This window comes from Astyanax mexicanus, unplaced genomic scaffold (genome assembly GCF_023375975.1).
Source record: "Astyanax mexicanus isolate ESR-SI-001 unplaced genomic scaffold, AstMex3_surface scaffold_38, whole genome shotgun sequence".
Taxonomy (NCBI): Eukaryota; Metazoa; Chordata; class Actinopteri; order Characiformes; family Acestrorhamphidae; genus Astyanax; species Astyanax mexicanus.
Genome location: NW_026040048.1, coordinates 1088259 through 1197978, shown reverse-complemented (window position 1 = coordinate 1197978; position 109720 = coordinate 1088259). Strand labels below are relative to the sequence as shown.

General features: G+C 36.9%; 4 protein-coding genes, 3 long non-coding RNA genes and 4 other non-coding genes across 13 annotated transcripts; 6 read left to right on the top strand and 5 right to left on the bottom strand.

Annotated features, from left to right (window-relative positions):
• The first annotated feature begins 7250 nt into the window (after positions 1-7250).
• LOC103029784 (uncharacterized) lies at positions 7251-11970 on the top strand. Its single transcript, XM_049473463.1, has 2 exons — positions 7251-7332; positions 9113-11970. The coding sequence occupies exon 2, from the start codon at positions 9120-9122 to the stop codon at positions 11190-11192; it is 2073 nt and encodes a 690-aa protein (XP_049329420.1). The 5' UTR covers positions 7251-7332; positions 9113-9119; the 3' UTR covers positions 11193-11970.
• Positions 11971-18834: 6864 nt separating this feature from the next.
• trnap-agg (transfer RNA proline (anticodon AGG)) lies at positions 18835-18906 on the bottom strand. Its single transcript has one exon. It is a non-coding gene; the product is annotated as a tRNA-Pro (tRNA).
• A 1129-nt stretch (positions 18907-20035) lies between these two features.
• Positions 20036-20107, top strand: trnap-ugg (transfer RNA proline (anticodon UGG)). The gene has a single exon. It is a non-coding gene; the product is annotated as a tRNA-Pro (tRNA).
• A 360-nt stretch (positions 20108-20467) lies between these two features.
• trnap-agg (transfer RNA proline (anticodon AGG)) lies at positions 20468-20539 on the top strand. Its single transcript has one exon. It is a non-coding gene; the product is annotated as a tRNA-Pro (tRNA).
• Positions 20540-25450: 4911 nt separating this feature from the next.
• On the bottom strand, positions 25451-25522 carry trnal-uag (transfer RNA leucine (anticodon UAG)). Its single transcript has one exon. It is a non-coding gene; the product is annotated as a tRNA-Leu (tRNA).
• A 246-nt stretch (positions 25523-25768) lies between these two features.
• On the bottom strand, positions 25769-27580 carry LOC125794044 (golgin subfamily A member 6-like protein 6). Its single transcript, XM_049473448.1, has 2 exons — positions 26359-27580; positions 25769-26270 (listed from the first exon to the last, which is right to left on the bottom strand). Exons 1-2 carry the CDS (start codon positions 27543-27545, stop codon positions 25856-25858), a joined length of 1602 nt encoding a protein of 533 aa, XP_049329405.1. The 5' UTR covers positions 27546-27580; the 3' UTR covers positions 25769-25855.
• Positions 27581-27965: 385 nt separating this feature from the next.
• On the top strand, positions 27966-53405 carry LOC125794057 (uncharacterized). 3 transcript variants are annotated; one of them, XR_007433556.1, is made up of 5 exons: positions 27966-28181; positions 48575-48634; positions 48733-48825; positions 49186-49294; positions 52380-53405. It is a non-coding gene; the product is annotated as an uncharacterized LOC125794057 (long non-coding RNA). The 3 variants fall into 3 exon arrangements; XR_007433555.1 differs by lacking the exon at positions 27966-28181 and adding an exon at positions 39215-39803; XR_007433554.1 differs by lacking the exon at positions 27966-28181 and having other exon boundaries at positions 47973-48634.
• On the top strand, positions 30036-30908 carry LOC125794058 (uncharacterized). The gene is made up of 3 exons (XR_007433557.1): positions 30036-30259; positions 30358-30450; positions 30811-30908. It is a non-coding gene; the product is annotated as an uncharacterized LOC125794058 (long non-coding RNA).
• Positions 53406-57952: 4547 nt separating the features above from the next.
• LOC125794049 (interferon-induced very large GTPase 1-like) lies at positions 57953-69058 on the bottom strand. Its single transcript, XM_049473453.1, has 5 exons — positions 68876-69058; positions 64838-64919; positions 64122-64748; positions 63522-63589; positions 57953-63328 (listed from the first exon to the last, which is right to left on the bottom strand). The coding sequence occupies exons 2-5, from the start codon at positions 64851-64853 to the stop codon at positions 58523-58525; spliced, it is 5517 nt and encodes a 1838-aa protein (XP_049329410.1). The 5' UTR covers positions 64854-64919; positions 68876-69058; the 3' UTR covers positions 57953-58522.
• Positions 69059-72111: 3053 nt separating this feature from the next.
• On the bottom strand, positions 72112-101056 carry LOC111196931 (interferon-induced very large GTPase 1-like). The gene is made up of 7 exons (XM_049473447.1): positions 100790-101056; positions 98966-99604; positions 92996-95743; positions 81168-81764; positions 79053-79099; positions 78214-78303; positions 72112-77316 (listed from the first exon to the last, which is right to left on the bottom strand). The coding sequence occupies exons 1-7, from the start codon at positions 100962-100964 to the stop codon at positions 72583-72585; spliced, it is 9030 nt and encodes a 3009-aa protein (XP_049329404.1). The 5' UTR covers positions 100965-101056; the 3' UTR covers positions 72112-72582.
• LOC111195497 (uncharacterized) lies at positions 96704-98169 on the top strand. The gene is made up of 2 exons (XR_002651666.2): positions 96704-96905; positions 97221-98169. It is a non-coding gene; the product is annotated as an uncharacterized LOC111195497 (long non-coding RNA).
• Positions 101057-109720: the final 8664 nt, after the last annotated feature.

Genomic DNA, 109720 nt, shown 5'->3' with positions numbered 1-109720 from the left:
ACTCGGGTTCAGCAGAGCAGAACTGGACAACCAGTAACTGAAGAACACACCATATATACTGTGACGAGAGTGAAGAACCATTGTCGAAAGACGGGGTGTCAGACATACAGCTCTTTATTTGGAAAAACAGAACTCTCACTTATTGCGCTTACAAGCACATGGAGGTATCTAACCCGACTGCCCACAAACATTAAACTGAGCCAGCCCTATCTACAGAATGTGGTTCACCCTAACGGTGACCATCCAACATTTCCCCAACACAATCCCCACAGTAAATACAACACATATCAACCAGCCACTTCTACTATTAATAACTACTATATTTCAGTAAATATGAGCAGAGTATAAAGGGGAGGGGGGGCATGGTGCATCGTGGGAACACACACACACAGACAAGCTGTGTGGTCGCCACAATACATTTGAAAATACCACCTTCTATCTAAGCTCCTCCTGTTAAGGATGTGGTATAATGAGTATTACTAAAAGGAGAGCAGCTGAACAACTCTACTGACTGACTGAATTCTAACAGCTTCATGTGTAGGTCAGATCTTTATACCTGTGATGGCTGTTGAATACACTACTTCACAGAGAGAGTTGTTGTAGCCTAATTTACTTATCCTGTAATTCTTACAGTCCCCCCTTTTGAAGCTTTTGTCCCTGAAGCATCACAACAAGTGCTTACACATACACTTGCCTTGAGTAGCACTCAGTGGTTGCCCCCCCATTGGTTTTCTGGAAATCTTGTTTCAAAAACCATCACATCCAATAGAACTGGCACGTGTGAGGAAGTTGAATTGCAACGTTTCAACACAGACCACATATAGGACAAAATAACACTGAAGTCTTTAGATCCTCTGATGAGGAATTAACAAGTCCAAACCATTCCATGACCACCTCTTCAGTGCAGGGAGTTCCAGAAATCTTTCCAGTCAACACATCCTTTTGAATATAGGAGATTTCTGGGTGCTGAAGTCATCTCTTCACATTCTAATTCTCAGATACTTGGTGGTGATCCAGTTAGATATTCCCAATCTGGTTCCTTTCGGTAGTTCCCATTGGTCTAAAGCTCTTTCACAGGCTGGTTTGATGGGGAACTGGTTGCTACATCACTTTGACCTCACTGAAGTGATTAGGAGAGTCCACTGCCACATCTCTGGTTTAATCTCTGTTTTTCTGCAAAATAACTAAAAAACAAAGAATTATCTCCCCCCTTCCCAATGAAAAAAAAAAAACAGTTAAACAAAGCAAATTTAGTCATCATCATGCCACTAAAAGTATAGTAAACACAATTTTGTTTGTATAAGAACTAAAGGATTCTGTTCATATAGTACAGTTCTTAAAACTTTTAGCACATAAATAATCTTAAGCAGTAAAACAAATTGTCTTAAACCAGAGCAGGATCATATCAACGACAACTGCTCTGTGAATCCCTGCAAAGTCTTAATTAAAACAGGTAACTGCTTCTTCAAAATCTGTTTGCTGCCTTTTATGGCACACTTTAGAAGGGTGACCAGTTTGATCACAGTACTGACACTGATTTATCTGACCTGAACCTGAGTTAGAACTGTTCTCTGAGAGCACATGTACTGAACTATGATCAGATTTGCAGTCAGATTGTTCTACAGTAGCCTGTAATTCACTGTTCTCTGTGCTCAATTGATGCACTGCTGGCAGGAATTCATTAAGCTTTTTATACACCTTGGAGTAAGGGATCTCTTTGAAGATACCCTTCTGTGGTAGTGTGAGTGGTGTGGTCAGGAGTATGAACAGCAGTATGGAAGAAAATACACACTTTGGAGCAGGTATAAGCTGTTCAATGGACATTTATTGAAAACAAAACAAAATACAATATATACTTTAGCTCAGAGTAGGCAGAGGCAAGTGGATTAAGCTACCACCAAGTTAGACTGTAGGGTGAATAATAATCAATGAACATGCGCAGTCTTACAAAACTCATTCAGCCTCTCGTATTTCTCCCCGCCCTCTAATGTACCCTCTATACCCCTTAAATACTCCCCAGGCTGAACCAAAAAGAGTACATGGGTAACGTGATCTATAGCAATTATATACACACAATAAATATTTACATTACCAGATATTATCTCTAAAATACAACATACTAAGACATATAGAACAGGTAAGTATAATACACAGAAAGACAAAATACACTATATTAACAACTCTTCTTTTACACAGGTCAACTGGAACCCCCCCCACCCCCTAACCCCCCCCCCCCCCCACACCCAATTAAGGATATAAAAGCTGAGTGACCCACGCAATGCCACTCCCTAAGGACACAGGTAAGTAACAGGTTGACTTGCATAAGTGTATGTTAAAAGTGTAAAGTGTCTTTGAATATCTTTTAGGAGTTTTAGGGGATTGGTAAGGGAAGCCTACCCTATCACATCATCTCAGAGCAGACTTGCATTCTCTAGCAATATGTCCTTCTTTATCACATGAGTAGCACACTGTGGTCCCATTAGGATTATAGTGGGGTGGTCTCTCTTAAACTTTTCTGTCTACTTGCCCTTTATTCTTCCAGGAAAAGTATTTTTTTTCTGGCTGTATTCTGATGGGAAGGTTTACTATTGATTGCTGCTAATGGAGTAGGCTTTCTGCCTTTATGAGCAGGTTTGCTATCGATTGCTGCTATCGGAGTAGACTTTCTGGCTCTATGGGAAGGTTTGTTATTTAATGCTGCTATTGGAGAAGACTTTCTGGCTTTATGAAAAGGTTTGCTATTCATGCTGCTATTAGAGTTGGTTCCCTTGCACTAACATTGCTATTGTAAATCTGGGTATTTTAGCAATAATCTCCACATATGTTGATGTGTGTGTCACATGTATTGCTATGGCAGCATGGCTAAAAATGTCACTTTAAACAATCAGAGCAGTTTTAAATCTACAATCCCCTGTTGTAACGTCAGCAATGCCACTATAGATTACAAAGGCATCCCTAAGTCTCTCTGAGAACACATCATGGAAATGTGTAAACTTTTCCCAGTTAACAACAGTCTTGTTGTGATGACACTGTCTTCTTTCTGACCGGGCTGAACCATTCTGGAGGTATGGAGTGGTGCTACAAGGAACCTCACAGTATGATCAGAGTATTGATTAGTATTAATAACATTTCTCCCAACTTGAGTTCTTTTCACCTCTTGAGATCGGAATTGACCTCTTGAGATCAAAGTTTATTCGCAACGAAATATTCTCAAACTCGTAGCGACCACACAATGTAAAGTTTTCACGTAAAGTTGTACGTGAATCCAAAGTTAAGGTCCTCTTCTAGATTCTGTTGTTTTTATTGGTACACTACTTTTCTTGAGTGATCGTCTTTTGAACCAATGTCAGACATCCCAAGTTGCAAAAGTTGATTTCAGGGAGGTTAACCCCCCCCCCCCCCCCCCCCCCTCGTTTTCTTTATTTGGCAGGCTACACCAAGCGATAAAACAATAAATAAACAATAAAATTACTATATTTACCATCTCTGTAAACTTATTTTTTTATATATCTTATATACATTCGACTACAACTTTAAACAAGTCCAAGGAGTTTGCTCTTTTCATGTTGGCCCTCAGCGCATACTTACCTCTCTCCAACTAATTGAGACAGCTAAGTTAATATATATTTCTCATATTAACTCACCTCAACATGCCTTCTGCAATCATTAAGTCCCCCGTGAGCAATGCTAAAATCGCTGTTACAAACTGTACAACGGGCAACACTTTCGTTGTTCTTTACTTTTATCAGACTTTTATCCCTGCCTCCGCTTTCTCTCACTCACTGAACAAATCCTGTCCGGGAGGGGGGAAAAACAATCCCTGCCCACACTAAAAACTAATTGGCTGTCTCACAGACTATTTGCAGAGAACAGGCCAATCAGAACCCTCTCTGTTTTCTCTCTCTCCTTCCCACACGCGATTAAAGAAAAAAAGTCTGTCGCCAGTGTGCACGTTTGTGGGCACTCGTTCTGAATTCCGGGAGATTATATGTGACTCGTGGGCATCAGGGAGCCACTACCGAAATGCGGGAGACTCCCGCAGCTTCAGGGAGACTTGGTTTGTCTGCAATGGCGTGATGTTCAGAGGTGTCCAATCAAATCAGGTTATAGCCTTTCTCCAGAAGGCTTCTCCTGGAGAGGTTTTAAACACTTTGGAGACGCCTGGTGGACACCTAATATAATGCAGTGTAACTTTGCTTTGTGATATAAATTACAACTACTGAATCAGGAAATGTAGAGAATGATTGACTTTTCCTCACCAACATTCATACACACATTGTAAACTCCAAATATAACATTCTTCTGTATTTGATGTTCTATTTGTCTATTTCAATTTAAGCCCTGAATGGTCATTGTGCTATATGTAAAATTAAGATATCCATTGTTATATTGTAGTATTGCAAATCGCATGAAAATGAGCATAAAATTGGATCTGCAGTAAGAGGTTTAAACATTGCATTGTTCTGCTCTGTGTTATTTTCTGCCTATTCTCCGTTACTCTCCGCTGCTGTTTGCCGAGCACATGTTTGAGATAAGAGATACACAATGCAGGAGCCCTCAGCAAGTCGAATCGTATCGTATCGTAACGTATCATATCGTATCGTGACATAATTTGAGGTATCGTACATTATCGTATTGTATCGTATCATAATGAATCTTGTGATTTACACCCCTACCCTCAACTTCCTTTAAACTTTTCCTGGTTAGTTTGTATGAGCCAAATGTAGCAATGTGAAATGCCTTAGCAGTTTCCTTCTTATTATTCTTGGGCATTTTAGTATCATTTTCAAACTTGTATGAAGCTCACTGATCGGGCTCTTCCACCGCATTCTCAAACCCATCAAATAGTTTACTTGAACCATTTCAACAATGCATCTGATGACTAGTTTCTCCAGTGCAACATGTTATTTGATGTAAGAGAAGAATAGAATAGAAAAGACCTGCTTTACTGACCTACTGCTATATAGTTCAGTTAAAACACTATGACATAACAGCCACTCTGCGTTGGGCTTAGACAACTGCATTTACCACAATGCCACAGTACTTCGGCCAGAAAGCACAATATCTGTTTTTTTTTTTATTTACTTGGCAGTTTAAATTTAGGCTAAACTGTCACACTACCTCGGACTCTCAGTAGTTAAGCATTTCACTTACTTTTTTTTTTTAACTTGCTGGGGTTTGTTTCAAAACTTAACTGAACCCCTCTAGAGTTCAACAACTCCCAAACCAAAGTTTCAGCTGTTTTAAAAACTTTTACAAAACTCTCGAAACAAAGTTTCAGCTGTTGTAGAAACTTACTACACAACACATTCAGTTACTTTAGAAACGTATAATACTTTCAGCTACTTCAGAAACATACTACACAAGTTTTTTTAACAACAGTTATTTTAAAAACGTTCAATCATTTCAGCTGTTTTATGTACACAAGTTTTAGTTACATTTTTAACAAAAAATAACATAGAAAATGAATGCCGGCCCATTTTTGACCCATGTGTGTAAATTTGATGTAGTGTATAATAAGAAGTGATAAAGTGATATTAAAGTTAAAAATAAAATAATGATCAGTGGTGGTCAAATACAAGATATTTAAAGAATAATTGAAATACTAATAAAATAAATTGATATAAAAAAAAAACTCAGCCAGCATTAAAATAACATGGGAAATAAATGTGGGTCACATTAGTGGGAATGTTAATATGTTGTGCATTAAAGGGTAAAAACTGTCTCAGCTTTCTGTAATTAGTCTGAAAGTCTGAACTCTGTTCCTTTGGTCTGGACTGTGGTTGACGCCCCCTTTCACAACTGATACTTTGGTTTCTTTGGTTTGATTTTTACTACCTATACGAAAGTATATGCCTCATCATCTCATAGTCATGATAAACAGACATGAATCATCTTTATAGTAAAGAGAACTTAAGACCATTTTCCTCCTGCTGAAATCAATGTATGTCTATGTGGAATTCTAATGATCCATTCAGGTAATGGTGAAACAACTACCGGTCGTCATTAGAAAATGTTTTAAAGCCACTCTGCTAACTAAAAGCTCTGTAATCAAAGTGAAATGGCTTATGACACTTCTAGCTTCAAGTGCACGACAGACAGCTATTTTCAGGAAATTACCTTCTAATACTCCCTGAGAAAATAATGCAATAAAACAGAGTTGTCCACTTTTCATGTCTAAAATTACTGCAGAGTATGATTCAAAAGCATCCTGCTAAGTATCAGCTTTGTAAACATTAATAGTAAATGCATCTTATGATGCAACAATGAATATGGCATACAACGGCATGATAAATTATTTGTCCATTACAGATTTATTTTGTTTTTGCATTTTTGTCATACTTACATTTTTCTGATTGATTCTACAGGTTTGGTTGTAGTTAGTAGTGAAATTGAACTCAGCTATCCAAAAAAGTGATTAATCACAGTTAATTTATGGGGGACAAAAACTTTTCACAAAAGGCTAGATTGGTTTGTATAGTTTTTTCCCCTTAATAAATGAAATAAACTTTAAACATTTAAAAGTGCTTTTTATAGTTACAATACAATATATATACAATATATAATAAAACACCTCTAACAAAAGACCTGCTCCTATTTTCACTTTATATTCACAACGCTTTTAGTTAGCAGGGTGGCTTTAAAAAGGGTTTTATTTCACATTTTCTGTGTAATTGTAAAGTGCAAAATCATTTGTTTTCTGATTATGATTGAAAAGTGTTTGCTTGTTGCACACAAAGACCACTAAACCTTCCTCTCTGGAAAGACCCCGTGTTCTCTCAGTAAAGATACAACACCACAAAACCCTTAGAGAATTTACTGTTAAAGCTGAAAACTACTGAGTTTATTTAGTTTCTTATGAAATTACTTATGTTCTCAACCCTCCAATATATTTATACTATCTGTTTTAAAGGCTGGAGAGTGGATATACTTATTCACAAACGATGTAATTATAGATAATGATTCTGTATTTTTAAATCAGCTTGAGAATAAACCATTAAGAATAGCTCTAAGAATATCTAAGAATCAGAAATAGCATAAGATATTTTGGTTGTTCTATCAAAGGGAAATATTTTTGTGAACATCTTACCTGCAGTTAGTCCCTCTTGAGCTTGATTTTTTTATTGATCTCTTAAGATGATCCGCTCTTATGAGACTGAGTGAGTTTCTTGCTTAAGTATAGCAGCACAGCTCGGCTGGGGGCTGGACCTTCTCCTCCTACAGACAATAAATATGGAGACACAGACCTTTATTCTTTCATTCTTCCACTTTCAGACCAGCAGAGCTTAGAGAACCTCTTTAACACCTTCACTGAAGACCTGAATGATCAAGGTAGGGAGGTTTATGATTTATAATTTGAATAAATGCATTTTTATTCTTTGAGCTGTGAGGTATACTCACTTGTGTTGCCGTTATTTAAACCTTAATGACTGCGTGAAAGCTGTACACTGACTATTTATATACATACAGTTATGGGGAAAATATTAGACCACTTCACAATAATCTGTTTCTCTGATTTTACTATTTATACTTTTTTTTAGTAAAATGTGGCACATTGTGGCTTTATTCTATAAACCACTGACAACATTTCTCCCAAGTTACAAATACAAATATTGTCATTTAGAACATTTATTTGTTTGCAGAAAATGAGAAATGGTAAAAATTATGAAAATGTACAGTGCTTTCAAGCCTTAAACAAGGCAAAAAAAAACTTCACATTCATTTAGAAACAACATTGCTAATGTTTTAAGAGTTCACAAATCAATATTTGGTGAAATTACCCTGATTTTTAATTACAGCTTTCATGCATCTTGGCATGCTCTCCACAAGTCTTTCACACTGCTTTTGGGTGACCTTATTTCACTCCTTCCGCAAAAATTCAAGCTGTTCAGCTTTGTTTGATGGTTGTTGACCAACTTACATCTTACATAATTATGTTCAGAGGTTTTTTAATGGGGTTCAGGTCTGGAGATTGATTGTCAAATTTTTTGATGACATCAAGAGACCTGTAAAAAGAATGGCGAATGGCAGCTGGGGTGAAGTGCATGGAAAGAACAGTTCAAAACAATCTCTTAGAGGCAGGAATCGCTAGAAAGGACATCCTTTAATGAGAAGCAAAGAAGAGTCAGGCTGAAGTTTGCAACAGATAATAAGAATTGGACTATAGAGGACTGGAGAAAGGTCATCTTCTCTGATGAGACCAGTTTTCAGCTTTGCTCAACACCTGGTCATCAAATGTTTAGATGGGGATCTGCAGAAGTGTTCTTGCACCCACTGTGAAATTTGGTTGAGGATTGGTGATGATCTGGGGATGAATCAGCAAGGCTGGAATTGGGCAGTTTGGTCTTGAATAAATACATGATACATGAATAAAGACGCATACATGGTAATCCTGGAAAAATAACTTGCTTTCTTCTGCTCTAGGAATGTTTCCCAACACTGAGGACTGTTTTTTTTTCAGCAGGACAATGCTCAATTCAACATAGCTAGATCAATTAAGGTATGGATGAAGGAACACCAGATCAAAACTGCTTGATTTTTTTGCGACAGGAGTGGCATAAGGTCACCCAAAAGTAGTGTGAAAGACTGGTGGAGCGCATAACATGACAGCTGTGATTAAAAATCTGGGTTATTCTACCAATTATAGATTCTGATCTCTTTCTTAGATAAAACTTTAGTTTTGTTGTTGTTGCTAAACAAATGTAAACTTTCCATTATTTAAGGTTTGAAAGCACTATTTTGACCATTTCGCATTTACTGCACATAAATGCTCGAAATTACAATATTTTTATTTGCAATTTGGGAGAAATGTCATCGGTAGTTTATACAATAAAACCAGAATGTTAATTTTAGTCAAACATAGTATATACCATATCCATATAAATACCATAGTATATACCACAGTTAAATCAGAGAAACTGATTATTTTGAAGTGGTCTAATAATTGTTTTCCAGGGCTGTATATAACACTGAAAAGTTTAGTTTCAAATTTTATTTGATATAAACATTTAATGTGTTGCCCCATTAAATTATGTAATCATGAATTCATTATTTTAAAGTCTTAAATAACATTTTTCTCTTTATGCATGCTCGTCTCTTCCTTACTCAACAGGAAGAAAATGGCTTTCCAAATTGTGAAGACTACTCAAAGTCTCACCACTGCTGAAGACATGAGAAACCAAACCAAGCTTGTAATGCAGCCCTACGCCAACTGGGAGGAATACCTTGCTCCTGCACCACTCTCTATAGCCATACTGGGAGAACTGGTCTTCATCTCCTCCCAAACTGATTTCTCTATAAACAAAAACCCACCCAAAAGCGGCTACAAGCACATCAGATACCCAGATTCATTTCGCGCCTGTCTCATGCAAGTGTGCAACTCTGGCTGGTGGGCTTTCAATGAAGCTCACAAGAACATGGATCAGATTCGGCTCCACACCATGACGGTCCCAGACCACATGAAGAGCGCTGTGAAGATTCTGTTCCAGGGAAATGATGAAGTTGTTCAAGCCCATCTTCCTGATCAGCTGGAGAACATTCGTGTCATTGCAGATGACTGTCTTGCTCTGGCTGGATCAACAGAGCAGCGTTTCACTGATGTCATCAATATTATCCAGGAGCTGCTGGAAGCATGTATAAATGCAGAGCACTTTTATGGAGAAGAGCTGGAAGAAATCAAGAAAAAAGTAGAGGAGAACAAAATGAGAAAACAGACATCAGACGAAGCGGTTAAACGCTCTGAGAAAGCATTAAAAGCCATGGAAAAGGCACTGGATGAAGCACAAGAAGACTACAAAGCAGCAATGGATTCCCTACCCAGTGGATGGGACATGATTGGTATGGATATTGCTGAAGCCATGACTGAAAACATCTCAAATATCGTCATAGGAATGACATCTGTAATTGCTAGTCCAGCGAACCTAATGCGAAACACTTTAAAACTTACGAATCCAGTGTCATTCATAGATGTAAACAGATGGAAAGACCCTGCAGATGGAGTTGATAAAATAAACATCTACAGCAAGTCTGCAGAAATCCTGAAATGGGCAGAGAGGATTCAGCAGTTTGTGCAGCAGAATGGCATTGACTGGAAGAGCCTGTATGATCAGAAGAAGAAAACTGCCAATACAATATTCCTGAAAAAACAGTTCATGAGAATCAACAGCAGTTTACAAAAAAACCCAACCTGCAATGCAAAGAAGCGTGCCCAAGAGATATGTAAAGAGGCCATTGCCATCTGTGATGAAATGGCAATATATGCACCAGAGGGAAAATGTGAAGAAGCTAAAACAAAGCAGCTGATCAAGAAAATCAGAAAACTGACTGAATCAGCTCGAGCTTTTGACTCCAAGAGCAAAGATGTTACAAAATCTCCTTCTCTGACTCCAAAACCACCAATGATGTTTAAAGAAGAGAGTCAATCTGAGAAGAAAAGTGCTTCACTAAGGGCAACTGAGAACACCAGGTTCCGCATAGAGCAGAGCCGAGCTCAACTCAACAACACCAGAGGATCCTATGAGAAGAGTGTGGAGAACATGGAGAAGAACCAAAAAGAACTGACTGAAATCCTGATCACCATGAGAAACTGTGAAGTCAAGGAGATAGACTTCAACACCACCATACAGATGCTGGTTAAAGGGATGGATGCGATGGGGAGGGTGAAGGAGCAGTGGGAAAAGATGGTGCGTTTCTTTCAGATGGTGTCCAACATTGTGAAAACCAGTCTGACCAGAACTCTCAAAAATTTTGTTTCCACATCTGAGAAGACTCAATCTCTCTCCTACAACTCAAAGCTCTTCTCCAAAGATCTGCTCTACAATCAAGCCTTTCAGGCCAGTAACATCGCCAGCCTCGTCCACATGATCTCAGCAACCTACACTGACGTCTCTGAGAAGTACCTGATGGATCGGGTCAGCTCACTGGGGAAACTTATGGCCATGGATAAGGAAAAGCCAGAGTTTGAACAGGAGCGTCTGCAGCTGCAGAACTCCTGTGATGAAGCTCAAAAAGGCATTTTGAGTCTCGTCCGTAAGAATAAGGATGAGTTTGAAAGGAAGACCAACGCAAGACTGGAGAAGATTGATAAAGAGCTGCTGGCTATTCTTCCCGAAGCCGATCCAGAAGTTGTGAAGAGTATTCAAGCAGCTGTTGAGAGTGGATTCACAGAGGAAGAAGAAGGAGCTTATATTTAAGTTAATCTGCAAAAGGCTTCTCCACTTAACTCCAATACCATGTTGATGCTGATAACAGTTTTTTTGCTTTGATGTTTCACACATTAATTTGTCTTAAAGGATTTCTTTGCTGATTTTTACCATCATTTTCATATCATTGTTTTTCGTTTTTCATTATTGATTGTTTGTGAGATTTCTTATTGTTAAAAATGTGTGGTGTAGGGCATGTAATCTGTAAATATATAAATCGCTTTCTACAAAAGCGTCTGCCAAATGTAATTTAATGTAATTGCATGTTTATTACTCATTTGGTCATCAATGAAAATAATTCCTGTGTAAAAAATGAATTAAAGGAAGTGATTTGGGAGGCCCCTAAACATAGCACTACTGATTAAACATTAAATCACTAAATATATACTTTTTTCCACAAAAGACGAGCAAGCACTGCGGGTGGTAAGCTAATTCTGCTGCTGCAGCTGGAGGTGATGATTCAAAACTGTACTGTGTATATACGCCGTAACTCTGCAACACCTTGGAGGAGTGATACAGGTTTAGTGTGAGAAGGCTGTGATGTTATCACAAATATCAGCACAGCTAGAATACTTCTCAACCAATCAGATTGTGAGGTCGGAACTAACTGTTGTATAATTTGATACATTTTGAATAATGAATAATCATAGGGACAGCCATGTCACTGATTTTAATGTAGCCAATTATAACTTGTGTATTCCACTGAAGTTAATTTACATGTAATGTACATTTGAGTATAATTGTTAATGCAAAAACAGTAAAGTTAGACTAGTTCTTGCAGCCTTTGAGATTAGATTACTTCACTTTCAACCATTAACAACATTTTGCCTGTAATGCTTCTCTTATTTTTCTTTCTTTTCTTTTTTTTTTATTAATTCCGTGTTTGTAAGGCTAAATGGATTTTCTTCAATAAATTTAAATTCCAAATTCGAAACTTGCCTTTGCTTATTTTTGTCTATTTGGTTCATGTACATGCATGCTGAGGTAAATTACTTTACACCATTAAGGTGTAAAAAAAAAAAAATGTCTTCATAGAGATTTTTTTTGTTGTTGCTTTTTTGTCATACTTTTTTACCAATTATCAAACAAACTTTAATATCATACAAAGATAATCTGAGCAGTATTTAAATGATGATTTAATTTGTTATGGTAAAAAAGCTATCCAAACAAACCTGGCCCTTTGTGAAAACATAATTGCCCCCATGAATTAACTGTGATTAATCACACTTTTTGGAAAGTTGACTTCAATTTCACTGCTATCCACAAACAGACCTGATTACTACCAGACCTGTAGAATGAAGAAATCACTTAAATAAAAAAAAAAAAACATGTTTTTTAATAGAAGAAATTAAAAAACACATGAGATCAGCATGATCTAATGAACTGCAGGCCACACCTACCTCAGTTAAGGTCAGTGTTAATTATTTAAAAATAAGAAAGATAGTGGTTGAAATGATCTCCATGGGAGGGTTTGAAGGTGAAAACCACATGAGACCATCTTGATGATCCACAGGACTTCAGAAAATATTCTGTGAGTAGACAAAAGTGGTTCTCTCACAATTTCAGGAAAAGAACATGGTGGTGTTAGTGTGTCTGGGGCTGCTTTGTTGCTTCAGGACCTGGACAACTTGTAATCGATGGAACCAAAAAATCTGCTCATTACCAGAAAATAAGTTTGATTTATCTTAATAAATTCATTTATTTTATTTTACTGTACTACTGAACAAATATCAAACAGTAGCCTTCGAAAGATCCACAAGATGGCAGCACATCATATCTGATTAATGACCGAAAACACAATCAACAATCCCAAAATACATTTTCCCATTATCACACAGTGCCTTTTGAACAATGACCTACTGGTTTACATATAATAGTGACAACAATAGGCCTTAAATGAAATATTTAACAGAAAATACAAATTTATTTACACTGACTTGCAAAGATAGTTATATAATCATGCTAAAATGAATCAAAGCCCACCTTTAGTGACCAAGAACAACATTTGCGGAATTACAGTTAATCACAAAAAAACAAAATAGTTTTTATAGTGTTATAATAACTATAATTATAATTATAATTTATAGTGTTATTAGTTAAATCCAACCAAACATAAACATGTTACTTCACTTTACATTAAGTGTTTTTAGATAAATGACGCATGCAATGTCTGAATTATATACATATAACAAAAACACATATGACAAAAAACTGATCAGTTATCACCTAATATTTAGAATAATATAACAACAGATTTGTCCTGTAAGAGTGGCAAGAAGAAAACCATTGTTTAAGGAAAGACATAAGAAGTACCAGTTTGTCACAAGCCATATAGGGGACACAGCAAACATGTGGAAGAAGATGCTGTGATCACATGAGACCAAAGTTCAACCTTTTGGCCTAAAAGCAAAGTGCTATGTGTGGCAATGTGTATTACAGCTCATCATCCTGAACACAGCAGGGACAGGGAAGTTGGGCAGAGTTGATGGGAAGATGGATGGCATAAATACAAGGCAATCCTGAAAGTAAACCTGTTGGAGGCAGCAAAAGACTGGGAAGGAGAATCACCTTCCAGCAGGACAATTACCCTAAATATACAGCCAGAGCTACAGTGGAATAGTTTAGATCATTCTTCTTCTCTGCCCTGTTAAGGGCGTGGGTTAATACTAGTAAAGTGGAGTTATGTATTATAACATAGTTTTGGGAGTTTGATCCACGCCCTCACTCCTCCCACTTTCTTCCCTATTTAAACCACAACTTCCTCTCTACCTGCTCGTTGAACAAACTTGCACCCACCTCCTCTCTTATCTTCCTCCTTCTTTTATTTCTCCTCATGTTTCTCTTTGCGTGGGGGGCTTCGGCTGCACTCTTTCCAGTGAAGGTGCCCGAACTCCACCCCAAATACAAGTACATCATACTGACTATTACAAATTTAATGACAGTAAGCCACAGGCCTATATAAAAGCCCAGTCATGCAAAAATATATAAATAAATAATAAAAATACTGTGATGAGCACGCATGAGCTTTAAACCTTCCAAATCCAGGTCGCTGGTTCTGAAGAAAGGGAAGGTCACAGACCGATATCGTTTCAGGCTAGGAGGAGATCTGATTCCATCTGTCACAGAACAGCCAGTAAAGAGCCTTAGAAAGGTCTTTAACATAAGACCCTCCTAAGAAGGGTGGCAAGGGGCACAGCGGGGCTTGGGAATGTGCCAGTAATGCGAATCAACAACGTTTTCAGAAAGGGGAGGCAAAGACTGATTCAGGAGGAGGTGCGGGCTGCTGTAGAGGAAGAACGGCAAACCAGTGCCGTGGCAATGCGGCAGCATGGGGCCTGGATGAAGTGGGAGCAGGCGATGGAGCGGAGTGTTACCTGGGAAGACATCTGGAAGTGGAACCCCCAGCGGATAAAGTTTCTGATCCAGTGGGTATATGATGTTCTCCCCAGTCCATCCAACCTGTTTGTTTGGGGTAAAGATTAGAAACCTGCCTGCCCCCTTTGTTCAGGGACAGGCACACTTGGGCATATCCTTATCAGCTGTCCGAAGGCACTGGCTGAAGGCCGTTATCGCTTGAGGCATGATCAGGTCCTAAAATCCATTGCTGAGGTGATCAGCAAGGGGATCAATGATAGTAGGCACACCAACAGCACAGCCAGGACAATTATGTTTATCAAGGCAGGCCAGCATCAAGGGAGGGAGCCAAGGAGCTGCCCAAGAGGTCTGCTCCCTACAGCAAGAGACTGGGTGATGTCAGTGGACCTAGAGAGGCAGCTGAAGATTCCATCTTACATTATAGAATCTTCCTTAAGGCCAGATATTATTTTCGTCTCAGAAACCACAGGACAACTGATATTTTTGGAGCTGACGGAGAGAATAGAGGAGGCGCAAGAGAGGAAGAGAGCCAAATACCAGGAGCTGGTAGAGGAGTGTTGTAGGAATGGTTGGAGGACCAAATGTTTGCCAGTGGAGGTTGGTTGTAGGGGCTTTGCAGGTTATTCTCTAAGCAAGGCCTATGGAGCCCTGGGCATCACAGGCCAAAGCAGGAGAAGAGCTATCAAGATCAACATCCAAGCAGCAGAGAAGGCATCGAGATGGCTCTGGTTAAAAAGAGGGGATAGGTGGGGGCCGCAGGGAGCCACTTGGACACAGGCCAGGGCTTGATCCACTCTGGTTGGGTCACCTGGCAGAGGGTGTCTGTTTAAAGACCTGAAACACCCGGTGAAGTCGGGATACAACACTGATGATGTGTCCAAGTTAGAAGCATCAGTCGTAGATGTATGTAGAACTGTGATATACTGTGAAAGCTTCAGAATCTTAAAAAAAGTGATATGCATTTTTGGTAATACCACCCAGCACTAGTTTAATAGTTTAACATTTTTGTGTGCTCTGTTTAGTTCAAAAGATTTTTTATCCTTTCTATTGAAATCATCTCTAATATGAATATAAATATTCATATATATATATATATATATATATATATATATATATATATATATATATATATATATATATATATATATATATTCATTCATATATATATTCATATAATATAATAACAGATTTTCTGCCATTTGATCCATAAGATTAATAATCTGTTCTTAGCTTTAGAAAATAACATTTTTATACAACTATGCTAACGATGACGTAAAAAGACAGTGACCCAAAATACCGTGCTGTAATGTTTGGAGAAGTTGCTCCTCATAATTTAAAAGTACAGAGCTGATTGAATTAGAACAGGGTCAAAGTAACCCCTTATTATGCAAATATAATACTACTACTAACAGTTATAATACATTGTAGATAGTAAGATAGTAGTAAATAGAAGTAAGAATTATAATGTATAGATATATAACTGTAATTTATATTACACATTTATTATTCTTATTACTGAGTTTTTAAATGCTTGTTATATAGACAAACTATGAATATTCTTCAGTAAATCCGTGGACTAATATTGGATATCAGTAATTCTACTTTTTATCTGCTGTTTATTCAATAAAAGCCCCATTATGGGACGGAATGGAGCTTTTCTCACTGTGGAGTGAATAGTGTGCAGCTCCTATAAACAGTACGGCTGTTTGCACGGCACGTGGAAGATTCGCGTCATGCTGGCGCCTGCGCAATCTCTCACATTCCCGGTTAACGCCCCATGAGAAGCCGATCAGGAAGTGACACGATTGGCCTCACCTGGCTCCGTTGAAATCAGCGGGATGGCTTGGTCCAGTTAATATATACTGGCTGTGTCCGAAATCGCATACTTCCATACTAAACAGTACGCAAAAGCAGTATGCGAGATGGGGTAGTGTGTCCGAATGCGCAGTATGCGAGTTTAAGTACGCGAAAAGTTCCCGGATGACGTACTGCACCGGGACAGATTTTGAAGTATGCAAGCCCTGCACACTTCACCCGCTCATATTTCCCAGAGTTCCAAGGGGGGCGGCGGAAGTGAAGCAGAGGTTGAAGATGGCGGACAGCGGCGACGCGGGTCTTTAAAGTAGAATGTAATCGGAATAATAAAAAATATCCTAAGTACCCAAAGTAACGTTATGAGTAATTTTGTGAAGAACGATACGCATATTTTATTTGATTTTTAATTTATTAACTTCGCTAATGCTAACTTGCAAGTGTTTAAGGCTAGCCGTCAGTACGAGCTAAGATAGTCATGCTAGCTAGCTCACTAACTAGTTAGCCAGCCAAGCTAACCTAGCTAGCTTAATTGTATTGTTAGTAAAGAAATGTAGCGCTATTTCAGTTACCTAGGATCACAGAGTCGAGTAAGTTGAGGGTTTGTGTGGGCTAAACGTGCGGGATTAGCTACCGCTGGTGTTAGCTAGCTAACGCTAACTAGATTTGTTTGTTCTCTTCTGAATGTAGTTTTGAATTTTGTGTTTTAGTACCTCTATTAATCTCGCTAGCACACCGTTCAACGTGGCTTAATGGCTCATTCTGAAGTATCTAGGTTAGCTAGTTTCCTGAACTGTTTTTCTGTAATTTAAAGTATTGCTGAGTTAATTTGGCTACAAATGTACTTGTAAGTGGTTTGCAGGTTACGTTGTTTAACTAGTTAGGTAGTTAGCTATATAACGTAATGTTAAATGAAGTTGGATGGCTAATCTAGCTGGCTATCTTAGCATTTTCATTTTAGTTTACATCTTGGCTGCCTAGCTTAGCTGTCATACAATTGTGATGAAGTTGGTGGATTCACCTTAGTAGCTAGTAATAAGCCAAAACTATACTTTTAAAAGAAATATATCTTGCTTTGAGGTAATTGATGCTAAATATTTATTATTGTTGTAACCCTGCTACAATATTGTCACATTTGCCATTCCATTTAAAGCTAAAGTTTTATATTGCAGGGAGTGATGAGGACACCAGGGAGCTGATCCGGTGGAGGGTGGCCAATGAGGCCCTCTTCACCGGAAAAAGAAATGCAGCAGTTCGAGGATTTGAGTAAGTAACTGTTTATTTAACCTAACTTTAGATATGTTTTACAGCAAATTACCCAATGTTAAATCGACACTGACTGTACAAAATGTACACTCACAATTGTCTGTTACATGTGTTTGTGTATGTGGTAATGTTCAGTGGTAATGTTGTAGTATTAAACGTTTGCTTATTGAAAGCAGTGTGTGGACTGTAGTAATAATTGTTGTGTGCATTATGTTTATAGAGCCTTTGTGTTGGAGAAAAAGTTGAAAGGGAAGGTGACCCCTGTCTTTGTAAAGAAGAAATGGGAGAACCTAAAACAAAAGTACAAGGTAAACATTTTTCTTTGTAAGATATACAACAACAATATTAGTGAATATTTTATTGTAACACAGGTTATTTTCTTTTTTACTGTTATTAATTAACTCTTAGTTAAATTAGAAGTAGCAATTTAAGTCTATGGTTACTGTAAGGCAGGGGTGCCCAATCTTTTCCACAATGGGTCGGTGTAACTGCAGGTGTGTTATCCGTAACTGTGACACCATTATGAGCTAAACTTAGTTTCTTTAAAAAAATAATAATAATAATGACAAGTTCACCTCAAGCAGTTTGATTCAGTACCTTTTGGTTGTTTACTGCCCCAAAGATGGCTCCAATCTGCTGCAAAGTATAAGGGAGGAAAGTTCTGAGGAAACAGGGCAGCATTTAAATGCTCTTGGTAGTGCAGGTATCTATGCATATGTAGGTCAGGTTTTAATGTTAATGTTTTAATGTTCTCTCTCCATAGTAATGATGGGTGAGCAGCTAAAACCGGGGAGCAGTGAGGGATAAGAACCAACACCAGCAGCATGGAAAAGAAGAATGGAAAACCTTGATCTTACCATTGTTACCACCTCATTCATCTGTTTGTCTATAGCATGACATCTACACTATGGAAACTGAAACATTTTCAGGTTTAAGCTAAAATCAGTAAAAACTCCAATCTGCTAAAACTTGACCTGATAAATCCAGGAGTTCTTAATATCTAATATCACTTCTTACAGAATTGACTATGTTAAAAATGCTGTGCAATTGTGCAATATCTAGATCTAGATAAAGGTGTTTCTAATGCAGGTGATGTGAATATGTTTCTAAGATTTTTTGTTTGTGTATTGTATCTAATCTACAGTGTTGATTGAGATATAGATACAACCATATAAAAGCAGGGCTCGTCGGGGATTTGAACCCGGGACCTCTCGCACCCTAAGCGAGAATCATACCCCTAGACCAACGAGCCAGACAGAGAGAAGAACGGTCTAGTGCTCCCCAGATGTGTGAGTACAGTTTCTGGCGCTTTCCAGATGTTTTACAGAGTTGCCACGTCTCAGAGTGAAAATCCTTCAGTCTGATTCCTGTAGTTAGAGCGCCATCTATCGGTTCTAAACATCTCTCACTTCTTACTGATTTTACTCAACCTGTAGCTTAAAATGAAAGCAAGAAATCATTCTGGTTATTATGTTATCCTGGGTGGTTGCTACAGTGTTGCTAGGTGATGACTATTTTCAAACATTATTTGCATAAATCTACAGGTGAGAAACCGCACAGTGTGGATTATTTATTTCATGCATATATAGAAAAGTGTGATGAAGACAAAGTGATTAATTACCCATAAACAGTACCTGTTATTCTTACCTTGCAAGTTAATATTGAGTGGTACTCTTTGGGATATACATATACTTAGCTAAAATATTCTTGGTATTTGTATTGGTAGAAGGTAGAACATATTAACCAAGGAATACCTTTGTTTTCTTGCTTTTATTTTAAGCTATAGGTTCAGTAAATTCAGCAAGATGTCAGAGATATTTCAAACCTCTGCATGTTTTAAACACCCGGTGATGGGAATGACAGGTTCAGCATATTTTAACTGATCTAGCTCACACCTTAAGCTATTTCTCTTTCCATAGTAGGATGTCATTTCATATACCATGACATCCATACTATGGAACAGATTCCATGCTGCTGGTGTTGGTTCTTAACCCTCACTACTCCCCCAGTATTACTGGTTAGTATTGACATATTTTGGGGTGTTCCTAGTTTCACCCATTTTTAAAACCAGGGCGAGAATCATACCCCTAGACCAACGAGCCGGATGTGTGTAAAAAGAGGTGCAGGTTTTCATACAACTCAGTCATACCTTATAGACAAATATATTAGTTTAACTATGGAAATTATTATTTTTTTACTTTGTACATTTGACAACAATGTATTTTTCCCTATACCATATAATACAGTTCCCCCCATTTGGTTCTGCTAAAATGTAAGCTCTCTTTCTCTCTCTCTCTAAATGACAACTGTTGGGGTGACGACAGCAAAACATGGGATGTGATGGTTGTGAGCAGTTTAGATGGTGCCGGAGTGTACCGTGTGGCTCGTTGGTCTAGGGGTATGATTCTCGCTTTGGGTGCGAGAGGTCCCGGGTTCAAATCCCGGACGAGCCCTGCTTTTACTTTGAAAGTAAATGTAGTGCTTAGACAGAATCGGATCCAGGAGTAGAGATGCTCTACCTGAAAAATACACACCTGTTCATACCTGTAGAACTCACACATTTACTAAGAATTATTACAAAGACGCTGGAAAAAGGTCATCACCTAGCAACACCATAGCAACCACCCAGGTTAACATAATAAACAGAAGAGGGATATCTTTTTTTTTAAGCTACAGGTTCATAAATCAGATGTTTAGAACCGATAGATGGCGCTCTGACTACAGGAATCAGACTGAAGGATCTTCACTCTGAGACGTGGCAACTCTGTAAAACATCTGGAGAGCACCACAAAAAATTATTTTTTTTTACGTCTGGCTCGTTGGTCTAGGGGTATGATTCTCGCTTAGGGTGCGAGAGGTCCCGGGTTCAAATCCCGGACGAGCCCTGATTTTATATACTTGCATCTATATAACAATCCAGGCCCGTAGCCAGGGGGGATCGAAGGGTTCGTTTGATCCCCCCCATCCCCCTCAACCCCCCCTCAGCCACCCCAATGCCCCCAGAGTAGTGACGAGTAAGAAAAATTGTTTCTCTTTACACATTTTGTTCAGACTGTTTTACACCAATCCAGTAGGTGGCGGCATTTCCCCCGTTTCTGTTCTTAGCTTGTGGAAAGAATAGGAATCAGGGGAAAGTTACTTGACAAAATGGGTAAAAAAGAAGACAAGGAGCGAAAACGGCAGTAACATTGTCCCAAAATATTGGTGACTTGTTCAAAAAAAGGCCCAAAATCGGTAAGCTGCTGAGTGCAGGGCTTCTATTTCTTTACATCTCCCCTGCGTTAAAAGTGCCGGGCTCGGCTTAGCCCAATAGTATATTGTACATGTAACACCAGATTATTACTGTTATTATTGCGATAACTCCAAAGTCTGGATTTTAGTTGATTTTTAAGAAATGTAGGTTAAGTGACAATAACATTCAGTCACTCACTCTGCAATGCTGACGATCAAGCTAGGGTGTGTTTTACTCTCAACATGCCTGTTGCTCCCAAGGCCATATATAAAATACAGTATAGAGGTGTAAAAAGGGGGTTAACCTCTTAACACGAAAAATATCATATTTAATATCTGGCTGTGTTTATGAATACTTATAGGTTCAATATAGATACCCAATATGCCATTTTAAAGCTTTTCAGTTATCTAGCCTATTTAACCGTATCTCCTTTCAGAAAATAAACATTTAGGGCGAAATATGCCTAGTTTATGAAAGTTATGAAATATTATTTTCATATTTGCGTTTTTCGTACGTCCATATTTGGTCGAATGCGGACATGTTATACACCATTCGAACCGTCTGCCTCTCCGGATTACGGAACTGTGTTTAGAGTTTAAATCTGCTTGTGTTTCGCTTTGTGTTTACCTCAGGACACTCGAGACACACACCCAACCCCCTCCAGCGCTTCCCCCACATTCTTACCTTCAAAACGCCTCCAAACTTAATAAAATCCATCAATCCAGTCACCAGTAATTCTCACATATATCCAAACAGTGCTTGAAATAATTTGAGGCAGAAAAAAATAATATCAACTTTAAGGCGTTATTAAAAGCGGATTATTGGTCGCTCCACGAATCCACGCATATCTAATGAATCAGCAGACCCTCACAGACCAAACGGTATGCAAATGAGCTCTGTCAGCCAATCAGGCGCCGAGTTCAGCGAGCTGAAGGGAGGGGGGGGGGGGGGGGGGTCAACGAAGTCCCAGCACAGTTGTAGGAAGATTTGAGTAAGACAGAATGCTTCAATTTATATTATTATTAATTCATGTTTAAGTTTTAATGACAATACCGATAGTGTTCCTAATGAAGTAATTCTTATCTATTTATGTCAATAGTAGAGAGATAGACAATAAAGGACAGCAACATCAGAGACAGACAATGGAGGGCAGCAACAGAGACAATGGAACAAAGCAACAGACAACTGAGGTGAGCAACAGAGACAGACAATGAAGTCACATCACAGATGTAGGAAGTTTGAGTAACACTTACATTTATATAAAATGTATGTTAACAGTGGGGAGCAACAGACGAAGAAATAAGGACAGCAACAACAGATTCACAACAAACTTATAATAAATAAAATATGTCTAAATTAAAAGGTTTGAAGTGTGCTTGTGTATTTAGGGGGCATTGGAGTAGAGAGCCAAATGAAGTCCACTTTTGGGGAAAAAAGATCCCCCCCATCACAATGCTGGCTACGGGCCTGCAATCAACCCTGTAGATTAGATAAAATACACAAACAAGAAGATAGTGTTCACACATATAAATATTAACATTAAAATCACTAATAAATGTTAAATAATCCAAAATCTTAGAAGACTATTTACATCAACTGCATTAGATCTAGATCTAGACATTGTACATAATGTTTAACATATTAAATACTGTAAGAAGTGATATTAGATATTAAGAACTCCTGGGTTTACCAAATCACAGATAGATGGCGCCGGACGAGCCCTGCTTTTACTGTGGATGTTCTGATCTTTAGTAAATATAGTGCTGACTCAGGATCAGATTCAGGACTAGAGATGATCTGCCTCAATAATACACAGTATGTGATGCTAGGTCTTGCTAGGTAATGACGTTTTTCAACCATCTTTGTAATAATTCTTAGTAAATGTCTGAGTTCTACAGGTGAGAACAGGTGTGTATTATTCATTTAATGCATGGATAGAATAGTGTGATGAAGATAATATAATTAATCAGATTTTCTTCATAACACTATTCTATCCATGTATAATCATCCATTGCCGGTACCTGTTTTTCTTACCTTGAAAATCTGTCTGTTGTTGTGATTGTTCATTCACTGCCTAACACTGTATAGACCATCCTGTTGCAGAACACGCTGAAAACGTGGTAATTCACCTGTAAAACACCTGTGAAAAAAGCACATCTGGCTCGTTGGTCTAGGGGTATGATTCTTGCTTTGGGTGCAAGAGGTCCTGGGTTCAAATCCCACAAAAGCCCTGCTTTTAAAAACGTGTGAAACTAGGAACACACCGAACATATATCAGTGAGCAGATAAGAACCAACACCAGCCGCATGGAAAAGAACATTAAAAGAGTGGAAAACCTTGATCTTACCATGTCATCTATTTTGTCTCAAGGGCTATAATTCTCACTTAGGGTGCAAGAGGTCCTGCATTGATATACTTGTATCTATATGTCAATTAACCCTGTAGATTAGATAAAATACTCAAACAAGACGACAGTGGTCACACTTACGAATATTAACATTAAAATCCCTAATAAATATTAAAGAATCCCAAATAGAAAATTAGAAGACTATTTACATCAACTGCATTAGAAATATCTTTATCTAGATCTAGATATTGCACAATTGTAGATCATGTTTAACATATTCAATTCTGCAAGAAGTGATATTAGATATGCATGAGTTTTGACTGATTTTAGCTCACACCTGAAACTGTTCCAATTTCCACAGTGTAAATTTCATGCCATAGACAAACAGATGAGGTGGTATTTTTGTTGTTTTTATCTACTTGTTTCTAAAGGTTTGCTTCTGATTTTATTGTCTTTTATGCTGTAGGCTCGCAAGGGATTTGGACCCTGACGCGAAAATCATACCCCTAGAGCAACGAGCCAGATGTGCAGAACAGATGTGCAGTTTTTCACAGGTGTTTTCCAGGATTACCACGTCTTCAGGGTCTCCTGTAACAGGGTGGTATATACAGTGTTAGGCAGCGAATGAACAGTCAGTTAATCTTGAAGATTAAGTTTAGTGTTGAAGCAGGAATAATAGACAAGTGAACGAATATGAGACACTTCAACAAGAATCAATCTGTAATGTTCCAGACAATAACTGGGTCAGAATATCTCCAGAATATTAGACAGGTATTGTGGGGTGTTCCCGGTGTGAAGTTGTTTATGTTTCTCCTGATGATATTTGAGCGTCTATGTATTTTTTTCTCCTCATCCTTCACTCTGATCTTGACGGATATGGTGGGTGATTTAGCCGGTGGGTTAGGTAGGATCAGTTTCCCAGATTGGGATGAAGCCTAGTTTTAGAGTCTATTTACCTTTAACAGAAAATCTACTCTACTCTACAGCCATTAGCTACCGTAATAGACGCAGTAGCTCCCCTACCGCAATGCACTCAATATGGGAGCCTATTACATCAATATGTGGAATAAATATGTTCCACACGGATTTCTGTAACATATGCGCCATCTATGGGTAAGTACTAAAAAGTGCAAAGCATCAGACGCTTTATTACACACATTATTGAACACGATTATTTTAGGAATTACTGTTAATCATTAGTTTATCACTATTTATAATGTATAATGTTCCTAAAAGAAATAGTTTTAAAATAAGGGTAAATCAGAATTTTCTAGCTTGTATCCAGACAGATTTTTGAGGTTCTTTGTCACATAAAATCACCATTCTATTATTTTTTTAAACAAAATTGCCAAAATATGTACTACTACAGTCTCTCCAGCATGAGCATTAGTGGACACTTTTTTAAGTATCCACGTCCTGCATCATCTTAATTCAAATACATTTTCTTCTTAATAAGTTATCTTTACTGCAGTAAAAACATCAAAGAGTTTTGCAACTAAATTTATATTTCTGAAATTAGTGCTAAAATGTTTGTAAAATCAGATGATAATTTCATTACAGAGATTTAAGAACTTATTCATGCAATAATTATCCAATGGGAGGCTTTTACCTATTTACTTATTACCAGGCTGTAACATTTTTTTTCAGACAGTGTATGATGTCAGATTATCTATTAGGACAGACATGCTTTACCACTTAGTAAGGTGTGTGAATGAGTTGATTAAGTAATTGCCATGATCTGGCCACATTTTGAAAATTACATCTTTTTAAATTGTGGCTAAGACTATCATCTAATTATCTCATTCTCACATCTTACTAAGTAGTGTATTTTATCTAGTATTTCCAAAGTTAATATAAGGATTGTAGAGACCTTTATGTATGTGTATTTTCTGAGCCGTGACAGTTACTGAACATAATATTAACATTTGAACAACTTTTAATATTGATTACTGAGAATTTCATTTAGTCTTTTTAATGTTTTTTGTAGATTATATCTGTAACTGATCCAGGATCAGTTCTGCATCCTCCCCTAAAGCCCAGTAAGGTGTTCAGATGATGTTCTGAAAAAACCCCTCATATGATCAGAGCATGTACAGGACAAAACGAAGAGCACAGTACTGCTGGACTCAACAGGTAGATGATCTACATTGTTTGATGGGCTAATTGATGATTGGGGTGTGTGTGTGTGTGTGGGGGGGTGGTTTGGGTGTAAAGGCAGGGCTCATCCGGGATTCGAACCCGGGACCTCTCGCTCCTAAAGCGAGAATCATACCCCTAGACCAACGAGCCAGACCCCCCCCACCAAACACCCCCCCACTTTATATATAAAAAAACTTCATATGTAAAGTTTTCGCTGTTCTTGCTGGAGCTCAGCAAGCTGCTGCTGTTCTCTTGGCACTTTATATATATATATATATATATATATATATATATATATATATATATATATATATATATATATATATATATATATATATATATATATATATATATATATATATATATATATATATATATATATATATATATATATATATATATTTGTGCTGGTTTCTTTGTTTTTTTTTTCTGCTGGAGCTCAACAAGCTATCCATCATCCTGCTGCTGTGCTCTCAGCACTCATCACACTATTTGCTTCTGCATCCCTCCCATCATTCTCTCAAAGAGGACTGTCAATTCTATAGCTGCAGCATCTGTTTCTGCTGTCTGCAGCATCTCCTTCTCTTTCTGCTGCATCCTCTTCTTTTTCTGCACAATCTCCTTCACTTTCTGCAGAATCTTCTCTTCCTGCAGCTCCATCTCCTTCTCTTTCTGCAGCTTCATCTCCTTCTCTTTCTGCAGCTTCACCTCCTTCTCTTTCTGCAGCTTCATCTCCTTCTCTTTCTGCTGCATCTCCTTCCTTTCCTGCACAATCTCCTTCACTTTCTGCAGAATCTTCTCTTCCTGCAGCTCCATCTCCTTCTCTTTCTGCAGCTTCACCTCCTTCTCTTTCTGCAACTTCATCTCCTTCTCTTTCTGCTGCATCTCTTTAATTTTCTAATGCATCTCCTTCAATTTCTGCTGTATTTTCTTGTCTGTCTGCTCCATCTCCTTCTCTTTCTGCAGCATTATCTCCTTCACTTCACTCCAATCTTCTCTCTTTCTGCAGCTGCATCTCCTTCTCTTTCTGCTGTATTTCCTTGTCTGTCTGCTCCATCTCCTCTTTCTGCAGCATCATCTCCTTCACTTTCTGCACAATTTTCTCTTTATGCAGCTCCAATCTTCTCTCTTTCTGCAGCTGCATATCCTTCTCTTTCTGCAGTTCCATCTCCTTCTCTTTCTGGAGCTTCATCTTCTTCTCTTTCTTCTGCATCTCCCTCTCTTTCTGCCGCATCTCCTTAATTTTCTGATGCATCTCCTTCACTTTCTGCTGTATTTCCTTGTCTGTCTGCTCCATCTCCTTCTCTTTCTGCAGCATCATCTCCTTCACTTTCTGCAGAATTTTCTCTTTCTGCAGCTCCAATCTTCTGTCTTTCTGCAGCTGCATCTCCTTCTCTTTCTGCAGCTCCATCTCCTTCTCTTTCTGCAGCTCCATCTCCTTCTCTTTCTGGAGCTTCATCTTCTTCTCTTTCTTCTGCATATTCCTCTCTTTCTGCTGCATCTCCTTAATTTTCTGCTGCATCTCCTTCACTTTCTGCTGTATTTCCTTCTCTGTCTGCTCTATCTTCTTTTCTTTCTGCTGCATCTCCTTCTCTTTTTCCTGCACCTCCTTCTCTTTTTGCAGCATCTCCTCTTTCTGCAGCTGCATCTCCTCTTTCTGCTGCATCCCCCTCTCTTTCTGCAGCTGCATCTCCTTCACTTTCTGCAGCTCCATCTCCTTTTCTTTCTTCTGCATCTCCTTCTCTTTCTTCTGCATCTTCCTCTCTTTCTGCTGCATCTCCTTAATTTTCTGCTGCATTTCCTTCACTTTCTGCTGTATTTCCTTCTCTGTCTGCTCCATCTTCTTCTTTTTCTGCTGCATCTCCTTCTCTTTCTGCTGCACCTCCTTGTCTTTTTGCAGAACCTCCTTCTCTTTTTGCAGAACCTCCTCTTCTTTCTGCAGAATCTCCTCTTTCTGCAGCTGCATCTCCTTCTCTTTCTGCTGCATCTCCTTCTCTTTCCGCTGCATTTCCTCTTGTTTCTCCTGAAACTCCCCCTCTTTCTGACTAAACTCCGCCTCTATCTGCTTTAAGTCCTCCTCTTTCCGCTGCAGCTCCTCCCGTTTTCGCTGCATCTTCTCCTTCCTGCGGGACTGTTTTCCTGGGATCAGTTTTTTCAACCACTTAAACTCCATTTCGAGAGTACACGCTGTGCAGTGAGCTCAGTAGTGTAACGCGAGCGAATGCGGGGACTATTTATAGTCCCGGGGCTATGACGTCATATTCGTTCTAGTGTTATGATGTCACGCGCCTTAATGCGCGGGTCTATTCACAGCTGCCGGGCCACGCTGTTCTCTTGACCAATCAGGAGTGCTGTCAGCGTTGCTAGAATACGGGTCAGGATTGCCTGCTGGGATATAAGCGCATGCGGGCGCACAACAAAAACGTGTATTGTAACTTAAATATTATGAATTTATTATATGTAAATATAATATATATATATATATATATATATATATATATATATATATATATATATATATATTGCACTTTAGTTATCTGAACTTAAAATGTATTGTCAATATGACTACAAATTGTGGAGTTTGTTAAGATAACTTATTATTTCATGTTTGTTTCTTAAAAAATAAATTCAGATTTTCAAGTCATCTGAAATCACCAGAGTAATTTAACCCACGTAAGCGCCTGAAGGTCTTTTTTCAACGTGCGGTATGTCAGCGCAGGGGGCGTGTCTGTAGGATACAGAGAGTCCCTGAAGTCCATCATTTCATTCTGGTGACAGTTCAAATCTGGCGGGCATTTTATCTTTTGAGGTAAGTTTTTTAATCTCTTCAGACTTTTATAATGTTTTTGAGCCGGTAGAATGTTCTTACAGTTCTTCTAAGGTGGCTGATAATATGTAAGGCACGTAGGTAGCTGGCTAGATGTAGCTAAAATAATTGTTTTCTGGCCTTCGGTAGTTAGCTAGCTCAGTTTACCTGCTAATAACAAGGTTAGATGCTAGCTAGCCAGTTAGCTACACAGCTAGGCTGTTTGTACTTCTGTTTGAGAGGCATAACTCTAGATAAAAGTAACTATCAAATATTTGGACAAATGTTGGCTAACCTAGATATGTTTGAAGATAGGGTATAATTATCCTTGCGTTAAGTAAGTACAGCTGTGCTGAGTTGTTTAGCCGTTCCACCTTAAAATGTGATTCATTTCTGGCGCCGCACTTTATTTAAGGTGGAACAGAGAGTAACGTTACTTAAATGAGAGGCTGGCAGAAATACGTCAATTTCACCTTCACAAAAGTGCAACACGCTAGTATTTACCCTGAAGATATGATGGATAGTTTAATATAAACACTTTTTAATTGGGATAGGAACGTTTTTAAATTTTTAAACTCAGGGTCTGCTGAGGTTAGTCAGATAAAATGCAGAGCTTCAGAAAAACATGTTAAGGTAGGCGACCATTGACATTTTTTTCGTGTTGCTTTTTCGACTAGCGTTACTTTAATGAAATCAAGGGTCCCGGTGGGTTCAACAGTGTATTTGTTCAAAAGTCAGATTATAAATCGAGGAACGTTCTTGAATTTAGCCTTACAAATGCAGAGCTAGAGGGCTAGCTGCAGCTCTAACCTAGACCAGCAGTTTCAACAAATGCTGCCGATAAGAAAAGCTAGTTTACTGTACTTTTCCTCCTTTCTACAGGTTACTAAAGACTGCTACACTAGCTAATTAGTACATTTATAATCTCATTCGACTTTAGCAAAGTTCAACGCCGTAAATGCGGCAGCAGTTATACCTCGAGTACAGAATATGTATAATTTACAGAATATAATTGTGGCTAGATTAATAGATAATCTAGATATTGTCTAAAAAACAAAAATATTTTCATGAATCAAGTGCAAATTATGGGTCTTTGCATGAATACAAAAAGCAAGGCTTTACCGCAGCTGAATGTTAACTCATCTTGCCTTTGGTTTAAAATCTTAAAAAAAAAAAGAAACCAGGTTATAGACTGGCTGATAAGGTTCTGAATGAATGGGCAGCACTGTTCCTCTTAACCAAAGCAAGCACCTTTCCTTTCTTAATATTGTTTATTAATTAATAAATATAATAATAATTTTTATTACCGTAGATAGCAGTATCTTTACCAAGCCAAAGTAGAGGGTGGCATATAATACTTAAGGTAACCAATTACAGTTGCCAGGCGGTGCACGTCAAAAACTATGGCCCGCCTTGGAATGTCTGGTATAAAAGAGTTTCTTCTGCTATACCAATCATGTCAGAAATAGTCCTCTTTATTTGCAACAGCAAGTTATTTCCCAGATAAAACAGATTGACAGTAAATGTAATTACCTAGCCTCAGTTTCTCAAAAAAACATTTTTAATGTTAAGATCTTATTAAATGGTAAGAGTTGTAGGTAATGCCTGCTGAGTTCAATTCTAATTTGAACTACAACTCTAAAATCCTACAATCTTTAATGAATACAATGATTATGATAATTCTGTGATTTAGTTTATTGAGTACTTTTAATGCTTTCAGTACTTTTATTTTGTATAACATTTACAATGCAGAGCTTTCATCCGTAACTTTTACAGTTACAATTGCGTTACATCTACAGTGTTGTATTAATACTTTTACTGATAGAAAAGTTTTGAATGCTTCCTCAACATAAACATCTCAACATAAACATGATTTAGTTTTATAACATGATATCGTTGTAGCAGTTTGTATTCATTTTTATAATTATTTTGTTGATATTTTAGGGTAATTGCAATACTTTTCTTAGATGATTATTGTACCTTAAAATCTCTTCCTGTTGCAACCCTAATTGCTTTCTAAGATTTTATCCTTTAGGTTGTGATCTGATGGTGATGGAGTTGTTGGTGCATCAAGTGGAAATGTAAGCTTTGCACTTACTTCACAAACAATCGTCAAAAAATGTAGGTCCAAAACAGAAGCTTAAGAAAGCTAAAAAGTCTTAAGTCAACTTTCTTCCAGATGTTCCTGAAGGCAAGATGCAGAATGTGCAGGAAGAGGAGAGGGCACTGCATTCAAGCACTTAGCAGCCTCCTGTCTCTGCTTGATGATGATGTGAGTACATGTATAGAAATATATAGGCCAGAACACGCCATGCACACTCACCTGCCACACATTCTTTCTTATTTAGCTCTTTTTTTAATGTGGACTTATGTGTGCTTTGCCCTGTGAGGGGCCAGTCTGTTCACAACTCAGGACACAAAGGAACAGCCATGCCAGCTGAAAACTTAGGTTAAACTAAGTGATATACATTTGGTCTTGTTGGATTAGATTATTGGTAGCATGTACATAGAAATTTTCATCAGATTTAGTTTGTATACATACGGTTCTATCATCAGAATGTATTCGGACATAGCCAATGTTAATTGTTTTATTTGTGGTGAAAGCTAATGTGCACTGTCGCTTTGTCTTAAGAATGTGCTGTCTTCAAAAGAGTTCAGTTCAAAAGAAAAGGGCAGTCATTCTGAGAGGCCTTCCACATTTTCTCAGGGAGGATTCATCCAAACTTCTAAATATTGTTGAGGTAAGCTTGACTGGAAAGTTTTGTTTTTATTTTTCATTTTCTGATCTTAGTATATTTTATGCAGTCAAAAATGCATGCTTAGTAACAATGTTAGTTATTAAGGGTGTGATGAAACACTAATATCACGAGATGAGACATGATATTGGGTTCACGAGAACGAGACGAAACGAGATTTAAAAATAAAATTTGAAAGAAAACGTCAAAAATGAAAAATGGCTTGAAAACTAGAGTTATGACAATCATATAACGCAAACTTAACAGACTGGTTTCTCTCACATTGATTCTATAAGAAATAGAAATAAGAATAAAATATAAAAATAAAATGTTTCTAGGTCTTATATAGTGCAAACAATAAGTGCCAACCACAACCAGTCATATCAAGACTATGGTTTGTGTTTTTTTCTCCTAAATCTCTTGTAATTTAACTATGCATAACCATGACCAGTCTTATTAAGCCTGTGTTTGAAGTGCAAACAGAGACAGAACATTTTTTAAATACAGTACAGAGCTAAGGGATTAGTACACCTGCCTATGAAACTGTCACGTGTAGGATTTACTTACAATATTTACATATGGTTTGTGTCTTGTTGGTCATTCTGTTACCATATATTGTTTCCACTGGAGCCAAAATGCAGCCAGATATACAACTTAAAAGTAGCAGAAGCATCTTCTATGCAAATGCCCGAATTTTCCTCTTCTGCTGAGAGCTGCTCGCACTGCTCAGCCATCATACTATCACCATCGCTACTGGGTTGCCAGATCTCTCTTAAAAACTCCACACTTTTTTTGCCCTGCAAGACAGGTTTAAGCCTGACGAGAAATATCGTCCGTTTTAATCTCGCGAGATCTCGTGCCACGAGATCTCGTCACACCCCTATTAGTTATGCTTAAATTATATGGATTTTGTATGTTCTTCTAATGCACTCTAAACTGGTGGCCATTTATACATATTGTAAGTCTTGTGGTCAAATGCATAATGGCCCATCTGTATTTTTTAAACGTGTTTAATGCCGCATTGCTACAGTTACAGTAGAGAGTATTTTGGACTCTTGTTTAATCTACCAGGCACCTGGGCCATGTTCCGACTCCCAAAAATTCTGTCTAGTGAACAATGCATGATCAGTTCACCTACAGCTGTCCAATGGGGCACGTTTGTATGCAGTGTGGTCAAAATAATCTTCTTGTCAGATTGTTTCTATCGTATTAGATCTACTGATTAAATATAAGTACATTGTATTTATTACATGCTTTATGTAATTGTATGCAATTGTAGTCCATCTGTTTGTTTGTTTGCATACTTTATAATCCTTCTCCTTTTACCCTGTGCTTCAATACCCAGGACCCCCACGGGAGTGACCACCACAGAGCAGCTGGTGTTTGGGGTGGTGGATGGTTATTCTTAGCACTGCAGTGATTAGCGTGGTGGTGGTGTATGAGGTGTTAGTGTGTGTTGTGCGGGTACAGTGTGTGGATCAGATACAGATCACTGACCTCCACGCTGTTACCCGCTCCTACCTATTGTAGCTGCTCCAGCTCTAAATCTGTTGCTGCACAGTTTGTGACTAAGGTGTTTGAATCAGACACAGCAGTGCTGCTGGCATTTTTACTCATACCAGCACAACACAAACTAACACCTCATACACCATCACCATGCTAATCAGTGCTAATCACAGCAGTGCTGACAATCACGAGCCACCACCCCAATAGTAACAGTAGTAGTAGTAGTAGTAGTAGTAATAATAATATTAATTAAAATGCTCTGTCTTGGTCCTGTGGGGTTCTGACCACTGAAAAACAGGGTCAAAAGTGGACTATGGCTAAGATAAGTGGAACTGAACTAATGGACAATAAGAAACAATGTGTGTGTGTGTGTGTGTGTGTGTGGTAGATTAGTTAACTCAGTATATTACTCTTTCTCACTTGTAGACTACAGAGAGTAAGGAGTAAATATTGGTATCTTGCTGATAAGAGAAGAGGAGGACGTCATTGATTTTCAGAGGTACCGGAAGAGCAAATCATCCTAAATGGCATTCCTGACTTTCCTAATGCGGTAGCTATGCTTGTTGGTCTGCTATTCACACTTAATATTGATTACCCCAAGGAACTACTGAAATACGGAAATACTTCACTGTCCACAGTCACCAATGCTTAAGAGCTAATGTTTAAAAGTATGTGTTTCGTTTATTATTATGCTTATTATTAACAGAACATTTCTTTTATTACAGGATGTAGAAATAAAGTTAAGATCTGCCGGTGGGTATATATATTATGTCTTTCACTTTTGGGGTTGGCTCCGCCCCTGTCTCCAATGTAGGACCTGCAGAGCCCAGATGTATCAAGTCCTGGGCCGATGACAGGGCCTACGCCAAAGACTCTACTAGAAGAGACTGTTCTTTATATCCTCTTTATAATATGTATCTTTGTTTTGCTAAAAATGTTAAAACATTAAATTGTTCAACTAACAACATTTCTTCCGGAGTCGAATAGTAGAAATGAAAGTGCAGCGTAAGTTCCAATGCTACGTCACCTAATTACCTATCCAATCAGCTGTTCCCTTCTGCCTTTAAATAAGATCACTCATTCAGTACCTTTGCTGCCTTTCAGACGCTGATGGTCGTTCTTACTCTCCTCCTTCCCCACCGCCACCAGGTTGGTCCCGTTTGGTTGCCCGGGGGTTGGCTCCACCCCTGTCTCCAACGGACGACAGGGTCTGCAGAGCCCAGATGTATCAAGTCCTGGGCCGATGACTGGGCCTACGCCAAAGACTCTACTAGAAGAGACTGTTCTTTATATCCTCTTTATAATATTTATCTTTGTTTTGCAAAAAATGTTGAAACATTAAATTATTCAACTAACAACATTTCTTCCGGAGTCGAATAGTAGAACTCTTAATAGTCTAGATGGAAACAGGGGTCCACGAGCACATAGTGGATTTTTTTTCCCCGCCTGTTTTTTCTTAAACTTTGAAGTTTCTATTTTATGATTCTGACAGGTAACAGGATGAAATAATGTCCCATGACATTTATTTTTAACCCTTTAATGCACCGAAAAAAATTATGAAGAAAATGGCTTAGCTCCTTGAGTTAACAACCTATACAGACAAACGAGCACACTTTTCCATTAAATTCTGGGCTAAGGAATTTAACAGAATAGTTATTTTTAAGTTCTTGACACATTTTGACTTAATTCTGGGACAAAAATATCAAAAATTTGCAGAAAATGTTAAGTTTGCCTGTATGTTTCCACATTATACTAAAATCCTGTGCACTGGATAAAACATCTTGAGATGTTTCTGAATCTACTTTAAGATTATGACAGGTAATAGGACAAAAAATGTCCTGTGGGGCTTATTTTTAACTTTTTACTATCCCAATTACTATCTATCCCAATTACTATCCCAATACTATCTATCCCAATTCCGAACCTAAAAAAAGATGAAAAAATTGGCATAGCTCCTTCAGTTAAAAACCTATACAGACAAATGAGCACACTTTTCCATACAATTATGGGACATTGTGTCAAAATGTGTCAAAAACTTAAAAATAACCATTCTATTGAATTGCAATAGAATGGTTATTTTTAAGTTTTTGACACATTTTGACTTAATTCTGGGACAAAAAGATTAGCATAAAATGTTATGGTCGCCTGCATGTTTTCACATTATACATTATATTCACATTATGAAAAGTCTACTTTTAGATCCTGACAGGTACCAGGATGAAAAATGTTATTAGCTGCAGAACTAGTTGATGTTAAAATTCAACAATGTACTAAAAATAAACCACTAGTATAGTGGGGTACTTATAATTTTAATCATCATTATCACCATTGAAGAGATCATCAAAGTATTTCTGTCCCCTCTCCAATCAATTCTGTCTCTTCTGCTCTTGCAAAAATGTCAACAAGGAGGGAAGATGGGGCAAACTGACCAGACCGTCTCCAACACCCCCTCTTCCAACCCATGCCCTGACCGTAAGAGTTTGGCCTTTCAGATTTTGGCTGATCTGTCATTTTTTAGCAGGCTACCCTGTAGTTTATGCTGTGTACTTTAAAACTTGCATCCAGGGCTCTGTTAACACCCACCATCTTTTGCAGCATCTTGGTTCTCACAGCATTAATGGAGATCAGTTGACCATGGATATCTTCTGTTGGAGCTCATTGCTGACCTGCCACAATGTACAAAGCTGGCTTAAAGCCACCTGGAATCGTATGTTTTGCTGCAGCTTCTTCAAGGGAGCTACTTTTCCCTTGCCCTTGAGAGCACTGGTGCAGCATAGTATCCCAGAAAAGTACTGCAGCATTTAGATCCCAGAGGTTCAGCTAGCTCAGAGACATTCACTAGCTTACTATGCAAGCCAGTTCCATGGTCAAGAATCATGGTAAGGTTGACATTTTAAGTGCAATTCTGACACAAATTCAGCCTTTCTTTCTTTAAATACAAATCCACACACACAGATTTTCTGTTCAGAGATTGGGTGATATTAAAGCAGTGCACTGGACATATTACTTTTCATTGTGGCACATTTTCCTCACATCTGTGTTTAAAAGCATTCTCGTGAGAATTACATTTAAAAGAGGAGTTCATGTTTAAAGTACCTTATGGTGAAAAGCAATACAGCTGTGCCTTGATTACATTTCAATGTGTATTTTATTAATGTGCAATGTAATGTAATGTAATAGTAGTTTTGCATATTATTTTGGCACTTATTCTGCATGTTAGTGAGGAAAAGCAATGCATTTTTTGGACTGTTTTTACATTTTTCCACCTTAGTGTTTGCTTTTCAATTTTGCACCAATTCCTCTCCATAGTTTTCTTTATATACAGAGCACAAAATCCAAAAATCCAACATAAACAAGTTGTAAATAAAATGGTATTCACATTTTTGTTATGCCAAAGTTAACTTTTATTAATAATCCTTTTCTTTTAACATTTGTTTATTAAACAGGAGTATATATGTATTCAACATTTACAAATAGTACAATGTATCTTCCCAAATTTTAAATAACACAAATAGTAAACTAATACAGTAACTCACAAACAATAAACACACTAATTAACCTTATGACTCAATAGCATATCATAAAACCCTGATATAGCATGATTTGCCCAGTCACACAGTCTCTGACCTGCAGGTATCTAAAAAAGTGACTAGAGGGTAGGTCATATCGACTCCGAAGTTGTTCAAATGAAGCAAAATTGTCCCCCATGTATTGGTCCCCAACTGTGTGGAGACCTAAACACGTCCACTGTGTAAAGGTAGCATCTAAAATGGATGGGGTACATAATGAGACAATGTTTCTTCCTTAAATTAAGATTTTATCTGTCGCCAAATACGAATTGTGGTATGAATCAATATATTACCATTATAAATAGATTTATCCAAGGCAGTTTGGGATAGAATTATTGCACTGATGTTATAGGGGAAGCAATCTTGTCTCTCCATTGCGATCCACTTAGGGTGTCCAAAATTCGAAGAACGCAAGCCCAGTGATAAAACCTGAAATTGGGGAGGGCCAACTCACCCTGAATCTTTGATTTTTTTGTTAATACGATGAACTTTATAATCCCATATGAATGGACGGATAATTGAGTCCAAATGCTTAAAAAAGGCCTTTGGGAGAAGATGGGAATATTCTGAAATAAATAGAGTATTTGTGGCAAGAAGATCATCTTTATAGCGTTGACTCTGCCAACCATGGAGATAGGAAGGGATTTCCAATATTGAATGTTGCCTTGCAATTTGACCAAGAGAGGGAGAAAGTTAGCTTTAAAAATAGAGATTTATAGTGTTTCGTGATGACTTTTCCCAAATATGTAAATCTATTCAATGTTATCTTAAAAGGGAAACATTGAACATCTGAGATATCGTTTAATCTGATTGGCATTAGTTCACTTTTAGACCAATTTATTCTATAGCCAGAAAACTGACCAAAATTTGAAATTAGTTCGAGAATAACTGGGATTGAAGACTGTGGATTGCTTACAAAGAGAAGGATATCATCTGCGAAGAGTAATATCTTACTTATTGTATCTACCGTGCCATAACCCTGAATATCAGTATTGTATTACAACGAATGGCCTGGGCTAGAGGTTCTAGGGCCAAAGAAAACAACATGGATGAGAGAGCACACTCCTGTCTCGCGCCTCTGTGTAGATAAATTAGGGAAGACAATTTTTTATTTGTGATTATTCTAGCCGATGTGTTATGATACAGGATTCCTATCCAGGATTCAAATTCATCGCCCAATTTAAGTTTAGCCATCTGGGCCTGGGGCTTTACCTTTTGTTTAGCGCTTTAATAAATTTTGCTGAGTAAAGAGATTCATTAAATTGTGTAAATCTTTGATTAATATCGATGTGAGCTGTTAACAAATCACCAGGGGCCTCATGTACTAAGACTTGCGTGGACTTCCTACTGAAAAGTTCCGTACGCTCAGACCTGAAAAGTTCCGTACGCTCAGACCTGAAAAGTTCCGTACACACAAAAAAATCCGGATTTATCAAACCGTGCGTAGGAAGAATCCCAAGTACTTTCTCTAAGTACATCACAATCAACTTAAAATCGAGCGCAAGTGCAGGAAAACATCACACCTGCCATGTCTCCTCCCTCAATTACGCAGAGTATAATGTGTGTAATAATAATAATAACAATAATAATATACTAGAGTACAATATGCAAGTCAAGAAGAAAAAGTGTCGCAAGACGCGTATTATTCTATGGATAATAAATGCTTTCATTTAAATGCTTTAAATGAGTTGCTTACCAAGAAGCCACCTGTCACACACTCAGCTTGTTTTCTTATCTATCCTCTTATGCTCTTGGAAATCTAAAACAGCTTATAAGCCAGTCATCCTCATGGGCCAAAAAAACATCTCTCAATGAATTGGGCCAGTAGCAATATTTTCCAATAATGCCAACTTTGCCATCTCCAACAACTCCAGCGCAACATTTAAGCATGTTTATATAATCTAGGCTAAGTGGAAACACGTTAAACGATTATTTCAGTAAGCCAATCAAATTGTCTGATTAATTTACTTTATTTTACCCAATAATTACTTACTACAATGTGTGCATAAAGAATATCTTAATAGTTGTAATTTCAATGCATTGCCACTAAGTGTCGCCAAAATGACAAATGACAAAAAAACACAATACAGACGTACAAATAAACATGCGTACACCCGAAACGAAAGTGCCGTGGGGGCACGTTCAAGTCAAATTTAGGACATCTGACCGTGAGCGTGAAATATGGCGTACGCAATGTTTTTGTGCGTATGCACCTTTAGTACATGAGGCCCCTGATTTCACTATAAAAATAATAATTCACAATAATCCACTATAAAATAATCAATTTGAGAATATACATTATGAACGCTGCAGTGGAAGGGTTAAAAACTCTCCAAACATCAACTAAATTAGAGTTTTTCATAAATTCTTTTAGAAGTAAACTTAAGCTTGATGGTGTAATTTTACTGGATGATGAACGATACAGATGTATGTTAACACAGTATTTAAATCACCCCCAATAATTAAATTGGACTGTGAAATATCTGGGATCTGATTGAGGACATGCTTAAAAAAAGAAGTCCACATTTGGAATTTGGTAATTTGTACAACTCCCCCTGAACAATCACATATCTTCCCTCCCTGTCTGCAATTGTCAATTTATGAACAAATGGAACAGCTCCAATCTTCTCTCTTTCTGCAGCTGCATCTCCTTCTCTTTCTGCAGCTCCATCTCCTTCTCTTTCTGCAGCTGCATCTCCTTCTCTTTCTGCAGCTCCATCTCCTTCTCTTTCTAAAGCTCCATCTCCTTCTCTTTCTAAAGCTCCATCTCCTTCTCTTTCTTCTGCATCTTCCTCTCTTTCTGCTGCATCTCCTTAATTTTCTGCTGCATCTCCTTCACTTTCTGCTGTATTTCCTTCTCTGTCTGCTCCATCTTCTTCTCTTTCTGCTGCATATCCCTCTCTTTCTGCAGCTGCATCTCCTTCACTTTCTGCAGCTCCATCTACTTCTCTTTCTGCTGCACGTCTTACACGGCACCATCCCTTTAAATTCCAGAATCTGCAACACCTGCTGTTTCACAAGCCTATCTATCTTTTTTTGCTGCATCTCCTTCTTTTTCCGCTGCATTTCCTCTGGTTTCTCCCGGTTCTGAAAAATCTCCTTCTCTATCCGCATTAAGTCCTCCTCTGTCCGCTGCAGCTCCACCCGTATTCGCTGTATCTCCTGCTTTCTGCGGGACTGTTTTCTTAAGATCAGTTTTTTCAACCACTTAAACGCCATTGCGAGACTAAACGCTGTGCAGAGAGCTCAGTAGTGTCACGCGAGCGAATGCGGGGACTATTTATTTATTTACATATCTATGACGTCATATTCGTTCTAGTGGTATGATGTCACGCGCCTTAATGCGCGGGTCTATTCACAGCTGCCGGGCCACGCTGTTCTCTTGACCAATCAGGACTGCTGTCAGCGTTGCTAGAATACGGGTCAGGATTGCCTGCTGGGATATAAGCGCATGCGGGCGCACAACAAAAACGTGTATTGTAACTTAAATATTATGAATTTATTATATGTTAAAAAAATATATGTATCTTGCACTTGTATTGTAAAAATGCAAAATGTATTGTCAATATGACTACAAATTGTGGAGTTTGTTAAGATAACTTATTATTACATGTTTGTTTCTTAAAAAATAAATTCAGATTTTCAAGTCATCTGAAATCACCAGAGTAATTTAACCCATGTAAGCGCCTGAAGGTCTTTTTTCAACGTGCGGTATGTCAGCGCAGGGGGCGTGTCTGTAGGATACAGAGCGTCCCTGAAGTCCATCATTTCATTCTGGTGACAGTTCAAATCTGGCGGGCATTTTATCTTTTGAGGTAAGTTTTTTAATCTCTTCAGACTTTTATAATGTTTTTGAGCCGGTAGAATGTTCTTACAGTTCTTCTAAGGTGGCTGATAATATGTAAGGCACGTAGCTACCTGGCTAGATGTAGCTAAAATAATTGTTTTCTGGCCTTCGGTAGTTAGCTAGCTCAGTTTACCTGCTAATAACAAGGTTAGATGCTAGCTAGCAGTTAGCTACACGGTTAGGCTGTTTGTACTTCTGTTTGAGAGGCATAACTCTAGATAAAAGTAACTATCAAATATTTGGACAAATGTTGGCTAACCTAGATATGTTTGAAGATAGGGTATAATTATCCTTGCGTTAAGTAAGTACAGCTGTGCTGAGCCGTTCCACCTTAAATGGTGATTCATTTCTGGCGCCGCACTTTATTTAAGGTGGAACAGAGAGTAACGTTACTTAAATGAGAGGCTGGCAGAAATACGTCAATTTTACCTTCACAAAAGTGCAACACGCTAGTATTTACCCTGAAGATATGATGGATAGTTTAATATAAACACTTTTTATTTGGGATAGGAACGTTTTTAAATTTTTAAACTCAGGGTCTGCTGAGGTTAGTCAGATAAAATGCAGAGCTTCAGAAAAACATGTTAAGGTAGGCGACCATTGACATTTTTTTCGTGTTGCTTTTTCGACTACTTTAATGAAATCAAGGGTCCCGGTGGGTTCAACAGTGTATTTGTTCAAAAGTCAGATTATAAATCGAGGAACGTTCTTGAATTTAGCCTTACAAATGCAGAGCTAGAGGGCTAGCTGCAGCTCTAACCTAGACCAGCAGTTTCAACAAATGCTGCCGATAAGAAAAGCTAGTTTACTGTACTTTTCCTCCTTTCTACAGGTTACTAAAGACTGCTACACTAGCTAATTAGTACATTTATAATCTCACTCGACTTTAGCAAAGTTCAACGCCGTAAATGCGGCAGCAGTTATACCTCGAGTACAGAATATGTAACTTATAATTTACAGAATATAATTGTGGCTAGATTAAAAGATAATCTAGATATTGTTTAAAAAACAAAAATATTTTCATGAATCAAGTGCAAATTATGGGTCATTGCATGAAACTGTAAATACAAAAAGTAAGGCTTTACCGCAGCTGAATGTTAACTCATCTTGCCTTTGGTTTAAAATCTTAAAAAAAAAAAGAAACCAGGTTATAGACTGGCTGATAAGGTTCTGAATGAATGGGCAGCACTGTTACGCTTAACCAAAGCAAGCACCTTTCCTTTCTTAATATTGTTTATTAATTAATAAATATAATAATAATTTTTATTACCGTAGATAGCAGTATTTTTACCAAGCCAAAGTAGACGAGGCTGAAGTTGGTTTGATATTCGCAGCTCCAGATTCGTTTGGCTCGATATTCGCAGCCTCGTATTCCCCGGCTGAAGTTGGTTTGATATTCGCAGCTGCCGCTTCACTGAAGCACCGTGAACTAAAGGGAGCGTTCACAAACACCCGCTGTTTATATTAAACACCTCACAGATCAACACTGAAGGAGATAGAATGAAGAAAAGCAGTACATCTGTTTATTAACAATGTAAATATACAATATCGTATTAAATGTAATTTTGTATATTGTAAAATATTTATTTTAATTACTGAATTTATAATTATATATTACAATAAATAATTAAATATATATTTAATAAAATTATATTTTAAAAGCCATTGCGCTCAAAAAATATGAGGCAGATGTTCAAGTGTGATTTTGAAGAACTTTTTCATGTTGGGCCAGAACAAATACACATGATCTGAAGAGTACTAGTCTTCTTCTTTAAGGAAAACCTGGAAGTAGCCTGGCCCAAGCTGATTTTATACTTTAAAATGAACTGGCAAACTTTGAAAGACTTTTTCATCTTGGGCCAGAACACATACACATCAGATGAAGAGAACTTCTCTCCCACTTTGAGGAAAACCTGGAAGTAGCCTGGCCCGAGCTGATTTTATACTTTAAAATGAACTGGCAACATAGCATACCAATCCATAATGCACAATGTTTTTTATGTAAAGCTGATGTTCTAGTGTGATTTTGAAGGACTTTTTCATCTTGGGCCAGACCAAATACACATGATCTGAAGAGTACTAGTCTTCTACTTTAATAAAAACCTGGAAATAGCCTGGCCCAAGCAGATTTTATACTTTAAAATGAACTGGCAACCTGTAATACCGATGCATAAAGCACAATTTTTTTATGTAAAGCTGATGTTCCAGTGTGATTGTGAAGGACTTTTTCATCTTGGGCCAGAACAAATACACATGATCTAAAGAGTACTAGTCTTCTTCTTTAAGGAAAACCTGGAATTAGCCTGGCCCAAGCTGATTTTATACTTTAAAATTAACTGGCAACATGGCCTACCGATCCATAATGCACAAAAAAATTTAATATAAAGCTGATGTTCTAGTGTGATTTTGAAGGACTTTTTAATCTTGGGCCAGACCAAATACACATGATCTAAAGAGTACTAGTCTTCTACTTTAAGGAAAACCTGGAAATAGCTTGGCCCAAGCTGATTTTATACTTTAAAATGAACTGGCAACATGGAATACCGATCCATAATGCACAATTTTTTTATGTAAAGCTGATGTTCCAGTGTGATTTTGAAGGACTTTTTCATATTGGGCCAGACCAAATACACATGATGTAAAGAGTACTAGTCTTCTACTTTAGGGAAAGCCTGGAATTAGCCTGGCCCAAGCTGATTTTATACTTTAAAATTAACTGGCAACATGGCATACCGATCCATAAGGCACAAAAAAGTTTAATTTAAAGCTGATGTTCTAGTGTGATTTTGAAGGACTTTTTAATCTTGGGCCAGACCAAATACACATGATCTGAAGAGTACTAGTCTTCTACTTTAAGGAAAGCCTGGAAATAGCCTGGCCCAAGCTGATTTTATACTTTAAAATGAACTGGCAACATGGAATACCGATCCATGAAGCACAATTTTTTATGTAAAGCTGATTTTCTAGTGTGATTTTGAAGGACTTTTTCATCTTGGGCCAGAACAAATACACATGATCTGAAGAGAACTAGTCTTCTACTTTAAGGAAAGCCTGGAAATAGCCTGGCCCGAGCTGATTTTATACTTTAAAACGAACTGGCAACATGGTATAACGAGCCATTTTGCACAAAAAAGCCACTGTTCCAGTACAAGTTTGAAGAATTTTATCCTTTAAAATGAATTGGCAACATGACATGAAAGCCATTTTGCACAGAAATAATGAATATAAAGCATTGATTTTGAGAATACCAGAACTCTTCATCTGATTTGTATTTGGTCTGAAAAAAAAGTCCAAAATCATACTGGAATATCAGCTTTAAATAATATTTTTTTTGTGCTGCCATGTTGCCAATTAATTGTGCAGTCTAAAATCAGCTCGGGCCAGGCAAATCCCAAAATTTTCTTAAAGTAGAAGACTAGTACTCTTCAGATCAAGTGTATTTGGTCTGGCCCAAGATGAAAAAGCCCTTCAAAATCACACTGGAACATCAGCTTTACATAAAGAAAAATTGTGCATTATGGATCGGTATTCCATATTGGCAGTTCATTTTAAAGTATAAAATCAGCTCGGGCCAGGCTATTTCCAGGTTTTCCTTAAAGTAGAAGACTAGTTCTCTTCAGATCATGTGTATTTGTTCTGGCCCAAGATTAAAAAATTCTTCAAAATTGTACTGGAACAGTGGCTTTTTTGTGCAAAATGGCTCGTTATACCATGTTGCCAATTCATTTTAAAGTATAAAATCAGCTTGGGCCAGGCTAATTCCAGGCTTTCCCTAATGTAGAAGACTAGTACTCTTTAGATCATGTGTATTTGTTCTGGCCCAAGATTAAAAAGTCCTTCAAAATCACACTAGAACATCAGCTTTATATTCAATTTTTTTGTGCATTATGGATCGGTAGGCCATGTTGCCAGTTAATTTTAAAGTATAAAATCAGCTCGGGCCAGGCTAATTCCAGATTTTCCTTAAAGTAGAAGACTAGTACTCTTTAGATCATATGTATTTGGTCTGGCCCAATATGAAAAAGTCCTTCAAAATCACACTGGAACATCAGCTTTACATAAAAAAAATTGTGCTTTATGGATCGGTATGCTATGTTGCCAGTTCATTTTAAAGTATAAAATCAGCTCGGGCCAGGCTAATTCCAGGTTTTCCTTAAAGTAGTAGACTAGTACTCTTTAGATCATGTCTATTTGGTCTGGCCCAAGATTAAAAAGTCCTTCAAAATCACACTAGAACATCAGCTTTACGTAAAAAAAATTGTGCATTATGGATCGGTATTCCATGTTGCCAGTTCATTTTAAAGTATAAAATCAGCTTGGGCCAGGCTAATTCCAGGTTTGTCTTAAAGTAGAAGACTAGTACTCTTCAGATCATATGTATTTGGTCTGGCCCAATATGAAAAAGTCCTTCAAAATCACACTGGAACATCAGCTTTACATAAAAAAAAATTGTGCATTATGGATCGGTATGCTATGTTGCCAGTTCATTTTAAAGTATAAAATCAGCTCGGGCCAGGCTAATTCCAGGTTTTCCTTAAAGTAGTAGACTAGTACTCTTTAGATCATGTCTATTTGGTCTGGCCCAAGATTAAAAAGTCCTTCAAAATCACACTAGAACATCAGCTTTACATAAAAAAAATTGTGCATTATGGATCGGTATTCCATGTTGCCAGTTCATTTTAAAGTATAAAATCAGCTTGGGCCAGGCTAATTCCAGGTTTGTCTTAAAGTAGAAGACTAGTACTCTTCAGATCATGTGTATTTGGTCTGGCCCAAGATTAAAAAGTCCTTCAAAATCACACTAGAACTTCAGCTTTAAATTAAACTTTTTTCTGCCTTATGGATCGGTATGCCATGTTGCCAGTTAATTTTAAAGTATAAAATCAGCTTGGGCCAGGCTAATTCCAGGCTTTCCCTAAAGTAGAAGACTAGTACTCTTTAGATCATGTGTATTTGGTCTGGCCCAATATGAAAAAGTCCTTCAAAATCACACTGGAACATCAGCTTTACATAAAAAAATTGTGCATTATGGATCGGTATGCTATGTTGTCAGTTCATTTTAAAGTATAAAATCAGCTCGGGCCAGGCTAATTCCACGTTTTCCTTAAAGTAGAAGACTAGTACTCTTCAGATCATGTGTATTTGTTCTGGCCTAAGATTAAAAAGTCCTTCAAAATCACACTAGAACATCAGCTTTACATAAAAAAAATTGTGCATTATGGATCGGTATTCCATGTTGCCAGTTCATTTTAAAGTATAAAATCAGCTTGGGCCAGGCTAATTCCAGGTTTTTCTTAAAGTAGAAGACTAGTACTCTTCAGATCATGTGTATTTGGTCTGGCCCAAGATGAAAAAGCCCTTCAAAATCACACTAGAACATCAGCTTTAAATTAAACTTTTTTGTGCCTTATGGATCGGTATGCCATGTTGCCAGTTCATTTTAAAGTATAAAATCAGCTTGGGCCAGGCTATTTCCAGGCTTTCCCTAAAGTAGAAGACTAGTACTCTTTAGATCATGTGTATTTGGTCTGGCACAATATGAAAAAGTCCTTCAAAATCACACTGGAACATCAGCTTTACATAAAAAAATTGTGCATTATGGATCGGTATTCCATGTTGCCAGTTCATTTTAAAGTATAAAATCAGCTTGGGCCAAGCTATTTCCAGGTTTTCCTTAAAGTAGAAGACTAGTACTCTTTAGATCATGTGTATTTGTTCTGGCCCAAGATTAAAAAGTCCTTCAAAATCACACTAGAACATCAGCTTTATATTCAATTTTTTTGTGCATTATGGATCGGTAGGCCATGTTGCCAGTTCATTTTAAAGTATAAAATCAGCTTGGGCCAGGCTAATTCCAGGTTTGTCTTAAAGTAGAAGACTAGTACTCTTCAGATCATGTGTATTTGGTCTGGCCCAAGATTAAAAAGTCCTTCAAAATCACACTAGAACTTCAGCTTTAAATTAAACTTTTTTCTGCCTTATGGATCGGTATGCCATGTTGCCAGTTAATTTTAAAGTATAAAATCAGCTTGGGCCAGGCTAATTCCAGGCTTTCCCTAAAGTAGAAGACTAGTACTCTTTAGATCATGTGTATTTGGTCTGGGCCAATATGAAAAAGTCCTTCAAAATCACACTGGAACATCAGCTTTACATAAAAAAATTGTGCATTATGGATCGGTATGCTATGTTGCCAGTTCATTTTAAAGTATAAAATCAGCTCGGGCCAGGCTAATTCCAGGTTTTCCTTAAAGTAGAAGACTAGTACTCTTCAGATCAAGTGTATTTGGTCTGGCCCAAGATGAAAAAGCCCTTCAAAATCACACTGGAACATCAGCTTTACATAAAGAAAAATTGTGCATTATGGATCGGTATTCCATACTGCCAGTTCATTTTAAAGTATAAAATCAGCTTGGGCCAGGCTATTTCAAGGTTTTCCTTAAAGTAGAAGACTAGTTCTCTTCAGATCATGTGTATTTGTTCTGGCCCAAGATTAAAAAAATCTTCAAAATTGTACTGGAACAGTGGCTTTTTTGTGCAAAATGGCTCGTTATACCATGTTGCCAATTCATTTTAAAGTATAAAATCAGCTTGGGCCAGGCTAATTCCAGGTTTTCCTTAAAGTAGAAGACTAGTACTCTTTAGATCATGTCTATTTGGTCTGGCCCAAGATTAAAAAGTCCTTCAAAATCACACTAGAACATCAGCTTTACATAAAAAAAATTGTGCATTATGGATCGGTATTCCATGTTGCCAGTTCATTTTAAAGTATAAAATCAGCTTGGGCCAGGCTAATTCCAGGTTTTCCTTAAAGTAGAAGACTAGTACTCTTTAGATCATGTGTATTTGGTCTGGCCCAAGATTAAAAAGTCCTTCAAAATCACACTAGAACATCAGCTTTAAATTAAACTTTTTTCTGCCTTATGGATCGGTATGCCATGTTGCCAGTTAATTTTAAAGTATAAAATCACCTTGGGCCAGGCTAATTCCAGGCTTTCCCTAAAGTAGAAGACTAGTACTCTTTAGATCATGTGTATTTGGTCTGGCCCAATATGAAAAAGTCCTTCAAAATCACACTGGAACATCAGCTTTACATAAAAAAATTGTGCATTATGGATCGGTATTCCATGTTGCCAATTCATTTTAAAGTATAAAATCAGCTTGGGCCAAGCTATTTCCAGGTTTTCCTTAAAGTAGAAGACTAGTACTCTTTAGATCATGTGTATTTGGTCTGGCCCAAGATTAAAAAGTCCTTCAAAATCACACTAGAACATCAGCTTTATATTAAATTTTTTTGTGCATTATGGATCGGTAGGCCATGTTGCCAGTTAATTTTAAAGTATAAAATCAGCTTGGGCCAGGCTAATTCCAGGTTTTCCTTAAAGAAGAAGACTAGTACTCTTCAGATCATGTGTATTTGGTCTGGCCCAAGATGAAAAAGTCCTTCAAAATCACACTGGAACATCAGCTTTACATAAAAAAATTGTGCTTTATGCATCGGTGTTCCAGGTTGCCAGTTCATTTTAAAGTATAAAATCTGCTTGGGCCAGGCTATTTCCAGGTTTTTATTAAAGTAGAAGACTAGTACTCTTCAGATCATGTGTATTTGGTCTGGCACAAGATGAAAAAGTCCTTCAAAATCACACTAGAACATCAGCTTTACATAAAAAACATTGTGCATTATGGATTGGTATGCTATGTTGCCAGTTCATTTTAAAGTATAAAATCAGCTCGGGCCAGGCTAATTCCAGGTTTTCCTCAAAGTGGGAGAGTAGTTCTCTTCATCAGCTGTGTATGTGTTCTGGCCCAAGATGAAAAAGTCTTTCAAAGTTTGCCAGTTCATTTTAAAGTATAAAATCAGCTTGGGCCAGGCTACTTCCAGGTTTTCCTTAAAGAAGAAGACTAGTACTCTTCAGATCATGTGTATTTGTTCTGGCCCAAGATTAAAAAATTCTTCAAAATCACACCTCATATTTTTTGAGCGCAATGGCTTTTAAAATATAATTTTATTAAATATATATTTAATTATTTATTGTAATATATAATTATAAATTCAGTAATTAAAATAAATATTTTACAATATACAAAATTATATTTAATAATATATTGTATATTTACATTGTTAATAAACAGATTGGAATGTCTGGTATAAAAGAGTTTCTTCTGCTATACCAATCATGTCAGAAATAGTCCTCTTTATTTGCAACAGCAAGTTATTTCCCAGATAAAACAGATTGACAGTAAATGTAATTACCTAGGCTCAGTTTCTCAAAAAAACATTTTTAATGTTAAGATCTTATTAAATGGTAAGAGTTGTAGGTAATGCCTGCTGAGTTCAATTCTAATTTGAACTACAACTCTGAAATCCTACAATCTTTAATGAATACAATGATTATGATAATTCTGTGATTTAGTTTATTGAGTACTTTTAATGCTTTCAGTACTTTTATTTTGTATAACATTTACAATGCAGAGCTTTCATCCGTAACTTTTACAGTTACAATTGCGTTACATCTACAGTGTTGTATTAATACTTTTACTGATAGAAAAGTTTTGAACGCTTCCTCAACATAAACATCTCAACATAAACATGATTTAGTTTTATAACATGATATCGTTGTAGCAGTTTGTATTCATTTTTATAATTATTTTGTTGATATTTTAGGGTAATTGCAATACTTTTCTTAGATGATTATTGTACCTTAAAATCTCTTCCTGTTGCAACCCTAATTGCTTTCTAAGATTTTATCCTTTAGGTTGTGATCTGATGGTGATGGAGTTGTTGGTGCATCAAGTGGAAATGTAAGCTTTGCACTTACTTCACAAACAATCGTCAAAAAATGTAGGTCCAAAACAGAAGCTTAAGAAAGCTAAAAAGTCTGAAGTCAACTTTCTTCCAGATGTTCCTGAAGGCAAGACGCAGAATGTGCAGGAAGAGGAGAGGGCACTGCATTCAAGCACTTAGCAGCTTCCTGTCTCTGCTTGATGATGATGTGAGTACATGTATAGAAATATATAGGCCAGAACACGCCATGCACACTCACCTGCCACACATTCTTTCTTATTTAGCTCTTTTTTTAATGTGGACTTATGTGTGCTTTGCCCTGTGAGGGGCCAGTCTGTTCACAACTCAGGACACAAAGGAACAGCCATGCCAGCTGAAAACTTAGGTTAAACTAAGTGATATACATTTGGTCTTGTTGGATTAGATTATTGGTAGCATGTACCTAGAAATTTTCATCAGATTTAGTTTGTATACATACCGTTCTATCATCAGAATGTATTCGGACATAGCCAATGTTAATTGTTTTATTTGTGGTGAAAGCTAATGTGCACTGTCGCTTTGTCTTAAGAATGTGCTGTCTTCAAAAGAGTTCAGTTCAAAAGAAAAGGGCAGTCATTCTGAGAGGCCTTCCACATTTTCTCAGGGAGGATTCATCCAAACTTCTAAATATTGCTGAGGTAAGCTTGACTGGAAAGTTTTGTTTTTGTTTTTCATTTTCTGATCTTAGTATATTTTATGCAGTTAAAAATGCATGCTTAGTAACAATGTTAGTTATTAGGGGTGTGATGAAACACTAATGTCACGAGACGAGACACGATATTGGGTTCACGAGAACGAGACGAAACGAGATTTAAGAATAAAAATGGAAAGAAAACGTCAAAAATGAAAAATGGCTTGAAAACTAGAGTTATATTTGACAAAATCATATAACGCAAACTTAACAGACTGGTTTCTCTCACATTGATTCTATAAGAAATAGAAATAAGAGTAAAATATAAAAATAAAATGTTTCTAGGTCTTATATAGTGCAAACAATAAGTGCCAACCACAACCAGTCATATCAAGACTATGGTTTGTGTTTTTTTCTCCTAAATCTCTTGTAATTTAACTATGCATAACCATGACCAGTCATATTAAGCCTGTGTTTGCCTAAGTGCAAACAGTGTAGGATTTACTTACAATATTTACATATGGTTTGTGTCTTGTTGGTCACTCTGTTACCGTATATTGTTTCCACTGGAGCCAAAATGCAGCCAGATATACAACTTAAAAGTAGCAGAAGCATCTTCTATGCAAATGCCCCAATTTTCCTCTTCTGCTGAGAGCTGCTCGCACTGCTCAGCCATCATACCCTATCACCATCGCTACTGGGTTGCCAGATCTCTCTTAAAACCTCCACACTTTTTTTGCCCTGCAAGACAGGTTTAAGCCTGACGAGAAATATCGTCTCGCGAGATCTCAAGCCACGAGATCTCGTCACACCCCTATTAGTTATGCTTAAATTATATGGATTTTATATGTTCTTCTAATACACTCTAAACTGGTGGCCATTTATACATATTGTAAGTCTTGTGGTCAAATGCATAATGGCCCATCTGTATTTTTTAAACGTGTTTAATGCCGCATTGCTACAGTTACAGTAGAGAGTATTTTGGACTCTTGTTTAATCTACCTGGCACCTGGGCCATGTTCCGACTCCCAAAAATTCTGTCTAGTGAACAATGCATGATCAGTTCACCTACAGCTGTCCCATGGGGTACGTTTGTATGCAGTGTGGTCAAAATAATCTTCTTGTCAGATTGTTTCTATCGTATTAGATCTACTGATTAAATATAAGTACATTGTATTTATTACATGTTTTATGTAATTGTATGCAATTGTAGTCCATCTGTTTGTTTGTTTGCATACTTTATAATCCTTCTCCTTTTACCCTGTGCTTCAATACTCCGGACCCCCACGGGAGTGACCACCACAAAACAGCTGGTGTTTGGGGTGGTGGATGGTTATTCTTAGCACTGCAGTGATTAGCGTGGTGGTGGTGTATGAGGTGTTAGTGTGTGTTGTGCGGGTACAGTGTGTGGATCAGATACAGATCACTGACCTCCACGCTATTACCCGCTCCTACCTATTGTAGCTGCTCCAGCTCTAAATCTGTTGCTGCACAGTTTGTGACTAAGGTGTTTGAATCAGACACAGCAGTGCTGCTGGCATTTTTACTCATACCAGCACAACACAAACTAACACCTCATACACCATCACCATGCTAATCAGTGCTAATCACAGCAGTGCTGACAATCACGAGCCACCACCCCAATAGTAACAGTAGTAGTAGTAGTAGTAATAATAATAATAATAATAATAATAATAATATTAATTAAAATGCTCTGTCTTGGTCCTGTGGGGTTCTGACCACTGAAAAACAGGGTCAAAAGTGGACTATGGCTAAGATAAGTGGAACTGAACTAATGGACAATAAGAAACAAGGTGTGTGCGTGCGTGTGTGTGTGTGTGTGCGTGTGTGCTAGGGCTGAACAATATATCGAGGGGGAGTCGTAGTGCGGTCCCGAGGGGCAGGTTCAGGGAGCTTCAGCAGCTCTAATTCACTCAGTGATAGAAACGTGCCGAAATCTCGCTGTGAAACAGACTGTCCGGATTTAACTGTGTATGTGTATGTGTGTTTGAAGGAGGGGGTTAAACGTATTCAGTGTAGTTTGGTTTATATACATATCCACATTTTCCATTGTGTACATTTAAAATAAATGTTAAATTAGAAAGAAAATGACTAGCTCTGTTTTAGTTTCTGTAACAGCAACATAGCCTGAGAGCTCCACGCAACAGTGTAGTTTTGTTTACTAATATTTAGAGTGGCTCTAAAAGCAGGTTTTCTATCTTTTCTACACACATTTAATTTATTTTGCTTCATTATACTAATTGATAAGTGATTTACACATTAAACATATTACATGTTAAATAGTTCAGTAATAAAGAATCTGCTTTAATATTTTATTTTTGAGCCAATATTAAAAGCTAAAAAATGAATCTCTTCCGAGTCACTAATTTGTGTTAAGTTTTAAGGCATTTCTAGGCTGTTATGGCCATCTCTTTCTCTCTTTGGGAAGCAGGTTTAGAAATCCCAGCCAACAGCCAGATTATTAAAAATCTATTCAAAGTTTCAAACTAAATAGTCTATATCATGTTATTTGATGAAAGTATGAACCACTGTTTACAGGTTAAACATTAGAAATGCTTAGCAGTGTATGGAATCAGCTTAGAGGATTTGAGAAACATTTCATTTTTGAAGATTCTCAGCATTGCTGAAAGAAATGTTTTTTTTTTTTTTATTATTTAAAAACATTGTAAGTAAGATATAGGCCTACTATAATCAGTTTTGACATGGATTTTTTGTTTTATTGTTATTGTCTGCACTGATATTTTAAAGACTTTACGGTAATGAAAATATGAAAAGTGTGAATTCATGCATTTAATCCCAGGCAATTTAAATGCTTAATTATCGTTGCTGTTTTCCTCGGGTTTTGAGGGCTAAGCTGACTCTAAAGCTTTGACTCCTCTCTCGGTCTGTCCGGGTCTCTGTTGTGAGATGGCGCGCGGGTGGGGGCGGGGCTGGTGACGTCACGGGTCCTGCATTGTGTAATATCGCGATTATATATTGCAAAAAAACAAACAATGCGATGTGAAATTGTGTGGTAGATTGTCCATCATTAATATTTTAGTAGTTAACTCACTTAACTTTCTCACTTGTAGACTACAGAGAGTGAGGAGTAAATATTGATATCTTGCTGATAAGAGAAGAGGAGGATGTCATTGACTTTTCAGTGGTACTGGAAGAGCAGATCATCCTGAATAGCATTCCTGACTAACCTAATGCGGTAGCTATGCTTGTTGGTCTGTTTTTCGCACTTAATATTGATTACCCCAAGGAACTGTGCTACACCTTCAAAGTCATTCAGAAGGTTCTTATGAACATCGGAGGTGAACAGTGTTCTGCCGGGATTTACAGACTCAGAAACTGACTCTTGTGTAAAACTCTGTAGGTGGTAAAGCAGCCAGTGGATATTCTAAGAGTGTGCTGTGTTTATCTGAAACTGAGCATAATAATTTTTTCAGAAACGGTTAAGAAGACTACATGCGAAGTTCTGTATAATTGAATTGATCAGGTGTAAATGGGTTATTCAGAGTGGTTTAAAGGGATTAATTTTAGAGAAATGTACAGGCTCACAATTATTTTAATGGTCATAGTTTTGTTTGCCATCCATATCTATTATAATATCTTTTATTTAGTTAGATCTGAAGTGTTAGATGTATTATTCAGTCTCATTTGTCCACTCTTGACTTCTTTTCTTTAACAAAGTAAAGTTGCTGAAAAGTTCCAAAATGTAAGGATTTATTCTGCAAGGTGTGTCGGTCTGTATTCAGGATACTATGCAAGTTTTTTTCTGGTATTTATTTTCCCTCCGAAAAATGTATAGTAGTGGCAGATTCTTAAACAATGCACAGAACAATGTGCTGCACTTAACACTAATTATAACTGTAATCAAATGTGCAGTTGGTCAGGGTGTTCTTTAAGTACTGAGGAAATCCACATTATACTCAGATGTGTAGTATTGCTAATTTTATCATGATACGATGAAATATTGTCATATTGCTCAGCTAAGCTAAGTTGTTAGCTTACACGTGCTTGTGAAAAGCTTAATCCATCCTTTTTTTAAAGCTTTTATAGGCTGTTTTTCCCAGCTGAGTAACTGGAGTTCTGTACTGTTGTATAACTAGTTACGTATGTGACCCTGTTAGTCATTAGCACTGTTACAAAAATATTTTATTTCTTGTATATTAGCTAAGCTTAACTAGTAACTTGCTTGCAATTTGTGTTTTATGGACTTTGTGTTCAACCTTTTTGTAATAATTATTTTGATTGGACTGAGCAGGCTGTTTTTCCTTGTGAAACTTCTGAAATGGTTACAGTTGAATTGCTTTTTTCCCTACCAGTAACTTTACATGTTGTATAAATGTATTTCTTGTACAAATGTGCTATTTCTATTAGGAATGTTATTTTTAGATGAAGGAAAGTTAGTGCTAGAGAATTGAATTAAAATGGAGTCAAAAATTCAAGTTAAGTACACAAAGGTATTCAATTGATATTAAAAATGATAAAGCTGGTTAAACTAGGTAATTTTAGTAGAACTGAATAGTGGACACATTACATTAACTTCATAATTCTATTTGAAAGAAGTCAAAATCATGTTAAGTGAACAAAGGAATTTAATTGGTATTAAAAGGTGAAAAAGCTGGTTAAACTAAGTAATTTTAGTAGAACTGATTTGATGTCTAGTTCATACAACAATACAGTTCTGTTTGAATTAAATTGTCAACTAGTTACCTAAACTCAAGAATTTACCTTCAAGCAACAAAAAAAATGTTTCACTTAACTAATTAATTTAATCTTTGTAGCCTTTATGCAACATTTTAACAACTGGTCTTTCTAATTTTACTTAACTTTTAAGGCAGCATGGACACTAACTTTTGATAAGTTGATAAAGATAAAAATTTGCGATAGCACCAATGGCACCAATAATATAGAACTTGTTTCTACCCTCCATATGGAAGCCCATTGCTTAACCCTCATGTTATGTTCATTTTTCAGGAACAGCAATGCTTTATTTTTTAATTGTTTAATTATCCAAAATATGCATAAACCCCCCCAAAAATAAAAAAGCAGTGTAAATATTTCATTGCTAACTCCATTACTAATTATTCTATCAATTTTTAGTGCAATAGTGTTTCTTACTTCTAACAGGTAATGGTTCAGTTAGGATAATTTACTAGTTTTTAATAAACATTTTTTTTTTAAATGTTTCACTACTTTATTATTTTTGAAAGACCAACATGTATAAAACACAATAGTTTTAAATTACACTGAAACGTAACATTACAATTTTGTTTTAGTTTTAGTTTTTACAGAGGGTGGTTGCAAATATATGAGATGAAACATTTCATTTTATATGTTAATTTTACTTAAGGAGAGCAGAAGAAGTTTCATACTGAAAGAATACTGTTAACTATTTTTCTTAGATCTTTAATCTTTAAAACGGATCAAAACGGGTTCACCTTTCTGTTTTGTTTGGGTCAAATTTACCCGTTTCAAAATTTGAAGATCTAGGAAAATTAGTAAAAAAGTATTTTTTCAGTATGTAACTTCTTTTCATGTTCTGTCTGCCTTAACCCTTTCAGAACCGAATTATGTTCCACTGATGGAAAAAATATATCAATATAAGAAAATATACGAATGCTGTCTGTAATGCAGACTCTAATGTTCTAAATATATATTAATATATGTATATATATATATATATTTTATATATATATATAAAATATATAAAAAAAAAATATATATATATATATATATATATTTTTTTTTTTCACAAACCATCTCTAAACAGTAAAATAAACATGGTTAAATATGTTCTAAATCACATAAATTTGGTAAAAATTAGCTTTCACTTTTTCTAAATAAATACACAATAACACTGCATGGTTATAGAAAAGAATATTTACACACTGTAAACCCATACGCGGATTGAACTCAAATGATTTAAGTCTGTTTTACATAAAATTGTATATTTCTAAACATTATTCAATTATTTAGAGTTCTCTGAACATTTGTGGCACAAATACATTCAAACAGATTTGTGAGTTGAATCAGCTTATAATAATTTTAAGTTAAATTTAGTCTGGTGCTATTAGCAGCTTCTTTTCCATTGGCTTCTAGCACAATCATACTGAGTGTGTCCCCCAGTTTCTGACTGACACTCACCATCAGTGTGTAGTGATTCCCCACGGGTTACTTTAGGTAAACGTGTACAGCAGATCATATATTATTTTCTGAGCTGCAGTAACTCTGTGTTTTTGGCTGTGCTCTCAATACTGTGCACAGTATAGATAATTTATGTAAATTAATAGGGCTGGACCCGAATATTCGGGTATTCGGATATTCGTTCGTTGAGTAGGTATTCGGTTTTTAATTTTGGTATTCGTATATTTGTTTTTTTTCTCCTTTCCAGAGTTCCACCTCAATCTAAGTTTAATCCAGACGATGCGGGAGCAAATTAATAAATAGTTAAGAAAACTGTAATAATTGTAAAAAAAAAAAAAAAAAACCTAAAGAAAACTCTCAACGCGCAGGATGGACCGACACACACGCACACACCGATGGTGTTTGGACTGGGGTAAGGAACGGGACCGCACTATTCAGCGCTGCTTTTTTAAATAAATATATAAGTAAATTTGAAGCACTAAATGTAGTTTATTTAATTTATGAATGTGGGGCGGGAGCGGCAGAAATGTATATGTGGCGGGCGGGCGCGGGATTAAAAGAAGCTATTTTTTGCGGAGCGGTAACGAGACAGAAACGCGGGAGCGTGGAGGAGTGGGTTTAAAAAATCAGTCTTGCGCAGACCTCTATTATACATGATAAAAAAAATGCAGGCACTTGGAAACTGATTTATATAATAAAACGTAAGGGGTAATGTGGCAACAGTAGGGGCTAAATCGGTTACAAAAGCCTGGCCTACAAAAATGATGTCTGAACGAATTTCCTCTTATCTAATATAATTTAAAATGGTTTAAAAATATAAAATAATTTCTAAGCAAACGAAATATTTAATATTGCGCTTATAGCCCAAGTGCAAAAATACAAAATCAGTAATACGGCTATGCCCTGCACAATCCTTAAACCGAAATAGACCAAGTACAATAACGTCATTAACAATGACTTTCCTCTACTCTAATATAATTTAACATGGTTTAAAAATATAAAATAATTTCTAAACAAACGAAATATTTAATATTGAGCTTATAGCCCAAGTGCAAAAATACAGTTTACAATGACTGTCCTCTAATATAACATATTTTATTAACAATGTTTAAGAATATAAAAAACTTCCTGAACAAACGTTTTTTTTTTTGTTTGTTTTTTTAAGCAAATAGCCTAAGTGTGAAAACACAAACAGCAATTTACTGGGCTGGCTTGCGCAGCGGAGAAACCGTGCAGCAGCAGCGCTCCTAGCCTGCTTACGCAGCAGTGTGGGGCAGCAGAAATTCCGGGATGAAAACACAAAGAAATCTGGGCTAAAAACACAGAAAAAATATGGGGTGAAAACACAAAAATCCGGGATAAAAACACCAAAAATCCGGGGTGAATATGTCTCGTCGGTCAGAGCAAATTTTTCAGTGGATTAAGGGGGCCGTGATTTGCTTTTTTTTTTTTTTTTTTTTTTTTTTACCTCTTTTTTTAAAAAACGAATATTCCAATATTCGCTTTGAATCAGTGCCGAATATCCGGAGCTCAAAAAACGCTATTCGGGCCAGCCCTATAAATGAATGATTGTAAGAAAGGATTACTAAATTAAGCTTGTTTCGTTTGCAGCATCCCATTAGGAGTCTTAACTTCACATTGATGTCATTAGTGGTGCCCCTTTAATTTAGATTTTTGGATATAAAAACTACTGCAATATGCAAATGTTGAGTGACAACAGTTGATGTAATCACTGCAATAAACTTTAACAAGTAAGATTGAGCGATTGTGCAATAATTACTTGAACTTGTTTGTCTGTTAAACTTAAAGATGAACGTTTGGTTCAACTCTAGACATTTTTATAAATTGCTCAAAAAGCTGAGTTTTAAAAACTTAATTCATTGGGAGCAAAAAATTACCTCTAATGATTTGAGTAGACTTAACTTATTAAGGTTTACAGTATATACCAAAGAAAGAAGTCTTTAAATTTAATACAGTAAGTCAGGTAAACTTAATTAATTACTCTCTGACATGATGATCATCACTGTGATTTAATCTCCTTCAGATGTGTGGTTTACATCTGTCCAGCTAACTGATGTGTGGTTTTGTAATAATTTGTATTTATCATCAAAAAAATAATGCAAATTGCAATGTTATTTAATTGAAATGTTTGACGATTGTGTAATGAATGCAGTAAATGCATTGTCCTGTTGAAATAGTGCACTGGAGTGTATAGAGCTACTGGTTGCAGGACCATATTAACATAACATATGGGTGTCAGAGTTCCATTTACTTTCTATATATATATATAAATAAATGTAGTTTCTCTGTATGAAGATTTATATTTTGTATGTATAGATTTACCTTCTGTCCAAACTTTTGGTGTGTACCGTGTATGTATATATGTATATGTGTATGTATATATATATATACATAGAGAGAGAGATGGAGATATATATATATATATTTTGGACTGTTAAGATGTTGAACATACGGTATATATTTTACTGTTATTTCATATTGGTTCACAAATATATATATAATAATATTACATTGATTACACATCCTTAAAGATTGTATTACGTATTAAATATACAGCCAGAACATGCCCACCTGTTGCATGTAAATTACCTCTACAAAACAGCTATCAAAAGACCATTGTTTTAATTAATTTAATGATTAAAGATGTATAGAAAAAAAGAGAAAAGGCAATTGAATATGCAGATGACTTTAAACATGTAGCCAAATATTGACATCTGTTTCTGTTGGCCACCGTTGTTCCTTCTCACACAGCATCCACCCTATATTTATACTTATCACCTGCTAGTACTTTTTATGGTTATTCAAACATTTAAAGAGCTTTACAATCTTTTAAATGCATGCAATAATTTTATTTATCTGGCTGAGAGAAGAAATGTTAATGAAACATCAGAGTTTATTCAGCTCATTTCATTATTTAAGTCAACTTAAATCCATTCACGATACTCATCATACTCAATAGGGACTGGGTATTGAGTCCCATTGAAAATAAGTTTTACTAAAAAAAAAAAAAAGAATAAAACAGGGCATCAGTGATTTTCAGCCTTTCAGAAATACACTACAACTCTTTTAAGCTTTCAATAGCTTGTTCCTTGGTGTAATCCCACCATCCATTGGGAATCTCTCCATTTTTTGTGAACTGTTTCTTGTAGTGATTTTCTAGATCCTTCTGAAATCTGCACACAAACCATTTCCAATATGGCATCTCTGAATTATCAGGGGTGATGTTCCATTTGGCATATTCTCCACCTGCTTCTCTGTAGTCCTTAAAAGATAATACTTTACCATTTGCACAAAAATGCACTTTACTTGAAATAAATGTTGTGCAGAAATCAATTCCGAGGTTATCTGTAAACTTGAAAGACCATCCGTTTATTCCAGGGTTGCGATGAAAACGAACATTGTGATCTCCACTATGGTTTTCCAGTGTGTTGGTACAGATGGCGTTACAGAACGGGCACTGTGCCCAGCAACATCGGCAGAGCTGTTCCATCAGAATGTCTTCCGGTTTCTTCCTGAACATTTCCCACTTGAGGTCAGAAATGTCTTGAAAGCGGTTGTTGTTCTCTGACCTAGAGCTAGTTAGTCCTGCGATCACAATCTCTCGAAGAAAATCAAAGTCTAAAACTTCACTCTGCTCAGGACATGACTTTTCTTGCAGCTGAAGCTCATCTTGCAGCTTTCTGGATAAATGCTGCAGCCACATGTTAGCATCTCCATTGTTGCGTTTTACTTCTTCTGTTGCTTCATTCACAGCATCCATCACTCGCTTTACTTTGGAACTGATGTTGCTTTTCATGATTTCCAGAACTTTTTCTTTTTCTTTGTAAAGATACTCATCGACTTTCTTCTTAATAAAACGACTACAATATTCTTTGGGTTTCTGAATGTACTCAATGTAATTCTCAAAGTTTTCCTCCTCTGCTAGTGATGTCAGGATGTGTTTTTCCTGATTTGATTTGTTTCCACTAAATGCAGGAACATCACACTTCATTTTGTCGCTCAGGTCAATGGCAGTTTGATCATATGCTGCTTGCACTATTGATGGATTAAGTGTTTCCACAATTACACGACCAAACACAGCTGTAGAAGTTGCACCACTGCAGTAGTCCTTGAAGATATTGAAGTACTGTGGCTTCTGTCTCTCCAGGTAAAGTCGTACATCATAAGCTTCTTTAAATTCTTTATGCTGCTCTGCAAAGTAGTCTGCTGCAAAGTCACATACACTGAGACATAGGTCCACTGTGAATTCCTTTCTGAGTGTATAATTAGAGGTGTTGGATTCATGTTTTGTTACTTTGTCTTTTACAAAGCTGATTATTTCTGGAATGTAGTTACAACTGTATCCATGTTCTGCAATTGATTTACTCCGAATTTGTGCCTTAATATCCTCAGCAGTGTCTCTAATGAGAACACTGAGTGAATTGTTATCCTCTCCTGTAACAGTCGTGGTGCTGGAACTCTCTTCAGCTGGGGAACATTTCTCACCTTGGTTAAATTGTCCAAATGCACAAGCATTCTTATCTTCCTCCTCAACACATTCGTTCCTGGACTGCAGGTCTTCCTGGCCAGGGTCTTCCTGGTTTTTAAGAATAACATAGTCTGAATAATTCCCTAAGGCATCAATTCTTTTGTAAATTTCCTGGTGCTGTCGCTCAGTGACAAAGGTTTGTTCATAGCTTTCTGAAAGGATCTGTGTTACATCACCCCATATATTAATGTCAGCAAATTGTGGTGTGTCAGAAGTCAGCTCATTGACCCACGTGGACCAGACGTCTTCAAATTCTTTCTGGAGTGCATCTTCATCAGTTTCTCTGTTTTTTAAGTTAAAGGCGAGCTCTTTACTCAGTTTAAAGAGCTTGTTTTCATACATTCTCTTTTTAGAGTCTACCTCCTTTCTTGCCTTTTTCAGTCGAATGACCTCATCTAATTTTCTTTTCGTTCCTTGTACAAGTTCACTACATAGTTCTGAAATTTTCACCTGAAATCTTTCTCTCCATTGAATCAAAATGTCTTTGTCTCTGTCTTCATCAAAGAACTTTTTAATTGATGTCTCTACGTCTGTCTTTGTCTCTTTTATGCTTTCCACGATGTCCTCTTCATCAATCTTGATGGAATCTTCATTAGTGACTCTGTTGTGCAGTTTGTTCTCAGTACCCAGAATGGCACTCCTGAGGCTCCATGTCCATTTACTATACTCATGCTCCAGTCTCCTGTACACTGCAATCTCGAGAGTGTTCCTGAAGCTGAACACAAAATTTTCATCTAGAAGTGCATTCCATAAACTGCTTAAACGTTGTTTGAATTGTGAGAATGTCACACCAGGGTTTAGTGAAATTGTCGAGATTATTTTTCCCTTTAACTCTTGAATGTTTTCGCAGTACAAAGGGTTTGGTGGTGCCATCGGTGGGCTACCCTCCCAAAGTTGGGCAAAGTATGACACATCACTCCGCACATCAAATCTAATGATATCACTGAAATGTTTCGCGTTAAAGTCTTCTTCTTCAGCTGCTAAAGTTGTCATTTTATCCAGCATGTCAAGGAAACATTTACGTCCCTCTACGTTTTTATCTGCAGCGGTGAGTTCATCAACATTCTGATGAACAAACATACATCTCGGATTTAGACTGACTTTCTTCATCCTCATAAAGGCCTGAACAACAATCTGAAGGATGTCCTGCATCTCAGCAGGGTTCTCTCCAAAAATATTAATTAAAGTCATGTTTCCAAGACCTACCACAAATGTTGCAAGTCCATTGTCTAGTTGTCTTGTTGATATTCCGGTAAGCTCCAGAGATCGTAATCCCTCAGTATCAACCACAAAAATGTAGTCCAAGTTCAGTTCCTCCTTCATCTCATCAGACACTTTGACCAGCTGCATGAAGGCTCCTCTGGTGCACCTTCCAGCACTGACTGCAAACTGGAGTCCGAACATGGCGTTGAGCATGGTGGATTTCCCTGAGCTCTGAATTCCCAGAACTGACAACACAAAGACTCTCTGGTCTCCCAGTTTATTGATTAGTTCATCTAGAACTGCAGAAACCCAGTCAAGAGGAACATGGCCTGTATCACCATCCATCAGTTCTAGTGGATGCCCAGATAACATGGACTCAGCTGCAAGTTTGGGTAGAGAGAAGTCATTTTTCCGTGCTTGTACAGCCATACAGGCCTCATATATCTGACCCATCTCCCTAAAAATGTGTTCAATGCCGAAGGCTGCAGCGCTCAATTTCTTTGATAGTTGTGTGTTTGCATTCTTCATGTCTTCTGATTTATCAGCCTGTCCTTTTAGGTCCAAAACCTTTGACCAGGTTTGATCATGTGCACTATGGAAACCAGAGAGCTCATCTGTGGTGAAGTTATCTAGCAGGATCCCAAGCCATTTCAGAAAATAGCTTTTCTCATTTTTGTCTGATGTCTTCAGTGTGTGAGTAAACAGGTCCATCAGTTTTGAGAGTCCAAGTTTATGCTGCTCTTCACGAAGGTTTTTCATTTCAGCTCGTATTTCACTCCTTTGCGTCTCTAAGTTAGGTCCTTGAAGACGGTGCAATTCCTTTTTTTTCTTGCACCATTCCCTCCAGAGCTTCCCCTGATGTGGGAGAGAAGATTCCTTCAATTCAGAGAGTTCTGTTCCTTCTAGGAGAGTCATTATCTGCATAGCAGCGTCTTTACCTTTCTGACAACCTTCATAATTCTCATCCTTTGTAAGCTCCTTAATTTTGCCAAGCTTATCAAGACTGAATGTAGAGGGTGAGTTTGAGGTGCAATATTTGATAATGTGTTTAAGATCCTTTAATAAGTCTGATTTATTCTTATTTTTAAGTCCTATTTTGTATTGCAGGTTTATCTTGTCACTGAAGTCAGAGTCATCCTCACAAAGTATGAAAACTACTGGCTTTTGGCAATCAAAGAGTTTCTGAAGCATGTCTTTACTTAGAATATCATCATCTTGATCACCTAAAACTACCACATTGACTGAGGACATTTCAGTCAGAATCTCCAGTTGTTTCTCATGAGTTTCTGCATCACCGTGTAGATTACAGAATGCCACACAATCAGTGAAATGATCAGTACTTTTCCGAGACGGAAAGTACCAAGCAATCTCCACCACTCCGTCCATCAGTAGACGATTTCTGCTGCTTCCTGAACAGTCCCTGTGGAAGAACATATCGTGTTTCTCATTGATCAGATCATTTATCAGTTTAGACTTGGATGATGGGATGGAACCGAACCTGAAAAAGGCTACCATTGGAGTTTCTGCTTCACAAATAGATTCAGTTTTGCTGGTTGTGTTTCCAGTAGGGTCACTTGTTTTCCAGCTCCTTCTGATCTGTCGGAACGTCCACAGTGGAAACTCAATCTCTCCTGTGAAGGGATCTGGCACCAGTAGAGGGAGAGCGTACTGACACTGTGAAAGCTTCGTCACTATCAGCTGCTTTAGGAAACTATCTGAGCAGTGGAACACGGCCATCTGAACATCCATAGGGTGAACAGAATAATTTTCTGTGGCTCCTGTAGGAGATACTCGTTTGTTGTTGATAAAACTTGACAAAGATTTCTTCTTTGATTTGTTTCCTGAACCTGACTGAACATGATCCGCCTCACTGGCTGTTTCTTTATTGGTAATATTTCTCGCTCTGTAGTCCATCAGCAGCAGTCTTTGTAAGAAAGTCTGAACCAGTTCTTTCTCTTTACAGGATTCTTGCCAAGCTAGTGGCTGTGCAGTTATTTGAAGAACATCTCCAGATGTCAGCTTTTCTTTCTGGGGTCCTTTAAGATGAAGTTTTGTAAAGAGTTGGTCTAAATGTTTCTTTGTTTCTTCATTGGACTGTTGAGTGTCATCTGTCTTATGTGTGTCCTCCCCCTGTAAAACAGTTTAATTGTTTAAGAATTTACCAAAACTTAGGCAGATAATGAAAATATAAAAAGGAACACAAGTTTAAAAATGCTAATCTGTTATGAAGATAAAACTTTGTAACCTAGAACGAAAATATATGGGAATATTTTCTCCACCCAGATTAACCACAAACCAATAAAGGATAATTAAAACTACTTACCTTAGTTTTTTCTGCTGTTTGTGTGTGGGGTGTTTTGGTAATCTCCTGTTGCTCATGAGAATTATTGCCTGATAATAAATAATAAAACAGATTAAGAAGGTGTTTTGAATGTTGGATACATTTGTTATATTTACATATATTTTTTTAATTGTGATATTATTTGTTACACAATGTAGAATTAGGTCTAGTTACTATAATTCCTATCCATCACACATAATTCAATAAAGGGATGTCAGTTGTTTACTACAATATATAACACAATGCCATTATGCTGCATGTGAGGCGAATTTACAGTAAATAAAAAGCCATAGCAGTGTTTTAAATATATTTTACATAAATATTTCACAGAAAAGAAAATATATCAGTTGAGAGCATGTACCACTATGCAGAAATCAAAATTGAAATCATTTTACAACAGTGATAGCAAGTATTTTTAAGGTATGTCAAACTATAAAGTGTAGACCAAAAAAAAAAAAGATCCGTTCAGAATAAAAGGTTAGTAATTTAATATTAATTGTACATGTGTATTATATATGAAAACACAATGTTAGGGTCAGATTGGAATTAATAGGTGCTCAGCATTATGGTATTGGAACTTACCACTTTCTTGACTCTGAGTATATCGGAGGCTTTTTCTGAAGTCTGAAGCTGTGCTGAACATCTCTGCAGTGTAGCAGGGCTGCCTGTTCTCAGAGACCATGAGGTCGATCTTCTCCAGCAGCACTTTCATCTCCGATTGGTTGTTCATGCTCTTGCTGCAGGTGTAGAATCTGTCTCCACATTTCTCCACCAGCTGCTCTAAAAGAGGGTTTTTCTTCAGTTCATCTACGATGGTGTCACTGTCCTCCTCTCTCTCGTAGGTGAGGAGGATCATTGTGAATGGTAGAACAGCTTCACCAAACAATTTCTGAAGCCATTCTATTCCCCTCTTATCACTGTCTGTTAACTGCCCGAGTTGCAGTACGAAGATGAAGGAATGGATTTCATTTTCACTGAACAAACGGTCAATGGTCTCATCCACTGAGTCCAGGTAAAGTTCATTTTCCTGCAGGTCCAGTATGTTGATTACATTCACTCTGTGTCCTGATATCTTCCTTGATTCTGGAACAGTCTGTGAGAAATCAGCATTGCCTGTCGGGGCTTTCCCAAGCAGGATGTTCTCATCTCCAAAGTGAACTGCAGAGCTGTTCCCAAACAGCACCACAGTGAGATCACAGGTCTTCTGATCTGGAATAAAACCCCATACAGTGTATTAAATCCAGAATTTGATTTATGAGCCATATGTATGATATGTATAGATTATTATATATTCTTACCCATTTTATTGGACATGTTGATTTAGGTCAGTTCTGAGTGCTTGTCAGCTTGTGCAGCTTTTCTCTTTGTTTCTTCATTGTCCTTAGGAATGAACATTTAACAAATGACTATCTAACAGTATACATTGGTTTACTTGTAAATGTTTTAAGGTAAACAGTGCAATATTTAAAATCAACTTAAAACAACAAAATACATTTTTTAATTTTTAGTGTTTCATGAATACATATTGGTTTTGGTGTTTCAGTAAAAAGCAATCTCAAAATATCACCTTACCTGAGGAGAGGCAAGGTGTAACCACTGTGTCTACAATTAAACAATTTAATAAAGTATTTAAACGAATGGGTTTGTTTTACAGAGGCTGTCAATTATTCCAGTTATTTATTTAAACTGAAGATGACTGACAATTATCTGTTCATTCATTATGTGAGTACACCCATGAAGAGTGATATATGCACTTCAGCGTCTGATACAGTTTTTCAACAGTTTTTTTTGTGATTTATTTTGCTTTGCACTATTAACTTACATGGCTGGTTAAATTGCATCTGAAACATAGGCTACATTCACATTACCAGATTGAAGGGACTCAAATGTGATTTTTTGCTTAATATGTCTCAGATCTGATTTTTTATGACTATGTAAAGTTTTTTTAGATCAGATTTGAATCACTTTCATATGTGGTCCTAAAATGGATACTTATCCGATCCATGTACATTGCTTTTACGCATGTGCTTCTCTCTTCTACCTACACATCTCTTGTTGCAGCTGTGCAGCAAAAGCAAACCGCCTGACCTTTTTCCACCTCCTCGACCTGAGTATGAACTTCAGACCAGCTGTTTACTCTCCACTCCAGCAAAAGATGCTCCACATATGAGCTGCTAACTCATCCATTTCCCTTTATAAAGCTACGAGTCGTCTCTCAAATATGATGTTTTTTGTTGTTGGTGAAGAAGGCAATGTTTATACACGTATCAATGTGCGCATGTGAGGTGTTTCAGATAGAGCTCACTTACATTTGTAAATGTGAACAGTCATGATGGCCAAAGCCGATCTGAGCAGAAAAACATATTTGAGCAATGTGGCTTTTAATGTGAACATATCCATACAGTACTAGTGAAGTTTAGACACCTTGGATTAGGTGGGTTTTCATTATTAAACTTTTTTTCTGAGTTATACAATAATACTAAAGTCATCCAAACTATGAAGAAAAACATATTAAATTATTTTGTAAACAGAAAAGTGTTAAACAATCCAGAATATGTCTTACATTTTTGATTCTTAAAAATAGCACCTCTCATTTAGATGACAGCTTTGCGCATCTTGGCTGGATTTCTTCAGTCAGCTTTATGAGGTAGAGTCACTTGGAACAGCTTTCAATTAACAGCTGTGCTGAACTTGAGTATCTTGTCTCTTAATGTGTTTGAGAGCATCAATTGTGAAGAGGTAGAGTTGATATGCAGTGAGTAAGCTATTTGAGCAATGTTCTAATTCATATTATGGCAAGAACTACTCAACTACTCAACGGCTGTTAATATTAAAACTCATTAAAACTTCTGTGACCTTTACAAAAGAAAACTCAGCGGGATTTGTTAGAAAGTTAGATCAAGCCTAGTGTAGCCAATACTGGCACAGTTTTACTGTTTTTGCTTTATACACTTTTTACATGAATTTGACATTGTGCAGAAGTATGTAAATACATATGTATTTCTAAATCTGCTCAGTATCTGTAAAGACTATTACACAATCCCCCTCCCAGCACAGTACAGTGCATTTTAAATCTCTTTTAACTAAGAGTTCCTGAAATTCCTGCGGTGTGGGTAAATGGGAGTGGCCTTGTGACACTGATCAGAGACATTAAACCCTGTTTATGCTACATACAATGTTTCTGTTGTAAACCAAGCTACATCCCTGTTGACTGATTTGTCATAAATATAAAAATAATACATAAAATTATTTGAAGTTCAATCACAGATAAACAGTTGACCTCAGTAATTTAAAACAGTGATTTATGTTTCAAATTGCAGATGTAAAGATCTGCAATGCTATGAAATAAAGATAATTCTGTGCCTTATTTATACATTTTCTAGTGTAAAAAATAAATTCCAGCATGTTAAAAATCACAGCAGTGCTGTTTTAATACTCATTCTTTACAGCATTTAAAAAAAAAAAAAATACGTTTGCCTCAAAAACCTCATAAATAACCTTTTATTTTAAGCCCCACCCAATACATTCTATAGTTTCTGTAAGTCAGTATCTCCACATTGTTGTAATACTAATTAATAAACAGTTAGGGTGATGTGAATGATTACTAAAATCTAGGGCTGGCCCGAATAGCGTTTTTTGAGCTCCGGATATTCGGCACTGATTCGAAGCGAATATTCGAATATTCGTTTTTAAAAAAAGAGGTAAAAAAAAAAAAAAAAAAAGCAAATCACGGCCCCTTTAATCCACTGAAAAATGTTCAATTTGCTCTGACCGAGGAGACATATTCGCCCCGGATTTTTGGTGTTTTTATCCCGGATTTTTGTGTTTTCACCCCATATTTTTTCTGTGTTTTTAGCCCAGATTTCTTTGTGTTTTCATCCCGGAATTTCTGCTGCCCCACACCGCGGCTTATCCGCTGCGTAAGCAGGCTAGGAGGCTGCTGCACGGTTTCTCCGCTGCGCAAGCCAGCCCAGTAAATTGCTGTTTGTGTTTTCACACTTAGGCTATTTGCTTAAAAAAAAAAAACAAAAAAAACGTTTGTTCAGGAAGTATTTTATATTCTTAAACATTGTTAATTATATTAGAGGACAGTCATTGTAAACTGTACTTGGTCTATTTCGTTAAAGGATTGTGCAGGGCATATTACTGATTTTGTATTTTTGCACTTGGGCTATAAGCTCAATATTAAATATTTCGTTTGTTTAGAAATTATTTTATATTTTTAAACCATGTTAAATTATATTAGAGTAGAGGAAAGTCATTGTTAATGACGTTATTGTACTTGGTCTATTTCGGTTTAAGGATTGTGCAGGGCATAGCCGTATTACTGATTTTGTATTTTTGCACTTGGGCTATAAGCTCAATATTAAATATTTCGTTTGCTTAGAAATTATTTTATATTTTTAAACCATTTTAAATTATATTAGATAAGAGGAAATTCGTTCAGACATCATTTTTGTAGGCCAGGCTTTTGTAACCGATTTAGCCCCTACTGTTGCCACATTACCCCTTACGTTTTATTATATAAATCAGTTTCGAAGAGCCTGCATTTTTTTTATCATGTATAATAGAGGTCTGCGCGAGACTGATTTTTAAACCCACTCTTCCACGCTCCCGCGTTTCTGTCTCGTTACCGCTCCGCAAAAAAATTGCTTCTTTTAATCCCGCGCCCGCCCGCCACATACACATTTCTGCCGCTCCCGCCCCACGTTCCTAATATAAATTAAATAAACTACATTTAGTGCTTCAAATTTACTTATATATTTATTAAAACAGCAGCGCTGAATAGTGCGGTCCCGTTCCTTACCCCAGTCCAAACACCATCGGTGTGTGCGTGTGTGTGTCGGTCCATCCTGCGCGTTGAGAGTTTTCTTTAGGTTTTTTTTTTTTTTTTACAATTATTACAGTTTTCTTAACTATTTATTAATTTGCTCCCGCATCGTCTGGATTAAACTCCCGCTCCAGCCAATAACAGTTCAGTTCTGTCCCGCGCGCAAGATATTCTGACGGGACCCGCGAGAACAGAAGTGGTTAGAGTGAGGTGGAACTCTGAAAAGGAGAAAAAAAACGAATATCCGAATACCAAAATTAAAAACCGAATACCTACTCAACGAACGAATATCCGAATACCCGAATATTCGGGTCCAGCCCTACTAAAATCATAAATTAAAAATAACAGAAAACATTTTAACCAGATATTTTGGTCTGGACTTAATAAAATGTGAAATCTATAAATAGCATTGTGTGGCAATCTTAGGAGTTTTTTTCACGAGAAATTTCAGAGTAAATTTTTATCTTTCTGAGCTAAAAATGGGAATTAAATGAATAAATGTTACCTGGTTACGGGGAGGTTTTCGTCTCCTCTTGCTGTATTTTGCTGCTGACTGGTTTGATCTGTCTCCTGCAGGAAATGAAAGTGGTTTCTGTGTTCACACTGGGTTGCAAGGCAAACTTCCTTGAAATCACATGACTTGTTTAGGAATGTCAGACCCACTAACCTGTCTCAGCATGACTACTGAATTTAAATAACGACTTAATATTGTTTGTATCATCAGTAATATTACTGTAACATTAGTATTAATCATATTGTTATACAGTTGAGTAGTAACTCTTATGAAAGCACTGATTGTCTTATACTGTAATCTCCAGTACTGGGTAACACAGGGAAAATAAACCACTTTGTGGCTGAAGTGTGGAGTTATGGTTGTTATATTGAGCAACCCAGTCCCTCAATAATAGATAAATAATAATAAAAGCACCTCACATACTCTCACATATTAAATATAAGGAGCTGTATTCTAGTTTCTCCAAACTCTGCAGAATAATATGCACAGTGTGAGTATTGGGACGTCTGTTGATTTCTTGACCTCACCCGGACTGGCTTTACCTGTTTCTTTTGTGCATCAGTGTAAACAGTGATAAAAACAGCAGCAGCAAACTCTTGTACCTCATTGGTTATTTTGCTGCCATGTATTTCAGTCACAGGAGAACACATAGATTTTGTCAGAGTTTGTGTCTCTTTTAGCAGCAGTTTAAAAGTTGGGACTTGTGTATGATTGACAGTTTTAGTTAATATTAATAGCCATTAATATCTACAGATTTGTGTTGTGGTAAATAGATTTACTTAATTGCGGGTTTATAAAGGATTTTCTGTGGCAGCCTGTAAATACATTACTTTTAAAGTACATGCATGGTGATGAGTGGGTCTATATTTTGCATTGGCTTCTGACAGTTTACAGTTTAAAAATCTTAATATTGTTGACTAGATGGGCTATAAGCACTGCCAAGGTGAGGCAGTTATTATATTGTAGCAGCAACTGTAGTTCTTAACTTGTAGGCTAGACTTTTTTATTTAAACCATTTTTAGTTTAAAAAAAAAAACATCTTTTTTGTATAGTGATACAAATGTTAATGCAGTAAAGTGTGATTCTAGATTTAATTTTACTTTACTGGATTAAGTATTTTATACTTAGATAAACTGGAATTGTAAAGTAAGTTATGTTATGTAAGAGGACATCATTATTTAACAGATGACAAAAAAAACCTTTAACTGAACTAGTTTTGTGCACAGCTATGTGTTTTATAATGTTGCTCATGCTTTTTAATTCTTCATGTATAGTTAAGAAAATGAGCATGACTTTTGACTTTTACAGTGCAGTGATATTTTCAATTATAAAGTTTATTTTTTGTATCTAATCTGCAAGGCCTGCAGAACATTTCAACTTTTAAAACATTTAATTTCATAGTTGCTTTCATATTTTGTTTCATCTCATCCTGTTGCTGTTGTCTTCTTGTACGTGTTTTTACATTGTGTCCTGTTGGTCATTTTTGGTATTTTATTTAACAGTATACAATCAAATATTCTTTGGATGACACTACTGTGCTTCATCAGCTACTTCTAAGTATATAAGTTATATATAAATAGATAAATATCCAGATTATGGTGTAATAAAACTAATTTATACTCCCAAAAAGATGAGACAGTATGGAAAATGCTTATGAAATCCCACTATTTAAAGTTTTGTCTGTGGCTTTGCTGGGTAAATGGTTACAAGGTTTGCCTTCCAGTGCTGGTTTCCTGGGTCCTTATCTGCGTGGAGTTTCTATGTTTTTCTCGTGTGTGTGTGTGTGGGGGGGGGGGGTTTCTCCCATAGTCCAGAAACACAGAGATCAGGTCGAATTGGGTACTGTCAATTTTCCTGATGGGTTTGTGTATGACTGTATACCCAGATATGGATTGGGATGGTGGATGGTTGTTTCTGGTTAAGAGTATGCTGTGGGTGATTGGGTGCTGCTTCTTGCCGATGTGTGTTGGATGAGTGCTGAGTGTAAAGGATTGAGCGTGAACTGTGTTTTTAAGTGTAACTTCATCATAATCAACTTCATTTCATTGTTAATACATCTATTCCTGCATTTTAGCCTTGCATCACATTCCAAAATCGGGGAGCAATTTAGGGCTAGTAATGAGTCAGAAAATATTAGCAGCGAAGATAGGCAGAGGATTTCTTGTATGTAAGAAATGTATCAGAAAACAATTGAAATGTTTAAAAGCCAATGTTCTGCAAACAATGACAGTAATGCATTTTCATATTTCTCCCTTTACAGCTAATAAAATAAAATTTAACTACTCAAGGATTTTCACTTTGTAAAGGGTAAGGGCACAAGCCTATGGCACTGCCTTATGAACCGTCATTCAGTAAGGCTAATAAAGCCACATAGACGAGATTATTTTAGCAAACCTTTATCAACAACAAGCTCTACAATAGAGAGTTAATATATTCACTAATACCACTTACAGCTTTAGTGTGCAGAACTGAAACCTTACGCTAACCATGGCAGCAAGTTCTCTGAGATCAGAGGTAACTCGAGGGGGGGATGTCACAGTGGAAATGTGAACTGAAGTCAGACGAGTCAGTATTTCAGATTTGTATCAGAAAAATGGATGTCATGAACTCTAGACTCTATCATGATATGGAGTCTCAATGGGGTGAGTACACTTTTTGTGATGGCAGCATTAATGCAGAAAAGTAGACTGAGATTTTATCTTAATAAATGCTGTCGTCAGGATGACAACTTTTTCCAGTGACATAAATTTTTCAAAAAGACAATGCAAAACCACATGCTGCAAACACTACAAAGACATGGCTGTGGAAGAACTGGGTGTCGTGCTTGACTGGCCTCCCTGCAGTCCTGACTTGTCTCCAAAAGAGCATGTGTGAAGAATTTGAAATGTGATAATGACCTTGTATTATAACATCTTAAGATGTGTTTGCAGCAAGAATGGGACAAAATAAAAGCTGAAACATGTAATTGTTTGGTATCTTCAGTGCCTGAACATTGTTTAAATGTTGTGAGAAGGAATGGCAGCATTGCAAATTCTCAACTTTTTAAAAATGTATTGCAGGCCTGAAATGCAGGAATGGATTTGTATAAATACAAAACATGGAAAACATGAACTATCTTAGGTCTACACTGTCTGCAGTCAAAGTAAATGTTAGAAACTGTGATTTCTACACAGTTCACTTGGTATGAGTGCTTAAATGTTTGAAAGAAAGTTGAGATTTTGCACAAATGTTTTTGATCATTGTTTAATATCACATCAAGCGTTAGAAATCAGACAGCAAAAACAATTTCAAAAAGTATTCCTTTAGTCTGCATAGCAATCACAATGTTATCCAAATCTGATAACTGAAAAGGGACAAGCTGGATAAAAGATGAATAAAAGAATGACAGTAATAGAAACTACAGAATCAATGCCCAAAATGTAGATAAAAAAATAATACAAAAAACAAATTAGAGATGCATATCAATAGCTTATTAACTTGTAGATCAATGTAGATCATCTTATTTTACACAGAGATATATGTAGTACAGTTTTAATCTGACTTTTGATTGTTTTAGAATTCTGGATTATTATAAATGAATTAAAGCATTCAAACAAGTGATATTGTTATTTCCAGGAATTAATAAAAGGTTGATTTTCTGTCTTTTAATTGTATACCTGTTGAGTTTGCAGTCCAGTACATATCATATGTAATGATATTTAAATGTATTTATACAAACTTTTAATGGCATCCTTCTTTGTGTACTTCCTCCATTCATCAGGAATTTCACCACTTCCTTGATATTTTTTGTGGTAATGTTTCTCTAGGTCTTTTTGGAATCTGCACACAAACCACTTCCAGTATGGCAGCTCAGAGAAATCAGGGGTGATGCTCCAGTTTGCATAATTAGGACCAGCGGATCTGTATTCTTTCCATGGCACACTTTGTTCAGAGTCAGAATACGGGTAAAAGGAACGATCACTTGCCACACAGGTTGTGCAGAAATCAGTGGCAAGATTCTCTGTTCTTCTGTAAAAACACCCATTTATTCCAATGCTACGATGGAACGGAATGCTGTGATCTCCAGGATGACCCTCCAGTGTGTTGGTGCAGATGGCTTTACAGAACGGGCATTGAACCCAGCAACACTGACAGAAATGATCAATCAGAATCTCATCAGGCCTCTTCCTAAAATGTTCCATTTTAAAAGCAGATACAATTTTAGAATCATTGTTTGGTAGATCAAGGACAAGGTCAATTTCTTTTTTCACAACTTCCGTGAGCAGCTGAAAGTCAGTGATGTCCTCACAGTTATTACCACTTAGGTGATCTGTATTACATTCAAGCTCATCTTTGAGACTGGTTGAAAATTTCTCCAACCACATATTTGCATCTCCCTTTTTCTTTGTTACCATTTTTGATGCAGTTTCTGCTGCACTAATTACACACTGCTTCTTGTGTGCAATAATCTTCTTTATCACAGCAAGAGCTCTAGGATTGTCCTTTTTCATGTAATTTTTTACCACATCTGTTATAAAGACTTCAAAGTGTTCCCGAGGATTAAAAATGTAAGTTTTGAACCTCTCAAAATCTTCCTCTTCTGCCAGTGATTTAAGAATGTGTTTCTCCAGGTTTGACCTGTTTCCATTAAATGCCGGGAGGTCAGACCTCATTTGTTCTGCCAGCTCATTGGCTGCCCAGCTGTAGACACTTTGCTTAATGGATTCTCCAAGTTTTCTGCAAAGTAGTGTACCGAATGCTGCCACTGATGTTGTACTTTTGCAGAAATTTTGAAAAACACTGTAGTAGTCTGGTTTCATGTTCTTCAAGTAGACCATGGGATCATTGGCATTACTGAATCTTTTGTGCAGCTCCTGAAATGACCTTTTCGCATTTTCACACACATGCAGTGAGAGATCCAATGAGAACTCTTTGGTGAAATCATATTTGGGTGACTTGTGTTCTGTCACAGCTGTTTTGACCAGCATAGCAATCTCTTGAATGTAACCTGGATTGTAGCTGTTCTGTGTAATGGATTTCAGTTTAACCAGGTCTTTAGTTTGCTTGATGACAGTTAGAATCAGATTTCGTATTGAGTTCTGGTCTTCAGCATGTAATGTGGGTTTTCCCTCAAACCAGCCCTGTTTCTTCAGTTTTACATACTTGGTGTAATCCCCCAACTTGTTGATTTCAACATACTCTCCTATGTTTCTTTTGCTACATACAAGTGACCCTTCATAAACTTCAGACAGAATTTGTCGAATGTCTTGCACAATGTCAATTTCTTTCATTGGTTGAGTGTTGGCAGTCAACACAGAGACCCATTTTTCCCACACTGAATCAAACTGCCTTTTCTTCTCTCCCTCATCAATATCATTGTTTTTGAGGGACAAAGCAAGTTCTTTGTTCTTCTCAAAGAGTTTTGCTTCATACAGTGATTTTTGTTTTTCCACAGTTGTGCATGCTTCTCTTTGCTGGATTATGCCATCTAACTCTATTTTTGTCTGGTTTGTAAGATCACCATGTAGATGCTCTATCTTCGTTTGAAACCTCCCCCTCCACTGATCTATAATGTCTTTCTCTTGTCTTTCACTTTCAAAAAAGTGCTTCATTGAGTTTTTCACCTTTTCAAAAGGTTGTGCCATTTCTTGAACAATGAGATCATAATCAACGCTGTGCAGTTGTTTGTTGATAATTCTAGTGTGCAGTTTGTCTTGAATCTTCAACATGGCACTCCTGAGGCTCCAGGTCCATCCTCCATACTCCTCCTCCAGTTTTCTGTATTCTGAAATCTCCTGTGTGTTTTTGAAACTGAAAACGAAGCTTTCATTCAGAAGAGCAGTCCACAGGTCTGTAATCCGGTCCTTGATTTGAGTCACTGTCATGGTGTGAAAATTTGAGCCAAGATGAAGAAGATTTTTTTTCAGGTCTAGAATATTTTCACTGTAGCATGGATTTGGTGGAGCCATGGGTGGGCTGCCCTCCCAGAGCTGTGCAAAGTACTTCACATCCTTCTCTACATCAAATGCAATGATATCATTGAAACAATCTGCATTACACACTTCCTCCTTGGCAGCTAATTTGGTCATTTCATCCAGTTTTTCTTGCAGTCGTCTTCTTCCCTCCATCATTTTCTCTCCAGCTGCAACATCAGTAACATTCTGATGAACAAACACACAGCTTGGCTTCAGTCTGACCTTCTTCATCCTCATGAAGGCCTGAACAACAATCTGAAGGATGTCCTGCATCTCTGATGGGTTTTCTCCAAAGATGTTGATCAAAGTCAAGTTTCCAAGCCCCACTACAAATGTTGCCAGTTCATTATCATGGTGTCTGGTACATATTCCAGTCAACTCAAGAGCTTGAAGACCTTCAGTATCAACAACCAGAATGTAGTCAAATGTCAGTTCCCCCTTCATCTCCTCAGACACTTTCACCAGCTGCATGAAGGCTCCTCTGGTGCATCTTCCAGCACTGACTGCAAACTGGAGTCCGAACATGGCGTTGAGCATGGTGGATTTCCCAGAGCTCTGAATTCCCAGAACTGACAACACAAAGACTCTCTGGTCTCCCAGTTTGTTGCTAAGTTCATCTAGAACTGCAGAAACCCAGACCAGAGGAACATGAGCAGCATCACCGTCCATCAGCTCCAGTGGATGCCCAGTTGTTAAAAGCTCTGCTGCAAGTTTGGGAAGAGAGGAAAATACTTCATCTTTACATCCTTTGTTGTCTGTTTGTACAGATATAAAGGATTCATACAGCTGGGCCATCTCCCTGAGAATGTGCTCTAAACCAAAGGTACTAGCCTGCAGTTTTTCAGATATCATTTCAAGTTCTGTTTGTTCGTCTTTCATTTGTTCTGATTTCACATGTTTCCTTTTCAAGCTTAAAACCTTTGACCACTTTTCATCATATTCATTATGGAGAGCTGAGAGACCATCTGCAGTTAGCTTGTCAAGTAGGATTTCCACCCATTTATGAAAATAGTCATTTTTGACAGACGACCCAGAATTCATTGTGTGGGTGAACAGTTCTGTGAGGTTTGTGAGACCCTGTTTGTACTGCTGTTCACGGATTTGATCCATTTCTTTGTGTTTTTCACTGCTTTCCTTTTCTAAATTTGTGCCATGAAGTCGGTATTGTTCTTTGTTCTTCTTACACCACTCACGCCACAGTTTCCCCTGACAAGGCAGGTAAGTCCTCTTAATTTCACACAGATCCATTCCTTCCAGTAAACGGATCATCTGGAGAGCAGCTTCCTTCCCTTGTTTGCATTCAGGATTATTCTCATCTGTTGTGATCGTACTCTTTAGTCTCACATCTTCAAGCCTGAAAGGTGAGGGCTGGTTTGTTAAACACTCTTTGATGGTATTTCGGAGCTCCTCAGATACAGCGGCCTGGTTCCTGCCTTTCAGACCAAGTTTGAATTTCAGATTCCCTGACCCACTGATACAAGAGTCATCCTCACAGAGTAAGCAAACTAGTGGCTTTGGGCCTTTAAACAGCTTCTGTAGTATTGCATTGTTTGTTATGTTATCACCTAGGACAACCACATTCACTGAGGACATTTCAGTCAGAATCTCCAGTTGTTTCTCAAGAGTTTCTGCATCACCGTGTAGATTACAGAATGCCACACAATCAGTGAAATGATCTGTACTTTTCCCAGATGGGCAGTACCAAGCAATCTCCACCACTCCGTCCATCAGTAGACGATGTGTGCTGCTGCCCTGACAGTCCCTGTGGAAGAATGTGTTGTGTTTTTCATTGATCAGATCATTTATCAGTTTAGACTTGGATCTAGAAATCAAACCAATTCTGAAAAATGCCACCATTGGATTTTCTGCATTATAAACTGGCATACTATTGTTGCTGATCATTCCAGACATGTCTGTGCTTTTCCAGCTCTTCTTGATTTGGCGGAACGCCCACAGTGGAAACTCAATCTCTCCTGTGAAGGGATCTGGCACCAGTAGAGGGAGAGCGTACTGACACTGTGAAAGCTTAGTCACTATCAGCTGCTTTAGGAAATTATCTGAGCAGTGGAACACGGCCATCTGAACATCCATGGGGTGAACAAGATCATTTTTTGTTGTCTCTTTTTTTTTGTTGATGAAATGTGAAAATGCTTCATCTTCCCTCATGTTGACTGCACTCGATTGCACCCGATCCACCTCACTGGCTGCTTCTTTAATAGGAATACATCTTGCTCTGTAGTCCACCAACAGTAGCTTTTGTAAGAAAGTTTGAACCAGTTCTTCTTCTGAGCAAGACTGTTTGCAGACCACTGACTGTGCAGTTATTTGTAGAACATCAGCAGGTTTTAACTTTTGTTTTTCAAATTCTTTTAGTTGAAGTCTCTCAAATAGATGATCTTTTTGACTCAAAATGGCTCTGCTTTTTTCTTCAGAATGTTGTTGTCTTGATGATGCTGAATCAGTCTTTGAGTCGTGGCTCTGTAAACAGTTTGTTTTAGTTGAGTTTATTTACATTTTCTTATTTGTTAATCAGCTGTAAACATGACACTCATCATGCATTTTAGCTGTGCAAAAACAACTCAAATGCTTAAGCTTCTCAGAGTTATATATTTATCACATTGCTAACTGTTGGTGTTTAGTCTTCTATCACTTGTAAGATAAATCAGTCTTACCATATTTTTCGCACTATAAGGTGCACCAGATTATAAGGCGTATGATTATAAGGCGTATGATGCACTGGATTATAAGGTGCATTATGCGACACTAGTAAGTAACAGGGGTGTCGCCATGGCAAAACAGCTAGCACTTAGCGGATAATGCTGATCCCTTAGCAGCAGGCTACAGTCTGATATACTCATCTGAATGGTGAAAAACTAGCACTTAGCGTGGTTAGCAGCAGCTGGGGTAAGCAGGAGGCTGCAGGCCAATAATACTAACCTCTGAACCACAAAAAAGCTAGTGCTTTTTTGGGGAAAATTAGAGGATTTTAAGTGCGCCTTATAGTGCTACAAAAAATATGGTAACTTTCTAATGCAAAATCCAGAGTGATTTTTTTTTACCTCTCAGCTACATTTTGTTATTTTTTTTATTATGGTTAGGTTTTGTAGGGTGTTGGTTCATTTGGTGAATTTGAGTAGTATTTTTGAATTTCTGCAAAATTCAGAACACAGCAGATATTTGGCCATTTCATACGTGTGTTTTAGACATTCATTTTGTGACATATGAGTTGTATATCTAAACTCATAAAGAAAGAAAACCCATGAAAATCTGGACAGGCAAAATGATAAAACATATTTAACAGGGCCTAGTAGAGTGGAACAGATGTTTGCTTTTTACATAAATGTGTGCAGATGTAATGTGTTGCATTTTACTCACAGAAAATGTGTTACTCCTGAAACAGTTGAGCTTTTTAATGTCTTTCCACATAGATGAGAGTGAAAAACATTGTGTGGTCGTTTTTGAACGCTAGAAGAGAATGAAGATTATAAATATACATACTTAATAACATCATTATCATTTTTGAAGAACATAAAAAAATCCCTTGTGTGATAACACAATTTAATAGCGTATTTTTTTGAGGTCTCTTTAGCCTGTATATTGCTGCTGTTGAATAAAGCCATCAATTTAAGCCATCTACACTGTTTAACCCTACAGGTGTTTAGTATACTGTGTTAATAATTCTGATTAAATAGACCAATAGAAATACTCTAAATATATTAGAATAAACTTTTAATTTACATTTTGACTTTCATGTAAAGTTAAGATGAATTTGTAAATAATGTAAAGATCTATTTTGTATAAACAAGTCTTTTACAGTACATTCTTTCTAATTACTATTAACAAAACGGACAAAGGATTATGGATTTTTTGTTTTGACTGTCATATTTATATGAAATTAAACTTAAACATTTGTTGCAGTAGATTTAAAAAAAAATTAATTATTAAAATGTTGTAGCTGCATTCTTTTGCTGTATAAAAAGTGGTGATTGATTACTGATTATTCAGTAATTATAAGGGAGAGGCAAAATAATTCAAAATAATTGAAATGTGCCCCATTCCAAAGACATGAACAGTCTTTAATTAATAAATATCAGCAAAAAAGAGAACACAAATGTTATCAATTAATTTACATTTGATTAATTAGATCATCTGTAACTGGTCTAATTATTTCATGGCATTGGAAATTATGCTTAAATAAATCAGAAGCTGCATACCTTTTTTGTACTGCCCATCTTATCTTCTTGTGCATTTGAGTTACATGCTGGGGATACAGAAAATTCAAATTACATTCATTATCAATAGACTAGAGCAGAATGTTGTACCAGCTGACCTCCAATACACCTAGCATCACTATGTTTGGTAACACTTTATAATAAATATCACAACTAACAGTACAAGAAGTACTGTATTTTTTGGACTGTAAGGCTCACCTAAAATTCCTTTATTTTTCCAAAAATCTTCAGTGTGCCGTTACAATCCAGTGCACATTCTGAATGAATTTCAAAAGTCAGTTTGTAAAGAGCAGGAAAGCTACTCTGATGAATAACAGAGTATAAGGGAGTTAGCTGTTAATTGGGGCTGGCTAGCACTGCTAACTGCGGCTGGCTCTGCTGCTAACCATGGCTGGCTAGCCTTGCTAACAGCAGCTAGGTAGCGCTGCTAACCGGGGCTGGCTATGCTGCTAACTGTGGCTGGCCAGCGCTGATAACTGGCATAGGCTAACCCTGCTCACATAGACCACTGAAGTCGTGTCGTCATTTTGTAGTCGGCGCCATGTTGTTTATGTCCATATTTGCGGCTCCTTTGGGGTTCCGTGTCTAAGCGGTTCAAGTCAATACGGGATTTGAATGGGCTTTTCAATAACTGGTCTCTGTCACATTCTGTGGTAAATAAATATGTTCAGAACCCTGTACGTTTTATTCTGTGTAAATTTACCTCCTAAACATCACTGGATCCTCTGAATTTCGAGATCGTTTATGGGGAGTAATCAGAAAAATGCTAACTTTAAGCTAATGCTTAACTGACATCACAGCACCGCGGCTGGAAAATGACTCAGGCTGGATTCTGCACAACACCAATGAACTCCGGTCAGATCGCGTTTTGGATTATTATGCTTCTTCACAGAGGATCATTAAAGCATTTAAACAGGTGAAAACTCTTTCAGTAATGTTGAGCAGTGTGATGTTGAGCAGTGTAGTCTGTGTTAGAGCTTTAAAAGCAGATAATAAGAGAAAGTGGCTTTCAGTTCTGGTGTTACGCCGAAAAGAGTCCCCTGCTAATCTCTGCAGCAGCGCCGGGAGTTCAGTTCACTCCGCTGTAGCATTAGCTTAAAGTTAGCATTTTTCTCATTACGACCCTTAAACGATCTCGAAATTTAGAGGATCCAGTGATGTTCAGGAGTAAAATGTACACAGAAAAAAAACGTACAGAGGTCTGAACAGATTTATTTACCACAGAATGTGACAGAGACGGGTTTTGGAAAAGCCCATTAATTTTTTCATAGGGAAAAAACGCTTAGACACAGAAGCCATACGAGCACTACAGAATGACGCACGACTTCAGTGGTCTATTGGGAAGAGTCTCTCAGGTGTGTCTGTGTGTTTATCGCTTTGGCTGTTTAGCATGAATGCTAATCTAGAAAGCTGTCTGTGTTGAAGGCTTTTTCTCTCTCTCTCTCTCTCTCTCTCTCTCTCTCACTCACACACACACACACACAGCTGATGGCACATTTCCTCTTTTTCAAAAGCATCATAACTACCCTGAGATATTATAAAACAGTAAAAAAAAGGCTGTAGTCTGTCAGGAGTAACACACTGTATGCTAGTTTTGTCTACCTCCAAAAAAGACAGGGAACTACCAGCATCTTAAAACAAATCATTAGTTTAATCATGATTAACCACAGAATACTGCTGTGAATAATAAAATTAATATTTAAGTAGCTGGCACAACTAATGTAATTACAAATTGATTTTGCCAATCTAACTTTTATTTACATTTGAATACCCATTATTAAATACCTAAGAAAATCTGCTAGGCAATATGATTTACATATATGTGCACTGTTTGATAATTGCACTGGTGATTTTAATGTTTTAGTTTGTTTGTAAAAAAAATCCATATATATATTGTTTCCATTAATATATTTACTAAGTGATTATTATACTTGTTGTTATTGAAACATTTACAGAAATTATCGAGATATTGTTTTTTTTGTGAATATCGCATACTGCTAGTGTCACCTACACAGGTGTTTACATTCACACAAGTTTTCTTCTGCCAGAAGCAGAGGTGAATGCTGCATACATCAGATAAAAATATTTTCAACATACCACTTTGCTGTCTCTTCCTGTCTTGCAGGGCTTTTCTCAGGCTTGAAGCTGTGCTTCTCTCACAGACCATCAAGTTAATCTTCTCTAGCAGTGTTCTTATCTCTGATCGGTTGTTCATGCTCTTGCTGCAGGTGTGGTATCTGTGTCCGCACTTCTTTATCAGCTGTTCTAGAACAGGGCTTTTCTTCAGGTCGTCTACGATGGTGTCACTGTTCTCCTCTCTCTCGTAAGTGAAGAGGATCATCGTGAATGGTAGAACATCTTCACCAAACAATTTCTGAAGCCATTCTATTCCCCCCTTATCACTGTCTGTTAACTGGCCCAGTTGTAGTACGAAGATGAAGAAATTGATTTCATTTTCCCTAGCCAAACGGTCAATGGTCTGATCCACTGAGTCCAGGTAAAGTTCATTTTCCTGCAGGTCCAGTAAGTTGATTACACTCAAAATGTGTCCAGAAATCTTCCTTGGTTCTGGAACAGTCTGTGAGAAATCAGCATTGCCTGCCGGGGCTTTCCCAAGCAGAATGTTCTCATCTCCAAAGTGAACTGCAGAGCTGTTCCCAACCAACACCACAGTGAGATCATGGGTCTTCTGATCTGGAACAAATTTAAACACATTTAAAATCCAGGGGTGCATTAAAGGAGAACATGATAAAGAGTACTAACCTTTGTTTAATAGCCCACCTCTATTTTCCTGCAGCTTTCCAAGATCCAGCAATTTTGTGCAGTTTGTCCAAACAGGCTAGAATGGGTTTTAACAGGGCATATTTTGCCCCTGCAGATAAATTGCTGTTTACAGTTATCCAGGCTCAAAGTAGCTCCACGCCTTATTGGTAGACTTCGGAGAGACCTGACATTTAAAACGAGGCATTAAGAGCTTTAAAAGTGCAGAAGAAGTGTATTAAAAACACTGTTTACAACCCGTAGCATGACGAGCACTTAATGTTGCAGCCTGGAAAGGCACAAATGTGACCCATTCTGTTTTTTTCCCTTCGCTTTTTCCTCTGTTATGCTGGCTGAAGCTGCAGCCTGAGCACAGCACACATGCCGGCCACGTCTTCTTCGTGTATACAGCATGTACTTCTGTCAACATTACGTGTTCATCACTCTACTGATCATGACTTTACTTTAAGATGGTTGTGCACGGAGGTTAGGTTACGCTACGGGTTGTGAACAGTGTTTTTCATAAGCTTCTTTTGCACTTTTGAAGTTCCTAAATCCTCTTTTTAAATGTCAGGGCTGGATTCTATCAATAAAGTGTGGAGCTACTTTGAGCTTGGATAATGGTGTAAAAAGCAATTTATATGCAGTGGCAAAATACACTCCGCCAAAACCCATTCTATCCTGCTCGGACAAATTGGAAAAAATCGCTGGATCTTAGAAAGCTGCGGGAGAACAGAGGAGGGCTTTTCAACAAATGTTAGTATCCTTTATCTTGTTTTACTACACCAAAAGTCACACCGGAGTTCTGCTTTAAGGCTAAGAACTTATTAATAACATTCTTAAAATTATGAGTATTTCTCCTTTCTGACCCACTCATACAAATGTCTTTTTGCACATTCCACCAAAAAAACAGGTGCAGTTTAATTTTAAAGAAAGTCATCACATCACATAAACTACATCCAGCAGCAACAAAAATACAATCTACAGCTCAAGTTGTGGTTATGTGACTGTATGCATTAATGTATGTAAAGTAATATTTAATCTATGATAGGGTCATATTTTGATTTATTATTGTAGATGTAAAAAAAGTAATGTAAAAAAGTTTGATCATAAAGATGAACAGTGTCTATTTTTCCAGCCAATTCTGTGCTTCAACACTTCTACTGTTCACCTCAAAAACAACTCAAAACTTTAAAACTGTAATTTACCAAATACAGCATATGATGAAATCATCAACTAGATAAACTACATAGAGATGTTATACTGTGACTATTTATTAAAATTTTATCATTTTTTAAAATGGTTTTAAAAATATATATTTGTTATGCTTGTTGTGTTATGGATATTTTACATTTACATGAAACGTAATTTATCTTGATTGAAGATTATCAGCAATATTAAATTATTACATTTAATAAATACGTATTTATGTATTTAATGTATTTAATACATCATTTTTATATTATGTATTATTTTTTAAAATAAACAAAGATGTATATAATAAACGTCTGTGTAATGATACTAGTGTAGTGTAATAATGAGAAAATGTATGTAAATCGGTGGTTCAGATTTTGAGAGGTGGTGTATTTCCAGTGCAGATGTAGAGGCGGAGTCAACAAAATACTGCAGTCAAAGGCGGAGTCAACTACTGAACACTCATACATAACTTTGAAGAATAAGAAGGCTTTTTGGACAGAAGTGTAACATTGGTGCTTTAAAAATCACATCATTCTTAAAGTAATTCGTAAATCAGGAAACGCACCCAGAACTAAAAAATAACATGTCTAATTATTTTTGTGCATTTACAACATAAATATTCTTACCCATTTTCTGCTGAATGAAACTATAACACAGGATCTGCCTGTTGGATTTAGTTTTTCCTCGTGCATTAATTCTTCAATCACCTTAGAAACACAATTAAATTATAGTTTAATAACATGCCTTCGATATAAAAGTAAATGTGAAATGTAGGCAAAAATAGTGCAAATGTTTGTTGTTCATGTATTCAATTAATAATAAAAACTCAACACCCACATTTTTTTGGTGTGTTCACTGCTTTGGTTTCCCAGACTGAGCTTCACATCCATGTTAATCTGGAATAACAGAATTACACATTCAGAGATTAGTTAAAATTGTCATATTTCATTAAAATGTTTAACAATTGTTAGAATCTTAATCAGTTATGTCATATTTATCCAGCTATGGCAGTCAAAACATGAAAAATGAACTACAGTATTTAAGTGCTGTTGTTAGTATAAGATAGTATCAAACCTCATACTCACTACCAACATATATTTATATCCGACATTACAAATAGAAACAAAATTAAAACAATGATTCCAGGTGTGAACAAGTAGTGCTTTACAAAATCTCCCCACTAGAATTTGGACTCAGCATCATCCAGCATGGACAGAAGCTTAGGCATTGCCCAGTCACCCTGCTGTAACTCAGGGACATTTCTAAACATGTTTTGGGCTCAATGTTTCAACCAGCCTTTGTTTTTACAGTGAAATAAAAATAATGAACACAGTAAATTCTTTATCTTTGCATTCAGGATTTTAGTTTAAGTAAGAAATGTACATTCAGCATTACTAGTGTTTCTGCAGTATGTTTCTTATGTGGTCAAACAGATACACCTAGCTACAACTAGTCTTATTCTGTCACTTTCTCTGCTCTTTCCTGAAGTTTCCATTGTGGTTTTGTGGACGTGTGAATGTACATGTTCTTTATTATAAGCATCTAAGCCTGTTGCATTTCTCAAATGTATAAAAATGCACTGTAATAAAACTACACCCCTATCCCTCCTATATCACATAAAACCTATTTTATGCTGAATACTTGCTCCTCAGTTAAATGCACAGTGCTGTTATACATTGCACTAGAAATGTTGGGAACAGAATACATGGATACACATTCATATTGTTAAAAATTGCTTGAATACATTTGATAGATTAGAATAATCAGTAATTATATATTTTTAAGAAGGTCTACAGAGTACAAAACCTAAATATACTTTGCATTTTACACATTGTGATATTTATAAAACAATTACCAAGCATATTATGTAAGTGACTTTTTAAAATAATATATAGTATTTGTCCAAGATCATTGTTCCATTGTTACAGTGACACTCAACAAAAGCCAAGGTTTACCAGCAAATGTTTTTAATCTATATAAATTTAGCTAATTATTTTATTTCTCTTTACTGTATTTAAAGCATACATTTTCAATTGACTTATATATATATTATGAATATCCTCAAAAACCTATTTTCATAAATAACTTGAGCAGCACCCAATAAAGCTTCTACAGGTACAGACGTCTGTGTCGTTATAACATTCTCCAAAATCCTGAACTGAAAAGTGAAAAAAAAAAAGTATAAACTGACAAATAAAAACACATTTTATTAAAAATGTGAGGTAAATAATGTAAAGCGGCAAAATAATTGTAAAAGATGAGTTTGTTATTTTACCAAGTTAAAAAAAAATCTGTTGGAAAATATAATACGGACAAACCTGAGAAAGGGCGCAGTTTACCGTCTGTTGCCTCCTATTGCTGGAATTCGCTGCTGCTTGGTGTGAATTCACTGCTGCAGTAAATGAGACCCCTGTGGGTTTCTCTATTTATTTATGATGCAAGGAAAAACTTCTCTGAAATCACGTGAGAAACAAGATTTTGGAAACACATCTCCTGTTGCATAAAGTACGTGACATCTGACCACCATGTTGCATAAAGTACGTGACTTTAAGATGGTAGTTTAAAATCTTCCTCTTTCAGTTTGAGTATTCTTGATAATGATAATCTCCAGTGCTTGTAATCTCCAGCAACTAGTGAACAAATTATCCAGCTGAGAACAAATGAAAAATAAAACAACTACAATAGAGCCGCGTACCTTCATGCAGCTATTATGTAGAACCTTATAACCTTCACGTGCAATACTGAAGGTAGAAATGCAATGCAATGCTGCAATACAGTAATCCTGTGATGAATAGCACAGAGCACATATTCAAAAATCATAAATGTACCAGAGATTATGATCTGAATTGGTGCTATGCTTGAAGAACCTGGCTAAGTATAACCCATATTAAGCCTGTTCTATGTAATTAAGTTCTGCAGTATAGATTAAAGAGATGGTCCAGTACTTGTAGAGTGTTTCTGTCTACAGGGTTTATAATAACATTATCAACAGAAAACAAAAGCAAATAATTTATTTATTAATGTATTAATGTAATTACTAAAGTATTGTATGAGGGGAAATTAGTTTGGAACCATGGAATAATGTTAGACCATGTGTCTATTATTTTACATTAAATATACATACTTCTCTAAAAAGATGTAAAATGAATATATAGCACATTGTTCTTTTCCTCATAGAGAAGCTTGTTAAATGATTATATGCAAGATTGGAGCAAGATTACCATTTCCATCTTTTACAGTTTAAAATTTCACAACTGGACTTGGTACACAGGTGCTGCATCCTATCACACGGTACCACGCTGGAGTTCACTGAGCTCCTGAAAATGACCCGTTCTTTCACTAATGTTTGTTAGAAGCAGTTTGCTAAAAATAAAGTTTACTTTTAGCAATCAAAATCAGCAAACAATACCCCAAATCCCTCTTCACTATCTATTAGGAGAGCACAGAGAGTGCTGCTCACTCACAGTCCAATACACCCTCACCTGCCACCACCAGCAGGAGAGAGAGTCCTCGTAATACAATGTACAGATTATTATTCTTATCTGATTGTTCTTGAGTGATAAATTCATCTTGGATTTGTATATATATATGTTCAATTTATTGTATGCTTTTGTCTGCTCCCTCTTCCCCAAACCTTCCCTGCTTTTCACACGTTTGTAAAACTATAAAAAAAAACAATATTGTTATCACTGTTCTTCTTACTGTACATTATTTATTGGTTATTTATTTATTTTTCTAATATTAAACTGTTATTTCTTCAGACTATAGAATCTTTTCAGATGACTGAAAGCCTTTTAATTTGAATTTAGTAACATTCTACAAACAACAGCAGAATTTCTAGATTGTCAATGAAGGAGAAATCATTACCAAGAGCCTTACTCTAAACCAAGAATAAGGATTTTATAGGTTTTATCCTCACCAATCACAATGATGATGTTGTCTACAGAAAGTCAGCAAAAAGCGAAAGTGTTGGAAAGAGTTTACCACTGATTTATTGGTGCTAATATACCAGAAACTAGTAGAAATATCTCTTTAAATTTTTTTTGATATGCACTATTGGTCAAAAGTTTTAGATCATCCCTATTGTTTAGTAGTCCAGTAGCAGTGCTGTATGACACAGACAAACAGCTTTTTTATTTTCACATTCTTTATTACATCACTTCACCTGTCAGACCTCTAATTCTTCTCTCCACTGTTGAAACTGAGACTTAGTCCAGTGTTAAACTGAGTTAAAGGCTTTGCAGCCATGTGGGTCAGCCAGACCTCTTCCTGTTTCAGTTTTCTCCAGTTTCCAAGACTCGTTTGAAGGTGTAGAAAACCGTACTCACCGCTCTCTGGATTTATCAGTAATATCTTTAAAGAAAAATATTTTTAATAGTTTAATCGTTCTCTGTGTTTCTGTGTCTTTATGATGAAAGTGTGAATATGCTGTGTGTTGTGTAAATGCTGTAGTAGAGTATAGTAACACATTCTATTTTAATACTGTTTTACTACAAAGTCTTTGTAAGTTGAGATTTTTTTTATCCATTTACAAAGCTGTTTATTTTCATTGCTACTTTTACAATATAATAATAATAAAATGATTTTGTTTAAAGCTGAACTTTGTAAATGGCATTTAAAATATCCATTTTGTTGTGCACCCACGTACCAATACGTACCGTATGTGTTTTCATTAGTATGTCCATGTCAATTAAATGACAGCGCTCCTAGCTAAACCTTAAAAGCCACACTTTCATTATCTCACCAACACTTCTCCATGACATTTTTCCCACAGTGTTAGTGCTAAATCAGCAGTTGTTCATAGTTACAGCTTCCCCATCTACATTACAGATCCTCTTCAGAACTGCATGGCTTTGCAGATTTCTTCCACATTACAGGTCAAACTGATCTCTGACCTTTCATGACATGTGAACAGCCACCATTGATTCAAATTGCATATTTTCTGATTTAATATACAGCACATTTGTGGAACATACCTGGGAAGAGACCCCCATACACTCTTCTAAGAAAAACCCACCTCCATTAGAGCAATCGTGCACTTGTGGGGTAGGATTAATTACCAGTGGTGTTTTTTTTCTCATTAGGGTGATTGGGTGACTCCCCACCACAGAGCGAGAAAAAACAGACAGTGCTGCCTCTGAGTATTTTACACCAATCAGTGGTGAGCTGCGTTCCAGAAAGCACTGCCTTTTTTGGGTGATTTGCCACAGTCTGAAAATTGTTCCGGGAAAACAAATGCACTGCAAAAAATTCTTCAACTACATGTAAATAAAGACACATATGCTAATATTAAATAAAAAAAAATCTGCCAATAGGGTAAGCTATTTTTTCTTAGTAAGATTTCTTAAAAATCATTCACAAAGTCTCAAAATGAGTGAAGTAAGACTTAAATTAAGCAAAAATCACATTTTTGTGATGTTTCTGATTTTTTGCCTTAAATTAGGACACAAGAATCAGAATATCTTATTTTACTTATTTTGAGATCAAATTACTTTAAATATTTAAGGCTGATTAAGATCATTTTTCCTAAAATAAGCAAAATGTAACGCAAATGCCTAGTAAGTCTTATCAGAGAAGGAAATAAGATTTAATGAATTTCGTTTTTTTGCAGTGTAGTGTGACCTTAGAGAAGTTGTTCCTTGCATCCTTAAAAAAAACAGAATCCCACAGGGGTCTTATTTACTGCAGTAGTGAATTCACAACAAGCAGCAGCGAATTACAGCAATAGGAAGCAACAGATGATGAAAGGCGCTCTTTGGTTTGATTGTATTCAGCAAAATAATGTTATGTAATGTAAAATAACCTAATAAGACAAAAGGTCTTATCATAGAAGAAAATAAGATTTATTGCTCTTAAAATTAGAACATTTTATCTGATTTCGTTTTTTGCAGTGTAGTGTGCGTGCGTCACACACAACCTGGGCAGGGATTCCAGAGCCATCTGGTTTTCCCATAGACTGTATATAAGTTTGGTTGCTATGGTTACTAGGTTGCCTACTATAATATACTGTTCCACACCGGAGCGGTCCCTTTACACCAGTTATTCTTTCTACACAGGACCAGAAAGTGTCTCATAATATCTGAGAGAGTTTTTACTGCTCGATGTGTGATTTCCCAGTTAGCCTGTTAGCATTGCACTGCTAACTTGGACTCCAGCCTGACCACTATCCCAACAGCGGAATAACCACACCAGATACCAGCGACTGCAACGACTGACCCACGACTGAATGCCCTGACCATGCATCGTTTACATGGAGAGGGAATCAGTCAGAGGGGGATTAATCACTTTGCTGCTTTAAAAGACAGATGAGACAAATTATAATACAAATGAGTGATTTAAAAAAAAAAAATGATTGCATTTATTGTATTTGCCCAACTGTTTAAATATGTTTATTTTATTCATTGCACATCAACCTTGATGTCAATCTTTATTCTGTATCTGCTGCATCTAAAATAAAATACTGTCTAAAAAAGACTGAAATTGATGGTTAGTGTAAAGGCTTTATTCAATTTTATGATTAAGGTTTGTAAAGTCTCTTCATGTTCAAAGTTATTTGTGAAGGTAAATTGCCTGATATTGATCACAGCAGTTGATTGTTCAGTTCAGTGAACCAAAATGTTTTTGTTTGATCCAAAATCATTTTAATCAAGGAGGCATTTACAATAAACTATACAGCCCACAATCACTGTACAATATATAGCTTAAATATATATTAAATATATATTTACTGATGTGTACTGATTAGTGGAGGTGGTCCTACATGAGGTGACCAGAAAAGAACTTGTTTAATGCAAGGTAACAATGTCAAAATAACATAGTTGATTAATTTGCACATTGCAATTTGACTACTGTCTAGTTAGATAGTGATTAATATGGAACAGGTCACAATAAAATGATATCATCATAATATTTGCCACCTTAATAGATTTGTGAGGAGCCGCCACAGTCCTCAAATGCAACACTTTTGATAAAGGCTGATGATGGAAGTTCCAGTTACCTCATCGCAGGATCTTCTCACACTTAAGCTTATGCTGAAGTGGTGGCTGAGTGGTGAAAGCACTGGGCCATCAACATCAAGGATGTATAAAACAGCAATTAAGCATAACATTATGACCACCTCTTCCTTTCTACACCCATTATGTATTTTTTCTGCTCCTGTGTAATTCAATAATTAGAATTCTATAATACTTTTATTAAAGACCATAGTCTATCTGTTTCTCTCTGTTATTTTTTCTCCTTTCACCCTGTTGTTCAGCGATTAGGACCCCACAGACCACCATACAGCAGCTATAATCATGGGCATGGTAATGGGGGGAAAAGTGGACCTGACTACCCAGGGCCTGAGTTTTGTGTACTGGCATGGATAGGGTCCTACTGACATTGAGTGTACGGGGCCCAGAATTTGCTACTACGCCCCTCGCTCTGTGCACTTAATTACGTTCTTGATCACAGAGGAAGAGCACACTGATATACACACACCAGGTTATGATACAGAGGTGAATGACGGGGGACCAGGGATCAGCACAGTTTGGCAGTGTTGCCAACTTAGCGACTTTGTCGCTATATTTAGCGACTTTTCAGACCCTCTAGTGACTATAAAATCTAGCGAGTTTTTGTGGTGTTATTGGAGACTTTCGGCGACTCTGAGATAAACACGCGCTCTTCAGTTACAGACCTCCGCGCTGCAGCGGGCGCCGCCGTGAGCCCCGCCCCACCCCACTCACAGTGCTGTCTGACTGTCAGAGCACACACACCTCTCCACCAACACAGTGCAAAAGAATCGCGCGTGCCCACAGCCGCCGCTGACTGACCCCGCTCTGTATTTACAGATTAATGTGTCTTCAGTGTGACACGAACAGAAATCCCTTAATTTAACTCACACAGTCTCAGTCATTCACTCACCTAATTCACCACACAGCCTGTCACTCACCTCCTCCACAGTGTCTGCCTCTTTATAAAAAAGCTAAATATCCAAACAAACTAAGGGAAAAAAAACAAAACAAAAAAAAAACGTAGAATAACAGTTCCGGCTGCTCTTATAATAACATTTAAGAACATGGCAAAAAACTAATTTATGTAATTCACATAAAAATTAAGTTACTGTATAAAAGTGACCTCCTATTTAAAAAGCAACAGAAGTTGTTCATTTGTAACATTTCTAACACATTTATGGTGTTTTTTACTCACTTGTTTCACTCCCACAACCTTCTCTCTCACAATCCTAATCCTTTACAGCTTCAACTCAACTCAACTCAACTCAACTTTATTTATAGAGCACTTTAAAAACAACAACAGCTGCAACAAAGTGCTGTACATAGCACATTATAAGATAAGAAACAAAATACTAGAAACAATGACAAATTAAAATATAGGTATCAATAAAAAGTTTCAGATAAATCTAAGAACTAAGTAAAGTAAAAGTAAAAACAAAATAAAATAAAAACAGAAATAAAATAAATAAAAATAAATAAAAAATTAAAAAATTAATTAATTAATTAATAAAACAAGAACAAAGTCTTAAGTTGGGTTAAAAGCCAAGGAATAAAAATGAGTCTTTAGCCTGGTTTTAAACGTGGACAGTGACGGGGCTTGTCTGACATATAGTGGTAGGCCATTCCACAGTTTAGGAGCCGCAATTGAAAAAGCTCTATCCCCTCTAAGCTTGCGTTTTGACCTCGGCACCTCCAGGAGCAGCTGATCAGCTGACCTAAGGTACCGAGCGGGGGCGTGGGGGCAGAGCAGCTCAGTGAGGTAAGGCGGAGCGAGTCCATTTAAAGATTTAAAAACAAATAAAAGAATCTTAAAATGAACTCTAAAATGCACAGGCAGCCAGTGGAGGGAGGCCAGAATGGGAGTAATGTGCTCTCTCTTGCGTGAACCTGTTAAAAGTCGGGCAGCGGCATTTTGCACTAACTGAAGGCGTTTAAGGGAGGACTGATTGACCCCAAAATATAGTGCATTACAGTAATCCAGCCGGGATGTAATGAAGGCATGGATTACTGTTTCAAAGTGCTCATGTGTGAGAACTGACTTCACTTTTGCCAGCTGCCTAAGGTGGAAGAAGCTGGACTTGACTACTGCACCAATCTGGCGATCCAATTTAAAATCACTGTCCATCTTAAAACCCAGGTTAGAAACTGTAGGTTTCACATACAGCGCCAAGGGGCCCAAATCAACAGGGGGGGCTTCACAAGAACCACTGGGACCAAACACCATCACTTCTGTTTTCTTTTCATTAAAATTCAAAAAGTTTAAAGCCATCCAGGCTTTAATGTCATTAAGACATAACAGAAGTGGTTGAATAGAGAAATCGTCTTTCTTCTTTAGCGGCATGTAAATCTGGCTATCATCAGCATAACAATGAAAGGAGACACCATGTTTTCTCAGAATGGAGCCCAATGGGAGCAGATAGAGTGAAAACAGGAGAGGTCCTAAAATTGAGCCCTGTGGAACCCCATATGACAGTGGAGCTAAGTGGAGCTAAACCCTATATCCCTATATCAAGTCCCTCCTTCAAAAACATGTATTATGCAAATTCGGCGATGACGTCATTTAGCGACTTCTAGCGACTTTTAGGACAGCCAATAGCTACTTTCCTTACTGAGGACTTGGCAACACTGCAGTTTGGTGTTCTTTCTGCTTAAACACACATAATAACCCTGGTCATCAACAATTGAAGAGCAATAACAGCAATTTTAAGCAATTATGTAATTCTACACAAATGTCGGAGGATAGTTTGCGATGCTCCCTGAGCCTTCAGGCAGCTAGAATTTCTTTGGAACTTGATTGGGGCTGCTTAACCCTGGACCTTGAGATTGTTGATGTCTCTTCATGAATGTACATTACATTTTTACATCAAACATTTACTACTCTGCCACCACCATCAGTTATTCACATCTTCTCTTTGCTAGACTCTCTTAATAATTGGGAATCAGGTCCTTCATCTTAACTCTGTGTCCTTTAGGAAAAAAAACGATTCAATAGCCAGGCAACAGCTGCATCAGTAATTCTACCAAATATGGTCCTCTTTGCTTCTATTGCTTTAGCTCCCTTCTTTTCTCCCTCCTCCACTCCTTTTCTGAACCCTTTATCATGTCCCTCCTTCTCTCCTTCCCTAAACCCTTTATCATGTCCCTCCTTCTCTCCTTTCTTAAACCCCTTTTTACATCCCTCCTTCTCTCCTTTCCTAAACCCTTTTTCACGTCCCTCCTTCTCTCCTTCCTTAAACCCTTTTTCACGTCCCTCCTTCTCTCCATCCTTGAACCCTTTATCACGTCCCTCCTTCTCTCCTTTCCTAAATCCTTTTTCACGTCCCTCCTTCTCTCCTTCCTTGAACCCTTTATCACATCCCTCCTTCTCTCCTTCCTTAAACCCTTTATCACGTCCCTCCTTCTCTCCTTTCCTAAACCCTATATCATATCCTTCCTTCTTTCCTTCCATAAAACCTTTATCATGTCCCTTCTTCTCTCCTTCCCTAAACCCTATATCAAGTCCCTCCTTCTTTCCTTCCCTAAACCCCTTATCATATCCTTCCTTCTCTCCTTCCATAAAACTTTTATCGTGTGCCTCCTTTTTTCCTTCCATAAACCCCTTATCACGTCCCTCCTTCTCTCCTTCCCTAAACCCTTTATCATATCCTTCCTTCTTTCCTTCCATAAACCCTTTATCATATCCTTCCTTCTTTCCTTCCATAAACCCTTTATCATATCCTTCCTTCTCTCCTTCCCTAAACCCTTTATCAAAGCCTTCCTTCTTTCCTTCCATAAAACCTTTATCATGTCCCTCCTTCTCTCCTTCCTTAAACCCTTTATCATATCCTTCCTTCTCTCCTTCCTTAAACCCTTTATAATATCCTTCCTTATTTCCTTCCATAAACCCTTCATCATATTCTTCCTTCTTTACTTCCATAAAACCTTTATCATGTCCCTCCTTCTCTCCTTTCCTAAACCCTTTATCACGTCCCTCCTTTTCTCCTTCTCTGTAACCCTCCTTGTGTCCCTCTGCTTCTGCCCCTTTGAATTTTTCATTAGTTTCCTTTCTTGCTGCCTGAATCAGTGTCTCCTCCTCTTCCTCATCCTTCTCTGTAACGTAAGCCGGCTTAATCTCTTCCTCCATTATATGATTTATTGCCCCTTCGCCTATTAATGTATGATAGAGTTCTCTCTGTATTTTTAGTTTGTTTTCTAGTTCTATTTGAAATTCTTCCTCTCTTTTCTTCAGGTAGGTTTCTTCCTGAAGAACCATTTTTATAAGCATTTGCTGAGTCTTTTCATTTGCTTTATTTTCTATCCTTCTCTTTTCCTCTTCCTCTCTCTGTTTCCTCTCTTTCTTTTCTACAGCTCTTCTTACACTCTCTACTCGTCTCTCCTGTTCATATAGCTGTTGTTTGTGGTTTTGCTGAAACTCCCACAGTTCTTCTTTAGACTCTAGTTCTTTTCTCCACCGTTTCTCCTGTTTTTCTCTCCTCTCCTCCTCCTCCTGCTTCATTCTCTCCCAATCTCTTCGCTGGGCTGTCTGCAGCTCCTGTAGCTCCTCCTTCTTATTTTCTTCTGAGTGTTTTATTTTCTCTTCTAGAGCTGTGCTTCTCTTTTCCTCCTCTGCTGCCTTCTGTTCATACTCGTTCTGTAGCTTCTGCTGATTAGCTCTTTCTTTCTGTATCATCTCCTCTTTCTCTTTCTCAAATTCCTCTTTCTCTTCTTGCTGTTTCTTCCTCCATTCTTCTTCTTCTTTTTTTCTTCTGTCCTCTTCCTCCTGATCTCGTTGTCTCTGATCTTCCTCTCTTTGTTTCTCCCACTGTTTTATGTTTTCCTCTCTTTCACTTTTAATGTGTTCTATTTGCTCCTTCATCCTTTTTTCAGCATCTTCTCTTTTCTTGTAATTTTCTTTTTCTATACATTCTCTCTCAGCAGACTCTCTTTTGATCTGCTCTTCTCTTTCTTTAACCTCCCTCTCTCTTATTTTCCTCTCTTCATCTTGTTTCTTCTTTAGTTTCTCCATTTCAGCTTCATGTTTGGCTCTTAGTTCTTTTTTCTCTCTCTCTGTCTTCTCCTCTCTGTCCTTCAGGATTCTCTCCTGTTCTACTTGTAGATCTTTCTCCACCTTCTGGAACATCTCATTAACGTAGCAGCTCCCTCCATTCGCTGTCACCATGCAGTCAATCTTCTTCAGTAGAGCAGTGACCTGCGTTCGGTCTCTGGTTTCCTTGTTGTTGAATACATGGAATCTGTTTCCACATTTTTCTTTGAGAAATTTTAGGTATGGGTTAGAAGTTTGAATGAACTCTTCGATGTTCTTGTTCTGCAGTTCATCTCCTCTGGTGAAGAGCACCATGGTGTATCTTCTGGATTCTTCACCAAACAGATCTTGGATTAACTTCACTGCTTCTTTCTCCTCTGGTGTGAAGCGCTGGGCCAGTGAAAGAACCAGCAGAAAGACGTGTGGACCTGGTGCTGCCATGGTGAAAATACACTTACCAATTTCCTTCTTGATCTCGTCATTAGAAATATATGTATCAAATAATCCTCGGGTGTCGATCACATTAATCCGTCTCTGAGCAACGTTAGTTGATTCTTTCTGACACACGATAGTAACTGAATCAGAAGCAAAATCTTCTTTAAAAAGTTTTGTTCCTGAGATGGTATTTGCTGTAGCACTCTTGCCAACACCTGTCTTCCCAAGCAGCACAATCCTGAGTTCATCTGGTTTCTGTCGTCTATCTGTAGACACATCAAAAGCAGACATCAAACCAAACACTGGAATTTCACTATCTGCAGAAGCAGTCTGCATGCCTGGGTGCTTGCTTTTATACACATGTGTCCATGAAAGTGATTGGAACCAAAGGTCAATGACTGAATGGAAAATTGTAAGATATTATAACTGTTTTGCAAACCTCTGCTGCTCACACTGGATAATAGAATCCTTTGATAAACAGGAAGGAGCTTGTATGTATTGAGTGTATCATTTGTTAAATTGAATTAAGTCTGAAGCTCCACAGTTGGGCCTGGTCACATTACATTAGCACCTCTTGCTTGGCCAGGTCTACTGTTGCAAAAGGTCGTAATGACAATATGAAAACCAATGGCTCAGTTATTTGTAGATGGTTCAGGTTCAGGTTGTCAGATGAGGTGTCACTACTAAACTAAACACACTGATCTTTATAGCAGATATGCCTACTCTAACCTGAACTGACCAATCAGCTGTTTTACATGGGTGTGAGAATAGACATGACCCATTTCAGCCCAGATTTATAGAAAATGAAAAGCGCACTGTATTTATTATGTGTCCCTTGTTTTTAGGCTACTTAAAGTGAAGAAAAAAAAACATTTATTTGAAGAATCTTTTGTTTATAAGTATTACGTGTAATTTTAATTGACTTTTAGTTGTTGATATAAAATGTTGCTAGAACTATTATAATATATGAAATATGGCACTTAATGATAAAAGCCTGGAAAAGTCTTACAAAAGAAGAATGCAATAGTTTAGTGATGCCAGTGCATCAGACGCTTGATGCAGTTACTGCAAGCAAAGTATCTGTATACTAAATATTCGCTTTTGTAACCCTGGTAAAATAAGCACTCTTTGGGTAAAGCCATTCTGAGGAGCCTGTGTGTAGACCCCTCCCACTTTTCCCTCTCTCCACCCATCACTTTTCCCTCTCTCCACCCCCCCCCCCCCCCCTTCTCTCTCTACCTTGCTCTCTCCCAGCGTGTGTGTGCTGCACGGAGCTGGAGATAAATGTCCATTTTTGTGTGAGGAAATATTGAGTAAAGACGCTGTTTAAACTGTACTACAGTGATACACAAGTACCCTCGTTGGAGATTTTTTAGTTATCAACCGAGTTGGATAAACTTTTGCGCTGTTTGATTGAGGGAGACTCCGGTGAGTTCATATATTGCTGATTAGGAAAGAGTTTGCGAATATAACTTAGTGTTTTCATGTTCTAAGCTGTTAAAAGTGTTGATAGTGAAGTTAGAAGGTTATTAAAACAACCGGAGTGAAAAATATGTGAGATAAAGTGCTGTGAAATGACTGAGTTCAGTAACGTTATTAATTTGTAGGCTAAGCCAGCGTTTTGTTTATATGTGTATATATGTGATTATAAGTGTGTATTTTTGCTCTTTACTCGGTTAGAGACACGTTAAGATGAATATTCGCGCTATACAGACTTACTTAACAAAGTCCTGTATTATATAGGTTGTTTTAATAGACGGGAGAAACGAGTGAACTTGTCAAATCCAAGATGGCGAGCCAACCCTGAAACTACGATCCCCAGAATCCTATGCGAGCGTTTTCCCGCCACCCGAGCCCCAACGGCGCCTCGAGGAGGGAAACAGATAAGAGGAGCAGAGACACACACACACACACACTCTAAAAAAAACGTAGTCTACCCGGGTAGTGAAGAGACCCACTTTTTCTGACAATAGCAAACTCAAATCATAAAAAAAGAAAGAAGAAGAGACACGGACTGAAACAAACATAAAAAAGGGGACTGTTGGTTTTTTTTGAACATTTAAATGCTGTTTCACGAAGAAGATTGTGATTAGTTAATGAGTTCTGTAAGGGTTGTTGAGCAGATTGTGTTCTGATTTACTTGATACTGCATAGATGCACTGTATTTCCTTATTTTGAGGTTTTGGATTTTGTTTTGTTTATTAACTCATTCAGTGAATTTACAGTATTAAGCCCCATTGAATTAAGCCACATCCCCTTTTTATTATTTTTTTTTCCTTTCCCCATTTAATTTCATCCACACCCATATTCTCTTCATAGTCACTAAAGGTACATTTTATTTATTTTTGTTCTTTTAATTAATAACCTGCATCTTGAACTCTGTATAAATATCCCGGTCTGTTGTATTTTAATCAGAGCCCTCCGAGCGAATCTAAAGAGTCTTCTGATACTGGTCCAACCCCGGATTTACTGCCTATATATTTTTCTATTGTAATACTGTTGTATAAAATTTCTGATATTTTGTGAACTAGCTAATGTGGCTGCTGCGTTGCACATAACGAGTGCTACACTTTAATTCATTTTTAATCAATGTCTTCCAATACTTTTTGTTAACAAAAATAAAAGGTGCTATCTTCTGAACTGTGTATCAGATCTAAATGAAAATAACTGTAAATAAAAGCTGAAATGTTGATTCTTTGTATCATATTCATCTTTTAATATCAAACCCCAATATTTTCAGTCTACAGCAGAAAAAAATAAATTCACTCTCTAGCAAGCATTTTTCACATTGGATGCGGTCAATACTTGATTCTGAAGCTTTGAATGTTATCTTTTACTATGAGATAATTGATCCACACAGTTCTACAGGAAGAAAATAGCTTTATGTCAGGCTGAGAGGCTTCAATCCTTTTAGCTGCTTCGCTAGAGTTGTGATATATGCGCCTTGTCATCCACTACCTCACCATTGCGGTAGTGAAATGCCATCAAAGAATTTCAGTTTCATGCATAACCAGCATTCTAATTGCTACTTGTTGGGCTGTTTTTCAACGTTCATATTTTCATTAAAGAGATCAGCTTTGTGTTATAAAGAGCTGCAACAATTCCAGAGTGCAAGCTCCTTGAAATGTGGTACTAATATTGCACAATTTGGGTGGAATAATTAAAAAAAGATCATTTTTGCCATAACCTCAAAGTGCCAGCAATATAATAAAAAATTGGACACAGCTGGGTGTTCTATTATGATAATGACCCAAAACCAGTGTTGCAGCTTATTGATTTAGTCACCAGATTTAGTGAATTTTCTTGTTATAATTATAGAAAATCTAAAAACAATAGAAAAAGAAGTATTTTTTTAGCAAGAACAATAGGGTTATACGCACCATGTGCTGATATTAATAATGAAAAGAAAAAATAATATAATAATAATAATAATAATCAAATGTACAAATCATTTAAAAGAATAATAACAGTTACCAAATACAATTTACCCTGTATTTGATTGCTGCTGCTCAGTTTGAGTTCGCTGATTTCTTGTTTCACATCTTTATTTTTTCTCTTGTATTTGAGATGTGCTTCTATCTGTGCAGCTGCATACATGACCGCTGTGAACAGACTTCCTCTGTTTTCTTTCAGTAGATTTCTGACACTCTGAATCACCTCTTCTGCTTCTGTGTTGGAGCTGATTGAATGATATGTTTGTCCGTAGGTTTTGACCAAACTCTCACTGTCCTGGTCTAGTGGTTTGTTCTGAGAGGACTGAGTGATCAGGACTATAGTGTGCTTTCTGAATTTTGTTCCAAAGATCATCTGGATCTTCTCCAGTTCTCCTTTATCTTCATCAGTGAGACGTCCCTCAGGGAGGACGAGGAGAAAAGCATGAACTCCAGGATCACAGAGAGAGACACAGCGGAGAGTCTCCCGCATCACTTCCTCCTCTGAGAGCTGAGAGCTGTAGAGAGCTGGAAGCTCCACCAGGGAGATCAGACGTCCACATACTTCTGACTCTCTCCTCACACACACTGAACTGGATTCTGCACTGAACTCTCTCTGACCCATAATCAGATCTGATATGGAGGACTTCACTGATCCTTCACTACCACACACAACCAGGTTCAGCCTCTCAGACCCTGAAAGAGAAATATACAGTTACAACTTATACAATTTATACAATATACAGAGATCAGGATTATTTTCTGTACGAAATGTATCTGTCCTACCTAATACATTTATTAAGTTAGCATAGAGTTCTAGAGATTTATGTATGTGGGGCTAAGCTTTCACTAAGGGGTTGAATATATAAATTGGCAACAATTTATTCCAACAATCCCTGCTGGTTCTGTTCAGGGGTGGTGGATGTCTTCTTGGAAATCTTCCAAATGAATAATTAATATACACACCCATTATTACTTTATTTTGAGTTTAAGTTAAATTAATTAATTAGGAATGACAGTAGGGTAATCTTTAGTTGTACCTTATATTTGGCCAGTGCAACCTTGATGAATAAACTACATTACGTTACATTTGGCAGACACTTTTGTCCAAAGCAACAACAATAATGTACATAAAGTAATAGAAGTTCTGGGTACAAAAACATTTTAGACAGGGCCTAAAGGAGGCCAAAGGGAAATAGTGAGATAGAGGAGTAAAGAAGGGGAAGAAGAAAATGAGGTAATGAAGTAGTTAGTTTGTTAGAGGTGTTAAGAGAGTAAGTCTTCAGGAATTTATTAAAGATAGTGAGAGATTCTCCTGATCTGGTAGTAGAAGGTAGTTAGTTAGAGGTGTTAGGAGAGTAAGTCACTTTCACACATACACTTACAAAAAATAATAAATTGTCATTTACTGTTAGTAATCAGTTTGTCACAGTGTTTCTGAAGCATAGAAATTGAAATTAAAAAGAAAATATTTGTACATTTCACTATTTACAAGACTGCAGTTACAAATTCTTTTAGGAAGAAATTAAAAAGAAGAAAAACTGTTGAACAACTGAGTAAAAATCAAGCAGATTTAGGCCATAGGTGCCCTTTGTTTGTGCAGTAATCTGTTTGGGGGAAAATACACAAAAAAGTAAGCAAAAAGAACAAAGACAGCTGCTGCTTCTTGTTGATGCCCCCTACACAATAAAAACAATACAATAATCCAAATTTGATTGACTATATTGTCAAGTTAATTGGGCAACAATCAGACAAAGCAACAAAAGAGTAAAAAAAAGCAAGAAAAACATTGTAAAAAATGTGGTACCTTATTTTTTTCAGTATACTAAATGAGTTATTTATGATGTCTGTCTATTTAAGTTTTTCAAAAACTGTACTTACATGATTTCATGGATTTCTCTTCATTGTTTAGTGAAGGGGTTTTCTGACACTTCTCTGTTTTTTCAGACTCTTTCTGTGCTGTTGTTTGTTCATACTGTTGCCTTGCAGTTGGAGCCTCATATTCCTCCCACTGAAGGTAACTCCATTCATTCTCTATGACCATTGTCTCCAACATTTCTATTAGAGCACAAGCTTTGCTGTTTCTGTTAAACTTAAAGCACCTGTTACTCCATTCAGTGATGACGTTATGAGATGTTATGATTTCTTCAGCTTGTTCTCTGGAGCCTGATTGCAGTGTTTGTGTTGTCACCACCAGGATGTGTTCACGAGGCTCCTCAGACAGATAAAGTAAGATATAATTCAGTCTGTGTCTGTCTGTCTCTGTGAAATCATCTGGCTGTAGAACCAGCATTAGAACATGAGGCCCAGGAGAACACAGAGTCATGCACTCTCTCACTCTCTGATTCAGCTCCTCTGCAGAGAGCTGAGGATCAAACAGGTGAGGTGTGTTGATGAGGGTGATGTTTCGTCCCTCCACCGATCCTCCAGATCTCTTACTGTGCTGCTCTACTGAAGGAGGAGGAGCATCAGTATTAAATGCATCTCTGCACAGGATGAAGTTCCCCACTCTGCTGATCTCTGAGCTGTTCTTCCCCAGCAGAACCATCCTCAGCTCAGGCCCTAGATACAGAAGAGGAACATTTAGAAATAATTCAGCATCATAACAATGCTGTTATGTGTCCCTATCCCCATAGTCAGTGTTTTTTGCTACTAATATTTTGTTTGGAGTGTGGAGATTTGTGATTAACCAGACCCAGCACACTTCACTTGAAGAGTTTTTTGTTAAATCATATTAAAATTGAACATCATTATGGGAAAAGTACAGGTTAAATAACTTTTCCTTTTGTCAGCTCTTTTTCCCTGGTTTAGGGTGTTTTCACACCAGCACTATTTGTTCTAGTTAAAACTCGGGTTCGTTTGTACCTAGTGTGGTTCATTTTAGCAGGTAGAAAACAGTAAGTCGCTCTCAGGTTTGGATCAAAAGAGCCGGACCGAGACCAGCAAGTGGAGGTGGTCTCAGTCTGGTCCCAAACTCTGGAGCAGTTCGCTTGTGGTGAAAACGTGATCCGGTCTCAATCTGACCCAGCTATCAAATATACGTCTTTTATTTGAGCTAAACTGCTGATAAGACGCAGTTTCATGAGATATATTACCCAGATATATCTATAATTACCACCTGTATTAACAAACGCTGTGTCTCTTCCATGCACATGCTGCCTCTGCTGCGTTCAGTTCTTGCAGCCGTGCGACTCTGTTTACTACGTGGACATCTGCACTGCACGCCCAATTAAAAACACTGAACTGTAAAAACACGTAGTAAACCGAGTCATGTTGTTGCAAGTCGTGAACTCAGCACACCGTGGAAGAAGAGGACGAAGCTAAATCTTGTGTTAATCCAAAAAACAAACCTTCTGTTTAAATGTATATCCAAAGGCCAACTCAATGGCAATGTTGTTAACCACAGTGACAGAGACTGGTGAAATTAGACAAAGTTGAAAATATGCTATTGGCTGCAAGGGGTATTATACTAGATGTACTTATTTCAGAATATTATCATGTTTAGTTATCTGAGGAGACCAGGGCCAGTGGAAGAGCATATAGAGAGCATTTGCAGATATAATGAAACAAAAATACACTCGAGTACCGTGCTATAAAGTGCACAGCATGGCTAGTATTACACGTTATAGCACAAACCTCAAGTGTATTATTGCGATTATACCACAGTACCATTATCACACTTTGTTAAAAAAATGTAGGTAAAGAGGACGAGAAAATAGGATATTTTTGGTTATAAGCATCTGTGAGTTAAAATAGTTTCATTGCTGTTCTGCTTGTAGCTGCGCTGTAAGCGCTGCATTGTTGCCAGTTTAGCTTGGTGGCCTCTATTTTTGGCCATTTTAGTAAAAATTGTGGAAATCAAAGCTTACTGTAAATAAACAGAAGCGCTTTACTCACCCAAATAAACAGTTTTCGGGAGAGAAATCTGTCTAGATTTAAGTCCAGTGCTTTTTTGACTTAAAGTAAATGTTTTTTTTTTAAGAATTAAAGTTTTGTTTACTTCGGCGCCCCCAGCTGCAAGACCTGCGGAATTACAAGGGTCCACCTTACATTCAGCTTAAAATGCCCTATAATAACTGAAGAATACATACACTTAAGCTTTTATTTTAATAATATCAACCTCAGCCCCCCACACCCCTCCCCCCACGCCATGAAAATACATTGGTTTGAAGACGTATGTACAATGTCTAATTCAGGTGGAAAAATTAAAATAGACACACATTATGTTTTGGTTAAATTAACAGTAAAAAAACTATTCCAGGTTTATTTCTTATTTAATGATCTTTAAAATGTAACACTTTTTTTTGCACAGAGTTGTTGTGGTGTGAAAGTTTTTCATTCCAACAAATTAAGGACATCAGAACAGCTGTTAGCCTGGCCTGCACCCGTTACCATATTTCTGTTCAATTACAAATTACATTGACTTAAAATGCTCATATTACATCATTATTATCATAACACTACCACATGAAATGCAGATTTTTGCCTTACATAAAGAGGGGCTGTAGAATTCATTATTTTTTTCAGCACTGATGCACAAAATGCCAGACAGTCTGTGTCTTAGCTGGGTTAGCTAGTGTTAAACCAGCAACAGTAATAATAGCTTTAACATGTCATCACTTTTTAATATTTCAATATGATTTACCAAAGCTTCATTAACTAAACACTAAAAAAATTAATTTAAACAACAAAAGAAAAAAAAGCTAACTATTTGCTTTTTATCTGAATCATTCCGCATGGTTTGCCAAATCATAGGGTACTGTTTTTTTAACATAACTTAGCTAAGCTAGCATAACACTAGTTACCTCAGGCTCAAACTCCATCACGGGTCCTATTTAACCTGGTGTGGTAATAATAATATAAAACCCAATGAATTGCCTTTTTCCTAACAGTTACACAAAGTAGTGGTTTATCAGACGTATCTGGCCTCAGCCTCGTCCAGCTAACCAAGCTAGCCTTAACCTGGTTTATTTACCTCAGGCTCATAGTCTCCCACGGGTTCTATTTAACATAGTTTTTTTATAAATAATAAAATATGACCTAGTTAGCTAAAGTTGCAGTATTAAACCCAGGTAATTGCCTTTTTCCTCACAGTTTTATCCTCAGAAGGCTTTTTCATAGCCTTATCCCTCTAACTTAGCTAAGCTGGCTAACTGGATAGCTGTAGCCTTAACCTAGTTCAGTTACCTCAGACTAGTGATGGGTCAGTCGGAAACACGGGAGCCGGCTCCTGAGAGTGAGCCAATTCTTTTTTTTTTTTTTTTTTCTTTTTTTGGTGTGTCTATGCTGAGCAAGCGGAATAAGAATGGGAGTTTTGAGTGCTGGATGAACATGGTTTATTAGTTACAGTTATACAGTGTGAATCTCGTTCAGTTATAAAGTGTAATTATATATTAAGTGTAATTATCAGTTAATATGCATGCTGTCAAACTTTTTTATATATATATTTAAACTTTTACTTAAAGTTCCAATATGATAAATATAAACCACAATAGAAAACAGCATACAAATTAGGGAAGAAAAAATATATAAAAATAGAGAAATATTAGCAAATATTAACAAATATTAACAAGGCCAGTGAAAGCTCATCATAAAATCTTAGTTTTTTGGCATTTCTTATTCTTAGCAATTCTAAAGGATTTTAAAAGTGAAGTACAGTAGAAATACATTTTTGGTATTGAAGTCAAGTATTTACAATGGTGAATGTAGTATTTACTTAATAAAATAATAATATTAATACTATACTCTATATCAAGATCAGTGTATGAAAAAAAATATTATATCACCAAGGTTCATATTCACAGAGATGTTAGTTTTCTTCTAAAAGAAAAAAGAAAAGTATTGCCAGAATTTAGAATTTAGATTAAAAAAAGATGTGATACTTGTTCACATTCTGATTGACAAAAGGAGCGTTCAACATTAAAGAGAAGTGCTCAATCTACCCACATCCTACATAAACTGTGAATTGTAGCAACATTTGCCCCCTCTTCTAAAAAGGGCAGATCATATAAGAATATACATATTTATTTATTAAGGTTAAATGTGGTCCGAAACTGACGTCCATCCTGGGCTAAATTTGGAACAAAACGGACGCAACACATCCCAGTTTTCAAAATCTATATATATATGATCCAAATTAAGGTCATGACAGACCGATCAAATTCATCCCAAATAAAAACGCCCAAATAACGTCCAGTGCATGGTGGGCTAGCTTAGCTTAATGAAGGTTTGGGGTTGTTTTAATATTTATTTGTATTAATATTAACTTTTGTTTCACTTTTGTGAGGGGTGGGAGACAAGCCTGGAGTGTAGCAACATTTATTTCCCCATTTCCTTTATTTTCCTTTTTGTTGCATTTGTTGTGATTTTATATGATATGCTTCTAGACTCTAAATGTTCTTTTATTTTAATATAAGGAATATTACCACTGGTGACTCTAGACCTCTATTTTCATGCTTGGAGTGCTGACTGAGGTACTTATAACAGTTTTGATAGTGTCTGCCAGATTAAGTAGGCTACACATTCTTCAAAGCTAATAGTTTCTTATTTTATTACGAGACATTCATTTTAATGTTTCTATTTTTAGCAAATGCTATCACCCCTTTCATTCAGAACACTGGGGCTATGGGTAGGTAGCTCAGCTAACCTTTAGCCCAGTTTTGTGTGTTTGTGTGTGTGTAGTGTTTGGGTGAATTCAAACATTTTTTAAGCTTGAGCTTTGAAAATAGGTATGTGGGTGTTTGGGTCCAAATTTAAGGGCATATTGTTTGCAGTGATTGATTGTATACTGGGCAGGATGTTGCAGCAAGAGCTTTTTAAGAAAAGGGGAATATATAAATGTGCAATTGATATTCTTTCTTTTCTTAATAAAGCAGTGCTATTTTTTTATTTAACACCTGTGTAATCTTTTCCATAGCTAAGTAAACCATTGTGGGAAAACGGTATTGTTAATTAGGGCTCTCCCACCCTTTATAATTATAGAGTGGTGTAGTCTACATTTGCTCAGGTGATACAAAGAACACAATGAACATCACCTTCATAGAGGCAAAGAGATTACTACTGATGTTCACTTTTGCTGGCTAGTTACCAAAACAATGGGACATGATGTATGTCAGTAACACTGGTGCTAGATTGTTGAATAATTGGTAGCTGCAATAAACTGACACCTGTCCAACAAAGTTAATTCAGTAACTTTACTGTTTCTACCAAATACTGCTATTATTCTGCAATACTTTGGACTATACTGTCCAAAGTATTGATGACTTAGAAAAAAATCTCAAAATCGTGGGTGTGCCAGAGAACACCGCGGGCAAAATTCCAAAGCTAAGTTCCTCCAATCTATGATTTCCACTTGTGTAGGATAGCCCTCAGGCTTTTCACCCATAAAAATACACTAGACTGGCAGGTTTGAGCTCACACGCAACCTTTACTGTACAAAACATGAATTAAAAGTAGTACATTTGTTATCTGTTTTTAGAGGTGGTCTGTTCATCATTAACTGTGAGCTCTACTTCAGCATAGAACAGTCATGAGTAAAAAGGGAAATCCATTGCTGCTCATATGCATCACCTCATGTACTTGCTGAACTTACTATAATGTCACTGGTGACTTCATAGACTTCTCTGGGGGTCATTCCCCTAAACATTTGTAGCGCTAACTACTCAGAAACAAGTATTTCTCAAACACCTTCAGAATGTATTTAGTATTTAAACTTGATTGTTACTTAATTTAACCCCCCTAAAACTGTGCCTGTTTAAAACCATGTGCCCTGTTGGTTTCTTGCCCAACATTTCTGCATGTTGCTGACTTCATTAAACACAGACAAACATTGCGTTCACGGTTCAGGGCTCATTATCTTCAAGATTATAGATATATTATAGTTCCATTTCAGATGGTAAAATTATATATATATATATATATATATATTTCATTTCTGGTAAAACAAAACATGACATTGAAATGAGTCAAAGCTTGAGGCATTTTAAACTTTAAATTTTATGTTTGATCTAAACCAATAGCAGGTTTAGGTTTGTTATTGAATTATTACAGTGACATCACTTATCAAATTACATTTAATATAATAATTATTTAATTTTGTTACATTTTAGACTTAACTTTTTCATTTTTTTGTTTAACATGCAATATAGGTTGTTTTTAAGACTTTAGAGGTGTAATAAATATGTAGTAAAGAAATCACTCACCACGCTCCTGAAGTTCTTTCTCCATGTCTTAAAAGAAGGTTGTTGTGCAGGTCTGCAGACAAAGGATTCTCACACACACACACACACACTAAACTGAAAGTAGATTTGGTTTGGTCCTTTTATAACACAGCTGTTTTCATTAAAACCACCTGATCAAAAAAAAGATTAGATACTATAACTAGTTACAGTTACCTACTGTTCTCTACTGTGTCCTCCACAAAGACCAGCACGGCTGCTAAACATGGGGAAATACGTCTAAAGAATATATTTGCTGAAGCTTATTCTTTATATACAAAAATACATTTTCCTTTATTTAAATTTGTGGATGTGGCATGGACAAGCAGCACATGCAGGATAGAGAACCAATCAGGTGAACTCTGTACCAGCATCCTTACTCCACACCCACAAACCAGGATTTCAGGTACAATGAGGGGAAAATAACTAGATTGTTATCAAAAATAAACAAATAATGTAAATAAAGAACAATAATAATTTTTAAACACCTAATTTAAATCAATTCATAAATTATTATTCTTTTCAGACGGAGCTCTATCATCGATCATATATGTTCTATATGTTGCAGTATGTACATATCTCTGCACCTTATCCTCACTAAAATATTTTATTGTACCGTATCGGTACTGCACTGTCCTGTCTGTTAAATTGTCTTGTCTTTTGTATTTATTGTAATGTTATAGTTTTATCGTTACACTCTTGTTTACACACTTTGTTAGTCTATTGTTTGTTGTTCCATGTTGCACCATGCTTCTTTCATGGTAATTTTGTTACACTTTGTATCTGTATTCAGATGTAATGAATAAAAGCCTCTTGACTTGAGCTGCTTTTACTTTCAGTTATAGTTGTAATTAGACATTTCCAAAAGATATAATTATGATGTTGAAATGTCAATAAATCAACCCTCCACACCCTTCAACCCATCTTCCACACATACTTTCACTTCAGAAACGTCTTACATGTCTTTGTAGTTACCAGGAGTAATGAACCCTCATTAAGCACCTTCCTGGTTTGTAATAATCACTATGAGGAAATCTTAATAATGAAATAAAAAAACAAGAAGCCTCTAAACTGAATCAGAAGTAAATCAGTAGATTCCTGTTAAAATGTGTTAAGAGCATAAAAAAAAATTAAAAACAGATAAAGGTGTAGAATAATCCGTCTATCATTCGTTCATTTGATATTCAATTGAGAATCAAAATCGGAAAATACAAAAAACTTCAAGTTTTTGAAAACAATACAAAAAACCAATAATGGCTTGTATTTTCTGTTTTTATTTGATGATCCAAACAAAAATGGGAAATTAAAAAATGGATCAGAAGCCAAACTTGATTTAGATTTTTTCCCAGCATCTTATTCGGATTATCGTTCCATCTTAAACGCTTACTGCACAAACACACAGACAGTCATCTTTTATCAGTAAAGATTTATTACCTTTATTCATGACCGGAATTTATTTATTTTATATATCGAATCACAGTATAGCAAATGAACAAATCAAACAGTTTTTTTTTAAAGAATGTTTTAATCATGCAGCTCTGGGGCTGCGTAAAATATACATAACACAAGACATCCTCCCCCGACACAGCACGCTCAATCAAACCACAAACATTGATTCAACACTGTTAAATACGCAGCATTTATTCACTATTGTGCCCCAAAAAACTTGTTCAAACACTGTTCAAACATAATCAATAACATTATACATGTTCTAAAATTACAAAAGGATGTACTATATCAAATATATGTAGTGTATGAAATGTAGACATACATGAACACACATAATATACAGTACAGGCCAAAAGTGTGGACACACCCTCCTTTTTTTTAATGCGTTGTCTTTATTTTCATGACTATTTACATTGTAGATTCTCACTGAAGGCATCAAAACTATAAATGAATGTGGAGTTTTGTACTTAACAAAAAAAGGGGAAATAACTGAAAACATGTTTTATATTCTAGTTTCTTTAAAATAGCCACCCTTTGCTCTGATTACTGCTTTGCACACTCATGGCATCATTCTCTCAAAGAGCTTCAAGAAGTAGTCACCTGAAATGGTTTTCCAACAGTTTTAAAGGTGTTTCCAGAGGTGTTTAGCACTTGTTGCCCCTCACTCTGTGGTCCAGCTTACCCCAAACCATCTGGATTGGGTTCAGGTCCGGTGACTGTGGAGACCAGGTCTTTTTTTGTTAAGTATAAAACTCCAAATGTGTTAATTCATAGTTTTGATGCCTTTAGTGAGAATCTACAATGTAAATAGTAAAGTAAATAAAAATAAAGAAAATGCATTGAATGTGAAGGTGTGTCCAAAATTTTGGCCTGTACTGAATAAATATATATATAAAACTATTCCAGGTGACTCTCCCTCATGAAGACGCTAATATTAAAACATAAAATAAAACATATTCTGGTTGGTTTACAAAATAATGTATGTAAAGTAATGGATGTATGCTAAATGCAGACTAAATGGATATCGAGTGAGAAAAGGAGGTCCGTTTGATTCTAACAGAGTTGGATCCCAGAGGGGTCACGCTCACAAAAGCAAACCGTGTGCACAGACGCATTTTTTTCCAAGGGACCAAACAGTATAATTAAT

Excerpts from the sequence above, each read along its gene's own strand:
- LOC103029784 (XM_049473463.1), top strand. The coding sequence starts at position 9,120 with ATGGCTTTCCAAATTGTGAAGACTACTCAAAGTCTCACCACTGCTGAA.
- LOC125794044 (XM_049473448.1), bottom strand. The coding sequence starts at position 27,545 with ATGGAGTTTAAGTGGTTGAAAAAACTGATCCCAGGAAAACAGTCCCGC. Across the intron at positions 26,271-26,358 it reads CAGAAAGAGAGAAGATTGGA|GAAAATTAAAGAGATGCAGC; the intron begins GTGAAGTGAAGG and ends GGAGATGCATTA.
- LOC125794049 (XM_049473453.1), bottom strand. Across the intron at positions 63,590-64,121 it reads TACTCAGAGTCAAGAAAGTG|GCAATAATTCTCATGAGCAA; the intron begins GTAAGTTCCAAT and ends ATTTATTATCAG. Across the intron at positions 63,329-63,521 it reads AAACAGCAGAAAAAACTAAG|GGGGAGGACACACATAAGAC; the intron begins GTAAGTAGTTTT and ends ACTGTTTTACAG.
- LOC111196931 (XM_049473447.1), bottom strand. The coding sequence starts at position 100,964 with ATGTTGGAGACAATGGTCATAGAGAATGAATGGAGTTACCTTCAGTGG. Across the intron at positions 99,605-100,789 it reads AGAGAAATCCATGAAATCAT|GGTCTGAGAGGCTGAACCTG; the intron begins GTAAGTACAGTT and ends TTTCTCTTTCAG. Across the intron at positions 95,744-98,965 it reads CAGCAGCAATCAAATACAGG|ATAGACGACAGAAACCAGAT; the intron begins GTAAATTGTATT and ends ATGTGTCTACAG.